The sequence below is a fragment of the Thalia democratica genome, chromosome 6, assembly GCF_965202585.1.
Source record: "Thalia democratica chromosome 6, ktThaDemo2.hap1.1, whole genome shotgun sequence".
NCBI classification, from domain to species: domain Eukaryota; kingdom Metazoa; phylum Chordata; class Thaliacea; order Salpida; family Salpidae; genus Thalia; species Thalia democratica.
The window spans coordinates 7,562,159-7,706,337 of record NC_139170.1 but is presented as its reverse complement, the minus strand read 5'-3'; the positions used below and the strand labels follow the sequence as shown (position 1 = coordinate 7,706,337).

Here is a 144,179-nt window from a genome sequence, read left to right as displayed (position 1 = left end):
TTTTAAGCGTCTTATTTTGATTTTTATTTCAAAAAAAACTGACTAATTTTTGTCGTAGTTTTAATTGTTTCCTGTTTGCTACTTATGGCAGTAAGCGAGAGAAATGTGTTGTTTTTTGTGCATAAAAATAGTTATTTTCAAAACCTATTTGTTTATAAATTCTGTGTTTTCTATAGCCATATAATATTTTTTTAAAATAAGTATTAGTGTGTTACATGAAGTACTACTAACAAATGTATATTTTCAAAACTTTTCAACAAATAACGATAAACTTAACAAACAAATAGCGATAAAATGAATATTGATTTGTTTATCACTTTATGTAATAACAGCTAAAAATCTAGTACATTGTAAAATATAATCGTTTTCATGATATCGATAAAATCAAAGATGTAAGTAATTGAAATATATCAAAAGAAGAATTTAAGTTTACAAGTTTAAATACATATATTGCTTACTATAGTATTTATGCTTATCCAACCATATCTGACCAATGAATATTTCTACGAATTATTAAAATTTTAATTATTTATTTGCAATTTAGTCGTTTTAGTAGAAGCAAATAATTGTTGTGTTTTCTGCAAATTTAAGATTTTTTTTGATTATTTTGGTTTACAGTTAAATACTTGAAAATATAGGCTGCAATGTAATGTTCAAGTACTCTTCAAGTTTGTATTTGTTTATTATACTATCAAATACAAATGCAGCATTACATTAAATATCATGTGCTTTTAAAGCATTGCTGAAATCGTATTTGATAGTAAAATAAACAAAATACAAACTTGAAGAGTACTTGAGCATTACATTCAAGCATACGTTTGAAAGTATTAAACAGAAAACAAAAAAAAAATTAAGAAAAATATGAATTATTTTAAATTGTATTACGTTGATAAACGTTTTCTACAAACTTTTTTACAGTTTAATATATATAAAACGTAGGCCTTAACGTTTCTGTTTAGTTTATTTTACTTTCAAATAAAAATGCATCATTACTATAATAGTCATTTGCTTTTGAACTAGTTAAATTATTAGTGCGTTTAAAAACTTAGTCTTAAAATTATTGACTTGTAAAATTTTATGTACTATTTTTATTATACATAGATGATGTAAATTGTAGAAGTAAACTAATTAATTTTTTTATTGTCAACAGATGTAAAAAGAAAATTAATGAAATAATTGTAAAGACTTAATTTAAAAAAAACCTTTTGCATAACTTACTTAGTTTAACTGTAATAAACTTTTTGTCGTACATCTCTAATAAACACAATTAAAGCATACGTAACCGATAACCTTTATAATTTAATTAACTGTTTTAGCGACATCTAAAATTTTTCAAACTTTTTCCTTTTTCTCTGCAGTAAAACTTCCAAGACAAAAAGCGATTTGTGGTTGAAGCGATATACAAACTTACGCTCAAGAATTTTGCTAAATATGAGAGTTATGGTGTTTATAGAAAAAAGCAAACACGTTTGAAAGTTTCTGAATATTTTCAGCATTGGTTTTGCACATGTTCTCTAAACGAATCTTCACAGATATTTTTACACGACTTTGCTTTATATCACGGCAGATGAAATATAAATAATTATATCAATAAATTCAATCATGTTATACTTAAAAAGCGTAGGTGGTCTAAATACGACTGATATGTGGAGAACAATAAATTATCAAAAAAAATTTTTTATTTTTAAATTTATCGAAACATTTAGTTTTTGTTTTTAAGCTTATGAGAAAAAAATAAAACAAATTTTTCTACAACGAAGACAATAACGAAAATCTAAGGTAAAAAATAACACAGTCACGTAACAAAAAAACAACACAACATAAAAAAAACTAATCATTAGATATTATATCAAAATAATATACCCACTATTATATTTCTATTTTTCAACTACTTTAAAAATAGTATAAATATTGTCTAAAAAAATTTCTTACAAAATTTTAACATTTTCATGTTTGAAATAAAATCAACTTTAAGAAAATTTTGAAACTATACGTACTAGACATAAGTAACATAAAAGTACATTGTTTCACATTAATCTATTACAACCTGTTTCGTAAGTTCTGTCTGCAGTTTGATATTGACCGTTTGTGAGATAAAATTTAGATTTTTTTGACTTGCAAATTTCATAGAAAACTGATTTAAACTGTCCACATAACATTTTTGACAGTTAAAACTTAAATTACGGGTTACAAATTTAAACATAGTCCTTATATCTTTCAAGCTTCAAGAAAGTTGTTGAGACAAAAGCAATGAGATTATCCCACTCAAGTGTTCACTTCAAACTTATTTGTTGACGTTTTAAAAGAGGTGAGTAAAGTTTGTTTTAAAAAGTACTTTCAAGGTACTTGTTAAAATGTCGCTTAACTTTAATTATAGATGGAGGCTATATTTACATAAAGTTTTTTATTTATTTTACCTTTAAGGAGTATATCAAAAAAAATTGTAAGAAAATCGGTTGTTTCAACATTTTTCTTTATAGAAGTTCTAATTATAAAAAATAAAACGCTTTGTTTCAGTTTATTTTAAATTTTTGTATTTAACGGTAAGGTTATTAACGGTATTTTTCACTAACGACCACTGATATCAAGTTAAATATATTTAGTGCTACAGTAACCTCTCGCTTATTTACGCACATTGTGTCTACAGAAAAAGTGCGTAAAGATATGAGAGATCGTAAAGATACAAGAGGTACCAAGTATACTTACTATAATTGCTTTTTTTTGATATTGCTTTTAGTTAAAAGCATACTTGGGTCGTTCCACTTTAAACAATTTGTTTACTTTATTTATAAATATGAATTCAAATGATAAAACTATACACAAATTAAAAAAAAAAATCATTTAAATTGATTTAAAATAATATTCGTAGCAAAATTTAACTAATTTTTATAATAAGTAGATTTATCTTTACGTAAATGTGACTTATTTGATACTAAACATTTATATTATATCCTACTTAGCAAAACTTATAATTAAGTATTTGTTTACAATTAAGAAATGGTGTGATGTCTATAATAAAATTTATGTTGCTTTATTTTTTTATAGGGCCAGTGTGCTGTATTATTTATTTGTGTTTTATACTGTCATTATTTCATTACACTTTCATTATTCTTTGAGAATTTTAGTTTTATCTCTTATTGTTAACATAGTATCTGATATACTAAATGTTTATCAATTAGTCAAGGAACATAAGTTTACAAAGTCTAAAGATATAGAGAGCTGAGATAGCATTTAAAAACATGTTTTAAAATAAAACACTACAACAATCCTAATTTGTGCAATATTAAAAAAAAAAATATTTTTTTAGTGTTTAGAATTCTAAAATGCGTAACTAAACGAGAGTACGTAACGTCATGAGTGCGTAAAGATGCGAGAGGTTACTGCATATGTTTTTGTTGTTTTTTTTGTCGTTATTTGTAAATTATTGCTTAGCAACAACAAAAAATGTTTATGTGTTTGATAATTGTTCCGATCTTAGTTCAGAAAAGTATAAACTAAATAATGTCGTATATTATAGAAAAATTTGTTATATAACTAAAGCTTTGGAAGATTTATATGATTATATTTCACTTGACAGTCCATTCTGATATATATATATATAAACGTTTGCTACAAATGATTGATGTTTAGTCAAGTTAGGTGCTTTTTATTAAAACAATTTATAACGAAAAAGAAAAAAACATTTTATAGTTTACAATATATAACTATAAATTAAACCTAGTTAAAAATGAGTTGAGAGTAGTTATTGTAAAAAGTTGTTGAGTTGCATAAAAAATAGAAACAAAATGTAATATTTATAGTTTAAAAAATACAAATTAGAATTAGATTAGACACCTTAATATTTTTCTTTGTAAACTTAAGAAAAAACGTGAAAGTAATACATGTACTTAATTAATTTATGCTATTTTATAGTAAATTTAAACTCGCTTAAGGTAAAGATCAGCAAAAATACCTAAAAAAGAAACTAGTTAAAAGTATGAAGTTTTTCAAAAACAAATTGTAATGTCTCTAATAAATACAGATTGTGTTATATACAAATATATTTTTCATATAAAATTTCAAAGTATAAAAGAATAAAATGAGAAAAAATTCAAAATGTTCTATTATCTGTTATTATTATAAAATATTTTCAAAAATATAACATAGTGGTGTAAAAGAGAAAAAAAAAATAAATAAAGCAATAGACATAGTCTTAATAAGCAACTTTATTCTTTTAACAAGGTAGGACAAAAAAATAAAAACAAATAAATTTTCTAAATTTGGCTAATAGACGTTTTAATATACTGTTTAGTAGAAAGAATTCGACTTGAAACTTGAAAAATGCTTCTTTTTGTTTGAATTCGATGACTTTTCTGTGTTCTCTGAAAAATATTAGTAAAATAAAGAATAAAATTAAAATTTACTATTTGCTTTAGATAAAAACATATAAGCTTTACTAAAGTTATTATAGATTAAAAAATAATTATGTTAAAAAAGTTCATAAGTTACGTTTAATTTAAGGTTTTAAATAATTTAAAGGTACTAAAAACCTGTTGTACTTAGTAATATTAAACAGAATACCATTAAGTTTATACTAAACAGTTCACTAGTAGTTTAATTTATGGTAAGTATATTAAAAAATATGATTTCTTAGAATTGTTTACATTCGTAAAAAATAATATTTTTTATTATAACAAATAAAAACAAGGTTTTCCTAGTTGACTAAAACACGAGAAATTAAATTTTAAAACTTGCACTAAATTTAGCTCATTTATTGTTAACTGAGTGATAAGGCATTGTTTTATTTTAATCTGCCTAACAACTAAAACTCACTTCCTTTAAAGTTAAGTTGCTGCTGTATTAAGCCACTTAAACAATGTTTAAAAGCCTTTTATTATTTTAAGTGAAATTTTTAGGAAATGAAATTTAAGATTTTAAATTGTTGTTTAAAGTAAACATTAAAAGTTTTCTGCAGATCAAGTATCTTAAGATTTTAAGTTGCAACTATAATGAATATTTTAAAACCACCATGTTTTATATTTACTGTGGCTTGTATAATATTTTGGTGACTAATCAAAAATATAAATTGGTAGATTTTTGTAAAACTCTTTACGATTAAAAGTTTTTACATCATTAAAAAAAAAGTTTTCAGTAGTTTTTATTTGAAAAGACTTTCACACAATTAAGACATAAAACCTTTTAAGGTTTTAGTTAAACAAACAACTCTGAAGATAAAGTTTTTTTCTTACTAAAAACGTTATAGAATAAAAACATTTTTTCAAAGTCTTTATCAGTTGCATACATTATATTTTAGAAATATTTACAAATAACAATGAACAATTGTCTGTTTTTTTCTTTTTAAATCAAAAACTAGCTTCCTTACTCGACAAAATCAAAGTCTTTAAAAAAATATATCTGACCTAAAATTTACCTAAAAATTAAGTGGTGACAATATAGAAAAGATTTAGTAGAATACTTGATTTAAAATGTATATATAAAGAAAATTGCTTAAAACTAACGAAAAAGATAGATGGCACAAATTATAATTTATTAATGTTATTTTTTTTATCACTATGACTTAATTTAAAGTCATTAAAAAATATTTACTATTTAGCAACATTGAATTAAGTTTTGATTTTTATATTTTGTTTATAATCTGCATATTCGCAAGCTTTACTTGTTTATAAAATTAAAATTTGTAAAACGTACTGATAATCCAATTTTTTATTTAAAAAAAAACTTTTAGTTTCTAAATTGCAATAAATAAAAGTAAGAAACAAAAGTTAAGTATAATTCACAATTTTCGTTTGTGCTACATCATTTCATAAATAGTTGTAATACTTTTAACTAGCTTAACCGACCGCAGAAGTTATAAAAGGTTAAAACTTTCAGACAATAGCTCAGGGGTCGGCAAACTGCGGCCCGCGAGCACGTTATTTTTTTGAATGGAATGCGGCCCGCGAAAGAAAATTTTGTGGCCCGCGAGCATGTAAAAGTGGCCCGCTGAGGGTAAAATTTTTTTCGGTAATTCGATTAAATTTGTTTAGTTTGGTTTTAAGTCTCTGTATAACATTTAAAAATAATTAGAAGAAGTTGCTACTTTAATTTAAAAATGTGAAAAAAACAGATTAGTATTCTAACAGGATATTTTTCTGAGTTTCTTAATAACTTCTATTTTACAACAGCAAGTAATTATCTGAAAAAAGAGAGCTTGAATTTAATAAGTTGGTTATATTATACCTATTTATCAAATAAACTAAATGCAAATGTTTTCCATTTTGTACAAAAGTAATGCACAGTAATTAACTAAAGTGTCATTTCTTTATAGCTTAGATATTCTTTCCAATATTTTTTATACCTAAGTTTCTTTTATATATTTTTTATTTATAAATGTTATCTTCTATTGTAAAAACATTTAAAATAACATAGTAATAAAAAAAAAAGGTTTATTTAAGTTTAGTTTTGACACAATTTAATTTTTTAGAAGTTTTCTCTGCACTTGAACTAATTTATTTGCACTACAACTTAAAAAAATTCTCAAATTTTAAACCACTTTTTATAAAGTACTTTATTTAGTTTAAGTTTAGTTTATGCATAATTTTCTAAATTTGTTTTTTCTACATGTAATATCTAAATTTGTACAGACACAGTTAAAACAATATATATGACAAAACTAATATAGTTTTTGTTAGGTATACATTTTCATTTTTCAAACATTGATTTTGTCAAACTAAGTTAACTTTTATGCTTTGCATATCAATACACACATTTGCTGTTTTTTGGAGCTACCTATTTAATATAAACTAGACTTAGGGATAGTTTATAAACATTGACACACACTCATACTATCACTATTTGAAGACTTCAAATCTCAGGCTAACTAAGTCATTTTATAAGTTTTTGGCTAGAATTGTTTTTTTGTATACAAAAATATCAAAAATGTTTTTGTTAATTCAGGCTGGCTTTTTTGCTTAAAAGAGTGGCAAATTAAACTTATAATGTAAGTTTTGCTCAACCCAAAGTGTTAGTTTCAGTTATAATATATGTTATCATATATTAAGTTCAAACTTTGAACTTGAAGATTTATGCTTAAAAGTTTTGGAAAAAAACTTGAACTTGAGAATTTTTGAAAAAGCCTTGAGTTTCAAACAATTTTTCCATGTAAAGTAGTGAAATTTCGATTTGACACAAAAAATTTAGCAAATAAACATTTCTTTATTAAAAAATATACTAAAGTAGCTTAACAGTGTTTTTTAATATTGATATACTTTATAAGACACTTTTTAAATTTTAATTAAACTTTATACTAAAAATAAAAGAAGGAATTGTACTTCTAAAAACTTATGGTGCATTGCACCTTAACTTGTAAAATTTCACCGATTGTTGCGCTTCGTGTTTGAACTAAACCAAGAAATTATACTAAAGTGTCAAAGTTAAAAAAACATCTTTAATAAAAATTCTCAGATGAACAATAGTTTTTCTATCAGTGCTCTCATCTTAACATATTGATTAAAGTCATAATTTTGATTTATGTGACTTTATAACCTTAATGCATTTCCTAAATAGGACTTTTTGTTGTCATTGAAGAAATAAACAAAAGTTTTTCATTACTGCCAACAAAAATTCTTTAAAAAAGTTTTCAATTATAAACGGTATCTCATTATTAATAATAAATTTTGCTACTTTATAACTTGCCTTAACAACTTTTTTCTGATAATTCTGTAGTTACTGAAGATAATCATGTGCTTTGTTGGAACTGACTTTGGTGATTTGTTTTTTTATCGTTTCTTGCAATAACTTTTAACTAACGTTTTTTTATTGTTGCTCGTCTTTTATTTTACAACTAATATTTTTAAATTCTTATTGCAGATAAATAATTGCTGTAATGCTTAATAAAAAAGAGGTTTTTCTCTTCGCTAATGACTCAATTAAGTTTTAAACTTTTGTTAAAAATGTTTAAGAAAGTTAATTGTCCATTCCAGCTGACTTATATTTTTTGGCATGTAATTTGTTTACAGTTAATAAGTTTCGTTTTTTCTTTATGCTGTGAACTTTGTTTTAACTGGGTTGCTACACAAACAGGCTATTTTAAAAGCTTGAAAACTCAGATGTGTGTAAAACTTTTATTTCGAACACTTTAAATAAATCTTAGAATTCCCAGAACAGTTTTTATGACTGTAGTTAGTTTACTAATTGTAGTTTTTTCTTGTTTTTTTACACTTTGTGTACTTTTTAATGATGATGATATTTTTACTAGGTACTTGAGCTTGATTTACAACGATTTACTAGCTTTTTAAACTTTTAATGAACTTAGGCTGGTTTGATACAACTCAGACATTTTTGCTTTTTAAGTGACAACCATGTAAAAGACTAGTTACTAATAAGATATTTTATTTAAGTATTCGAGAATTAATTATGTTAAAGAATTTGTTCTAGCTTTCTATAATACAAACAGGTATTTATTTATTAAATTAACTAATTAATAAATTTTTTAATGAATGTAAACTATTTAACACGCAAAAACTTTTTTTTGGAGTTAATATTCTTAGAAATATGAAAAAAGGGGTTAATAATATAACAAATATATAAAAGTAACTAAAAAATTGTCTTTCAAGTATGGTTTTATAGAGAGTTAAATTGTATGTTAAATTAAAAAAGTATTAAATTTAACTTAGTAAGTGCTTATGAAAGTACATAGTTTATTAACACTTAAGTATATTATTCAAGGTAAATTTTATTCTAATTTTATTTAATTTAATTTAAATTAATTCTATGTATTTATAAAAAAGTTAAAAGCTAAAAGTTATTTAAAATGATAAGGTGAATAAAAGTAAAACTTTTCTCTAGTGTGACTAAAACTAAAACCAAAAAGTTTTTCAAATGTCACTAAAACTAAAACTGCGGCCCGCGAAGACTTTGTAAACTTGAAATTTGGCCCGCGACTACCAACTGCCTGCCGACCCCTGCAATAGCTCATTTCGGCAGTAGTATGTAATAACTTTCTCACTAAAGTTTTCCATAAAATGCATTATTAATAAAAAAACTATGTTAAAAAGCTGATGAAAATACCTAGCTTTAAATGTTAACTTTTTAAAAATTACACAAAAATCTCCTTAAAACATTAAAATTTAGCAAATGTGGTTTCGACATTTAAAATAAAATAAGTATAAACTTAGTTGAATGAAGTTAACTGTTTTGAAATATTTATGTTTTTAGAACGTTATTTATATTTTCAAAGCAAATTTTATTTTACAAAAAGTTAATGATAAAACTAAAACAAGACGTACTTTGGTTGTTTAATCGTAAGTAGAAACAAAACGATTACAAACGAAAATCAATATACTTAAGAAATTTCAGTTTTTATCTATCTATAATTTTCAGGATCTTGTAAATAAATATAAGCAACTTGAATTAAAAAGGTTTATCTAATAAAATTAACACTAAATTTTTTTATAATTTTTTAAACAAAGTATTGTTTTACATCGGAACTTAACTGTTGAGTAAAAATTTAAAAGATATTTAAAAGATTATTTTACATTCATATATTCTATACTGCTAGTTACAAATATTTGGCGAGTTTGATAAACTGAATTTCACAGCTAATTCAAATTTAGTCATTTGGTTTTTAAAATTTTGTGTGTGACTAAGTACTGACCTTTTATTACACAACCATTTTGTATATTTTTAAGTGTTCCTTATGCTTAAACTTAAAAACAACTTGAGTTAAACAAGTTCAGCTAATGTCAATTAATTTATTTTCATAATTTCACGAGAAAAAATTTTGCACACTAATCACGTGACTATCTTACCACAGTAAATGATTTATGAAGACAAGATTGAGTTTGTTAAGTTCATGTTTGCTCAAAGAAAAAAACAATGTAGTTCGCAAAATTTTGATTAAAAACTCAGAAGGTTTTTGAAAAAATAACTTGGTACAAATGTCCTAATTTGAGAGTATGAAAACTACATGTGTCGAATTAAAATTGCTTTCAATATAGTTTATAGTTTAATTGTTCTAACTAACAGAGACTAATGTATGTTTTGAAAAATCAAAACGATATTTATAATGATGCAGCTGCTATTTATTTTTATAAGATGAGGGGAGCTCATTTTTAATGTGTATAAAGCAACATTAAAGCTTTACCAAAATGTTTTTAGTTGAAGTAACATTTAAGTTTATTACAAATAGGCATAACAGATGAAAAAAATAAAACTTCAATATACATTAAAATAATATTTTGTTATAATACTTTATTTGATAGTTGAAGCTTTTGTTTATGCTAGGTTTTCATATAGTCAATAAAATCAAAATAGATAGTTAAGTATTTGGTAAATGGTTTAAGTTACAAAAAAGTAGATTATGCTTGTAATGACTTAAATAAGTGTATATTTATAATATGATAAACATGTTAACTTAAAACTGCCACGCGATTAGTTTTACAGTTGCGCTCTAACGTTTTGCATTCTTTATTCTAATGATTTTTTTTATTACAACGACCAATGTTGAAAACAGATAAATTTAAATTTTTTACAGTAAATAAACAAAAAAAAGTACTGAAATGTTTCCTACCTGAAGCATAATGTTAATAGTTTTTTTTTATTTACTGAAAGTAGTAAAAATTGAAAAGTTTATATATTCAGTAGCAATGTTAAAAATTACTGACTAGTAAGGTTAACAAAAATGTGTTAAATTACGATAATACACTCAAGTTTTAAATTTAGTGCAATTAAGTCAAAAAACGTTGTGAAAAAAAAGTTTGTTATATGTTTTAAAACCTGTGGTCAAGAAAAGAAACTAGACGCAATTTTTGCATACAAATTTTTGTTCTGCTCAGTAGTCTTACAGTAATATTTACTATCAAAAAAAATGTTTTGTTTCACAAATAATTTTCGGATTTCAAATTATACTTTTTCTTTGGCTCGAAGTTAGTTTTAAATTTTTTTAAATGTTGTTTTTTAGAAGTCTTCTAGTGTTAAAGAACAACAATTTTAAATACTAGTTTTGTTTAACTGAATATTTATTGTGTTAAAAAAATTTACAATATTTAATACACATTAGCATAGGTCAAATATAAAAGGTTAGTTGTACAAATATAGAATTCAGTTTAAAAGATAAAACGCATGGTAAATTAAGCTTTAATTTTTTTTACCTTTTAACAAATGTTTTTAACATCAGTATTTAAAAAAAAATATTAATTTAATAACGAAACAGATAACCTTTTGTTAAAACAGAAAAACTCTCTAAAGTCCATAATGTTGTCACAAATATTGACTTTTTATTGCTTTTTTTACATTACTCAAAGGGTTAAAGTCTCGACTTGATAATATGAAATTAATCAAAGCTCTTATAAGAAGCTCACGGTTTCAGAAATAGATTATTAATAATAAATTTACAATTATACAAAAAACGTTTGTTGAAAACTATTAAACTTTCAAGTTTTGAAAATGTAGATGTAGGTTAAACGCAAGTTTACAAAATGCAATCAACGATTGTGATTTTAGTTTTACAATTTGCTGCAAAGTGAAACTTTTACTTAAAACAAACTTAAGTATTTAGTAAAGATTATACATTGACTAGAATCAAGTAACATAAATTTTCTTGTATTTTTTAGACACATGACGTTATATTTGGAATTTTTTCATGTATTTCAGTACTTCAAAAGTTTCGTTTATTTTCATTCAATATAATACAACTCAGAAAATGGATTGAACATTAAATTTTAGAGTTAAAATTTTAAGCCCTTAAATTAGTTTTAAAGATAATTTAACTTTTAACTTGTTTATATTTGACAATCTGCAATTTCATACAGATAATAAATAAAATACATAAAAAAAAAATATGCTAGCTAAACAACCTAGAGTTATAAAAAACTGACTACATACTATGAAGCAGCCTGGAGAAATAAAACTGAGTACTTTTGCAATTAAAAACAAAACAGCTTTTACGAGTTTGCTTATTAAACAATATTTATGAATTTTTATAGGTCTTGTATATATATTGTTTTGATCAGGTTTATAAAGTTAAATTATATTGCGTGGTTTTATAAAGTTTCAATGTTATTGACTTAAAAATTTTGGCAAAATATATATTTTATCATATGAAACTAGATATACAAACTTAAAAACTTAAACATTTAAGGTAGCTTATGTAAGCTTTAAAACTTTATGTATTTCGATTATAGAGCTATTTTCTATCCTAAATAGATTTGAACTAAATCTATAGCTCACTAATAGTAATATTGAAAAGTAAAACTAGTATATATACTTTTATTTAAAAAAAAAGTTATCTAAAACTAAAATAATTTTAAATACAACCAAGTTATTTTTCTATAATTGTTTAGAATCTCACGTTTAAAATATAACAATAAAAATCACAATATCAAATAATAAAACAAACCTGAAAAATATAAATAAAAACATAAAATTAATTATAACTTATACACCGGTTTTATATTTAGGATAAAATTCGTTAAAGTAATTTAATTTCACTAAATTTTAAAAAACAGAAATCAACTTGTGAAGTTATAAATTAGCAAAATGACGTTAAAGAAATGTAAAACTATTTAGAAAATTTAACTGACAATAAAAAATTATTGACATTGCAATACTAAACATCGTTTCAAACTTTTTACCAGTTCACTTTACTTTTTTTTAAGTTATAACTTTTTCGAATTTGAAAACTATTGAGTAATAAGCAAAAGTTATAGTAAATAGTAAAAAAACAAGTTCAAGTAAATTATAAAACTTTTAAACTGTAAAACAAAATAAAATACACTAACCTTTAAACTAAAACTAAATGAAAGTATTGTACATTTAAGTTATGTTAAAGTTAAAACGTTTGTTTAAAACAGATAAGAAAGGCTTTTAAAATTAAGCATTTTTATTTATAAAGTTATGTACTAATAACTTTTATTAAACATTAATAAATAAAAAATATTTAACGTAAAACAAAGGTTGTAAAAATATCAAAAAGGCAAGATACGAAACTAAGAAAATTTTTTCTAAATAATGTTAAAACTTGGCTAAATTGGTCTTCAGAATAAATCTTAATAGAAGGAATTCGACTTGAAATTTGAAAAGTTCTTTTTGGTTTGCTGTTTTGATGACTTTTCGGTGTTTTCTGTGGTATATAAAACTTAATTAAATTTTATGAATAATTTTAAGTTCATTAATTTCTACTTAAACTTTTGAGGTGTCATAGGAACTTAACTATAAGTTTTAGAAACATGGCTTTAAAAGTTTAATTTAAAATTACAGTTATAGTTTATGATAATAACGCATACATTTATATTTTGTTTGTTACTCAAAAAATTAGTAAATTACTCTTAAGTAAGTAAGTAAATTAAGTAATCATAAAGAAAATATAACTACAATGAATGTAAACTAGAGTTGACTATCCAAATTTAGTCTTCAAACATACTGACAAAATTATTACTGATACAAGAGTGAGTTTTACTTTACTTATTTACACTTAACATAGCTCATTCTTTCTCAATTGATGTTAAAGCATTGTTAAACTTAATTTAAGCTGCCTACAATTAACTTCACTTCCTTTTTAGTTTTAGTTGTTGCTATAATAAGTGACTTCAAAATATTTTACAGTTTTTGATTACTTATAGAAGTTTATTTAAAGTTTTTACTTTTCTTAAAATAATGAAAAATATTTCAAATAGTAATTAAAATATTGTTGTATATATTAAGTTGTACATTTAATTTCAAATCTAACTTATAAATACTATAACATTTTTCTCGGTTAGTATAATACAGTATTCTGAACTGTTAGAAAAATAACGTTTAGGTTTTCATAAACACTAATGCTTTGATTAAAAAAGTTTTGCAAACTAAACAGTTTATAGCAAATACAAAACTCAACACTTGTGGTTTATACACAAAAATTTTAGCTTGTAATTTGTGGTTTAGACATTATTCAATTTACAAACCTAAAAACATTATAAGTTTACCTAAACCTTTGAAAAGCTTTTTTAAGACAGAAACTTTTTTTTAGTCAATTTTTAAACTTTAAGTATGCTTTAACATGGTTTTTAGCTAGTTTGTTTGTTATTGAACAAACAAATTAACTACTTAATTAGAAAAAGATTAAAAGTAAGAAAATATTATACTTTTTCTTTTTTTACATTAAAAGATCCTTTCAAAAAATGTTATTTTTTAAAAGCTAGAATACAAGTAAAGTAAAATTAATACAAAGTTTAGGTGCATTTACAAAACAAAAACAAATATCTCGTTTATTATCAAAACGATAATAAATAGATAACAAAAAGTTGTAATATGTCACGAGTATTTTTATAACTATGTTAGTTGTTTTTGGTTTAGTAAGGTTTTTATAGTTTAAATACTCTATATTAAAAGTACTATATTAAACTGATATTTAAGAATTTATAAAAATTAATTTTATTTTAAAATGTTTGATATGTATTTTGATTTTAGTATGTAATGTAATTTTTTTTTTTAATGAAAATGATATTGAACGAAGATTTTTTTATGAGGCGTTTTAATTGTCAACTTGTGCGTGCTTAATAAAAAAAAGTTAAAGTGAAGTGTAAATAATTAATCTAAGAAGTTAGTAGCACATAAACACGTTATAATTTTTAAGTAAATTGAAATTAGTAAAGAAAATTATAAATATTTTAAACAATTGTTTTTAAAAACTTTACAAATATCAGATCGGTTTTAAATTAAAATATAATTTAAAATACATACACTGAAACTAAACATTTGTTCAAGTGTAAACAATTGCAGCAGAAATTGTGTAAATTAAGTTTTTCCTTATTTTTTTAAGTCAGGTATTTATATTTAGTTAATATTTTTAATACTTATTCTTATTTTAGTGTTCACTTTATATATACTAAAATACAAGTAAGATCAAAAAATCAGAAAATTTATTTAAATAAACAATACTAAAGTATTAGCAAAAACATAATCTTTTGAGTAACTTGATATAAAAAGTTTTAAAAAATTTAATCTTCAGAATTAAGTTAACTAAAAGCAGTTTTGTACCTTTCTTCTTTAAGTAGAGCATAGTTGTAAATTACATCTGTCTATAAAAAACAAACTTGATTAGTTATTTTACTTGCAAGCAACTAATATATTATGTCAAAAACACAAAAATATGTAAAACACAAAATAAAACAATGAAACAAACTTTTTTCAAACTTCATCCACCCTCGGTACTCGTAATTCCACAGGGCAGGGTCCAAGTCGCCATGTCCCAGCCAATTGTACAAATTCCACCTTTCCGCCTCTTTTATTTCGTCCTCGATTATCTGCACGTCCAGTTCCGATAATCCGCTCAAACTCGCGCTCCACTCTCCATCGGTCCTACAGGCTGACTTGTGCTTCTTTTTGTTCACGTGTTTTGGGTTTTGTTGCTGGGGACGCCCCGATTGTGAAACGAATGATTTCTTTGTAGGAGGGACATAATCGTTGTCTTCTGTGAAAAAAATTATAATTTAGTTTTGAATATCATTAACTTACTACCTTTGATGTTCTAGCCATATAGTATAGAAATAAAGTTATGAATTATTGTATTTACAATACTTGATCAATCAAAATTTACATTATCATATTAGTTAAAAAGAAAATTTCTTAGATTTCAGACACTTATAAAAATCTTTATTTTATTGTAAACTTGTGTTTATGTATAGTTTTAGTTTTTAGTACAGTTAAAACTATGCTGTAAAGTCTAGTGAGCAGTGAAAAAATATTAATCAAATTAACTGACCAACTGAAGAGCTTTTGACTTGATTGTAGTTTTTTGAAGGTTGATCAGAAGTTCTCTTCTTGAAATAATCTTCTTTACTTGGTACTAGTTGAGCTGTAGTAAAAAAATTAATACTATTAAGTACGATAAAACGAAATGTTTACTTTTATTCATCATCTTATTTTTGAAGCGTGAAATAAAATGACTATGATTATTTAAAAATGTTCGGAAAAATGAAAGCATGGTTTTCTAACTAAATCTTCAATCAATTTTATATTTTAATTAAAAGTCATTGAAAATATTCCTGTTAAAACTTGTACCAAAACTTTATTTAACATCGGCTTTAGGCAAAAATGTTTACTTAAATATGTCTGTATAAACAGACATAAAACACTAGACAAACAAGAAAAACAAGTAACAAGTGCAAAATCATTCAACCGTAGAACTAAACAAACAATCCATAATCAGCGATGGGTGATTTATAGATAAAATAAGCAAATATTGCTTTTGCTACAATTATTACTTAATAAATTTTCAAGGATTTTTGATCAGACAAACATCAGTTTCAAGTAAAAAGTTTATATAGTTAATTTTTCATAAGTATTAATATTAGCGATATTTTACCGTCAGTAACTTCTACAACTAAAAAAACTTTTTCATAAAAAATTTCTAATAAATAAAAAATAATAACAAATCTTACGTTTTCTACTATATTTGCTGCTACTATTACTATGAAAATTGTTTCTTTTCCTAGTGATTTCGTCCATTATAACTAGAATTAAAAGTAAGTTATGTCAAATCTAAAAACATTTTATTTGTAGAAAAAAAGACTACTAAACAAAACAAAAAATTGGAAGGAAAGGAAAAAAAAACAAACAAAAAAGTATGTTTAATTAGTTATCATGAAACAACTTTATAGTTCATATTTTCTAAAATTTATAATAGTTAGTATTTGCTACAGAGTAATAAGCTAATTAAGTTATAGACAGAAATTAAATTAAAACACCTTTAGTAATAAACTTAAAGTCATTAAGAACTAAATTTTAGTTAGTTATAAAACAATTAAGGAAAATCATAAAGTCTTTAAATTTAAGAAGAAAACAGTTTTTAATCGATTTTTGGTTAATTTTTTTTTATTTACAAGCAAAAACATACTAAAACACTAGATTAACTAGGAGATCAAGATAAATAAATAGCTTAATAATAAATCATGTTTTAGTTTACTCATTTGACTGCAATGAAACAAACTATGCATTGGTTAAACAATAATCGCAAAGTTAATCTTGTTTAAGTTTTAGGCTTAAGCAGCCACCCACTCAAAAATAAACGCTAACTCATTTAACAAATTACACATATTGATTGAAATAGATGCAACACAAAACTTCTAAGGAAAATCTGCCATGCTTTATAGAGCACATGTCATTTGTAATGGCAGGAAGAAGAAACATTTTTGAAGCTTTTTACTTTTTTTACTACTCTCGTCTCATATTAAGGTAAATTATTGAGAACAGAACTATTTATCGCTTTAATCATACACAAAGCTGTATTGTCTGAGTGGTATTGTTTAAAGAGTAAAGGAGAATATCAAAAAAGAAATAATTATATGGTTAAAATTTTGAAAACTTACACGAAAAGTACTTTTTCAATGACAATAGTTCAGCATAATTAAAGTTTACTACTTAATTTTACCATCTAAGTATATATTAGCTCATATTAATAAAAAAAAATAGACTTAACTTAATGCTCAGTGGTTTTTGAACTTTATTAATTAGCGATATGAACAAAATTGGATATCATAAATTTTACAAATTGTTTCAAACTCTAAAAGTTTTATTGCTTGTTTTTGTTTAAATTGATATTACTTAATTTTTTTTCTAAGTCTTTTAAAATAATCTAAAAATGCTTCTTAGACAATAAAAAGCATTTTATAGCTTTTTTTTATTAATCATATAACGAATAACAAACTCATATACATCTTAATTAAAAAAAGCTAGCAAGGTTATAACCATAACTTTTAAGTCAATGTGAATTGCAAAAGTTATTAAATTATATGTATATGTTTAGTAGTTTACCCAAAGAGTAGTTTTAAAAAATAATGTTAAAAAATGGCTATATTTTTTAACATGAGTAAAACTTTTATAAACTTGAAATAGTAAACTTTTTGTTTTTAAACTATGTTTTAATAAACAAAGAAACTAAAGAAAGTTAAACTAAATTGGTACAGTTCTTTAAAAAATTGTCAGTCAAACAAATGTACTAGAGTTATTAAAGAACTAATTAACATTCAAGTTGTTAACTGATGCATTCAAATATTAAGCTAACTTTATATTTAATTACTCACTTTTATTTAGTTATTAACTTAAGTGAAACTAGTTAACTTAAAAATAAGAAATCGTTTATAGTCTTAAACTTAAGTATTAGCCACAAGTTAAGTTATAAAATATTTATCAGTTATGTTTTAAAGTTAATTTAACATTATTTTATTAAAACATAGGATATATTTTTAATCGTTTAATAAAAATATTGTTCTAACATTAAAAATAGTTAAAGTAGTAATTTAATGTAATGAATGTTTTTACAAAAGTCAAATATTAACTAACGTTATTGGTTTAACTTAGTAGTGTTATTAAATAATTATCAGAAATGAAAAGTATTTTTTATAATATAGCATAATCAATTAAACTATTTTTTAAATATTTTTATGTATTTTTTTTAAAAGAACTCTTTTGAATATTTGAATTAGAACAATTCAAAGCTTTTCTACAATACTTTATGAAACGTTTAAGTTTAATCTAAAATAATACAATTGAACATGTAAGATTACATTGTACATTTATAAACTGTATTTCTTGTAACAAACTGTTTAGCTTCAAGCATAATGAGTGCAGCACAATTTATGACTAATTTAAAAAAATGAGTTCATTTAGTATATGTTTTAGTTTATTTTTCTCATCCTGTTTACTAAATGAAAAAAAAATGAATGCTTACTAAAATACCAGTAGTATTTAAAATGCAACTTTTGAAAATAAAATAAAGAAATTTACAAGCTAATTTAAAGACGTTCAAAAGATAGAACTAAAACGGCTTAAGTTAATATATTTTTATATCTACATTACCTCAATGTATCATTAAATTATAACAAAACAATCTATTCACTATAGAGTAAAATAATTTAAACATACTTACAGTAATTTAAGAAAGTTAAACTCGTTCATTTGTGTGTATGTTGTATTCAAAGCAGAATTATATAAGTGAACAAATAAAAGTGTTTTAAAAGATGGAAATTTCTCAAAAAAAAAGGTCCTTTTTTGATATGTTTGTTTCATTGATAAAAATAACTTAAACTTAGTATAAAATGCTCAGTTCTAAAATAAATTTAGACTTAAAATAAGATACAAATACTTTTTTTATTTTGTTTTTATCTTTAGTTTACAATTAGTTGTTTATCACACTTTTAAAGGTTTTTATTAGTTTTCAACAATATTTACTGCCCAAAGTCAATGTTATATATGCTAGAACTTACATTATAAAACTTTTTGTTTATATGAGCGTATTACTGAATAAATTTATGTTAAAATCATGTGTTTTAAAACATTTTCTAAAATGTTTTTCAAAGATTGCTTTTTTTGATAACTAACACTAACAAGTAATTAAAGTTAAAAAAAAACAGTTTATAAAATGCAAAAAGGTTCAACTTCCTTTTTGACAGTGTAACTAGAAAACTAGTTTGTGAGTTTTAGAAATTCGTCTGTTTAAAAAGATTTTATTTTAAAAACAAACAGTTTTTTTCTAAAAATTATTCTATAACAACATCAATGTTACTTTTTGAATTTTATGTTGAAAGTGAACCTTTCTTACTACTATTTTCTGCTTGATTAGTATGAAATTGTCGATTGATCAAAAAAATGGCTTTAGCTTTATAATATTTTCTTTTTTTTTATTACAGGATTTAAAAAAAACTGCAGTACTATCTACAATCTTATTTTTATAAAAAGCTTACTTTTACTGATAAGGTTGAAATAAAAAAGAAATAAAACTTATCAAAGTTTACAACGATAAAATTACAAACATAAATTTTTAAAATCAAAATTTTTTTATTAAACGATCGTTATGAGTGGTAAGATTCCGTTACATTTATAAACCTTTAAAAATATTTACAACTTTAAATTATTTATTATTATTAAATAGTTTTTCCTAGTGTACACTAAACTGTTGATTTGGAAGTTATTTTCTAATAAAGCACAATTATGATACTTAAGTTTTATAAATATTTATATATTATTATGTTCAAACATGCTTTAAAATCAGCTAACTCTTAGACTGTAATAAAAAAAAGTCAGTAGTAGTAAGTCATTATTAATTAAAACAATATTGAAATCCTTTAAAAATTAGGAACAAGTAGTTGCAGTTAAAAAATGCTATATTTGTTTTCTTAAAAGCTCAATGGATATCCCTAACTTATTTTTTATAACATTCAAGAACTATTCTGTTAATTTAGAAACTATTTTTGTGTAAAACTATTAAACAAGCTTTATGAGTTTATGAGATTTGAGTAGTATCACGTTCCTTAAACTTTTAAATTTCATTGTTTAAATAATTATCTATCTCAAAATATTTTTTAACATTAAACCTATGATTTATATAAATGTAATTTAATAATTTTTACAATAGCATTTATAAACTAAGATTTTTTAAGCGCCTTGTCTTAATTTTTACTTGAAGAAAAACTGTTTAACTTTTTTCATTGTTTGAATTGTTTCCTGTTTGCTACTTATGTCAGTTAGCGAGAGAAATGTGTTGTTTTTTGTGCATAAAAATAGTTATTTTCAAAACCTATTTGTTTATAACTTCTGTGTTTACTATGGCTAAACATTACTTCTAAAAAATTAAGTATTAGTGCGTAAAATTAAATTTTGTTTTCAGAAGTGTAGATTTAAAACTTTTCAAAAAAACGAATAACGATAAAATAAACATCAATTTGTTTATCGCTTTATGTAATGATAGCTGAAAATTCAGTTTATTGTTAATATAATCTTTCGAAAAAATCAAGGAAATGAATATTTCAAAATTGTTGAAAGAAGAATTTAAGTTTACAAGTTCAGGTATGTATACTGCATAGTTTTGATGTTCATGCTTTTTCAACCATATCTAGCCAATAAATGTTTCTTAAAATTTAAAACATTTCAAGTATTTACTAGCAGTTTTATCGTTTTAGTAGAAGAAAATAATTGTTGTGTTTTCTGCATATTAGAGATTTTTTGATTATTTTGGTTAACAAAATGTTCAAGTACTCTTCAAGTTTGTGTTCTGTTTATTTTACCTTCAAATAAAAATGCAGTATTACATTAAAAGTCACGTGCTTTTAAACTATTTTAAATGAAGGTACGTTTAAAAACATTTTCTATAATTTTTTTCACAGTTTCGTATATAAAATTGTAGGCTTAAACGTAATGTTAAAGTAGTCTATAAGTTTGTGATGCTTATTTTACGAGCAAACCAAAATGCCAAATTATTTCAATAGTCATGTGCTTTTAAACTAATTTAAATATTAATTCGTTTAAAAATTTTTTCTAAAAATTATTGACCTGTAAAATTTTATTTACAACTTTCCTAATGCATAGATGATTTGAACTAGTAAAGTAAATTAAATTATTATTTTTCATTGTCAACAGATGTAGATAGGAACGTAATGAAATAATTTTAAAGACATAAATAAAAAATACCTTTTGCATGACTGATTTAGTTGAACTGTAATAAACCTTTAGTCGTACATTTTATGTTAATACTAATTAAAGCATACGTAACCATTAACCTTTATAACTTAATTAATTATGCTAGAAACATTAAAAATTATAAAAACTTTTTCTCTCAAGTAAAAATTCCTAGACAAAAAGCTTAAATAGTGGTTGAAGCGAAATACAAGTTTACGCTCAAGAATTATGTTAAATATAAGAGTTAAATTGATGTTTTTAGAAAAAAAAGCAAATTTTTTCGAAAGTTTCTGAATATTTTCAGCTTTATATTGCACGTGTTCCCTAAATTAAGCTTTACACTTTACACGTGTTTGCTTTATATCTCAAGCAGATAAAATATAATTGACTTATTCAATAGAGTTAACCATGTTATAAAAGCGTAGGTGGTTTAAATACGACTAATGTGAGGAGAACAACAAACTATTCAAAATTAAACGTTTTGAGAAAGAATAACTTTTTAGTTTTTATCGATTTTGTGTATTTATAATAAAAGAAAGTAAGTATGGTGAAAAAATAAATTGAAAAAATGAACCAAAAAGCTTGTTTTCTCTAGCTATATAGACGGAATATCTAGAACAGATTTAGAAAGACCATATAAACTATATTATTTTAAAATTACTTAGTTAAGGTAGTCATTAAAATGTAATTTTTATGGCTCAAAATACTTTGAAAATTATTAATTGATATTAATCATTTTTTCACCATTAACTTTAAATTATAGTTTAAAATATATTAATCAAATAATCATTAAATTATATTTTCTTTTAGTTTTTTATAGCTTTTTTACAAGAATCATCAGATCATAATCTTAAGTTTTACTTGTACATTACTTAATACTCATTTAATTTTAGTTTTTAATGTTTAAAACAATTAAATATTTTTTATAAATGCTGTTTTTTTATAGCAAAATATTACTTAGAAAATAACTAAGTACTAGTGGTTTACATTAAGTTCTATAACAAAAGTATATATTCAAAACTTTTCAATAAATTACGATAAACTTAACAAACAAGTAGCGATATAATAAATATCGATTTGTTTTTCGCTTCCTGTAGCGACAGCTGAAAATCTAGTACGTTGTAAAATATAATCGTTTTCATGATTTCGATAAAATCAAGGATTAAATATTCAAAAAATATCAAAAAAAGAATCTAAGTTTACAAGTTCAAGTACGTATATACGGTATACTGTAGTATTTATGCTTATCGAACCATATCTAACCAATAAATGTTTCTAAAAGTTTTCAAATGTCAATTTTATTTGAAATTTGGTCATTTTAGTACAAGCAAATAATTGTTGTGTTTTCTGCATATTTAAGATTTTTTTGATTATTTTTGTTTACTGTTAAATACTTGAAAATGTAGGCTTGGCTGTAATGTACTGTTCAAGTTGGTAATTTGTTTTTTACTTTTAAATAAAACTGCAGAACTACTTTAACAGTCATGTGCTTTTAAACTATTTTAAATGACAGTACGTTTAAACACTTTGTCTAAAAACTTTTTTACATTTTAATATTCAAAACCGTAGGCATAAACGTAATGTTCACTCTTTAAGTTTGTGATGCTCATTCTACTAGCAAGTACATGCAGCATTACTATAATAGTCGTTTGCTTTTAAATTAATTTAAGTATTACTGCGGTTATAAACTTTGTTTAAGAACTATTGACTTGTTAGATTTTATTTACGTTATTTATTATGCATAGATGATATAAGTTGTAGAAGAAAACAAATTATTTTTTTTATTGTAAACAGATGTAGAAAGAAACGTAATGAAATAATTGTAAAGACATAAATAAAATAAACCTTTTGTATGATTGATTTAGTTGAACTGTAAAAAACTTTTTGCCGTACTTTTTATGTAAACACTAATTAAAGCATACGTAACCATTAACCTTTATAGTTTGAATAATTATGTTAGAAACATTAGAAATAACAAAAACTTTTTTCTTTTTCTCTCCAATAAACCTTCCCAGACAAAAAGCTTAGTTTGTGGTTGAAGCTATATACAAATTCACGCTTAAGAATTTTGCTAGATATGAGAATTATGGTGTTTATAGAAAAAACAATTTTTTTCGAAGGTTCTGACTATTTTAAGCGTTATATTTTGCACGTGTTCCCTAATTGAATCTTCGCAGATATTTTTACACGCTTTATATCACGGCAGATAAAATAAAAAAAATTATATCAATAAATTCAATCATGTTATACATAAAAAGCGTAGGTGTTCTAAATACGACTCATATGTGGAGATCAACAAATTATCAAATATAAATTTAAAAGAATTTTTTATCGAAACATTCAGTTTTTGTTTTTAAGCTTATGAGCAAAAAATAAAATATTTTTTTCTACAAAGAAGACAATAACAAAAATCTAACGTAAAAAATAACACAATCACATAACAAAAAAACTACATAACATAAAAAAAACTAATCATTAGATATTATATTAAAATAACTTACACACTATTATATTTTTATTTTTCAACTACATTAAAAAAAGTATAAATATTGTCTAAAAATTCTTCCTACAAAATTTTAACATTTTCATGTTGTCATAAAATTAACTTTAAGATTTTTGAAACTATACCTACTAGACATAAGTAATATAAAGATACCGTGTTTCTTGTTAATTTATTACAACCTGTTTTGTAAGTTCTGTCTGCAGTTTGATACTGACCTTTTGTGAGATAAAATAATGATTTGTTTTTACTTGCAAAGTTCATAGAAAACTGATTTAAACTGTTTGCATAATAATTTTGACAGTTAAAATATAAATTACGAATTAGTAAAAGTTACAAATTTAAATATAGTTTTTATATCTTCCAAGCTTCAAGAAAATTGTTGAGACAAAAGACATGAGATTATCCCACTTAAGTGTTCACTTAAAACTTATTTATTGACGTTTAAAAAGAGGTGAATAAAGTTTGTTTTAAATAATAGTATCAACTTACTTGTTAAAATGCCGCTAAACTGTAATGATAGATAGAGGTTATATTTACATAAAGTTTTTTTTATATTTTACCTTTAAGGAGTATATTAAAAATATGAAAGAGTATCGATAGGTTCAATATTTTTGTTTATAGAGATTCTAATTATAAAAAATAAAATGCTCTGTTTCAGTTTATTTTCCATATTTATGTTAAATGTTAAAGGTTGTTAACGGTATTTTTCACTCTTGGCCATTGATATCAATTCAAATATATTTAGTGGGATATGCTGTTGTTTTTTTTTGCGTTTTTGTAAATTATTGCTTAGCAACAACAAAAAGTGTTTGTGTGTTTGACGATTGTGCCGATTTGAGTTCGGAAAAGTGTAAACTAATTAATGTCGTATATCATAGAAAATTTGTTACATAACTCAAGCTTTGGAAGATTTATATGATTATATTGCACTTGACAGTCCATTCTGATATATATATATATATATATATATATGTATATATATATAAGCGTTTGCTACGAATGATTGATGTTTTATCAAGTTAGGTGCTTTTTCTTAAAACAATTTATACAAAGAAGAAAAACAACAGTTTATAGTTTACAGTATATAACTATAGATTAAACCTAGTTAAAAATGAGTTGAGAGTAGTTATTGTAAAAAGTTTTTGAGTTGCATAAAAAAATAAAAACAAAGTGTGACAATTATAGGTTAAAAAATAAAAACTAGAATTAGATCAGAAACATTGATATTTTTCTTTGTAAACTAAAGAAAAAACGTGAAAGTAATACATGTACTAAATTAATTTATGCTATTTTATAGTAAATTTAAACTTGCTTAAGGTAAAGAACAGCAAAAATTCTTAAAAAGGAAACTAGTTAAAAATATAAAATTTGTTCAACAAACAAACTGTAATGTCTCTAATAACATTCAAATTGTGTTATATACAAATATATTTTTCATATAAAAGTTTAAAGTATAAAAGAATAAAATTAGAAAAAATTCAAAGTGTTATATTATCTGTTATTATTATAAAATATTTTCAAAAATATAACAATGGGTCTAAAAAAGAGAAAAAAGTATTAAATAAAGCAATAGTCATAGTCTTAATAAACAGCTATATTCCTTTAACAAGGTACGACAAAACAAAAACAAATAAATTTTCTAAATTTGGCTAATAGACGTTCTAATATACTGTTTAGTATAATGTATTCGACTTGAAATTTGAAAATTGCTTCTTTTTGTTTGAATTCGATGACTTTTCAGTGTTCTCTGAAAAATTATTGTTAAAATACAGATTAAAATTAAAATCTACTACTTGCTTTAGTTAATATAATATAATTTTTCCTAAAGTTAATTTAAATTAAAACAGATTATGATAAAACTATTTCAAAAGTTACGTTTTTTTGAGGATTTTATAAAATTTGAAGGTACTAAAAACCTGTTATATTTAGTAAGATTAAACAGAATACCATTAAGTTTATAGTAAACAGTTCACTTGTAGTTCAATTTATGGTAAGTTTACTAAAAATATGATTTATTAGAATTTTTTACATTTGTAAAAAAAAAAATTTACTATAACAAATAAAAACAAGGTTTTCCTAGTTGACTAAAACACGAGAAATTAAATTTTAAAACTTGCACTAAATTTAGCTCATTTATTGTTAACTGAGTGATAAGGCATTGTTTCATTTTAATCTGCCTAACAACTAAAACTCACTTCCTTTAAAGTTAAGTTGCTGCTGTATTAAGCCACTTAAACAATGTTTAAAAGCCTTTTATTATTTTAAGTGAAATTTTTAGGAAATGAAATTTAAGATTTTAAATTGTTGTTTAAAGTAAACATTAAAAGTTTTCTGCAGATCAAGTATCTTAAGATTTTAAGTTGCAACTATAATGAATATTTTAAAACCACCATGTTTTATATTTACTGTGGCTTGTATAATATTTTTGGTGACTAATCAAAAATATGAGTTGTTAAATTTTTGTAAAACTCTTTACGATTGAAAGTTTTTACATCATTAAAAAAAAATCAGTAGTTTTTGTTTGAGAGACTTTCACACAATTAAGACATTAAACCTTTTAAGGTTTTAGTTAAACAAACACCTCTAAAGATAGGGTTTTTTTTTTCTTACTAAAAACGTTATAGAATAAAAATAATATTTCAAAGTCTTTCTCAGTTGTAGAAATTATAATTTAGAAATAATTATAAATAAAATTTATACTCTTATGAACAATTATCTGTTTTTTTTTACTAAATTCAAAAACTAGCTACCTAACTCGACAAAATCTTAGTCTTCTTAAAAAACATATCTGACCTAAAATTTACCTAAAAATTAAGTAGTGACAATATAGCAAGGGTTGAAGCAAGGGTAGCAACAGTAGAATGTTATATCAAAAATGTTTATATAAAGAAAATTGCTTAAAACTAACAAAAAAGATAGATGGCACAAATTATACTATATCAATTTTAGCTTTTTATCACTATGACTTAATTTAAAGTCATTAAAAAATATATACTATTTAGCAACATTGATTTAACTTTTGGTTTTAAAAATTTGTTTATAATGCGCATATTCGCAAGCTTTACTTGTTTATAAAATTAAAATTTGTAAAAAGTACTGATAATCCAAATTTTTATTTTAGAAAAAACCTTTAGTTCTTTAATTGCAATTAATAAAAGTAAGAAACAAAATTTATGTGTAATTTACAATTTTCGTTTGTATTACATCATGTCATAAATAATTTTAATACTTTTAACCAGCCGAATCGACTGCAGAAGTTCTAAAAGGTTAAAACTTTCAGACAATAGCTCATTTCGGCAGTAGTAATTACTTTTTCACTATTTTTCCCAAAAATCATTATTAATAGCAAACTTTAGTTATAAAGCTGATAAAAAGTACTAGCTTTTAAATATTAACTTTTTGAAACTTTACACGAAAATCCCCTTTTAACATTAAAATTTACAAAATACTCTTCATCATTATAAATTAGTTGAATACGAAGATAAATAAATTCAATAATAACTAAGGTAAATATTTACTAAATAATATAGAAGGAAATCATTTATTTTAAATACAAATATCTAATTTGTAAATAACCTGCAATACTAAATTGATTAAAAAAACTGAATAACACAGCTCGTGAAATATTTCAAACAACAATATCAAAAGTGTTAAATTCTAGTATTTTAGCTAATAAAACCAGTCTCAAGTACTAAATAAGTTTAAAAAGATCTTTAAAAGTAAAAATAAAAACAACTTCTTATTTGTATTTTAGTGTATTAAATATATAAAAGTATCTCAACTTACATATTTAAAACAGTTAGTTATTAATATAAGTTTGACAAACATAGACTCTGAAATTTTTTTGCAGACTATTGATATAGTAAAGTTAAAAAGTACAATCAATCAAATGAAACAAACGTTTTTCAAACTTCAGCCACCCTCGATACTCGTAATTCCACAGGGCAGGGTCCAAATCGCCATGTCCCAGCCAATTGTACAAATTCCACCTTTCCGCCTCTTTTATTTCGTCCTCGATTATCTGCACATCCAGTTCCGATAATCCGCTCAAACTCGCGCTCCACTCTCCATCGGTCCTACAGGCTGAGTTGTGCTTCTTTTTGTTCACGTGTTTTGAGTTTTGTTGCTGGGGACGCCCCGATTGTGAGATGAATGATTTCTTTGTAGGAGGGACGTATTCGTCATCTTCTGTAAAGTTTTTAAAACTTAATTAACAACATTCTGTTAGCATAATTTAAAAATTCTGTAGAATTTTTTGAGGTCAAAATAAAATATAGCTAATGTAATAACCCAATAAGATAAATATAATGTAAATTTATTTTTATAAATGATTACTTAATTGCACTAAAAAATAACGAAGGTCCTGTTGTTTTCTTGCTAATAAAACTACGGTTTAAGAGTTAAGGTTAAAATATCACAGCCATGATTTGACTTTACCATAGTTATGTAAATTATCATAAGATAATTTATAAACTTGAACAAAAATATAAGAAAACAGTTCTCTTTCTAAATTTAGCGTGGAAAAATTCTTAAATTCGCATGTTAATTGATGCAGTTACCTTTTAGGGTTTATTAATTGATGCCTAAAAGTTTTAGTTGCTGTATGACTCACAACGAACAGCTTACATATAAATTTATTGTGTTTTATTTAGTAAAAAAAACTATTTGTATAAAAATATATGCATAAAGTAAGTAAAATAACTGACCAACTGAAGAGCTTTTAATTTGATTGTAGTTTTTTGAAGGTTGATCAGAAGTTCTCTTCTTAAAATAATCTTCTTTACTTGGTACTAACTGAGCTGTTAATAATTTTAAGTTAATAGAAACTTTTTTTTGCTAGTTTAGCGCTAAGAATTAACATTCTTTTTAAATTTAAACCTTTATACTTAAATTTAAAATAATAATAAATAAAATAATAAATAATATCAATTAAAAATGTGTTCATTCTGGTAAAAAAGCTTCAAATTATAGATATAAAAATATTTATTTCTAGCACATAAGCTAACTTGTTTAGCTGTCTTTGTAAACACTAGACAAACAAGAAAAACAAGTAACAAAAGCAAAGTTAGGCAAACGTAAAATTAAACAAACAATTTATAATAAGTTTGAAACATGGCGTGCTAATTAAAAAAAACCAGCAACTATTACTTTTTCAAAAAACTTTTAAATCTTTTGTTTAAAACAGTAAATAGCAAAACGTTGAAAATGGCATAATTGTCGTTAAACATGTATACAAAATATTTCACCAGCATATGTGTACTAACATAATTAAACTAACGTTTTCTAGAAAATTTGGTACTTTGATGATTATGGTAACTAATTCTTTTTCTAGCTAAATCGTCCATTTTTAGTTTTTAATTTTATAACTACTACAAAAGCATGTGAAATTTTAAGTAAAAAATAGTAACTAAATTTAAAACATAGTTCATTAAGAATACTTTTTAAAAGTACTTAAGACATTAAAACTTAATTAAAGTTTGTTTAGCTAATTACTTTAAGTCCTTAATGATACAAACAAATCTATTACTACTACTAAGACAAAAAGATTAAAATTTATTTATGCTTTTAAAAATGATGATTTTAAAATAAGTTTTGTAGTTAAATTGTAGTAAAAGTGTTTTCTGAGTTTTGAAAATTTATGTATTCAGTAAGCTTGAAAACAAAACAAAAAACAGTTAAAACTTATTTAGCTATGAAAAGAAATTAATTTTAATAACTATAAAATTCTATTGTAAAAAAATAATAAAATAGGTTAATAATATGTTCGAATTTAACTAAACAACAAGTTTCAAAAACTTTTCAATCTTATGTAATAGTTTAGTACAATAAATTTCTACTTTATAATATTCAACAACAAAAAATAAGTTATCTAAATGTGCATTAAATGTAGTAAACTTTTATTTATTTTTTGTAAAGTACGTGACACTCATACATAAAAACAACTTTTCATAGAGACAACTTTAACAAAGGCTTTGTCTAAACAACCTGCAACTGTTATCAACACAAAGAAATATTCTTTATTTTAAATAAAACTGCACATGTAAAAAATCTGCAGAATCAATCATTTGCAAGACCACCTACTAGTAAAAATCACAATCGAGTCTGAAAAACCAATCAATTTCAATTTAGCTGAATGTTAAATAAAATGAGGCTCAAGAAAATAATCTGCCATGCCTTATAGATCACATGTCAATTGTAATGCCGAAAAAGCAACAACTTTTTTGTATCTCAAAAGTTGTTGCTTTTTTCTAATAACTTCACATTAACTCTCATATTAAGAAAATTCTTCAGCGTAAATTTATGTATCACTTTAACCACAATTAAAGCTTTGTTTTCTGAGAGAGAAAGGAAAAAGTGTTTTTAGTTTTTAATGTTGCTAACATAATCAATCAAACTAAAAAGGTTATCTGTAACGTACGCTTTAAATTGCATTTGTTATAGCTGTGCTACAATAAGCTTATGAAAAGTCAAATTACAGTATACTACCGCTTAAGTACGCACTTTTTTTGGTACGCATCACGCCTTAAGTATGCACTTATCCAGAAAGACAAAGTAAAGGATGTTATACTAGAACTTATAAGAAATTCCAGTTTTTTTGCCTAAATTTTCAATCATCAAGTTTTTCCAGATTATTTTATGTTTCCAGTTAGAATGGCCAACCTGCTGAGTTAGCCTGAGACTTTCACAACTTTTAAACTAGGGTGAGTAATCCTGAGTAGTCTAAAGTAACCTGAGATTGTGACAGTCCTGTTATTAAATGTTAATAAACTAAATACTTATGTAGTAGTTGCAGAAAAGTAAAAAGAATAATGATATTTGAGCTGTAATGCTATAAAATAAATATAGATGACAAAGTTAAAAAAACCTACAAATACAAAATAGTTAAGTCATAAATTAATTTAAATGTACATACATCGATGTTTTGAAAATGTTTGGTAAACAAAATGTAGTTTGGTACTTTTCCTCTAACAAATCAAAATGTAGCTTAATATTTTTTTTTAATCTTTGACTGACATTGACTTTCTATATTAAATGTAAGATGTAACGTTATAAGGCGTTAAATCCTGGAGATCCTGATAAGCTAAGCTTATCGGAATGTATATCACAGATGTTCTTGTGCTAAAACTTTATTTCAACTAACGGCGTTTCACTGCTCTCAAATAAATTTAAGAACAGATCTACGGAGTCTATAAAATGTTAACACACATTAGAAAAAAAGCAGAAAAAAGCATGTATAATTATGTATAGTGTTTATCTAGGTAGTAACTATAAATGGACTTTATGGTTTAAAAACAAAGTTTGGGATAAAAGCATAAAATTATAAAATTATCTACAAAAAAAACAAATTTAATAAAAGTAGGCACTAACCTCAAAAAGCTCTAAGAATAGGCAGGTTTTAAAAATGAAAATTAAATTGAATTGTGCAGAAATGTTACGTCATAATAATTTTAACAAATTGTTCAATAATTTATACAGCTTGAAAACATGAAGTATTAAACTTGCAAGTATATGTAAGTTTTGTGAAATAAATTAGTACATAAGTAGACAGAGTTATTTAAAGTAGAATCGTCGGTTATGGGGACAGATATTCGATAAATCTTGCCGCTTATTCAGAAGTAGGTCTTTGCAATGCATAGCAATAAAATGAAATGCATAGCAATAAAACTATAAATAAATATTCAAAACCAACTAACCCTAATAGTAATAAGTTAAGTAATATGCCTAAAACATGTAATTGCCGTAAATTAAACAAAGATAACTGCCCATTAAAAGGTAATTGTTTAATTAAAAATGTTATTTATAAAGTTAAAGTTGAAAGTAAGGGTCCAGATAAAATTTATATCGGAAGTACAGCAGGTAGTTTCAAGGATAGATATGCTAATCATAAACATACTTTTAAAAATATAAATAAAAAACAAAGCACGCGTTTATCGGATTATGTCTGGAGTTTTTTTCACAGGTACGGTAAAAGGCCAAACATGGAGTGGAGTATTGTTTCAAAGATAAAACATGCATCCAACGGAGTAAGTAGAATTTGCCCAACTTGCAATACAGAAAGAGCAGTAATTGCAGCAGAAGATAAAGACCTACTTCTGAATAAGCGGCAAGATTTATCGAATATCTGTCCCCATAACCGACGATTCTACTTTAAATAACTCTGTCTACTTATGTACTAATTTATTTCACAAAACTTACATATACTTGCAAGTTTAATACTTCATGTTTTCAAGCTGTATAAATTATTGAACAATTTGTTAAAACTATTATGACGTAACATTTCTGCACAACTCAATTTAATTTTCATTTTTAAAACCTGCCTATTCTTAGAGCTTTTTGAGGTTAGTGCCTACTTTTATTAAATTTGTTTTTTTTGTAGATAATTTTATAATTTTATGCTTTTATCCCAAACTTTGTTTTTAAACCATAAAGTCCATTTATAGTTACTACCTAGATAAACACTATACATAGTTATACATGCTTTTTTCTGCTTTTTTTCTAATGTGTGTTAACATTTTATAGACTCCGTAGATCTGTTCTTAAATTTATTTGAGAGCAGTGAAACGCCGTTAGTTGAAATAAAGTTTTAGCACAAGAACATCTGTGATATAATAAATGTATGTATTAATTATGTAGAAACTTTGTATAGAAAAAATAAATCATTTCAAGATTTATAAAAAAATTTTACAAATTAGAATTATGTATTAAATGTTATTTAAAATAAAAAGACTTGTTTGTTTGGCTTAATTATTTGGTGGCTAGTTGTAAAAAAGAAAACAAACAACTAAATTTCATATTATACTATGTCGTCAAAAAGTACGCACTACCCGTGCTAAGTACGCACTTTTTGGTCGGGTTCAATTTGCGTACTTAAGCGGTAGTGTACTGTACATGATTCATGCTAGAAGTATCAATAGTTATATTTTTTAGCTTAGTCTTTGCAATAATTTATCAAAATATTTCCTACACCTTATAATAAACAAAAACATAACTAAAAAGCTTCTATTATTTATCCTTCATGAGAAATTAAAATAAGCCCTGACAAAACAATAACAGTTAAAAATTTTTAAGTGTTGAAAGTTAAAATTTAGGTTAAAATCACATGACTTTTAAAACTTAGTCTTGACAATAAATTACTAAATTTTTATCTAAGCTAGCTGGTTAATAAACATATATGTAACTAGTTTGTATTATCTATGCTTCATGGAAAATTAAAATAAGCTCTGACGATAAAACAATAAACACAAAATTTTAATATCATTCAAGTTAAAACGAATTTAATTGCACTTTTTAAATCATCAACTTTAAAGCATTGTTGCGTTTGTATTTGATAGTAAAATAAACAAAATACAAACTTGAAGTGCACTTGAAAATTACATTCAAGCATACGTTTACAAGTATTAAACTGCAACGCAAAAACGAAATTTAAAAAAAAAATCTATGTTATGCTTAAAATTAAAAAAAAAGTATTACTAAAGTAAAACTAGAGTAAGCTGAAAATAAATACCTGAAATTCTTATATTTATGATAAATTTTTGTTGCTTAGATACGATTGAAACGCATAAACATCAAAACTGTGCGTTGTACTGAATATCGATGAATATCTTAAATTCTTTTATCGATTATCGATTTTTTATTCGTTCAATTACCTGTTTTTTATTCTTGATTTTACCGAAATCGTGAAAACGATTATATTTTACAATGTACTGGATTTTCAGCTCTCATATAACAAAAAAAAAAGTGATAAACAAATTTATTAGCAAAGTTTGTTGAAATGTTGTAAAATTATACTTTTGGAAGTATATTTAAGCTAATTTAAAAGACTAAAGTTTATTTTTTTCTAATAAATATCTTTTAACCATAGATAACACAGAGTTAAAAACAAGTTTTAAATTAAGTGTTTTTGATACACAAAAGCAAAAATTTATTAAAAATTGCAATAAGTAGCAAACAGGAAACAATTCAAACCATGCGAAAATGTGAATAGGTTTTCTTGAAAAAAATTTATGGTAAGGCGCTTTAAAAATTTCATGGTGTCAAAATTTCAAGTATCTTAATAAAAAAAAAGATTTCAAAGATTAGTTCATATAGCCTATGCGTAATATTATTTATATAAGTTTAGCAAATTTTTTAGACGTTTTTATTCTTAAAATTATTTTAAATAGTTTTAAGCAAAAAAACTCTAAGTATATTCCTGGAATCGCTAAATTTTTGTATTGATTTTATATTTATAAAACAGATAATCATAAAAAATTTGCTTCTAAATTAACAAAAGACGTTTTGAAATTAAATTTAAATTAAGCCGAATAGCTGTTGAGCTTTGTGGAAAACGAATTTTAATAATTGTTACACTAAAAAAAAATTATTCTTTTTTTAGGTACTTACTCAATATTATTGTTTAGTTTTTTATGATTTTGAGATTTTTGTTATACTCTAAGGTTAAGCTTCCTTTAGAGCACATTTGAACCAAAACTAGGATGATTAGTAAAAACAAATGCATATTAAAAGATTAAACTTTACTTAAGTTACTTTTTGAAACTACTTAAAAATAAGCCAAATATCTGTTGAGCTACGTAAAAAACGATGTTTATCAATTGTAACTATAATAAACTTATTTATTTTAAAAGTGCTTACTCGCTATTACTATCTACTTTGGTTTGTGTGGTACACTAAGGTTAAGCTTACTTTAAAGAACATTTGAGCTAAAAATAGTAAATTTTGATTAGCTTATAATCCTGTTTAAATAAGAAATAACTTCTAATACTTTACTTTTATATATATTGAAAAATATTGAAAAAGAAAACTAGGATTATAAATTTCAAAAACTGCATATTCAAAGTTTACAATTAATTCTAAAGATTTATTACGAATTTATTAAACTTTAACTCCTTTATGTTTTTTAATATGTATACATATTAACTGGTGTATTTTATGTTATCGTTTCATAATTATTTTAGTTTTGTTAGGAGAGTAAACTTTTTATTTTAACTACTTAATTATTAGACTATGTATCGTTTTATTTTAATACGCATGTCTTTAAAACTTTAATTGTTTTGATATTATGTAATTATAACTCTAAAAAATTAAGTTCTATTAATCAACAGTGTAAATGTAAAAATATTTTAAATTTTGTACAAAATATAACAAAGTGACAAGGTATTTTGAGAAAAAAAGTTTTAGTTTTAGAAAATTAATTTTTTGTCTTAATATTTAAAAAAATCATACCAAGAATAAATAACGTTTTCTACTTAACAGTAACGTAGAAGTTGTACATTTTTTAACAAATAAAATAAAATAGTATTTTACTGTAAAGTTGAAACGCTGGAAAATTGTTTAAAGAATTAAAATATTTTGTTTTTTGAAAATAGTTTTCTACACATGATTATCCTTAAAAAATTATTCAAAAATTTTTTACTTTTAATGTATTTCGTTTCTTTATTCAAGCATGTAAGAGATTTATGTTAAAAATTTGATAATGTTTAAAACTTTTTAAAGTCTAAGACAAACAAAAAATATAAGATTAAACAATTTGTAACTTTATTAAAGTCTAAAGCAGTTTTTAGAACTAAACGTTTTAGACAGAGTTCAATTTATTTTGGTCAATAAAAATCAGCTTTTAGCATCAGGTCTAAATCATTTTTTTTGACAAGGTTGTAAGCTCAAAATACTTTTCACTTTCTCTTAAATTGTTCTGTTTCAGAGAAAATGTTTACACAAATGAATAATTGTTTAAATTGAAGTTTTAGAAAACTTCTATAATTTATGTTGAAGTTATTTTTTGCACGTTTTAGATTATTATTTACTGGTTAGTGGTTAAGTTAGTGTTCTGTTGTATTTAAATTTTGAAATTGTGTTAAGCAATCGGAAAGTTTGCACAGTTTTACTTTAACTGTTATAATTTCAAGAGTTATAACTGCTTATGTGGGAATATTAGTTCTTATAATAAATTTTTTTGTTTGTAAATTTACTAGTATTTTAGTAAACTTCAGTCACTCGTCTTTACATTTTGCATACTTGTAGTTTATAAACTAACTATAAATTAAATAGATAGTGCTATTGTTAAGATGTTTTCAGTCATAACCATATATTTTTTATAGTTTCAAGTTTTTATATAATAAGACTAGTTAAACAACCCAAAAAAAATCATCTTAATATTAAAACAAAAACTTATTTTAGCTTTGTTAATTTTGAAATACTTTTTTGATTGAGTAAACGCGAGAAATTATAAATAATCAGAAACATATGTTTAGCGAAATCAACTCATTTTAGTTTTTAAGTGCTGCACAGACAATCAATATGCATGAAGCTACTGTTGAAAGCAAGTTTGGTTTATAAATATTTCAGCACTTGGTGATTAAGACACTACGTTGATGTTTTTATCTAAATTGAACGTTAAGTGTAAGAGTTTGGAATGTATTTTGATTTTAAAATTTAAATAAAAAATTATAAAAATTATTTCAAAATATAATAGTATTAAATTTCTAAACCAATTCGAAACGTTTTATTTTATAGGTTGTATCATGAAATTATTAATCTAAATGTAAAATAATAAATTTTGTATTTACACTGTATTATAATAACTTAATATTAATTTTAAGCTAATACTGTTATATATTCTCTTGATTGTAATGTACTTATTTTTGTTAAAACTAATCAGTTATAAAAATAAGCTCGCAAGAAGTTACTGTAAAAATTTACAAAAAATAGTTCATGGCTACTAAAATACAAAACCAATTAAAAAGAACAATTATGGCATTTGAAATTAGTCAGTTATTGTATGTATTAAAGTGAGTATGTATCAATTATTAAGTATTTTATTAAAAACTACATCAGCTTATAAGTCAATTATCAATTATTTGCTACATTAAGTTAACTATTTAAAAGTAGTTTTATTTTTAGATAAGTACTAATTCATTTTTTAAAACTAGTTAAATCATTAGTTTTTGAGATATTTTTATTTCTATTTAATTTAAGTGAATATTTTAACAATAACAAAGTTGAACAGCATCTTTAAAAAATTTCAAGCCCTTGTAAGTTTTTTTTTTATATATTTATGCTTAGTTATGTTAGGCTAAGTAAGTATTTTGCGGTAAAACTTGGTTTATATACTTTGGTTCTACGTAGTTTATATTTTACCTTCAGTTTGTTTGATCACGAAAACTAAACAGCCAGTTTTACTTTTTGTACTGATTAGTAATTTTTGATAAGTTTTCTAAGCAAAAAAGTACTATTTTGTCTTTTTACTTATGTACAGATTGTATAAAAACTTGTAAAAGTGCTCACTTGGGTTCACTACTGAACACCAGTAAACATGTTACAAATAAATATATCTTCTGCACAGTTTTTTCTTTAAATAGTAGTAAGTTTATTGAACGATAAAAAACGCTGAAAATATTTGGTCCTAGGACCTGGTGCACAAAGAACCTTTAGGTTATAGGTCGTACACCAAGGATACCTTTTAATGTTTTGTTCAGGTGTAACAAATTGTCCTTTGTTATTTTTAATTTTAATTTTTACAACACTAATTCTTAATTTGGCGCTAAAGAGTAATTATATTTGCTTAGATTTGTATTAACAGTTGTTATATGTTGAGTTACTGTATGTTACATATTGCTTTTGGTTTTATAAAAAACTTGATCACAGGTTGTTAGAATTTGGTATATAATTTTAACAATAATATCTACTTGTATTTTGTTATAAAAGTTGTTATGAGCGATTTAGATAGTTGTAGATATAACGCTCAAAACTTTTTGCTAAAAAAAATAAGCAAAGCTATTACCCTAGAAAGTAACAACCCTAACCAGGCTGGGGTTTGTTACAAATGGTGACCCGGATTCTTGAAGGGACATGGGACCTACTGATAATACAGATGTAGGAAGACTAAACTCTTTGAGTTTAAGAACTGACAATAGTGCTACGATGGCAGGAAACTTAACTTCTATATCAAGAAAACCAACAAAAACTTTAGAGGATGAAGTAAAAGAGTTAAGGTTGGTTAATGAAGAACTGGAAAGGCAAAAAACAGTTAGAGCTTTAGAAGATGAATTACAACAGCTGCGGCGCAGAAACCAATAGCTTACCAGGCAGATGACTCAAGTTGACCAGAGTGAAGAGATAAGTGAAAGAATAAAAACAAGTCATGAACAAAACAGTGTTGGCATTGGAGAAATTTTTCTACAACTGTAAGAGAACCTTTGCACTACAGTAAATCACTAATTTATTTAGCCAAAGGTACTAGACAAAACCCCCTAAAACTGTAAGAAAACTGTTGCACATCAACGGGAATTATTGGAGTGTACAAAGTATGAACCATGACTCAATTAGATGGGGAGATCACAGACTTAAGTGGCTGAAGACTTTCAAATTTGACATTGAAGATGCGACAGTACTCGTATTTTGAAGAGAAAATGGCCGATCATGGCATTACTGATGACGCAGAGAAATACTGGGTGCTTCGCAAATTTTAACCTAATAATGACATGTCAGCCTACAGACAGAAATTTTAAAAGCTTGCGTGCTTACTTAATGCATAAGAATGGAGTCTTACCACAGGCTTTGCTTCCAAAAAAACAAATTCAGCATATCAGTGGCTGTGACTTAAACAATTAGGTCTCGAAATGGCTTATTAATCTTGAAAATAAAGAAATATTACTTAAGGTTCATTTTACGTAGTTGATTCCTAACCACTTAAAAAATATAGTGTCTAGTAGTCTGTCACTTGGCTTACAAGAATTTAAAAGATGTGTCATGGATGTCTGTGATGCAGACTTGAGAAACTCAAGGGATGCTTCAAGAGTTCAAGATGTTACAAAACCATTTGCAACAACCCAGGGTTGTTACTTTCAGGGGTAACAGCTCTGCTTGTTTTTTTAGCAATACGTTTTGAGTGTTTAACTCTACAATTATCTGAATTACTCATTTCAACTTTTAATACAAAATACAAGTAGTTATTATTGTTAAAATTATATCCAAATTTCTAACTACCTGTGATCAAGTGTTTTATTAAACCAAAAGCAATATGTAATATACAGTAACGCAACATATAACAACTGATAACACAAATCAAAGCAAACATAATTACTCTTTAGCGCCAAATTAAAAATTAGTGTTGTAACAATAAGAATAAAAAATAAAAAAGGATAGTTTTTTACACAGGAAATAAGCTTTGAATAAGCTTTAACAAACTTAGAATTTAAAACTCTAAACATAAAAAAACTTTTAACAAGCTTTATGTATGTATACGTAAAAAAAATCAAAATAATTTTTATTTGAACTTTTTATAAACAATAATTGAGTATGAAAAATAATAGTTTTTGAAATTAGAACACCGATTTTGATTGTTTTATTCACTATAATAATTATTAGACACTATATTACTTAACCTTTGTTTTTACTATGTCGTTTATAAAAACAATACGCCCTAAACTTTTGTATTTAACTGAGAGTAAATTTGTTTTATTTATAATTACTCAATAAGTTGGTCTAAGGTTTAAGTCTTTTAGGGATTTAAAATTTTTTGATTTATAATTCTTCACTAGTTAAAATAAATAGTTCTTCAATTTTTTTTTCCTGTTTTTATGTCAAATACAAGAAATTGTTTTTATTGTAAAATAAGTCTTTTAATTTAACAAAAAATTCTACTGTCGCATCAAATTAAAACTAAACTAAAATATTTTTAAAAGTAAAATATTTTTCATGTTTTAAACATGAATTTGTTTTTAAGTTAGTATAAACTATAATAAAACTGTGATAGTATAATTAGTTATACATGTGGTGTGCTACCTGATAACCGAAAGGTTTTTCCGTACCTCAGGTCCATAGACCAAACTTTTTAAGTGCACATATTATCATTCAATAAAAAATATGTATAACATTTTCCAAACTAAAAGCTTTTAAAAGATTAGTTTATATGTAAGTTCTCGACCTCCAAATTTTCCTCTTTTACATACATTATAGTTTTTCTCTAATTATTGCTTTCAGTTAATAAAGCTTTATGTATGATTAAAGCGATAAACAAATTTGCTTTCAATAATTTTTCGCTATACGAGACAAGAGTAAAAAAAAAATCAAAATTGTTGCTTTTTCCTGTCGTTAAAAATGACATGTGCTTTACTAAGCATGGTAAACTTTTCTTAGAATATTTATGCATTCATGTCATTTAAACTATGTAGCTAGTTAAATGAACTTTTTTTATTCTTGAATGGGTGACTACTAAATCACCTACTTATAACGAATTAATTTTGCTGTTTTAACTTGATCAATATGAGTTTGTTATATTTATAAGTAAACTACAATATGAGATATTTGTTATTAAGTTGTTTTAGATATCTTTATTATCTTATTTGTGTATTGCTTGAGTATGTCGTTGTTTAACAATTAGCAAGATTTGTTTTGTTTAAGACCGTTTGTAGCATCTTTTTTGTTTTAAATTAAAAGCTAAGAATAAGTTTTAATTATTTTATAACACAAAGTTTTGTTCATATAGTTTTTTGTTGCAATTTAATTGTTGTAAATTAATTTGTGTATTAGCTACACAATTATTAATATTAACAAACAGCTTTTAATAACTTAAATACCTGTTAAGAATGTTTGTTGACTATAATCATATTTTTAATTTTATAGTTTAATTTCAGACTTGCTTTTTCTGTTTAATATTCTTTATTTAGTAGCATATCAAAAAGATTTGGCATACAACATTTATAATTCACGTTGTGATAGATGAAATTACAAGGAAAAGAAACTATTTTCACAGTTATAGTAGCAAGAAATAGTAGAAAACGTTAGTTTAGCCTTTGTTTTTCACTATTTTTAAAAGAATAAACAATAAGTTTTTAAGCTAGGCACTGTGACTTGGAAATCATTTAAGGATTTTAACTTCGTTTGTTTTAAACATAATTTCTAGAAGATTTATTGAGTAATAAATGTAAATTATGGCTAAGTCAGCCATCACCGATTGTAGATTGTTTGTAAAGTGATGCGGTTGAATGATTTTGCACTTGTTACTTGTTTTTGTATGTTTGTTTAGTGTTTTACGTCTGTTTATACAAACACATTAAAGTAAACATTTTGCCTAAAGCCGATGTAAAATAAAGTTTTTGTACAAGTTTTAACAGGAATATTTTCAGTGACTTTACATATAAGTAAAACATTGGTTAAAGTTTTAATTAATAAACCAGGCTATCTTTTTCTGAATACTTTTAAATTGATACACTTGTTACTTGTTTTTATAATTTGTATAGTGTTTAACGTCTGTTTGTTCAGGCATTTAAAGTAAATATATTTGTTTGATATCGAAAAAACTATTGTTTTATTCTATAAAGGGCAAAACAAAGTATTTGTCGCAAACTTGATGTAGAAATAAACAAAGTTCATATAAAATAACTTTGAAAAGTTAAATGAAAAGTCAACATGTGTTTATGATTATGTTTAACAAATAGCTCAACTAGTTCCAAGTAAAGAAGATTATTTTAAGAGGAGAATTTCTGATCAACCTTTAAAAAACTTCAATCAAGTTAAAAGTTCTTAAGTTGGTTAGTTAAATTATTCAATATTTCTTCAACTTGTTTTAACTTTTCATAAACTGGTTTTATTTTAAAATTTGACTTAGCAGTTAGTTTATAAACAGTTTCATAAAACTATTTATTCTATTTGGTTGCAAAATTTTTTCAAAAATTATATGACAGTTCGTTTGTTTGTTATTTTAATTTCATAATAATTAATTTAAAAAAATTTAACTTGTCCTTTTTTTAGTTTGTAGTGAATTTTCAATTTTTAAAGTTTAAAGGCTTTTAAAAATTCCAATACAAATTCTAGTATACAAAAGACTGAGCAAATTTGATTCATATGATATCTCCTTTTTAGGTTTATCCAATGTAGTTTTTTAATGTTAAATCAAAAATATAGTACATTATAAATTTGAGTTGATTTAGGTTGCTAACTTTTTAAGTTAAACTGTTAATGATCATCAAAATATTAAACAATATTTTCCTAATTTATATTATTAGTTTCAATATCAAGCACAAAATCTAATAGTCTAACAAATGCTTTCAAACCCAAGAAAATAAATAAATTTTCATAGAAGATGACGAATACGTCCCTCCTACAAAGAAATCATTCGTCTCACATTCGGGACGTCCCCAGCAACAAAACTCAAAACACGTGAACAAAAAGAAGCACAAGTCAGCCTGTAGGACCGATGGAGAGTGGAGCGCGAGTTTGAGCGGATTATCGGAACTGGACGTGCAGATAATCGAGGACGAAATAAAAGAGGCGGAAAGGTGGAATTTGTACAATTGGCTGGGACATGGCGACTTGGACCCTGCCCTGTGGAATTACGAGTACCGAGGGTGGATGAAATTTGAAAAAAGTTTGTTTCATTGTTTTATTTTGTGTTTTACATATTTTTGTGTTTTTGACATAATATATTAGTTGCTTGCAAGTAAACAACTATTCAAGTTATTCATTACTTTATTTCTAGACAAATATATATTAGAGTTATGATCTACTAACAAAAAAAAAGGTTCGAAACTGCTTTCAGTTAATTTAATTCTGAAGATTAACTTTTATACTTTTTGAAAACTAACTGTATTAAACTACTCAAAAAACTATGTTTTAGCTTATACATTTTAGTAAAAAGAACGTGGACACTAAAGTAAGAATAATTATTAAATATATTACGTAAGACAAATAGTTTACTTAAAAACAACTAGTACAAACTTCAATCTCACTTGTCTGCTGCTCTTGTTTAATATAGTTTTATATAAACTTATTGTTAAACTTTTATTGCGTTACGCCGTTTCCCTGCAGAGCAGTTCATCAGACGCTAAAAAAAGCTGAAAACAAAAGTATACAGGGCGATGAATTGGAAAATAAAAATACACACATAAATGAAAATAATATTTACATTTGAAATATGAGTTTTAAATAATATGCAGTTTACAAAAGTTAAATTTTAAAGTTAAGTTAAATTAAAATGAAATATAGGTAAGTTTAGTTTAAATAATTTATTAACTATAGATTTTATATATTTTGAAAATTTATTTACAAGCATTTAATATATTAGGATTTTGAAAAAATGTAAATACTAAGATTTGTAGGGGATTTTTAGAAAACAGAAATGGTCTTTTTACGGGAATGTTGTAACTTTAAAACAAAATCTTTACACAATACAAACATAAATACAATGTAACAATATAATTAAATAGAATTAAATAAACTAAATAAACTAAGTTAATGCGAGAAAAAATAAACTAAAAGTATTCCTTAGGGTAATGAGGGCATTGCGTGACTAGTTCATTTCTTTTATTAAGGATTTTTCTCTGGTTAGCATTTGCTATAAACAGTCTTTCAAGGTTACATATCGAGCACATGAAGTTTGGTTTAAATCTGCTTTTTGTCTGTCGGAGAATTTTCCATTCAATAGTGGGTTTCTCGCCTTTTTTATATAATTTCCACATGTAGTTGGCGAGTTGTGTACAGTTGGCGGGCTTCTTCTTGTTGGGTTTTGGAAATGATACTCTATGTTCGTACAATCTATTTTTGAATGCTTTTCGGGTGGATCCAATATATGACATTCTCTTATTTTTCTCAGATGAGACGATTGCTTCGTATATTACATTTTCTAATTTACATTTATTCATTACTGGACATTGCTCTCTGTTTCTGCAGTTGCATAGCTTCGGTTCTATTTGTGGTTTTTCTAGCAGTTTCTTATTATGTCCACTTATTAGTGCTTTAATGTTTGGGGAACAACAGTATGATATCTTGGTGGAACTTCTATTGAAGATTTTGTGTAATTCTGTTGATTGTGGGAAGTGCTTGTCAAGCAGTTTTAAAAAGAGGTTTCCGAATTTGGTTTTCACTGATTCACAGAAAAGTGGGTTGTAAAATATACATTTTCTTTTTCTGTTTTTTGCTTTGTTGTTATTAATTGTTGGATTATATTCGAGCTTATGATGGAAGTTGCTTTTGCTTAAAGCGTTTTGGTAGATTTGTTTTGCGTTATCAAATGATACTTTGCTTTTTGTTAGTTTTGAAATTCTATTTTCGATCATTTTTGGGATATTTTTCTTAATTGTTCTAGGATGGTTAGAATCTTTGTCAATATAGATGGTCTTTGCGTTTGGCTTTACATATGGGCAATAATCATCAGTTAGGAGGTTTAAATGTATGTCTAAGAAGTTGGTGGAGGTTTCACCTGCGCTAATTGTAATGTCGAATCCTATGTCTGCTAGTTTTCTTGTAATTTTGTTTCTTATTTTGCAAATATTACTCTTATTTGTTTGATTGATAACGGCAAGTCCATCATCTCTGTAGAGTCCAATTGACTCAATGTTTATAATCGTAGACAAATGGTGTAATAGGTATAAACCTACAAGGTCACATATTTCGGCGCCGTGAAATGATCCCATAGGTACATCGAAGTTGTCATTGGAGTTGGTTTTTTTCCACATATTATTATCGTAAAACATTCATAATATAGTTTTATGCTAGTTTGAAAAATTTCCAATTTTCTTTTCTAATTTGAACTTACTTAAAAGTTAAAAGGTGTTTATATGCTACTAAGTACTTAAATTGAATATGTTCACTTCTATTAAACTTTTATTTATAAATCCAAGTTAAGAGTTAAAATGCCTAATATATTTTTTTTTATAAAATATTAAAACAAATTAAAAAAAACAAATTTAATTAATTATTTAAAGCAAATGGAAACCATTTATCTTAAAACTAAAATTCATTTTTAAAAATTCATAAACGGTAGTTCAATATAGTACTTTTGATATAGAGTATTTTAATTTAAAAATTTTACCAAACCAAAAACAACTAACATAGTTATAAAAATACTCGTGACATAATACAATTTTTTGTTATCTATGTAAGATTGTTTTGATAATAAACGTGATGTTTGTTTTTGTTTACTAATTGCTTCTAAACTTTGTAACAATGTAAAAAAATAACTAAAAATTATAACTTGCTCTTACTTTTAATCTTCTCAAAATTAAGTAGTTAATTTGTTTCTTCAATAAGAAACAAACTAGCTAAAAAACATGTGAAAACATACCTAAGGTTTCGAAATTAACTTTTAATAATTGTTGTAAAAAAGTTTCTGTTTGAAAAGTACTATATAAAGGTGAAGGTAAACTTCTAATATTTTTAGTTTTGAATTGAATAATGTCTACACCACAAACTACAAGCTTAAACCTTTAAGTGTAAACCTTTTTCAAATCACAAGCATTGAATTATGTGTTTGCTTTAAACTGTTCAGTTTGGAACACGTTTTTATCAAATTATTAGTGTTGATGAAAACTAAAACGTTTTTTTTTAACAGTTCAGAATACTGTTTTATACTATCCGAGAATATAAAAGATAAACTATGTAGTATTCATAAGTTAGAGTTAAAATTAAATGTTCAATCTGATATAAACGTAAATTTTTTAATTATTATTATCTTAAATTAAATTTAATATTTTTAATAAACCGTTATAAGAAATAAAAAAAATTTATATCCATTAAATTATTACAGTTCATTAGAAAAATTAGTTTTGAAATTTTAAAGTGACTTATTGTAACAACTAAACTTAAAAAGGAAGTTAGGTTAGGTGTAGGCAGCTTAAATTAAGTTTAAACAATGCTTTAACACTCAATTGAGAAAGAATGAGCTATGTTTAGTGTAAATAAGTAAATTTAAACTTACATTTATGTCAGTGATAAAGTTGTTAACATATTCAATCACTTAATTTTGATTTTCAACTACAGTTCATGGCCATTAAAAATATTTAAACTTTATTCATTTGGCAGAAGTTAAAAAAATTTTGTATTAAAAAGTTATTGTCAAATTATTTATTGTAAGGTAAAATTTACTTAATTTTTATTAACAAACAAACGTACAAACATAAGTTCATGCGTTATAAGTATTTTTATTATTAAACTATTGTGCCTTGTTTCTAAAAAATTTGGATTAAGTTCTACGACACTTCAAAACTTGAAGAAGAAATTAATACACTTTAAGAAATTAATCAAATTTTCTTTAATTTTATATACCACAGAAACACTGAAAAAGCAACGAAACAGCAAACCAAAAAGAACTTTTTAAATTTCAAGTCAAATTCCTTTTATTAAGTATTAATCTGAAGACCAGTTTAGCCAAGTTCTAAAAATAATTAGATAAATTACCATTAGTTTGCTACCTTGCCTCTTTAATACTTTTACAACTTATGTTACCCATTCAATATAGTTTTTTAATGTCTTATAAAAGTTTTTAATACATAACTTTAGGATTTAAAAAACACTTATCTTTAAAAAATGTCTTATTTGTTCTGTTTTTTTTTTACTATTTATTATCATTTTGCTTATTAGTCAGTAAATTTCAAGTTAAAAAAATTTATACCTTAAAAAAACAATCAGAAATTGGTAAACACTTTGAAATAATGTTCAATATTATAATGTCAATATTTTTTTTGTTAGTAAAATTTTTCAACTAGTTTTTTATTTGTTTAAAATTAACTCGCTGATTTATGACTTCACAAGTTGCTTTTTTAAAATTAAATAACGTGATGTAGAAATACTATATAAAAGATTTTTTTAACGACACTTCAAAACTGATAAGTAATTTTAGTAGATTTACTAGTGGGGTTTATTTCATCATTTGTAGTTTGTTACTATATTTTAATATTAAAGTTGAAACAGTTTTAAGACAATATTTAGTTTTATATAATTTTCTTTATGGTTTTAGACGAAAATGTTTAAATAAAAAGTTTATATACTAGTTTTACTTTTTAATACTAAGATAGTGAGCTATAGGTTTTGGTTAAACTTGTCTAGAAAATAAAATTTAAGAGTTTACATTAGCTACGTTAAGTTTAAATATTTTTTAGGTTAAATATCCGATCAAAAACAGATTAAATCAGCATAAAATTTAAATGGAGAAGCTTTTTACAAAAACTAACATATTATTTTAGATAAAGATCAATAAAATTAGAAACAAACAAAGATTGTTGAAACCAAACAAGACATATAAGTTATAAATGTTATTATTTAATAAACAAATTTTACAAAATTACAAAAAAAAGGTTTTTTATTTCAAAGGAAAACAGTTTTTATATATGCTAGTTCTTTATAATTTAGGGCTGCCTTGCAAACTTATTTTTTTACTTTATAAAATTGTATAAAGTTTAAAAAAAGTTGAAAGTTTTTACTTTCAACTCCAAAAATTTTTAATTATTATTTTTTTGTTTTGAATTGAAAAACGAAATTTTTTAACTACTAAAATACATGAAAAAACTTAAACTATGGCGTCATAAGTCTAATAAAAACAATAAAAATTTTAAGATTTTTTCACAATGGATTTTGACTTTATTGTACTAAATTTAAAACTTAAGCGTATTATCGTAAAGCTAACACATTTTTGTTTATGCTATTAGTTAGTTTACTACTTAAAATATGATTTTTTATACTAATAAATTGTATAACAAATGTTTACTATTATGCTTCGAGTAAGTAACTTTCAAGTATTTTACTTGTTTGTTTACTGCAAAAATTTTGACTTTGGTGGTTGGTATAAATCATTAAAGTAAAAATGCAAAACGTCAAAGCTCAACTTCTAAACAAATTGCGTAGCAATTTTAGGTTAAAATTTTTATCATAACATACTATAAGTATAAAATTATTCAATTCATTTAAAGCATAATTCACCGGTTTGTAACTAAAATCATTAACTTAATACTTAACTATTTCCTTTTGGTTTTAAGTACTCTGTACAAAAAATTTCAACTATCAAAATAAGTATTATAAGCAAATTTTTTTTTATGTACCTTCACGATTAATTAGTTTTCATCTCATATGCCTATTGGTATAAAACAGGTTGTTACTTAAATTTATAACATATTTGTAAAGGTTTAATGTTATTTTAAACACATTAAAAATATGCCTCCTTCATGTTATAGAAATAAATAGCAGCTGCATTATTTTTAATGTTTTTTTGATTTTTTTCAAAACATAAATCAGTTAAAAAGAACAAGTTAATCATAAATTAGTTTAAAATAGTTTCAATTTTCTACATTTATCTTTCATATTCTTAATACAAAACTTTTTACCCTTATATTAACTTTTCAAAAAGCTACTGAATGTTTTAAAAAAAGTTTGCACTTATCTTACAAAACAACTACAAGTTAAATCGCATCATTATAAATGTTTTTGATACTTTCCAAAACATCGTTTATTTTAAATAGCTAAAACGGTATTATAAACTAGTTTTAAAATAAACTTGATGTCACACTTGAAGTTGTCATGTTCTTAGAATTTTTTAATTTGAATTGTTTTCTTTGAGCAAACATAATCTAAATAAACTCAACTTTATCTGCATAAATAAATAATTGTGGTAAGATTGTCGCGTGTTTATCGTGCAAAAGTAATTATCGTGAATTTATAAAAAAGTTGACATATCGGTGTAAGCTGAACTTGTTTAACACAGGTTGTTTTTAAACAGTAAAAGTAGCATAAGTCATAATTGAATATAAGCACCGTGGTTCCGTAATAAGATGTCAATATTTAGTTACACACAAAATTCAAGAAACTAAATGACTAAACTTAAACTACTGTAATATTGAGTTTGTTTAATCTCGCTTAATACTTTAGTTTCTAGTCAATGATATAAAATACTTATACTAATATAAATTAAACTTTTAAATATTTTTTAAGTTTATATTTAATAGTTTAGTTCGGATGTAACACAATACTTTGTTTAAAAATAAAAACATTTTATTTGTCTTACTAAAACTAAATCAACCTTTTTAATTTAGATTGCTAATTTTAACTAATTGCATCCTGAAAATTAGAAATCGATAAAAACTGAAATTTCCTTCAAGTATATTAAATTTCGTTATATTTATTTTGTTTTTATTTAGTATACAACAGTACTTTAAGTTTAATTCATACTTTAAGCTTTGTTTTAATGTTATCATTATTTTTTTGTGAGATAAGAATTGTAACTGTTAAATGTCAACTACTTTGAAGATCTTTTAAAAATATTTTATTATTTTTTTGACACAACAAGCATATTTTATAAAAATTATTTTTTTAATGAACTATTGCTAATATGTTAGGAAATTATTAAAATGCATTCATAAAACCAATTATTTCTATTTATAAAGTGTTTAAGTTAGTTGACTTTCAACTTAAAAGACTGTATCGTAAACAGGAAATTACAATTAAATGTCTTAGTGTTTTTGTATCTAAACATTAACGCATTAAAAAAATAACCAGCATAATTTTTTTCCATACTAATTTTTTAATTTTAAACAAAAACTTATGAACTAAAGTATATTTCTTAAATAAAACAGTGTTATAATTTCAAAAGTCTTTGTCAAAATAGTTGTTTAAACATATACGCAATAAACATGAAACTTTTGACAGTAGCTAATAATTTTTTTGATTAAAAGCTCAATATACTACTAAAATGTATTGTCGTTACTCATAAGAACTTTTAAGAAATAAACTTCTATTTAAACAAACACTTTTATTTTGGCAGCTTCTAAATATCTTAGGTCAATATATTAAAGTTTTGTTATTGTTTTTGTTAGTATTAGTTAGTTTAGTATTCGTTTTTTGTAATGTTTTGTTAAAAAAAGTCTGTCGTAACTAAAATATGCTTTTATCTTTATGTTAAATACTTATATGGCAAATGATAGTTACCTAGATAGCAAATACAAACGACAACCATTTCAAACATTACAGTAACTTGTAGCCAAGAATCTTTAACATACAATTTAAATGCTAACTACAAGTTTCAGCAGTTTTGTTTATATTTTATATGTTTCTGCTCTAGCTCTAAATTTTTCCAAAGAAAACAAATGTTTTATAATCTCTTACCAAAACTCGTTTTAAATAAATCATTTAAACTAAAATAGAAAAAAACTATTCACTTTTTTTAATATGTGATCAAAAAAAATCATTAACATATGTAATATATGCTAATTAAAAGTTTCAGCAGTTATGTTTATATTTTATAAGTTTCTGCTCTGACTCAAAACACTTCCAAAGAAAACAAATTTTTCATAACTACTTATCCAATTAGTTTTAAAAATATTATTTAAACTAAAAAAAAAAAACTAAGTTTATTCACTCCTTTAAATTTAAGTATATCAGCTACATGCGAATACTAAAGTTAGATAATCTCCTTATATTTTTTTAATTTGAAAATGATTTTTAAATCCTAAAACCTTACTAAAATATAATTTTAGAGTATGTCTGTTAAGAGTATTATACGAAAAACTTTAACTATTAATGTACAAAGTTTACAAGTTAAACCAAGTTATATCTGGCAAAAGGAAAATATTAATTTATATGAAAACTTTTGAAACACAATGTAATAAATTAATAAAAATACGCACGTTTTGTGTTACCTACGTCTAGTCAGTATAAAGTTTATTTACTAGAAGTAAAATTTGATATAAATAGGAGTTTCTTTCCAAATATTTAAACTAGAGTTAAGCACTATTAATGAATATGTTTGTTATTAAGTTTATTGTTGACTTATTTTTTGAGTTCAATTTTTTAATTAACTTTTTGTTTTGTTTTTTAATCAATTTCTTTCTCATAAAATGTATTTACAACTTCCGCTTCAAATTTAATGAACTTAATCTGTAAATTTTTATGTAACATATAATAAAGTAACACAACTTTACATTTTATTTTGATCATCATCAAAAAAATAAAATAAACAACAAAGGTTGATGTATTTAAAGTTTTGATAAGACAACTTGAACTTATTTATAAACACAGGTTACACTAAAATGTAACAACAACTAATAAAAGATAAACTTTAAATCAAAATTCAAGTGTAATATTATCCTAAAATTCAGAGCATCTAAATAGTTCTCTAACATCTCTAGCTTTAGTTTTTTTATCAAACTTATAAGTATTTTGCTCAATATAACCCAGCTCATTTGACGAGGTTAAATTAATTTTGTTTTAATAGAGTAAACTTTTTACAAAATTTAAGCATTTCTTTAATCAACAAAAAGAGGTATTACGTCTAATAAAGTGATTAACCCAAAAGTTATTTTCTCTTTTAACAAAAGGTTACCTGTTTTTCAGTAAGAAAAACAAAAAAAATCACCTACCGTAATTTATCAATTCTTCAAACCTTTTAAACCCCTAAAAAAAAATAAAAGTTTAAAGCTATTAAAGGACTTAACTTTTCAAAAGTATTTGTAAACCATTTTTCGTGCACTTTAAGATAACTAAACAAAATGTCAATTACTTAAAAATGATGATTTTCATTTAAGAAACTAGTCGCAACAGTTGTTTTTTAATTTTTTGAACGTAGGTTGAAATTTTGTACAACATTTATTAAACCCAGACTAAAAGCGAACATTAACCTTGTGAAATCAAATTTATTCTGCAAAACTTTTAAAAAATGCATTTTCACACTTTTTGATATGGTCTCGTGATTTTGACATAGTTTCTTATAATTTTATAAGTTATACAAACTGGTGTATTTGAATTTAATCTAGCTAATTAATAATTTAAAAGTTTGTGTTTCAAAGTTCTTATTTGCTTTAAATCTAAAACTTTAATGCCTTTTTTTTTGTATTAACAATTTTTTTTATAAATACTTGATTTATTAAAAGCAAAATTTTTCAAAAGTACTCTTGCACGAAGAAAAAAAAAATAATTTTCTATATAAAAGGTAAGATTAAAGTGTTCAATAAAAGATGCACATTATGTTAAAAGAATTTTTTTACAATAAAATTAAAAGATAAAAGAAAACTATATAATAACTGTTTTTGTTTTTTTTTAATCTCTTATCAACAAATTTATATTTCTCTATGTCAAGTAAAATAGTTAAATGATTTTTGTGTTCAGAATAGACCAAAAGGTATGCTCAATATAGAGTTCATAAAAAATTCGTTTTTGTTTCATAAGGATGTGTAAAATATAAGCGTGAAATTTACGGAAATTTACCACACATAAGCATTTTTCTGTGTTCAAAGTTTAACACTTGACTATGTTGCATAATAACACTGTTCAAGTGATTTTTCAATTCGTCTTTTGTTTATTTTACTGTCATTCAAAAAACGTCTATTCAAGTTTGTGAAACAAATCATGTACTTAGATTTATAAAGTTATAATTATTTAAGCTTAAAAAGTTTTGAAACAAATACTTATCTTTAAAAATTTGCTTTTGTTGTGGTAAAGTAATAAATGCTAGTACAAGTATTTGAATTTTAGATATTTTTCTTTGTTTGAAAAAGAGCTTAGAAATATGAATAGCATCCTTTAAGCCTAAAATTACAACTAAAATATAAATTTGCATACAACAACTTGAACTATAATAAACTGTTTATGATATGATTGAGATGTACAAAAGTTAAAGATCATGTAACGAGTAACCTTTAACATTAATCTTAAATGTTAAAAGCAATTTTAAACAAAAACATAAACTTATTTTTTTCTCTCTCTCTTAAGAAAACTACTCAGACAACAAAGCTTTACTTGTGATTAATGCGATATATGCGGTTAAGCTCAATATTTTTCACAAATATGAGACTTTATTTGAAGAGAGAAAAAAGCATAACTTGTTGAAATTTTGTTGCTTATTTATTATTACAGTTGGAATGAGATTTACTGAGCATGACAGGCTTACTTTTCTTACATTTTTATTTTTTATTTTTTTAACCTGTAATTAAAACAATAAATTAATTGTAAACAGATATATTTTGATAGTAAAAAGTAGGTGGTATTTTTACAATGAATTTGTAATTGACAACCAACTGAAATTTTATTTTTTATTTTTATGAACACTTTATTTCGTTTAATGTAAAAAAAATAACTTTGAATTTATTAATGGAAAACGTAATTGTTTTATTTTAATGTTTAATTGCTTTATAACATTAACAATTATAAGTTAGTTATTTTCAGTATTTAAGCTTATTTTTGTTTTCTTATATTTCTAGTTAAAACATTTGAGGTTTTTTTTTTGATTTAGTAGTGTAATATTTTGAAATGTCAATATACTTACTGATAGATTCTTTTCATATTTAGTATCAACTCTTAATCTATCTTTACAAATAAATACTTAAAAATAATTTCTATCACATGCCTGATTTTAATTGTTTTGCTATGTTAATTTGTTATTTTTATTAAAATCCTTTGCCATTTTTAAACGTATACTTAAAACTTAGATTTACTAACACTAATATTTATTCATTTAAGTTATAATAAACAGTTTTTATACTGTTTTTATAACTGTTCTCTTTTGAATAACTAGTTATTTAATTAAGCAATACTTGTAACTCAACCATAAAGTTTATTTTACAAATTATTTAATTAAAATTTAGTTAGTTAATTACAAAATAAAATTATACTAAAATAAATGTCATTGTTTTGTAAATATGATAAGATCTTTTAACTATGCAATGCATATGCGTTTTTTTCCTACCTAGCTATATTCAGTTGTTCGAAAAGCTTTTAAACATTTTTATTTATTTAAAGTTCATAGCTAAACATATTTCAAACGTTTCGGCTTATACACCAAATGGATGAACTAATTAGGAAAAGAGACAATTTTCACAGTCATCACAACAACAAGTATGCTAGAAAACGTAAGTATCTTTAATTGTTTGTATCAGCATTGTTAGTTTTTGATTTATATCTTTTAAAACTTACATCTAGTTTAGATACTTTGAAATTTTTATCAGGTCACGTTCAATTTTTCAATGTTTTCTTATTGAAGTATAATCGTATACAAAACATCAGTCTTTAGTCAACATAAAACTAATTAACTATGCTTAACTTTTAAAATTTTATTTTTTAAAAGATTCGTGTTTTATGGAAGCTTAGAACAGTGGTCGGCTCGGTGTACACTGGTGCACACTAGTGTACATGAAATTTATTTTAGGGTGCACTAGACTTTTGGGGTGCATGAAACTTAATTTGGTACATAATTTTTGTTTTCGCGCAGAAACTAAATTAAAGTTTTTTTTTAATCTTTCTACATTTAAGACATATTTAACCTTAATATTTAATCGACCATTTTGTTGTTAATAAAACGACCAGTTTTGTACTCTCCTAGTTCTATTCTCTTACATTATTTGAAAATTCTTCCACCTTTAGCCGCCCAAAGAAAAACCGAAGTGAGCAAATCTCATAGATTCTTTAACAAAATAAAACGTTTAGTACTCTATTAATGTTTAATTTTATTAACTCTTGTCGTTTAAAAGCGTTTTGCTACATTTAAAATCACTATATTAATCAGCTTAGTATACTAGTATTTGACTAAAATTAAGTTAGGCCTCATCGATATTAAAAATTTATTGAAATGGTTAGGGTAAACTGGTAAATTTAAAGTTAGCGTGTAAAAATTAACTGGGTGTTCCCGAATTATTAGTAAAAAAACGATTAAAAGTGTTTACATATCCTTTAACACTAGCAGCGCTAAATAATGCAAACTGAGGTGCACATAATTTTAGTTTTGTGATTTAGGGTTCACGGATTCGAAGTAGCGTGCCGACCACTGGCTTAGACAATGTACACCAACAAAAAACTAATCAAATCAGTTTTTATATTTGCTTTTTAAATTCAATCGCAAAAGAATAGTTTACATTGTAAAAAACAAAGCTTTATTAACATCAAAGTTGTTTATACTTGACTTACATACCTTAACAACGTTAATTGAATTTTATAGAGATTAAGACTAAAGCAACATGAATTTTTACCCGGATTGTCTGTAAATTGTTTGTTTAGTTAGGCTACGGTTGGCTGATTTTTAGAATTTATCTTGTTTATCTTGTTTGTTGTCTGTGCATAGATAAATTAAAACAATGTGTTTGTTTTCTGATGGTTTAAAAATATAACACTTTATATAAATTCTAAATGCTTTATTCAAATTAAAAGTTGGAAGTTCAGAGATATTATTTAAAATTAAACTTTTTGAAAAGACATTAATATACATCATAAAATAAAAGTGATACTCTTAAAACAGTATATTTGTTCAACAGCTCAACTAGTACCAAGTAAAGAAGATTATTTTAAGAAGAAAACTTCTGATCAACCTTCAAAAAACTTCAATCAAGTCAAAAGCTCTTCAGTTGGTCAGCTACTTATGTTTTGCTTTAATAACAAATGTTAATTTATTTGATTAAGCTATTCTTGTTTTACTAATAAAATTTCAAAATAATTTTTTAAGCTATGAAAATCAATTTAATTGTTGTTTTTTCACTAAAATGTTGTTACTCCATAATTAACACGGCATTTAAAAAACATTTAAAAAGTTTCAGTTCTCACTGAATAGTGTCAAATAACTTTAATTATATTTGTTTTACTAGTAATATTCATTAAATATTTTTTTTCATTTTATCAGAAAGTTAACAATTTAAGGTGTATCTGGTAAACCTTTTAACTAAGCAAGAAATAAAATTATCCTTTGTTAAAAAGTTAGAATTAAATTTTAAAAAAAATACTTTTTAAAGTATGATTATTGTATATTTTGTTTGTACTGTACAGCCTTACTAAGTCAAAAACCGTCAAAAACAATTAACACAAATACTGCATCATAACTGTATTCTTGGTATGTAAATTTGATTTTACTTAAGGCATTTGTAGTTATTATTATTGATTTATTTCTGCTCAAACTAAAAAGAAAAAAATTACTTTTTGCGTTTTAAGTATAAGTCTTCAACCAATTTACTGTTAAAATATTTTTATAGTGTTACGGTTATGTTTATTATTAAGTTGTATTATACTATAAATATTCTTCACATGACACAAAGTAAAACCTGAGTTTAAGTAAGAAGAATGCCTTTTAAAGTTTTCAAACCAAAAATAATTAGTGTTTGTTTTATCAACTTGATGTTTGTTTATTTTTTAACAACTTTAAAGTCTTTTAATTATTTAACATTTTATACTTGAATTTTGGAAAACAGGAAAACTGCTTTTTTAAGTTTACACTTACTTAATTACTATGACGGTTACGTAGTATAATATTTTTATCTAAAAAGAATAAAACCAATCAGGTTATTTAAATATTAAATACTTTTTTTCTAAAGCACTTTTATAAAAAGATTTGAATTTGAAAACTGACCACATTTTATGACCCTAAGCTACTAACCTAACAGATGAAGAATACATTCCTCCTACAAAAAAGCCATTTATTTCACAATCGGGACCACAAAGCTCAAAAAAACACCGTCCAAACCACCAAAGCCACCCAAAAAAGAAACATACGTCCTTGGACTTCGGATATCGGAAGCCTGACGGATTATCGGAATTGGACGTGCAGATAATCGAGGACGAAATAAAAGAGGCAGAAAGGTGGAATTTGTACAATTGGCTGGGACATGGCGATTTGGACCCTGCCCTGTGGAATTACGAGTATCGAGGGTGGATGAAGTTTGAAAAAAGTGTGTTTCATTTGATTGTTTGTCAACAAATAAGTCTTTGTTTATAAACTATTCTAAAAAATTAAAAACAAAATAATTCATTTACTTATTTGAATAATCAGTTTACAACCGTCGTAAGTCTTATTAGATTTTTGTATTTAAACATGTGTACAAATGTCATGAGATAAAACAGACAGTACTCTACACGTGTTTCAAACTTGATGCCTGCTTCCAAATTCTCATCAGTATCATTTCGATGAAATTTTGGTGCATAAAGCTTTTAAACACTTGTTATGTATTTTTTGTTTTATCTACTTTTTTTTCTGCTTTATTTTAAGATTGGGAGCATTATTTACTTACTGTAAGAAAATAGCATATTATATATATATTTATATAACTTATTAAAAGTTGTAAAATTTAATAACATCAGTTCAATTTTTTCATAATTCCTTATGCAACTTTTACAGAGCCGATTTAAATAGCTTTTTAATATTTTATTGAAAAGAAACATAAATATGTTTTAACAAACGTATGGTCGAATGAAATTTCTTACCAACAAATGCGGTCTATAAAACAACAGTGGTCACAAAGGGTAGCTAAATTATTACAAATTACAAGCAATACAGTGGGTTTATGGGTTTACCGTATAAAATCAGATACCTTTTTCTACCAATAACAATGACGCAAATTAAAAAAATTCGTTCAGAGTATTTTTTGGTTTTTAAAGAATAAAAAACTTTCATATTAACTTATAAGTTTCAGCACGGAGAAAAGTTAAAACAAAATTTAAAACAGGTCTGTGCAACTCTTCATATCATTGAAAACAGATGAGTATGCAAAAACAAGTCATATAAATAGTCTAAACAAAAAAAATAATTATTTACTTGTTGAACGACTTGTTTAATTATAAAACTCTTTTATCTTTGTTCCATTACTAAAAGCTGCAGTTTTTTTTTCCTGCAAAATTAATAACGTGTTTGACTACGCACTGAACATATGCTCAAATTTAACAGTTTACTTTAGTGTAAGTTTTCTAGTTTGGCAGATGTTTAACTTTAAATTTAGAAATAACGTTTTACTTTTAAATAACTGATTTAGATTTATAACAAATGTCTGGCAATAGTTTTTATTTTACAGCTAAGATCAAAAAAAAAAAAAGTTTTGATTTATTTTACCCCATTAAGTATCCTAAAATAAGAAAGCAGGGTACTTAAAAATCTTAAAATATATAAAAATATTTGAAACAACTATAAAGAATAAAGTGCAGCCAAAAAGATCGTGACCGTATACCGCATAGGTGGTACTCACAACATTACTTGAACCCAATAACCTACACTATTTAAAAACAAATCTGACCTTTATTAATTTTCAAGGATATTTTCTATGAGTTTATAATTTTTCAAAAAATAAAAACAATAAACTTGTATACTTAGATGTTTTAAGATATTAAAAGTTATAACAAAAATGATTATAAAGTCAGCTTAACCAGACAAAGCATGACTGTTTAACAATTAAAAAAAAATGTTTTAACCCAATAACTTTTAGTATTTGAAAACAAATTGAAGCTGTTATGAGAAAGTCTTCTAAAAATCGAAACACTGCGGTGGAATTATCGCACGATTTTCGTCTGAACAATTTCCGCTAAAGATGAAGTATTCAATATTGTTTGAACCTTGCAAAGTTCTATGAACGGTAAATTAAGCGATCGCGTGCTAGAGTTATGGTTTTAAAAGTTTTAACAGAGTTTGTGTGAATTGAGCAATATACTGTTTGCTTATGACAGCTATTTAGTTGCTTACGAATTAAATCGGTGTAATTTCGCTAGAGTTGCTAGAAACTTGTTTTTCATCTCAGTGAACGACTTTGTTATTATAAAAAAACATTCTGGTTGTAAGTAATTACAAGTATGCAACAATTTTATGTGTAATATTAAATCTTGTTTATAAAAAACTTGATTATGATTATTGCAGAGACACTAAAGAGGCATACTTTAAGTCAAAAATATGTTTTCAAGAGTTGTAGGTTTTTAAACTAGTGTATTTTTTTTTCTAACAAAAATTTAAATAATCTGTAAAGCATTTTAATACTATCAAAATATTTGACTTATATATATAAATAATAAAAACTTCAAGGTTTAAGCTAGCAAAATTTGTATTACTTAATACATTTACAAGCTACATTATGCATGAAAATTAGAAATTACAACAAATGTATAAGGTAAAGTAAATGTTTGTCTGACCAATTAAACTATTGTAATATAAATTAACATATTTTTGTTGCAATAAACTAATTTTACTCTCTTGACTAGGTAAAACATTCTAACAACTTTAATTTGTATTTTTTTGAATTAATCTAAAAGAAAATAAGCTTAAATTGTAGGCAGAATATTTTAGGTACATATCTTCTTTAACACTCGATTTAAAAAATGAATTGTTTGAAGCTTTAAGTAGATTGAATTTAATTACTTTTACTTCAGTACTAAACTTATTTTCATAACTATTTTTATCATATTTTTGTCTATATTGTTGTATTTAAACAAAATAATATTTTTTAATCTTATACAGTAATACATTAAAAAAAGAACGGCTTACAAATTTAACTGTTATCTTTTTACAGAAAAACTTGAAGCTACACCAAAAAACCATGAAAAGAATTTTTCAAACTTTAAGGCAAACTCTTTCTACTGATATTTTAAACCAACAAATCTTCATAACCGAGTTTCAACAATCATCAGAAAAAAATAATAAAAAATAGAGTATTTTATTTTACTTTCTTACCACTTTGTTATTCCTGTAGTTATTCAAAAATCATGTGTCTTAATTTTTAAAACTTATTCTGTGATGTATGTTTTAAGCTAGGTTTACTTAAGTTACTTCTGATAATAAGTTTTGTTCAAAGTATGGACCTTTTTACCACATTATTAGAGTAGTATTGAAAGTTTTAAACTGTTAAGTTTAATTTCTATTGTTATTTTCGACTTAAAGTTATATAAAATTAAACTTTTAGATAAAAAACTAACTAAATTATTACTTTTGAATATCCGAACTTTTGAAGTTACTAAAAAACATTTTTAGTTTCAAAATTTTTAAACAGTGTGTTTGATTTATTACGTAACTTTTTTAGAAAAATTAGCTGTTATTGACAAATAAACTACAACCTTTAGTAATTGTTTACTGGTGTATTTTCTATTAAAGCCCTTACGCCTAAACAAAGTTTGAGTATTAGTTAAAGTAAAATTTTCTACCGTATTCAAGTTTAAAGGTTCTTGTATAACTTTTATAACTTGCAATCAAAGTATACTTTTGAAATTAAACAAATTAAAAGATATAGCTGTTTAATCTATGCTACTTAAAAAAATTAAACAATTTATTTTTTTTTTCAAATGTGTTGTCAAGTTTGAAACACTATTGCTTTTGCCAGTTTCAAAAATAGTTTTACTTTAAAAAAAAGTATTTTGTGTAAAATATTAAAGCTAAATAGATTAGATTTAGATTTAACTATTATTATGGTACTGTTATAAGTATACTTCGTACATATTATAACAGCATTAGTTTTAAAACGAGTTGCTTTCTATAATACATATAATCGTATAGTGTAAATATTACTACATTATTATTTAGAGATTAATAAGTTAACATTTTCAAATTTAAATAAATATTTTTTAAAAGCATATATTTGAGTCACTCTTTTTTTAGATTGTCACAAAGCAAATATTTAAGTTACACAATTGTTTCGTTGGTATAATTCAAAAACAACTTTGTGTTAATCAATGAACTACAGACAAATCATAGTAAAAGTTTTTTTTTTCAATTCCTAAGATTAATATATAACTTCAACTTTAGTTGTTTAAGTACTGCAAAACAATGGTAAACTTTTTGAAAAATTACTGGTTTGTGTTAATTTCATACTTTGAAAATGTTTTAGCTGAAAATATTGTATAAATAACACTTTTAAAGATAGATTTTAATTACACAAAAAAAATCATAAATTAAGCAACTATTTGAATAAATTAGAATTTTGAACAAACTATAATGCCTATATCTAAAATCTATTAATCACATAAAAGTTCAAATATTTTACCAATTCAGCTCAACCACAAAGCATGTGAAGTTTTGTAAGCATTGATTGCTGTTGCTAAGCAACTAAACTTTTATTGATTTTTTTTGTTTGAATACATAAAATTTGATTGATTTGAATTTTAAAAGGTGAAAAATTCTCTCTATATTATTCTTATGCCAAAAGGTATAAGTGTATTGCAAAAATTTGTAACTTGATTAAGTTAAATTGCATTATATGATTATAAAATAAAAAAAACTTTAGGTTTAATTACTTTTTTTCTTTTACTGAAATACATTTTGTTACATATAATCTCAAATAACCTATGTAAACATTAAACTAGTAATTATTAAGGCTCTAAAAGAGTAGATACACATAGTTTAATTGACATGTTTATAGTTGAAACTAAGTCAAAACTTTTTTTCGCTTAGATAATAATATCATCTTTACTTAAGGAATTTATTTAAAAGTTTAATTTAGTTTAAATTGTTTTTGTTATAATATTTATGAACATTGTCAAATTTTTCACAATTGTCTGTTCAAGATTAAAACTTTACGACTATTAAGTTAGCATTTTGGTCAAAAGTTTTTGTTACTTTTCTTTAAAAAGCTGTTAAGTTTTTATCAGTTTTTTATATGCAATTAACTTACAGTAATTATAAAAACTTTAATTTTAAATGATAAAAAACTTTATTCAAGTTAAAGGTATAATAAAACTCTAAAAAGTTGTTATTTTCAATTTTGTTGTAAACAAAATACCTTTACTATTACTAACTTGGAACGGTATGAGAGTTAATGATGACTAATTTAACGGTTTTACTGTAAACTAATAAAACACTACCTCTTCAAAAATAATCAAAAGAAAATACTTAAAAAAGTTAAAAACTAAACTTTGAGTTAAAATGGAAGTAATTGTTGCTTTTGTTATGTCTATGGTTTGTGTGCTTATATGCTTTAAACACAATGACTCATAGAAATATAATAAAATCATAAAAGTTTAAAGCGTAATTAAAGCTTGTTTTTTTTATCTTCCGTGGGATTTATATACAGCTTTTAATTAAATTACGGAGAGCTCACATCACATGGAAGCTTTTTACATGATATGGCACAATACAAATTATTAGATTCTGTCGAATACTTCTGTAAATTAAAATTACGTAATTAAAGCTTTTTGTATGTAATCTATTCATTTTTTAAATCTTCAACTTTTGCACGTAAGAAAAATTATTATGAAGTACAAAACATTTCATAAAGTATAGAAAAGGGTAATACTAAAAAATTATTAAGTAATTGTTGATTATTGTGTTAGTTCTCTATATTCTTTTAACTTAATATTGATTTTCATCGCTTATTGAAATAAAAAAAACTAATTTTCTATTTTTTTTTTCTTTTTGATAGAAGTTGCTTACTTTATGTTGTAAAAAAACTTCATACAACTCAAAAGTAAAAAAAAATGTGTATTATGTTGAATATACTTTATAAAAATTTTTTTAAATAACTAAACATTTGTCAAAGCCTTGAACATAAACAAAAATTGTACTACTCATTTTTCAGAAATAATAGAGTATTTAACTTTAATAAAGGAACTAAACAAAAAAGTAAACTCAGGTTAAATTTGCAACTAAGTTTATACTCACAAGTAGATAACTACCTGGATACTAATAATTTGATGTGTATCAGAGCAAATAAAAGAAATACATAGCAATCTGAAAAGCCTAATTTATTAAACACTATGGAATAAAACTAAAAGATTACTGGTGAGTAATTTAGAACCTTAAGTTTTAAACTTTACGCATTGATTTTTATGGAGTTTTCACATAATTTTTCTAGTAATAAAAACCCTTATAATAACAACAATGATAACTTCAGTTAATAAAGGTAAAAACTTCAATTTACGTTGATAACTCTAAATATGTATGGTAGTACATAAAACTTTTAAAGATATCTCACTGAGTTACATAGTTTTGTAGTTTTCACAAATTTTTTCTGAATTGAAACTTAACTACATAAGTTTTTAAACATTATGCTTACATTATTGCTATTTTGGTAGCAAAAATGTTCCGAATTTGTCCTGTTAGCTGGAAAATGTTATCTGCTTTTCTAATTAAATTTAGACAATGTTTATGAAACACCGGACATAACTTACCTATAATCAATTTTTTGGTGTTATATAATAGTTTTTCCTTAAATTTCTAACAGACTTCATAAAAAATGATAATTGTACTTTTAGTATATATTATTTCATGTAACAGTAACTTCAACAAATACTTTTTAGTTATTTTATTACTGCCTTAAAAAACATTTCAAAGTAATAAAAAAACATTAGTTTTTTTTGATGAACTTAAGCTTAACTCTATTAAAGTGTCTACGGTGTTATTGAAATATAAAACATATAATATAAAAACAAGTATGCATAAAGTTAAAGCTTTTAACGATTATTTCGTAAGTAAACGTAAACTTTGAGCACATTTAAAATCTTATGACATCCGTCAATAAGTCAACAAAACTTTTTGCATAAAAACGATATATAAAATTATGTTCAAGAATTTACAAAAATATTAGACTTTACGTAAAGTAGGAATAAAAATCAACAAACTATGAAACTTTTTAAAACAATTTTGTATGTGTTCCACTTTGAATAGAAGATGTTAACTTTTTTTATTTTTCATAAGCATATGAGACAGAAACTAATTAGTTTTGTGCCGTCAACTTCATACTTTTATAATTCGTTGGTGGTCTCAGTTTTCTTTTGTATTGCAAGTGATGTTTTTATTGATATGATCTGGTTTTCTATACAATGCTATTGTTAAACTTCTCAATTTATACGTTGAAATGGCACGTACTTGAGGAAAGCAGGAAAAACTTATTATTGTTCACATCTATCACATTTTCTCCCTATTTGACAACTAAAACTTAAACCTTGTTGTTATTTATTTTGTTTATTTTAAGTACTTTGAACTTTTTATATAGAAAAGCACAGTCATTTCAAACTAATAGCATAAACAATCTTTTACGCGTTAAAATGCTACGTGTTTGAAAAAAAGGTTTTAATACAGCAATATACTTTAATAAAAAGTCTTGTTATTTAATTAACTTCCCATACTTATGGTACTACAAAAATGATTAAAGTATTTTTCAAAGCTTCTTAAAACTTTTGCAATGAATACATAATTAATATTTAGGTAAAACAATTACTTAATATCTAAAACAACTATTTAGTTTTAATCATTTTATTCCTTTGATGTATAGTAGTTGTGTAGTTTCTAAGAAAAAAACTATGTAATCTTATATTTTTATCAGCATGAGTTTATTTCTTTATATTTTTTCTGAAACAATTGAAAACAATAAACTTATTGTAGATAAAATTAAGAAAGTAGCTTTTTTATTTATCTAAATTATGTTTTATAGTTTTTATTGTTTATGCTTATTAAACAAATTTAAACTATCATTATCTTATCTTAAAAGTTTATAAATCAATGTAAAAATTTCAACTTATTGAGATTTTTACGAGTAGAACATTATGTTTTACTACGAAATACTTTTTCAACTCTTTTGTAAAAAATACAACTAAATTAAGTCAGATTCCGAAAGTATGTTAATTAAAAATAAAACAATAGTAAACATTTTTAAATTTTAAATAAAGCATAGACATATGTTTTTTAGTTAGACAAAATAGATTGAAAACTACTGATGAATTTTAATTTTAATTTTTGAATGAAAACATTAACTTTATTACACTTTAATTTTTGACTATCTCAACTGTTAAGTTACAAAAGATACGTTTTATGTTTTAATTCTTTTAAATAGTGTGTTACAGGGACGTAGCTGCCTCAAAAAAGTTACGTAATAAAACTAAAACATCTGAATACAAAAATTTAAACATCTGAATTGACGCGTGATAACGTCCTAGCGGGAACACAGCAACTTAAACTACCTCTAATGTTATTTAATTTAATCTAAAAACATGCAGTTGTGTTAATACATCAAAAATGGAATGTTGAGGTACGAGTGATAATTGTATACAAGGAAATTAATTTGCTCCACACCCCCTATGACTCTTTATGTGTTGCCACTTGTGTAAACCCAGAAAACATTCATTAAAAAGACGTATAAGAAAATCACAATGTAACTCAAAAACATTAATATTGTTATGAAAATTAAACACTTAACGTATTCAATAGTAACAACAAGTTATGCAAATATTCTTGTAACATAAAATTGTATAGTTTTGATATTTGAAGCTACAGCTTCCTTTAGAATCAATTTTGCAATGCATCTTTTTGTCAAATTAAAGCTTTAAAGCGTTAAATGTTACAATTTGGATGTAATTTTTTCGTTTAATTTTTATGACACTAAAAATTCTAAAGAGTGCATATATGTCGAAATAATCTCTCAAGAGTACATAACTAAGTATAAATGAATACTAAAAGTTTAGAAAGCAGAGTCTTTTCAGGCTGAAATAAAAGCAAGTATTTTCGCCAAACTACGTCCCTGGTGTGTTAAGCTTTACTACGTAGCTTTTTAGAACAAACGTTGATAAATTAACTACAACTTTAAGTTTTGTTTGCTGCTTATTAAAGCCCTTTCGTCTAAACAAAGTTTAAATATTTGTTGAAGCTAATTTTTCTACCGTTTACAAATTTCAAGTTTTTATATGAATTTTGTAAATTCAGTACAACTCTTACGTGATCAAATTATATTTTTCAAATTGAAAGGTATTGGTTTTGAATCTATGCTACTTATTTGAATTAAAATCTTATACATTTTTTAAATGTGTCGGACAAGTTTGAAACACAATAGCTTTTGAGAGTTTCAATAATAGTTTTACTTTGAAAATAGTATTTTGTGTAAAATACTTTAACTAAATAAGCTAGACTTAGATTTCAATTTAGTTATGCTTCGCTCATATCATAATAGCAAAAGTTTTAAAACGAGTTGTTTTTTAAAAGAAATATAACGGTATAATGTAAATGTTACTACAGTATTACTTAAAGATTAACAATTTAATTATTTAAACTTAAATTAATCTTTTTAAAAGCTTATTTTAGATCCACTCTTTTTTAAGATTTTCACAAAGCAAATGTTTAGAAAAACATTATCTTTTAATGGTAAAACAAATGTTTTATTAGAATAACTTCAAATGAATTTTGTGTTAATAAATGTTTTTTATTGAATCTTTTTTTTTCTTTTTTATAGTTTTGAATCAACATAATTGAAAAGTCACCCAAAAACTTTTTCATGGCTATTCTAACAGTAAAAAATAGTCTTAGTTTCTTTTCTTTTTAGCACCACAAGCTATAATAAAAAACCTAGAATCAAATCACAGTCTTTTTTTTCTCAGGTTAATAAATAACTTCAGCTTTAGCTGTTTTAGTACTGCAAAACAATGGTAAGCTTTTTGATAAATGACTGTTTTTTGATTTGTGTTAATTTCATACTTTAAAAAGTGTTTTTGTTGTATACACTTTATATATAACAGTTTTAAAGATAGCTTTTAATCACTCAAAAACAAAAGCAGCAATTTAATTAAATTAGAACTTTGAATAAAACGTAGTGCAAAAAATACAACAACTGTTTGCTTCTATTAAAAGGATTAAGTTACAAATAGATACTTGAAATTTTAAAAGTTTTGAGAAAAAAATATCGGACAGATATAGTTAAAAAACAAAAACATTAAAGCTATGCGGTACATACTTGAACTTGTAATCTTCAATATTTTTATTGATAACGTTCAGATGTTTGTTTTCTTTATTTCATCAAAATCGTGAAAATGTTCATATTTTACTATATACTGGATTTTCCGCTGTCACTACATAAATCTATAAAAAAATTGCTGTCTATTCTATCGTGAATTGTTTTGTTGAAAAGTTTTAAATTTATACTTTTGTAAACAAAACTTAGTTATGAACATAATACTTTGTTTTTCTTTTAATATAAGAGTATAGCAATTGCAAACACAGAAGTTATAAAAAAATAGGTTTTGAAAATAACTATTTTTATGCACAAAAAACAACACGTTTCTCTCGCTAACAGCCATAAGTAGCAAACAGGAAACAATTCAAATAATGGAAAAAATTAAACAGATTTTCTCGAAGTAAAAGTCAAGATAAGGCGCTTAAAAGAAAACTTTGGTTTATAGATGTTATTGTAAAACAATTAAACTAGATGTCAATACAGCTAAAGTTGTATGTTAGAAAATGTGTAAGGTATATACTTATTTAAACAATGAAATATAAAAGTGTAAAGAAAGTGAGACTACTCAAGTCTTTAAGATTCATAAAGCAAGTTTCAATTAAACTACACTAAAATAGTTTCCTAATTATCAGAGTAGTTCTTAAAGGTGATTAAAAATAAGTTAGGTATATTTATTAAGCTTTTTAGAAAACAAATGTAGCATTTTTTAACTTTATCATTCCTAATTTTTAAATGACTTAAATATATAACTGAATATTTTTTAGTTAATACTGACTTAATACTGTTGACTATTTTGTTTTTTTTCTGTCATGGTTTGATAATTAGATTACTTTAAGCACATTTAAACAAAAAAACTAAATATTTTATGGTCGTGCTTCAATAGAAAATAGTTTCTTAAACAACATTTTTTTTATCTTATATTATTAATTACTTATTAACAAAAGTAAGTACTTGAAAATTATAATTATATTTAGAGGTTTATAAATATAATGGAATCTTACGGTTCATAATGATCTTTTTATAAAAAAATCTTATCGTTTAGAAAATTTATGTTAGTAGTTTTATCGCAGTTAACTTTGTTAAGTTTTATTTGTTTTTTATTTCAACCTCATCAGTAACAGTTAAATAAGGTAATCACTTTATAGAAATAAAAGCATGTCAATAGTACACAGTGGTTTAATAATCCTGAAATAAAAATCAAGAAAAACTTATAAATCTAAAGCCGTGATTTATACTAATCAACAAATTCATACCAATCTAAGGGAAAATTAGCAGTAAGAGTAGTTCAATTTCAACATAAATTAGAAAATAAATAAACATTGATTTTGTTATATAGAAAACTTTTTGATTAAAATGGTTTTAGAAAAAAAAACTGTTTATTTATTAAAATGTTATTTTTAACAGAGATTTTTTTTAAACTCAAAAACTAGTTTTCTAGTTAACACTAACAAAAATGAAGTTACCCTTTTTGAATTTTATAAACTGTTTTAATTTGTTTTTCCTTTCGTTTAATTTTGATTACTTGTTAGTGATAGTTATAAAATAAAGCTATCTTAAAAAAAACATTTTAGAATATATTTTAGTACACATGATAATAAATTTATTATTTTGAATATCCGGTAAAACATACAAAAGGTTTTACAATATATGTTCTGGCATGTACAGAATTAACTATAGCAGTAAATATTGTTGGAAACTATTAAAGTTTTAAAAAGTATAATGAATAACAAATTGTAAACCAAAAATAAAAACAGAATGATAAATTGCTTGTATCTTGTTTCAAGTTTAAATTAGTTTTAGAACTGAGGACTTTAGAATTTATTTTATTTTACTTTCATCAATGAAACAGGCATAATAAAAAAAAATATTCTAGAAAGTTCCATCCTTTAAAACACTTTTCTATGTTCACTTACATAACTCTTCTTTTAATACAACATCCACACAAACGAACGATTTTAATTTTCTAATATTACTGTCATGTATATTTGAATTAATTTACTTTATAGTAAATACACTCTTCTGTTATAATCTAAAAGTACATTAAAATAATGTAAAATGATAACATACTAACGTAAGCTGATTTTTTTGATTTTTTTAAAGTTTTGAAATAGCTCGTAAATTCCTTCATTTATTTTAAACGAAATATTTTAGAAAACCTTTAAGTTTATTTAAACTTACATGTTTAATAGAGTTCTTTAAAAAAACCGTAAGAATAAAAAAAATTTCAATCAATTGTGTTATGTCATCAATAACTTTTTCTTTCTGATAATTATTTTAAACATTACTAAATTAAATCAATAACATGGGTTAATTTTTGAGTCTTTCAAAGATATTTACTATACTAAAATTTTATTTCAGCTATTTTTCAATGTTAGAATAATATATTTATATAAAAGGTTAAAAACGTATCCAATGTTTTAATCAAACAATATAAAGTTAGTTAATAACATAACTCAAAATAACAGTTTATAACATAACTCAGAAAACATTTTAAAAATTTTGGCTAATATTTAAGTTGAAGACTACAAACCACTTCATATTTTTAAATTAGTTAATTTTACCTAAGTTAATAAACACATAGAAGTGGAAATTAAATGTTAAATTAATTTAATTTATAAATTCATCAGAAAACAAGTTAAATATCAATTAGTTCTTGCTATAACTTAGTTATGACATACAATTTGGTTAGAGAACTGAATCAAATTAGTTTAAGATTACAAAATTTATTTTCAAGTTAAAAGACAACTAAAAAATACTAATTTCAGTTTTTAGTGTTTAACTTTTTTTACTTATCTTAAAAACCATAGTGAAAGTAACTATCTTAAAATATGTTTATCATTTACTTTTTTTGGTTCATTAACTATTAAAAACAAAAAAATAAATAGTTTGTATATTGACTGAAAAATTATATTCATAATCTTGCTAGCATAATTTTTTTCATTTAAATTTAAATAACTTTATTAAAAGTTCAACGATTGACCAAAAAAAAAGCTATGAAAATGTTTTTTGTTGTCTAAGAAACATTTTTAGATTAGTTAGATTTTTTTTAAATCTAATGTAACACAAGTTTAAAAAAAAACACGAAACTTTTGAATTTAGAAACTACTTGTATATTTTAGTAAAGCATCATTTATGTTTTAAGTTTAACTGCATATAGATAAAATTGAAAAAACACTTTAAGTTAAGACTAGATATTTTTTATTAGTATAAACTATAATAAACTTAGATGGTATGTTTATGTAATATATTCTATTGATGCTGAACTAGTGACATTAAAAAAGTATTTTGCATATAAATTTTCAAAATATAACTGTAGAAATTAAATTTATTATAATATTCTCCTTTACTCATTTAACAATGCCACTCAGAAAATGATACGCTTTTTATATGATTAAAGCAATAAAAAAAAAATTTCCCAATTACTTTTTCTCAATATGAGACGAGAGTAATGAAAAAAAGTAAAAACTTTTCAAATGAGTTGCTTTTTCCTTCCATTACAAATGACATGTGCTTTTTAAAGCATGGCAAATATTTTCCTTAGAAATTTTGTGTTGCATTAATTTCAATCAAAATGTGCGGTTTGTTAAATAAGTTAGCACTTATTTTTGAGTGGCTTGCAACTAAAACAAAAACTTAAACAGGTTTAACTTTGCGATTTTTGTTTAATCAAAGCATAGTTTGCATCATTGTAGTCATATGACTAAAGTATAATGAAACCAGTATCTTATTAGTCTGTTTAAATATCTTGATCTTTTCGTTATTTAAGTGTTTAAGTATGACTTTTTTGAACAGATTTTTTCTGTGCATAACTTATTTAAAAATGTAACAGAATAAATTTCATTTTCTTTCAATTTATTTTAGTACTTTCGTAGTAAGGCTCATCAGAAATAGTTTCTTACTTAACTGGAGTGAATACAAACTGGAATAAAATCATACTGAAGTTTAAAATTTTAAGATATAAAATGACGTAAAAATCAAATATTAAAAAGTTAACAAGTGCTTATGCTAATTACACTTGGTATACTAATAAAACTCGTTAGAATTTAAACCATTTTAATTTTGATTGTTTTAATTCTAACGAGTTTTATTAGTACATATACTAAATTTATTTAGCATAAAAACTTATTTAATTTTTAACATTTGATTATTACATAATTTTATATCTTAAAACTTTAAACTTCAGTATGATTTTATTTTAATTTGTTTTCACTCCAATTTAGTAAGAAAATTTTTCTCATTACTTTTTTTATAAATAAAAAACATTTTGTTTACTTAAAATCGATTTAAAGCTGACTGTTTTAAATATTTAAAGGCTTTGTTAAGCTTTTTTTATTGCTTTAATGCACACTAAAGTTAAGTTCTTATTATTTTTTACTTTATTACTTAGTATTTTATTTTATTTTGTGCCTATAACTTAATTATTTAAACACTCTGTAGTAAATACAAAGTGATTTAAATTTACAAATTTAAGAACTACTAAGCTGTTTCTTAATATCTAATTTATAATACTTTTTTGTTAGGTTTTGTTTTTCAATAATTTTTTTTTTGTTTATTAGTTGTTGTTTATACAATTAAAATGTTTTCAGATTAGACATACTATACTGCAGTAGTTTTAGAAGTAAAAAAGTTATAATGGATGAATTTACTAGGAAAAGAAACAATTTTAACAGTAACAATAGCAACAAATATAGTAGAAAACGTAAGACTTGCTATAAATTTTATTGATTTAAAACTTTTCTATTAAAACGTTTATATAATTATAGAAGTTTCTAAAGGTAAAATGTAGATAAAGATGATACTCAGGATAATCTAACTTGAAAACCTTTTTATATTAAACTGTTTCTGTGTAAATCAAAAGTTCTCGAAATTTTATTAAGTAATCTTCGTAGCAAAAGCAATATTAGCTTATCTTTTTCAAACCAGCCATCAATGATTGTAAATGTTTGTTTAGTGATACGGTTGATTAATTTTACACTTGTTACTTGTTTTTTTTTTGTTTGACTAGAGTTTAACGTCCGTTTATACAGACAAATTAAATTAAACATTTTGTCTAAACCTGATGAAAAATAAAGTTTTTGTACAAGTTTCAAAAAGAATATTTACATTGAATTTAAACAAAAAAAAAGTTCGATACAAGTTTTTATTAAAATTGGAATTTACTTTTTTTAAATTTTGTTTTTTAAATACTTTTTTTTAAATTCATTTAAACAATCATGCTCATTTTATTGCAAGCTTCGTAAAAAAATGATGTTAAATAAAAGTCATCGACTCGTTTTTTTCTTGTTTTATAGTATCAATATTTTTATCTGCAGCTCAATTAGTACCAAGTAAAGAAGATTATTTCAAGAAGAGAACTTCTGATCAACCTTCTAAAAACTACAATCAAGTCAAAAGCTCTTCAGTTGGTCAGTGATGTTGATGCATGCTTTCTTAACTGCTTTCTAGAACTTATAGTCTAATTTTAATCTGTACCAAAAGCTTAAACTATTTATAAACTCAAGCTCATAATAGCTAAACGTCTTTTTAGAATTATATCAAACCTAAATAAGTACATTTGAACTTATATGATAACGTAAATTTTGATTGATCAAGTATTTTTAAATATTATAAATTATCATTTTTTTCTATACTTTATAACTGAAACAATCTAGGTAGTACATTAATAATATTTTATACTTAATTTTAATTTTTTTTTAGAATACGACGATAACGTCCCTCCTACAAAGAAATTATTCATCTCACATTCGGGGTGTCCCCAGCAACAAAACCCAAAACACGTGAATAAAAAGAAGCACAAGTCAGCCTGTAGAACCGATGGAGAGTGGAGCGCGAGTTTGAGCGGATTATCGGAACTGGACGTGCAGATAATCGAGGACGAAATAAAAGAGGCGGAAAGGTGGAATTTGTACAATTGGCTGGGACATGGCGACTTGGACCCTGCCCTGTGGAATTACGAGTACCGAGGGTAGATGAAATTTGAAAAACGTTTGTTTCATTGTTTCTTTTTTCCTTAAGAATATTAGTAGTTATATCAAAACAACTTTAACTTTTTTCACATAATGTAAAAATCAATATGTAATTTTTTCAAATATATTAGAAAACAGTTTATTTTTTATCTATCAGTGTATGAGTTTAAAAACATACTAGTTTTATTATACTTTGTTTTATTAATAACTGAACTTAAATTATTTAGATAATTAAGATTAGTTTTGAATTCTTAACATTTTTATTACATATTTTTTAAATTTAGTTACTTGTGCTAAACAGATAAACTAAGAAAAATAATAGTCTATGATTGTAATAGATTTATTAGATTTAACTACTTTTCAAAAACGTTTATTTGTGTTTTTTTTTTAATAACGTAATATATTAGTTGCTTGCAAGTAAACAGCTACATAAGTTATTCATTACTTCTTTTCTAAACAAATATATATTAGAGTTGTGCTCTACAAACAAGAAAAAAGGTACAAAACTGCTTTTAGTTAACTTAATTCTGAAGTTTAACATAAAAATATATAATTAATATCAAATTACTCAAAATATTAAGTTATTGCTAATAATCTAGTATTGTCTATTTAGGTAAACTTCGATAACTCCATTATCTTTCCCATTAACAACCCAGTTGAAGTGTGTTGATTAGTTAATACACAGAAACATATGTTGGTACAATAAAGGAAGATTACTGTATAATTTGTTTTTATTTATATTCTAGTGAAGTTACTTTACTAGGATCTTTTGTTAACAAACGATTAAACCTTTAATTTGAAAAGTCAAAAATGTTATATAATTATGAGTACATAACTTAAAGAAAATATAGACAAAACTTAAATTGCACAATGTCTACATTAAAAACAATTAAATACATTTTAGATATTTTAGTTTTAAATTTTAATTTGATTTTTGAAATTTCTGACTTTTTATTATCTTTTTAAAATTGTTTAAATTACATATAACTTTATTTACTAACTTCAATCGACTTGTAAAATTATAATGTATTTGTGTGCTACTAACTACTTATATTTACTATTTTAACTTAACTGAACTGTTTTTAAACTTTTACATATCCAAGTTAATTACAATTTAAAATAGTATAAGTGACCTTTAAATATTATTTATTTATTAAATATCATTTCATAAAAAATTACATATTAAAAGCAAATAGCTATAAATTAGTTTAAAACTAAGCTTTATTTTCACAACTTTACAAGTAGTAGTTCAATATTTATTCTTAATATAGACTATTCAAACTATAAAATCTTTACTAAACAAAAAGCAGCTAATATAGTTATATAAATACTCATGACATCTTTTTTTTTTGTTAACTAACTAAGATTGTTTTAATAGGTGATGCTTCTTTTTGTTTATAACTATACCTAAACTTTGTAACGATTTCGCTATTCTTGTACTTTAGCTTTAAAAAAAAACTTTTTTCATAATATTTTTTAGTGTAAAAATTAATAAAAAATTATATATTGCTCTTACTTTAAATCTTAGCTTAACTAGATAGTCCATGTGTTTGTTCGATAACAAATAAATAAGCTTTAAGTATGTTAAAACAAGAGAGTTATATTAGTTATTTTATAAAAAAGTTACTATCCAATAAAATGCTATGTATAGCGTAAAATTTTCGATGGTTTTTAGTTTGTAAATGGATAATGCTTAATTAAATTAAAAGCTTAGACTTACTATTTATTAAACCGAAACCATTGAGTTATGTATTTGCAGTTAAGTTTGCAAAAAAACTTTTAATTTAAAGCATTAGTGTTTATGAAAATCAAAGCATTATTATTTTCAAATACAGCAAAACTGATTTATACTATGCGAGATAAACTTTATAGTAAACATAAACTAAATTCGAAATTAAATGTTTAACTAATATAAATTATATTTAATTAATCAAAAAAAGTTTTATATCTCGAATAGGTTGCTACAAGTAATGTGAAAAAATTGTAATAGTCAAGCTATTACTGTTCAGTATTAAAAATATGCTTTGAAATTTTGAAGTGATATATTACAGCAACAACTAAACTTAATAAGGAAGTGAGGTTAATTGTAGGCAGCTTAGTTTAAGTTCAACTATGCTTTTACACTCAATTGAGAAAGAATGAGATATGTTTAATGTAAACAAATGAAATCAAACTGGCTATTATATCAGTAATAAGCTTGTTTTTGTATTTAAACACTAAATTTGGATATTAAACAAATATATGTAAACTGTATATTTGTATCAGAACTTAAAAAAGATTTGTAGAAAATATTTTTGTCTTATTAAATAATGTAAGGTAAAAAGTTGTCTACTTTATGAGTAACAATCAATAGTACTTAAATATTTTATACGCTAGAATTTCATTAATACTAGACACCGCAAAACTAGAAGTAGAAATTAATAAACTAAAAGTTACCACAGATGTTCTTTTGTTAAAACTTTATTTCAACTAACGGCGTTTCACTGCTCTCAAATAAATTTAAGAACAGATCTACGGAGTCTCAAAAAGCAATTTGAGACCCGTAGATCTGTTCTTAAATTTATTTGAGAGCAGTGAAACGCCGTTAGTTGAAATAAAGTTTTAGCACAAGAACATATGTGGTATTTATTCCGATAAGCTTAGCTTATCAGGATCTCCAGGATTTAACGCCTTTTAACGTTACATCTTATAAACTAAAAGTTATTAATAAAAGTATAGTTTAATCTTTTATATTACAGAAAACGATGGAACGGGATCGAAACAGCAAACAAAAAATAATTTGTCAAATTTCATGTCGAATTCCTTCTACTAAGATTTAATCTGAACACCTATTTTGCCAAGTTTTAATAAGAATTAGATAATTTACTCTTAGTTTGTCACCTTGCCTTTTTGATATTTTACAACTTATGTATTCCGTTTTATTTTTATAATTTCTATAAAAGTTATTAGTATACAAAGTTTGGAATCAAAAATACAAATTTGATTCAAACAATGTTTTTTACTTCAATATAGGTTAAATGTAGAATAGTTTTGTTTAATTTATGGGTTAGTTTATTTTGCTTTGTTTTAAAACATATAAATTTAATGTTTGTTTAAAATTATGTTTTTACTTTTAACTATGCCTTTTGCTTATTACTCAATATTTTTCTAATTCAAATGTTTTTAACTGCGAAGATTACTGGTGAATAGTTTGAATTAGTGTTTAGTATTACAATGTCTAGCTAGCTACATTGTGTTTGATTAAAAAATTTTAAATTGAATTGTTTTCTTTGAGCAAACATAAACTTAACAAACTCAAAATTGTCTGCATAAATAATTAACTGTGGTAAGATAGTCGCGTGATTAGTGTGCAAAAGTAGTTCTCATGAAATTATAAAAAAATAAATGTTATGGTTTTTGTTAAACTTGTTGTAAATTATACGTTAACTGTAATTGAAAATAAACACTGTGTTTATATAATAAAGTTATAGTTTTGAGTTACATGCAAAAACTACAAACCAAACTAACTAAATGTGAATTAAATATTCAAACTAGGTGTGTCTGTTTCGTCAAACACTTTACCCTCTAGTAATAAATACAAAATTTTATAGTTATAAAATTGACTTTTTTTATTTTATTTGTTTTACTTAATTTAATTATTTCTTTGTCTAAATAATTCTAAAATGCATCCTGAAAATAAGTTGTCAATAAAAACTATAATTTTCTTCAAGTTTATTGATTTTCGTTTATACTTATTTTGTTTTTACTTAATAAACTCAAGTGCTTCAAGTTTTATTATTCATTTAAATTTATTTTGTTGTTATCATTAAAGTTTTCTTACGTAAGAATTGTTTATGTATTTTAAAACAATAAAAGTGACAAAAAATTTTCACAATTGTCTAGATGTATTAGTTTATTAACACAGTTTTATAAACTCCAAGAGTCTATACTTGCGTTGTTAAAAAAAAAAACAAATAAATTATAAAATGACAGTATAATACTTATCTATATCAAAACATAACACATTAATATTTTAAATTCGTTTATCATAACTATTTCAACTTTAAATAAGTTTAATTAAAGCGCAAAGTATAAGGTCTGTTTAAGTAAACTTATACAAATATTAATTGAAGTTGTTAATTTTTTTTATAAACTTGTTTGTAATGTTTAATATACAATACACATGCTACTTTATAAAACTTTGCCGTTTAAAAGTTTAGTTTAGTTGAATTTCAATGTATTGTTAATATTAACTTTTTTTAGTAAAGTACTGCTTAAGTTTACTTATTTAAGTTAATAAATTTAAATTTTTTAACAAACTAACTAGATTATAGTGTTTAACAAAATGTTAATATAAGTTACAAACTACTGGGTGTTTAAACCTTGCATATATATAAACATGAGTGTTACGTTAAAGGTATGCAAAGTAATTGAAAAAACACTATTACAAATATGATTTTTATGGGACATATTTTATAGAAGATTAAGTAAGTTTAGTTAGATGAATGATGTAAATACTTTATATTTCTTAGTTAGAAACTACTAAAAAGTATTTTTAAATATTTAGTTTTCATAATTCATTAAAGTTTATAACTTTTTAAGTTTTTACTAAACTGTATTGGATTTATTTTTATGTTTTGAAAGCAACAGTTATTTTCACTTCTTAAGTAACTTAGGTGGTTATATCGTTTAGTAAACTTTTAGTTATTATTAAATGATTAAGTTGTTTTGTCAAAAACATTAACGCATTAAACAAAAAATTCAACATAATACATTCCTTACTAGTTAAAAATTTTTAAGAAAAAAATTTGAACCAAAGAATATTATTAAAACAAAACCTTATCTACATTTCATAAAACATTGCTCAAAAGTTTGCTTGAAGTTTTTCGCAATAAACATGAAACGTTCGACACAAACTCACAAAGTATTTCAAGAAAAACCTGTTTGACTACTAAAATTTGTTTCTATTGCTCATGAAATTTTTGTTAGATTTTTTTAAATAGTTAAACACTAACAACTTTTATGGTACTTCAAATAAAAATTATTGAAATATATAAATCAGTATACTTCAAACTAAATAGTAGGTAGAACTCGTTAGTTTTGAGCTTTTAATATTCGTGTTTTGCAATTTTTTGTTAAAATAAGTCATAACTAAACAAAAGTTTAACAATGTTGTAGTTTTTTAGATAAATAAATAATTACCTTGGTAGCAATTAAATATGACCATAAGTTGTAAAACATCCCAGAAATTAGTACATAAAAATCTTTAAATTACAATCTATGTGCTAACTAAAAGTTTTAGCAGTAATGTTGTTACTATTATAAGTTTATTGTCTAACTCAATTTTTAATTTAATTTCTCACTAAAATTAAAATGAAAACTCTTTTAGACAAGAATATAGAAAACTAACTTTATTTACTTACTTAAACGTAACTATTTTAGCTACAAACCAATACTGTAATCGGTTAATCTCGTAAGCTGTCTAACAAAATAAACTTAATGTATCAATATTCGTTTAACTTTATAACTCTCACTAGAATTTAATTTGGTTGTGTATCTTTCAAAATTTTTACAAGGAACTTTTTAATATCATTTAATAAAGGTAACAAGTAAAAAACAAATTTTTATAAGTCGCACAAAAAGTAAATATTAAATGACATGAAATCTTATGAAAATAACTGTATGAAATTAATGAAAAAATGTAAGTTTTGTGTTAACTACGTCTAATTGGTGTAGTATTTCTTTACTAGAAGTAAACTTTAACATTAATATGAGTTTCTCTGCAAATATATAAACTAGAATTAAATAGTAGTACATTTAGTAATATTGTAGGGGGATTTTGACAAGCACATTTTCGTAAAATTTTTATTATTCAAATAAACCGGTGCTTTTTGAATTTACTCAAGCTAAATAGAAATTAAAGATTTTGTGTGTCAAATTTGTTATTTCCTCAAAATTAATCGTTTTGCTGCCTATTTTATGTTTTTCATGTTAACAATTCTTCTTATAAAAGTTTCATTTATTTACAGCAAAATTTACTAAAAACTGCTGCACGTGAGAAGTTTTTTTTTCGATTTTTCGATTGGAAATTTTCTAAATGTTTACACTAAATTTATAAAAAATACTTAAGTTAAAATTGTAAAACGTGTTTTTTCAACGATAAAATATAACTTACTAAAATTACACAGTAACTCTTTGTTTCAAATCTGTTAATAACAAATATAGACTGTCTATTTGTCAACATTAATCGTTTAAAAAATATTTAATGATAAGTATGCTCAACAAACAGATCATAAAATTAAATTTCAATTTCAAAAGAGCTAAATTTAAATTAATACTAAGAACAGTATTCTTGGGAAGTTTACTACACATGAGCATTTTTGAAGAGTTTTTTTTAATACTTCATGCTGCCTAACAATACTGTTCAAGTGATTTTTCAACTTTGTGTATTGTTTATTTTACTGCCAGATAAAAATTATTAGAGTCAACTTGTTGAGATTTAAGTCAGGCAACTAGAATTATAAATATTTTAGTTTTAAATAGATGCAAAATATTTAAATTAAATGTTGTTTGGTCATTTTTTGTTGAAAAAAATTATGTATTTTGTTTAACGTAAAATATTACAGAATTTAAACTGATGATTTAACTAAAATAAAGTACTTTTGTTCTTATTTTATATTTGAAAAAAATAAAAACAAGTATTCTAAAGTTATATAGGTGCAGCTAAAGTATAAATTAGTATACAATACTCAGTTCGACTATAATGAGCTGTTTGTGATATGAATAATATATATTCAGCAGTTCAAGATTATGTAACGAGTAACCTTTAACATTTAGCTTTGACGTTAAAAGCAGTTTTAAGCAAAACATTAGCTTTTTTTTGTCTTGCTTTTAAGTAATCTACTCAGACAACAAAGCTCTACTTGTGAATAAAACAATATATGAGGTTAAGCTCAGTATTTAGTTAAATATGAAACTTTATTTTGTGAGAGAAAAATGAAAAATCTTAAACTATGTTGCTTTTTTAATTGCAATGGAAATGTGTTCTACTTACCATGACATGATTAATTTTCCTGAAAATAACTTTATCGATTTTTGTTAGTTTTTGTGTAGGCTGTAATTGGTTTAATTAGCTTGTTGTAAGCAGTAACACTTGATGTTAAAAAGAAGGTGATATTTTTACAGCATGTTTGTAAAAATAATTCAACTAATTGAAAGCTTTTATTCTTTGTCAGGTCCTATTAGTTTTGCTTAATATAAAAGTATCACTTTTACTTTAAAATGAGAACTTTTAAAATCTACAGAAAAATTTTAAGATATTTTTACCATTCAATTTTTGATAAAAGCAGTTTAAATAAAAACTAAATATTAGTATATTAACTATTGTGATTCAATAGATTAATGCTTTATGTGTTAAATAAATTGAATAGTTTAATAACTTGATAAGGTGCTTTGTTAATATATAAACCTAAAGATATTTTTAATATTGTCCTTTTAAAGAAAAAATGGTTTTTATTTTTTATTCACAAGCGCAAAAACAATTATTAAACTACTAAATTAATACATAAAGTATAAGTAAAGTTTAAGACTGTGTGGTTGTTTTGATCAAGCTCTAAAAAAGGTCTACAAAAATATCTGTAAAAAATAAGCTTTTAAGAACAATCACTTTTCAGTTTTCTAAACTAAAATTTAAAGCTTCAATAGTTAAAATTAAAATTAACCTATGTCTAACATATTTGTGCCATAGAAAACACATTTTAAAAACTAGTTAAAAACTTTTTAAAAATATAGTTTTTTAAACCTTTTTAGAGTTATTCTAGATAATTTACATCCACTGCTGAATGAAAAGCAATCGTTTTTTTTTTCAATTTATTTGGCTTATATTTATTTTCTTTATCATAGAACGTAAAATCGATAAAAACTACTTTTTACCATAAATGTTTTCGTTTAATTTATTGTTCTACACATATCAGTCTTATTTAGACCACCTACGCTTATTGAATATAACAATGTTGACTCTATTGGGTAAATTTATTATTTTTAGCTGCACGTAGCATACAGAAAACTCTTCAAAAAGTATTTGTCGTATTTTAGTAAGGAAACACGTGCCGTTTACAACCCGAAAAAATTGGAAATTTTGAACGTAATTTTCTTTTTTTCTAATAAAATCACATTAACACACATAAGTAGGAAAATCTTGATTGTAAACTTGTACATTTGTTTAACTACAAACTAAACTTTGTTTTTTGAGAAAGGAAGGAAAAACTATCAAAAGTGTTTATTGTTTCTAATATGATTTATCAAATAATTATGCGTTACGTATGTTTTAGTTTGTGTTTATTATAGCTGTACTATTACAGTTTTACTATACGATTCATGCAATATTTTTTCAAATCAAGCTTTAACAAATATTTTTTTTTTCGTTTTTACCTACACCCGTTGGCAAAAAAATGTTGATAAAAAAAACTTATTTTTTATGCTTAATGAAAATTTTAAATAAGATTCAACAAGGTAATGTTTTTAGACAACAAACGCATTAATATTTAAATTAGTTCAATAGTATATGTTATTCAAATAGTTCTGCAATTTTTTTGATAGTAAAATAAACATAATACAAACTTGAGAGTATTTAAACATAACATTCAAGCCTACGATTTAACATAAAATAAAATTAACAAAAATTCATAACATGCAAAAAGTTCAAAAATGTTTATTTCTATTAACAAAATAAATTTAAATAAGTGAAATTTTAAACTTATGAAAAACAGCTTTTGGTTAGGTATGGTTGAAAAAGCATAGTATCAAACTATGCGGTATTCATACTTGAACTTGTAAGCTTAAATTTTTTTATCGATAACTTTCAGATATCTATTTTATTTTCTTGATTTTATTGAAATCGTGAAAACGATTTGATTTTATCATTAAACTTGATTTTAAGTTGTAATAACACATAGCGATAAATAAACTTATTTTTATTTTATCGTTATTTGTATTAAGGAAATTTTTAAAATCTATACTTTAAACCTAATCCAACGTAAATTCTTAAGATTTCCTCCAACAATATTTTTTATCTATAGGTAAACAAAAAATTCATAAACAAATAAGTTTTGAAAATAACTATATTTTAATACACAAAAAATAAAAAATAAAACATATCTCTCGATAACTGCAATAAGAACAAATAGGAAACAATTCAAACCATACAGATAGGTGAACAGATTCTTCTTGGAAAAGAAAAACGTTTCAAAGTACCATATTTATTCTAGAAAGTGTTAAAAAAAACTTTTAAAGTTTTTAAAAATATAACTGAAGTAAAACAATATAAAAATTTTAGATGAGCAATATTTTTTAGAGTGAATAGTAAAACAGTGTGCTTAAAGATTTCATGGTGTCAAAGTGTCAAAGAATCATCATAAATTTAAGAAGTTTTCTAGATATATTTCTTTTTTTGAAATGTAATAGTTCAAGCAAAGTCGACTACGAAGTCTTAAACTGCTTTTAGATTTATAATGCTAGTTTAGTTAAATTGTAGTGGGTGAATGATTTAATAATTATCAGAAATGTTCTTAAACCTAATTAAGAATAAGCCTAAATTATTATAGCCATTGAGCTATGTTAACAACGATCATAAACTTTTTTGTATTAAAACTTAAAGAAACTTTACATTTTTGGACGATAGCTTTATGAAAAAAGGTAATGATTTAGAAAATTTATATTGATAGTTTCACGTTTTAATCTTTTTTAGCTGGAGTAAATCTTTATTCTAAATTGATGAGTTACAATTAACTTATGTTGTATTATATAGAAATAAGTAAGGTTGTAGTACATCAATACTTTAAAAACTTTGTTAAAAAAAAACTTAAAAAACTTAAAATACTTAGTTATAGTAATAAACAGTTAGAATCCAATCTGGACTAAATTTAGAAGTAAGAATTATTTATTTTCAATAAAAACTGCAAAACAGTGACATTTGTTTTGTAGGAATTAAAAATATAAAACTAATTATTTTAGATAGTATTTTTTTATCATTTGTTTAAACTACGTAAATTAGTACGCGAGTTAACATTGTTAAAAAATTGGAACATTTATAAACATAAGTTTTTCTTGTTTTTTTTTTTTCAATTTTAGTTACTTGTTAGCGTTGGAAAAGTTTTAAAGCAAAGTCTTTAAAAGTATTGAGAATATATGGCAAACAAATGATTTTACAATAAACTAATTCAAAAACTTAGTCATACTAACAAAAGGTTTTACGATATATATTCTTGAGTATATAAGATTAATTTTAGACACTGTATATTATTAAAAAGTTTAAACTAGTTGAAAAAAGTATGATGAACTAAGAATCGTATACAGAATAAAAAAATTAAGTGATAAACTATTTGTTTCTTATTTTAAGTCTAGATTAGATTTACAACTTAGAATTTTAAACTAATTTAAATTTATTTTTATCTTTGCAAGACACATATTAAATAATATGTATACCTGACAATGATGAAAACTTACAAACATTTTTCTAATTTCACTTAAAAATAGTTCTACTTTTATTACAACATTTAAACAGATAAGCGATTTTTTAAAGTTGCAATTTTCTTAACCTATTGAGGAGTATAATTAAAACTTATTCATCCTTTAGTAATTAGAAAGACTATTCTGTTATATTTACCTTTGATTATAATACACACTTAAGTAATGTAAAAATTAAAATAAACTGACTGGACCGTTTAAATTTTAACTTTTAAATTTCTAAAAAATCGTAAACTATTTTATTTTTTTAAAAAGTGTTTTTTAAGTTATACTAGTAGTTTAATGAACTTCGTATAATTCTTCTCTGTTTAGTAAAACAAAAAATTGAAAGTAAACTGAAGTATATATTAAAAAAAATGAACTCATTTTAATTAGTTTCAATTTGTGCTATACAATTACTCATTATACATGAAGTTAATACTAAATACAGATTATAAATTTTAACTACAATGTAAACACGTACAATTTTTTACATTAAATTTAAACGTTTAGTATATTATTGAAGAAAAGCTTGAAATTAATTTAAATTTTGATTTCGAAAGAATACTCTTTAATAAATACTACAAAATTTTTGAAATAAATAGTTTTAACCATAAATTGTCAAAATAATATCAAATAATTAGTTTATAACATCACTAAATTAGGCCCTAATACATGGGATAGGTTTTGGTTATTTTAAATATTTATTATAATGATTTATAAGCCTATATAATTTTTTTCGTTGGAGTTAATGTTTTAAAATAAATTAGTTAAGCGGTCAATATAATGTATATCATTTTTTTATTTTAAGTTAGTTTAAGTTAAATTAATAAGTAATAAAAGTTAAAAAATATCTTATAACATAATATACGGTTAATAATTAAGCTGTAAACTATAAACCACCTTAGTTTATTAAAGCTTTATAATTTTACCTAAGGTAATAACTAATAGGCATACAGAAGTGAGTATTTATATATTAAACTAGTTTAGCTTATAAAAACATCAGCTTATATGTCAAACGTCAATTAGTTGTTATTATTAGCCAGTATGTTTATAGAACTGTATTACTTTGATTTAGTTTACTAGCTTTTTAACTAGTTCAAACATAATTTTACAGTTCTTAATTTTAATGTTAAGTGCTTAATGAAATTGTTTTTATGTTAAAAAGTATAGTTAAAACATTTTAGATGTTTTCAAATAGTGTGTTTAACTTTATAGATATATTAGTTATCAACTGTTTTTAGTAATGCTAGAGTTGAGTAATTAGTACTAGCTTTATTGTCTCGGTTAGCTTTTAATTATAGGGTTTCTGTTATAAAAACTAAGTTACATTGCATATCTCAGATAAATATATATTTATTGCACTAAAGTTGAATTAAAGATTAAAACCTATTACCAACTAAGCATAATATAAAGCAGTAACTTTTGCATTGGTGTGTATTTTTATTTATACACTTGCTTTTAGAGTTGTTTTGATATAAGTTTATTCAGAGTTCTTAAACATTAAATCATTAATATATTTATGAAAAGCCATGAAACAGAATTGTTATTTCAAAGTATATTAAGAAGAATGCTGTTTAAAGTTTAGTTTGAATTAAAAGAAAACTATTAAACCCTTAAAATTCGAAGGAATTCACATACTGTAAAGAAATTCATTTTACCATAATACTCTTTAAGTGACGAATACCGCTAAGCACTTATTCTAGCACTTAAATATAATATGAACTGTTATAAACCTTGTATGGTATGTTAAAGTTGTATACTTTGTTTTAGTCGAAGTAATGACACTTAAAAAGTACTTCACATGTACATTTTTTTATTAAACAATACTACCTTATTTAAATCTCTTTTTCTCTCTAAACAGTTCTACTTAGATATATGCTTTATGGATGAGCTTTATAAGAAAACTTTTTGTATGAATAAAAAAGCAATAAATAAATTTACTCTCAATAATTTTCCTCGACGCGAGACGAGAGTAGTAAAAAAAGTAAAAAGTTTTCAAAAATGTTGCTTTTTCCTGCCATTACAAGTGACATGTGCTCTATAAAGCATGGCAGATTTTCCTTAGAAGTTTTGTGTTGCATTTATTTTAATCAAAATGTGTAATTTGTTAAATGAGTTGGCACTTAATTTTGAGTGGGTGGCTAAACTAAAACTAAAATAAGCCAAACACTTAAACAGGTTTAACTTTGCGATTTTTGTTTAATCAAAGCGTAGTTTGTTGCATTTCAGTCATGTGAGTAAAGTAAAACCTTTGTTATTAAGCTACTTATATATCTTGATCTCTTTGCTAATCTAGTGTTTTAGTATGATTTTGTTTATAAACTGAATAGATTTTGATTACTTAAAATCAGTTAGATTTTTTTATTTAACATTTAAAAGCTATGTGAAAACTTTATACCAGACTAGAACTAGTTTTTATTACTGCTTAGTTTAAAACCTTTTCAAAATAGACCTTGGTCAATAACTTAATTAGCTAAAAACCTTTTACTAATTACAGAATGTTTTAAATTAAACAAAATAGATATAAGGCTATTTATTAATATACATCTCAATTAAAAAACTTTCTCTCTAAGTTAGTTACTATTTTCTAAATTATATGAAAGATTTTTAAAATTATTTTTTTGAAAGTAGTTATTTTTAAATTGGTATGTTTTTAGATTTGACATACAACATTTATAATTCACGCTACGATGGATGAAATTACAAGAAAAAGAAATAACTTTCATAGTAGTAGTAGCAACAAATATAGTAGAAAACGTTAGATTTGTTTTTTTTCTGTTTTGAAACGTTTAATTAAGAATGTATTTTGAATTTATAGTTACATGAAAGTAAAAAGTATTTAATATTGATTAATTCTTACCAAAAAAACATTGCAAAAGACTATACTGAAGTTTCTTTGAAAAACAAACTGTAAAAGATTTATTAAGTATTATATGCAAATATAATAATGTTAAAAAGTTATAATGTAATAAAACTAAATTAGCTATCACCGTTTGTAGATTGTTTGTTTAATGCTACGGTTGACTGATTTTGCATTTGTAACTTGTTTTTCTTGTTTGTCTAGTGTTAAACGTCTGTTTATAAAGACTTTTAATTTAAACACTTTTGCCTTATATCGAAAAAAAGTAAATATCTTCTAAAAAAAGTTATTGCAAAATTCATAAAAGAAAATCAAATAAAATACCTTTGACAAGTTAAATGAAAAATAAAAATGTCTTTTTTTTCTTTCAAAATAAATATTATATTATACAATTAGCTCAATTAGTACCAAGTAAAGAAGATTATTTTAAGAAGAGAACTTCTGATCAACCTTCAAAAAACTACAATCAAGTCAAAAGCTCTTCAGTTGGTTGGTTATTTTATTGAGTTTTTTTAACTTGATTTAAATCTTCAAACACTGCTTTTGTTTCAAAGGTTGACTTTATTATTTAAAATTACATGAGAGTTTTTATTTTGTAATTTCAACTTTAATATAATTAAATTAAAATAATACGATCCTTGATTTTAGTTTGTAGTGAATTTTTGAACTTAAAAGGCCTCTACGGGTTCCGATATAAATTATATTTATAATCAACTTGCAGTTTTAATTCATGTAGTAGCATTTTTTTAAATTTGTCCAATGTAGTTTTTCGTTCCAAAATAAAAATATATTTTATCGTATATATGTAATCATCTCATTGTGCTAACTTTTAAAGTTAAACTGTCAATGAATATTAAAATAGAAAGCATTTTTTTACTAACTTATTTTATTAGTTGAAATATACATCTCTAAATTTTATAGTCTAACAAATACTATCAAGATTAAAATAACAATAAAATATTCAGAAGATGACGAATACGTCCCTCCTACAAAGAAATCATTCGTCTCACATTCGGGGCGTCCCCAGCAACAAAACTCAAAACACGTGAACAAAAAGAAGCACAAGTCAGCCTGTAGGACCGATGGAGTGTGGAGCGCGAGTTTGAGCGGATTATCGGAACTGGACGTGCAGATAATCGAGGACGAAATAAAAGAGGCGGAAAGGTGGAACTTGTACAATTGGCTGGGACATGGCGATTTGGACCCTGCTCTGTGGAATTACGAGTACCGAGGGTGGATGAAATTTGAAAAAAGTTTGTTTCATTTGATTTAACCAATTAATTATTTACTAAAGTTATTAACATTGCTCAGAATTACATATTTTGGATAGATGTTTTGTTTTTTTCTTAAAAATGTACGTGAGGTTTTGGCTTTCCTAAAAAGTTATAAAAGTGTTTTGTTAGAGTACATTAACCGACAAAAAGCACGCTCATAATAATTGGTCCTAGGAGCAGGTAGACAAAAAACTTTCAGTTATCTTGCTGCAGACCACGAACACCTTTTAAAATCTACTCTAGGACTTATTACGTGATTCAAACAAAATTTAGTTTTTGTGCATAACTTTGTTATTTAAAAAAAAACAATAAATTAAAATAATACTTTGAGACCATTTAACAAGTTTTTATTTTCTTGTAAAACTTCCCATTGTTTTAATTTATTTATCATTGTAGCAAATATAGAAGTTTGTTAGGAACATATTACTATTGCTGTTATTATTGCAAGTTTATTATCAATAAGGTAGAGCCAGGCATCAAAACCTAGGCCACTTAAACTAAAGGATACATAACGAAAAGATAAAAATAACATTAACATAAAATGCAAAATTTTTAGGCACAAACTTACACGTATTAAATTATTTACGCTTTGATGTAGAACCATTTGTAAACTTTGTCTTTTCTTCTCCCTGAAAGAAACTTTATCACTAAAACTTTCAATGATCTGTTAGATCACAAATAGTAAAAAGAGTTACATAGTTTTCCATTTCAATTTCAGCTTTTAGCTTCTCACCCATAGAAACCATATATGCAAATTTAAGATAAAACATACTCGGACGCTCACGTCAATCATTTTAGTGATTTTGTTGCAAAATTCAGCAACTTAATGAATCATTCACTTCTAAATAAATATGATCACTTTTATCCAAGTAAGTTAAAACACGCTAGAATTTCAAAATACAAAACAGCAATAAAAAACTCAAAACTCTTTTTTTTTCGATAACAAACACCAACCCTATATACCAATCTTGACCATTAAAAGTTTGTTTTTCTCAAATCACTTAACACTATATCTGTATGGTTTAATAACAGTAAAGCCAATTTCTATACCCTTGTTCCCACTAAAAAAAATTATTTGAATTAAAAAATATTACTTGAGATAGTTTTAGTTAGGTAACAACAAAACTAATAAACAGCTAAATATATGAAATTGTGCAAAGCAAACTATTTTCGAAATTAACACTCAACTTTCAAACAGTTGTAGTTATCAATAGAATATAACTATAAAATATAATAAAATCATTCGGGACAAGTTAATCTAAATAAAAATTTACTATTAAAGAATATTTGTTTTTCCTAAACTGTGTAAATTTAAATTGTAATTAAAGTTGAGTCAAACTGATCATAAACTGTTATTGTTAAAACGTTGCTTAGTCAAAAAATTTTTTTTTAGATATTAAAACAAGTTTTTTTAGTGGATCAGTGAATTAATTTTAAACTTTTATACTTATAAATAATACTTTAAACAAACTTTTAAATATGTTTAAATTAAAAAACTTGCTACAATAAAAACAGCTAATAAATTAAGAAAAAAACGTGACATCCTTTAAATTATTTTAATCAGTTTCAGTTTGTTGTGGCAATAAACGTGATATTTATGTTTTCAAAAGTACATTAATGCTTTTTATAGTTTTGTTATTTATATCTCTAAGCTTTATTATAAATACAACTTGTTATTAAGGTTTAAAGAGCTATAACTGAGTCTTTTTTTTTTTTAATTTGTTATTTAAAAGTTTTTAAGTCTTTATACTAAAAAGTAAGTCTTTGTGTTTATTAACAACTACTGAAAGTAAAAAGTTAATATAACACATGTTTAAATATAAACTTTTCAAAGAACAATTCACAAAAAGTTTTTGTTGTGAAAACACTGAGTTAAAACAAAGCTTAAATTCTTTAATCTTTTGTTTTAAAACTTCAATTTGTCTCTATGCACAACAAATTCTAATTTGATTAGGTTGTGTGGACGTAAACTAAAATCAAAACCAGAAACTGCTTATTTTGCAAAAACTCGAATACTTGAAGTTATAGCTTTAAACAAAATCAAAAAGTTCATTTTTAAACGACACAGCAAAAATGCTAATTTCTAGCCACATTAAGTTGTTAATAAGCCAAAAACTTAGTGAAATTTAATACGCGTTTTGACCATAAATGCTTTATTTGTCAAAATAATTTTACTGTTTTAAACTAAAGGTTAAGAACAACTGTTTTATAAAAAGTTTTAAATGTTCTTAATTTAATGTAAGTTTAAGTTTTATTAAGAGCTTGTTATGCAGTTCATTTTAGTAGCAACTTAACTTAAAAAGGAAGTTAGGTTTAATAGAAAGCAGATTGTATTAACTACAACAATGCTTTAACACTCGACTAATAGTGAATGAGCTATTTTTGTGTAAAGTTAGTTAAATTAACTTGTATCTAATTAAGCATGAAGTTTTGTTTTGTTGTGATATTTTTTTTAAATACAAAAAGTTACAACTTAACAAATGTTTGAGGTGTCTTAACTTTTTTATTTATCAAGTATGTAATTGATAAATTGTTAACTTCAGTTTATATAACTATCTATCAGCAGCCACTGAACACTCTTTTCATTATTCAATTAAAGATTTTAAGTAATGTTTATTTTATATTATTCTTACTTAAAAGTAGTTGAAGTTGATTAGTCACTCAAAAAATTAAACTGAAAGCACAATTAAATTTAAGAAAAATTTTGTAGTTTTATATAAAAATCAGTTTTATTTTTTCACAGAAAGCACTGAAAAGTCATCAAAACAACAAGCCAAAAAGAACTTTTCAAATTTGAAGTCAAATTCTTTCTACTGACCAACAATTGCAATACCGACTCAGCCAAGTAATGATTAAACATTGTTAGAAAATTCTCTAGTTAGTCTGATATCTTGCCTTTTTAAATGTTATCACTTTTACAAGCGATATATTCCGTTTGATGTTTCTCAAAAACTATTAAGTTTTTACCTTTTTAGTGTGTAATCTTTTTCAAATACTTGTTGATTTAGCTAAAAACTATTTTCGTTTACTTCGTAAAAATGTTTTAATATTTATATAATCGTTTAATTATATTTTATGAGCTCAAGTACAAATTGTTTTCAATAAAAATAAAACTTAAAAAAGTATTTTAGAGTCTCTTAATTTTTTTTTCTACTAATCTCAAAACCATATACTTTTTACAACAAGTTTCTTTGAGAGTTTGTTTTTATTAAGTAATGATGTATATTTTTTTCACTATATTCGTTAAAGTAATTAGTTTGAAACTATTTTTAAGTTTTCATTGACAATAAAATGTTTAACAAATAAATGTATATATATATATATATATATATATATATATATATATATATATACTTTTATTTCTATTTAGTTTGCTGATCAACAATTTTTTCATTTGATTAATTTAAAAGCTTTCAAGTTGTTAAAGGTTAAACTGTGTTCTTTAAAGCACTTGTTTTAATTTAAATCTAAAAAGAGATGTAAGTTGTAGTCAAAAGTATAGTTTTAACTTTTATTAATTGAAAATATAAAACGGAATTACAAAAATGTTTTGAACAATTTACACTTCAGCTTATCGAATAACGAACTCGTTTGAACTTTACATATAAAAGTTAATGATTTAACACAAGGTATTATTTTTTTTAACTACAAAAAATCTTGAAAAACTTAAGTTTTAGCTAAAATCAATTAATGAACTTCAGTTTAAGTAGTAATTATCAAAACTTTAAACATAAAAGTTAAGTTTTTGACAGAAATTATCATAAAACAAAAATGTTTTTGAATGAAACTACTTAAGAAAACAATTTAAAAAAAATCATTAAAATAAAGAGTATTACATTTAAGTAACTAAAATACTTAATATGCTATATTCTTTTAAAAATAAATTTAAAATTACTATGTAATTAAATATTTGTTTTTATACACAATTAGTTTATAATATTTCTTAAAAATTCAGAAAATACTATAAAAAAGATAAAATAAACTAATAATTTAAATATAAAGATGTATAAAAAATTTCAAGAACTTTTACCTTTTAAAAACTAGTAAAGTACTTAAAAAACTTACACAATTTGTATTTTATAAATTTTATGGTCTTTTTTTAACGCTTGTATTATAATGAATCTAGTAAACAATACAACTCTTTTTTTTTACAAAAAAAAAGAACTGAGACTAAAACACTACTGATTTTTTAAAATAATTTTTACAGAATTAAAACTTTAAAAATTCTTACTGGATACAAAGATAAATCAACTTATTATTTTTTTTAAACATGGTAAATTCTGTATATTTAAATGTCATAAATTATATTTAAATAAAAATACTGTTGAAAACCGCAAAACAATTGAAGCCTGCAAAACCAAAGCAGTTGCTAAGCAACGTTACTTAAATATGCAGTTGTTTTAAATTAATCACTAAATTAAGTATCTCTAAGATTAATTTCATTACAACTATGTTTGTATTACATTGTTATTTTAAAAACCTATGGTTGGTTCCAAAATTTACGTGTAAATTTAATATTTTTACCTCTTTTTAAATAATCTAAAAATTTACATAAAGATAACAAATTTTTAAAAGTAAAGCAACATCAAAATCTGATGTAAAAGCTAGTCTTTGTTATTAGTCTGTTTATTTTTTGAAGCTTTATATATATATATAGTACAACTATATGAGTTTATTTAGTATATTAAAAAATTTTACCTAGGTCGCAAGTCTTGTTGTAACATTTAAAGTCTAAGCTAGTATAAGTTTTTAATAAAATACATGAATAGTTTAAAAATTTTAGCATATTTTTTGATTGAAAACGATTTCATTTTCATTAGGAGACAAATTGTTAAAAGTGTATTTTGAACATTAAATTTAGAATTTAGCGTGTGATTTCTGACATAGATTAAACATCTGTTAGGTATTTGAGTTATGCATTATTTATTTGAGTATGAAAAAGTTTACATTACTGAAAAAGAAAAAATTGTGCTGTCTTTAGTGTTTTTATAAGTGGTTTTAAATGCAAGCCATGCCTAAAGTATTTTAATCATGCAGACTGTGTGGGTGGTCGTATGTTAAATAAAAGTTATGCTGATTATGATAAATTGAGTTGTACGTTTAAACGTTTCTGCAGCGAATCCCTTTTATTGTTATGTAAGCCAATGTATTTAAACTTTATAAAAAAATATTTATGTTTATCACATTGTATACACTTTGCACTATTTATTTTTACTTATTGATTAAAATTGTATACAAAAAAGAAAAAAAGAAATTTTGCAATATCTTAATTGTAGTTAATTTTAATTTTAAAGAACTAAATAAGTTGTTTTGTAGTTTAAACATATACTTTATCCTACTTAGTATAAAAGACAATGACATATGATGTTTTAAAGTTACTTACTAAAAATAAACTTTATTAAAAAAGCAAAAAAAGCTGTTTTAAATTATAAAATAAACAGACTAACTGTTCATCAAATTAAAAGTTAGTTAACTGTTAATATATTATATATATTTTTTTATAGATTTAGTAATTTTATTAAGGGCTAAAATATAGATGATATAATTTCAATGCTTTTATAAACAAGTGTATAATAACATTTGTTATAATATTTTTAAAATTGCTAAAAAATCTCTGCGTTTTTAGGAAGGTATGTAGTTTGTTTACATAACAACGGTTACTGACTTAAAACTACTTAGCAACGAAAATAATTTGATCTGTTATAATGCTCCACCCTACGCGACGCCCCTGGAAAATTTCACTAAAACTATACTTAATACAATAAAAATAATCAAACAGTTTTAAAAACTGTATTCATACACTTTAACGCAAAATTTTTTAACATACATATATATAGCCATAGTATCTTTTTCACTTTCGAAGTTTTAATAGCTTTGAAAATTTTTATATGTTTAACAACAATGCTTTTAGCTAATTACAGTAGTAATTTAACATTAAAGCTTTTAGGGAGGTTTTTATTCAAATTCTAAGTTTGTTAGACAAAAATTTGATTAATTTTTATTTCACAGTTCGATGTTTTGCAAACCTTTTAAATATTTTAAACAAACGAAAAAGGGGCATTGTTTTGTGACAAGGTGGTAACCTTTGATTAAATTTTCTTTTTTGCAAAATGTTAATGTTTCGATCTTATATTAGTTAGTTTTTATATGCTTTAAAAAATTTTGTTATTGATAACAAAATACAAAAATATAAATGTTATGAGTTTCATAAACTTAATGACTTTTCACAGTTAAGTTTTCTGTTTTTAGTTTAAGATGTAAATCAAAAAAACACTATAACTGTTTGTTATTGATTACTAGCTCGAACAAACTAGTTTGTTAAATTGAACAAACTAGTTCGTTACTTAAGCTTTACACTAAAAACTAATGTGCTCGTTATACAAAATTGATTTTAAAAAAAATTATAATAAAAATTTTTGTTTAAAAAAGGTAGTAACTTTACCCAAATAACTTTATTAAGAACAGTAAAATCCCGAACTTTTTTATTTTTTTTATTTAATAAACCAGAAAAATATACAACTAGTTGGATTTTAAACGAGCTATTTCGTTTTAAATACTTTAAAAATTACTTGAAGAAAATTAGTATATAATTTAGCTAAGTTAAAATAAAATCTTCAATATAGTTTGAGAACTAATACTTTCTTAAACATATATTTTTATAGTATACATTTGAAGTGTTTTTTTATCAAAGCTACTTGGTGTTTAAAGATAAGTTTGTAACTTACACAAACTTCCTTTGAGCCAACATAAAATTAAAAAAGTTAAGTTATGATAATTAATTACACACATATAAAGTGAAAAATTGTATATTTTTAGTGTTTTTATTTACAGTTACTGAGTGTACGAAGGATTATTTTTAATAAAAACTCTTTTAAACTTTGTATTCCTTTAAGCAAACATAAACTCGATAAGCCTAAACTTTATCTACAAAAAGTTTTTTTATAAAATGTGGGGTTGTACAATGTAATTATTGTACTAAAATAATTTTGATAAAAATATAGAAGATCGGTATATCAGTGTTTGTTTTCGTTTTTTAACTTGATTAGTAGTTTAGGATTAAATGTGAAAATTTAATTAAAAGTTTTGTGTTTTTCACGATTTAAACAAAATCTTTGTTTGTTTAATTAAACTCAGAACTCATAAAAGCTTAAAAAACAGGTTAATTTAACTTCATTAAGTATCGACAACTAACTAAAGTATTTTTAGATTATTTTGAACACACTAATATTACGTAAACACTATAACTTTATGTTTACTAAAATTACTGACAAACCTTATTCGTTTTAGTATAAACCTGTAAAAAAATAAATTAACACTTTATATTAAAAAGTTAACTTAAAATAGAAATACTTTATTTTGACAATGTAGTACAAAACATCTAATAAGACTTAACATATTAAAACTATCTAGTTTTATAAAATGACAGAGTTCCTATTTTTTTAAATGCCTTAGTTGAAATAGCATTGTAAAATGTTTTTGCTATTGATTGTTGTATTTAAAAGTGTTTTTGTTTTTTTATTTTTACATAGTTTAAAATAAAAAATAATGTTAATATACTTAAATAATAAAAAATACTAAAAAACGAACTCAAGCTTTTCTAGCACTAAATATTATATAAAAAGCAAGTTAAAGCATTTAAGTCAAATAGCCTCTTAAAGTTTAAAGTCTAAGTTTAGATTTGAAATAACATTTACGAACAATAGTTTTAAAAACTTGTTATTAAACTGCTAAACATAAATCATTTTTTTACACTATTTATACTTCTTTTGTACTTCTAAATCTTTCAAAACCTGTAAACTAACAATCGATAAAAACTCAAATTTATTGATTTTCATTTATAGTTCTTCTGTGTTTACTTAATGAGCTAATTTACGTCAACTCTTTTCGTTCATTGATCTATTCTTAAATGTTATTATTATCTTTAGGTTAAATAAGAGTTTCCTTTAAGACTTGCTGAAACAATATTTATAACAATATTTCAATAAAAATATTTATAAATACTTTAGAAGTTTGGTCGTGCTAAACTAATTATAAAGTCCTAAGAAGCCAAAAATTAAAAAAAATATATTATGTTTTAGCAAACAAAAATTTAAACAAAAAAGTGATACAAATTTTATAATGATGTAATATCTTGAGATTTAACCTTAAGTCAATGTGGTTAAAATGTAAACTTTGCAGTTAATTTAACTGAACCTTTACATTAATTAGATGCAGTTGTTAAACAACATTCTTTTAGATGTATAATTATTCAATTAATAAAAAAATATAGATTGTATAAAACTCATTTAGTGTTTTTAAAACTTTTATTAAATAACTGTAACTTTGACTTTGATTGATGTAACTTGAAAGATTGTTTCTACTTTTTACATAACCTCTTCCTAAAGTTGACTATCAAGCTATTAGATTTAAGGTTCTTTTTTTACTAATTTAAGTTTGAAATTTAGTAATAAAATATCAAATCAAAAGCACATCTAAAGTTTAACCTAATTACTAGCCACGAAGCCTTTTTATTACTAGCGACAAAATGTTGTTGTCAAAATATAACAAAAAAGTTTTTACAAAAAAATTGTGCCAATGTGTACTGGAACTTTTTTTTTAAACAAATGCTTACATTCCTGCCTGCTTTAAGTACAAAATCAGCTCAACCAGATTTAAAATACTATAACCTATTTTAAACAAAAAATTACTATTGTAATAGTTTAAAGCAGTTTAATGATATAGGTTTGGTAGCTTTAGCCTTGATAAATTGAGTTTATGTTTATTAAAATACGTAAACACTTATATGGCAGCATAAAACCAACTAAGGAATATGAACAAGTAAAATACTAAAACTACTATATCAACTGGTTAAGCAGAAAATCTCATATTTTAAAGAACTTTAAAATGTAACAGCTTAATTGTTGTTGATTTATTTTCTTAGATCATAAACAATTATAGTATCTTAAGTTAAAGAAACTCATGCATAAGATCAAAAATGAAAAACATGTTTGTTTTTGAACTTATTCCACAATCAAACTTATTCAATTACTAATATTTAAAACTAGTGTACAATAAATTATTGATGCTAATCATTGTTGTTTTTAAGGTTTTAATTTAAGGTTTAAGGTTTATTGCTTGGACAAATAGTATTTTTTTGGTTGAAGCGCCAATTTTACACTTGGTAATAAATATTATAATTGAGAGTATTATTTTGAAAAATAAAAACTTGAAAGTTCTTTTATTTTAACTTTTTTTGTTTATATATATATAACACATTAAAAAAAAACTCTAAATCATATCTAAAAAATTGCTTTACTGGTTTTAGATAAAGCGTCAAATTATTAGGCAGTCTTTAACAAAACAGGATAAAATCAATGGGTTAAAACTTGAACAAAAAAATTTTAGCTTAAATTATTTAATATAAATATTTTTAAGTTTTTATTTGAGTCATTTTTGTTTTTTAATTTAAGTAGAATTAATACAAAGACCAAAAAAGTTCTAGAAGTTTTGAACATTAAAACGTTAATTTCATCTGACTTGTGTCGTTGATTTTGATTGTTTTAGCACTAAAAACTGGAAACAAACTTTCTTTTAATTTCCAGAAACACAACAAAACATTTTGAATGTCTTAATATTTGTGCTTTGTTTAACACTTACCGCACAAAATCAATTTCTGACAATCTTCAATACTTTACTGTGTTTAAGGTTAAATATAGATTATTTATAGATTAAATTTAGGTATAATTGTAATGTTAAAATGCTTTGCATTTTTTAAAATTACTTTTTTTACGTATATTATATAAAAGTACTGTAGTAAAACAGCCATGTGTTAAGAAACATATTCATTTCAGTTTTATTTAATTACAAATGCTTTAATCCAAACCATTAAAGTAAAATATGGAGAGTTCAAGAGGAACTATTAGCTAGAAAATTTGTTTGAATTTAAAACCAAATTGCTTAATATTTTTCATAATTTTCTTAAATTGATCTAAGATATAAGTATACTGTACAAAAAACTATTTAATTTAAAAAAAATCTTTAAGAAACGTTTAAAATATACAATATTTGGATCGCATGAAAAGAAAAACATTTTTAAATTGTTTAAAAAGTTTATTTTCAAACATGGCAAAATATTTATTTAGAAAAAAAGTTCTATTTCTTATTAAAACAATATGTGTGTGGTTGAGCTCAAAACTATCAAAAATACGAAGCTTTGCTTGACGTGAGAAATGAGCAAAATTTACTAAAAACTCGTTGCTTTTATAACAGTAAAATTGGCATGTTGTTTTACACATAAAAGAATTCTTCCCAACTTTTCTTGCAAGTACAGCTGGTATGCAACTAACTGCTTTTTAGCATATTTAACACGTTGGTGGTCCTTTTACGGCTAAAATTCAAAATACTTATGCTACTAGCTCTCATTAATTTTTAATAAATTTTTTTTTAAAGCATCTTAACAAATAAATAATATTTTTCAACATTTTTTTCTTATTTAAAATAACAAGTTTTAGCTCGAACGTGTTAAAGTTTATTTTTTATTAAAGTTAGTTTTTGTTGTGAACTAAATCTAAATACGATTTTAGAAAATATTGTCGAGATTTTTGTCTTACCGGCTATATAAAAAACATCACATAATATTTAAAGTCTTTAAACAGTTCTTTAAAGTATAATTTGCTTTAGTTTTTGTTTGTTAAAAACGAAGTTTCCCAAAGTGGGCCATTACAGAAATTTAGGGGGCCATGGGCAGTTAAGGGGTCGAGGGGGTCATGAGGTTATAAATTGAAACATATACTAGATATGATGGTTTTAAGGAGAAAACAAAATATGAAACTCAACGGACTACAAGACTTAAAAGGGAAGCCATGCTACCATAATTTGAAACTTACTTTAGATACTTTTTGATTATTTATTGGAGTTATTGATGAAAAGAAAAAAAATGGTCTTAGGTGTTTTTAATGGTAATTTTTTCAGTAATTTTGTTAGAGAGGGCCATAGTTTTTTTTGGTTTATAAAAGGGGGCCCTTTTGAAAAGAAGTTTAGAAAAACCCTTCTTTAAAAAGACTGTTATTTCTTTAATATTACATTAGTACCAGAGGGATTTATTTTATCAATCGAGTTCTAACTCTTGTAATCTATAAACAATTAAAAAAGGAAACTTTTGTTTTTCGTAAATCAATTAAGGTTTTTTTATGAGAACAAACATTTACAAAAGTTTGTATTAAATGACAGAAAAATGTTTCAATCTGATGGAAACTGATTTAAGGTTATACCAGGGTTCCTAAGAATGAATAAAGAAGTTTTAGGTTTTCAAGAATTATTCCAGGGATAAATTTGTTTTAGTCTTTTTTTTTTTAATAAAAAAGAATTTAAAGTTAAAATGTAACAAAAAAAAGTTTGTATTTGATAAATTTATTGTATCTTAATAAAGTTTAATGAGCTTACATGTAAAAATTGATTAAGATTTTAGGTTTTTCTCTATTTTTTTATTGAACTTTGTTTAAAATTAAACAATTTTCCAATTTTTTTTTAAACTTTCTAATATCTAGGCTTTTTTGTCCAAAATCTAAAATTCCGGTATTTCTAGGTTTTTAAGTTTTTTGAAAACCCTGATATATGCTTAGCAAAAGAAGAAGTAAATCTAACTTTAAACACTAATATTTGTAAAACTTCGAATTTATTTGTTTTGTTTAACTAAGTTATAGTAAAGTTTAACAGTTTATATACGGGTTTCTATCATTTTTTTTATCAGACATTACTAATAGTAGGTATTGAATATTTGTCTAACATTAGCTCATATTAAAACATACTTTTCTCTTTTTCCTTTAGTTAAATTTAACTATTATGGTTGAATTTTTGAATTGTTTTGGTTTTGTTTATTGTTTAAAAATTGTATAGACATTTTTAAGTTTTTCACTTACAAATCGGTGTATCACATTTTGAAAAACGATTATCCTCAACAATACAAATCTGAATGTTACAATTGATGTTTTAAAACAGCTTAACTATATCAAAAAGTATAGTTAGTTTTTAATTATTAGTTAAAATGTGACCAAATTTCTTGAACTAAAAGTTACTTAACATTTTATCCTTGACAAGACGATAAAAGGTATGCAAGTGGTTTGCCACTTAATAACTGAAAGATTTTTGTACACTGAATCCTTGGACCGCAATTTTTGAGTGCTTGTTTTTTGTCGTTCAATGAACTATAAATTTTATAATTACAATCTTGTCTAATTGTGAAACCTTACATATTTTTTATCTGACATTTAATTTATTTAATTTTTTTTGAAGATGTTTTATAATTGAATCTCCGTCAAAAGTTTTCAAGATGATTCTATAAAAGAACATAAAAACTACTTTTAAAGGTTATTTAAAGCAGTTTGAGTTGGTTAATTTTTATGTTATAGAGTTTCACCTATAAATGCATTCATTAAACTTGAAAATAATCCTTTATTTTTCAAAATGATTGCTAATTTTTTCAGAAAAACAGTTTGACTCTTAGTAAGATTTTTTTTTAGCGACACAACAATCGATGGTGATCGTGTCTACCTAATGAGTCGTCATGAGGACAAAACCAGATTGCATGGCTGTGGTTGATTCTAGCGGTTCATCTTTGTGCTACTACGATGTTAAAACGTAATTCAAGTATTTCAATATCATAACAGACTTAATTATTACTTAAAAATTATCAATGTTTTTCTAACCATTTAAGGCTAAAATTAACAAAGATTTTAATGTAACTCAGATGCATTAAACGTTTGTATTAAGTTTTTTAATTGTAATAGTTTAATTGTTCTAATACTATTTATTTAAAACAATTTTTAAACAGCAAATAAATTCCAACACTTGACGCATCTTTCATAGCATATGTTTATACTAATCTGCCAAACATTTTACAAGTTTTGTTCTAAAAATAAATCTTAAAGACAAATCCTTGTAGAAAGGTGCTTTTATAAGTTTTTTATGTTTAATTTTAGTTAATAATCTTCAAAAAAAAACGTCAGAAATAACTTGTATTAAACTAATTTTGATTTTAACGCAAAAATTCTAAATTCAATTCTGTTTAAGCTACAGGCTTATTATAAAAAAATCATTAAACTAAAATTTAATAAATTATTAAATTATTCAAACTGTTTCACCTAAGCTTAGTACGTATAGAATAAATATAAATTCAATTAAAAAAAATTGAAGTGTTGTTATTAAATTCTTACGGATTTTGACAAAAATATTAAATGTTTTTTTTTTGGTTTGGTATTTTTATATTTTATACATAGTAAATTGAGTCTTGGTATACTTTAATCTCAATTACAAACAGTTCAAAGTTTTTCAAATTTACAAAGTTATTGAAAATAATTTGATTGACCCGTAAATAAAAACATCAACAACCTATGCTTTCCACGGCACAAGTAAAAAAATGGGCGACCGGTATTTTGAAACGAGGTCGCAGCTGGAAAAGTTGCAAACGTTCGAGTTTGAAAAGAGTTTAGCTGAAAATGTTTGTTCTGCAACATGAAACCGAAGCCAATTAAAAAACAAAGTCGAGCCAACAGCCAAATGAAGAGTTTGAAAAGAAGACTTTCAGGGAAGAATTTTACAGTTGAAGGAAACAGCGTAGAAGATGAGTATACAGCAGAAGAAAGTGTTTCAATACCAAAATATTTTATTGTAATCGAACCAGAGAAACCGTCTCAGAACTAATTTAAAGAAACGGCCGGTGTTTGTTTTTGCTGTTACTTTTTTGTTTTGATCGTTTTTAAAGTAACTCTTAAACAATAAAGCCTTACGAAAAAAAATTCAACAAATTAATTTCACAGTTCATCACGTGCTGGTTGAAAGTCTCGAAGTTAAACATGCTTTTTTTTATTAAAAGCATATAAAGACTATTTAGACTATGTATACATATTTTTTTATAAATTATACTTTATAATCAAGTCAACGTTTTTATTTTCAAACGTCTTAAATACAGTTGAAAAGCTTAACACATTTTTTTTAGTTAACTAAAATTTTCATTAGTAATATATGATATCGTAGTTGCCAGATTACAATCAGTTACTGCTCACAGACGTTAGGTATGGTTATGGCAACTCTGCATCACAATTATGAATTGCTTAGGAAAAAGAATAATTAGCGTGAAGTTTATTAACTTTCATGATACTTGTTTATCATAAACGTCATAACGTTTTTCAAGAAAATTAATGACAATTCAAATTCCTACAAGTAAAATAAATGTTTATACGACCATATTTTAAACAGTAATATAAACTTATGAATTAGCTTTAGTTATATCTCCATAAACATTATAACATTTTTAAGAAGAAAAAATGGTCTGTAGGTATAATTTAGACCTATATAAAACTCTTTTATTTGGTTCAAAAATGTTTTACTTTTTGATTTGAGGCCCTTATTTTTTTTAATTTGAATTGTCGTGCACCCTTTCAAAAAAGTAATGATTTTAGCCATACTAACGCTATAAGCTTTGGTAAATTACATTGAAAAATAACAAGTATATTAGCCACTCATCTACAATTTTACTAATCTTTCGTTATTAAACAAAAATTAATAGTCGTTATTGTTTTCTTTATGACTTAAGACACTCAAAATATAAATTAGTAGTGTACTTTTAACTTGCTTTACAAGACAACATTCTAACATTCTAGTAAAAACATTTAATATGAACTAAAGCTAATAACTTATACAAAGACTTTATAAAAGTATGATAATTGTAATATTTTAGCTCTAACAAATATATGTAACATAGTTGATTTAAAAAAAAAACATACACACTGTTTTATTGTCAGTATCGATATTAAAAAATGTTTAGATTGCTTTATAAAACTGTTATTCTTTGTAAATGAATGATACAAACAATTTAAAACTTAAATAAAATTAATGGCTAAATTTCATTTTTTTAGTTGAAAAAAAAAACACACAAACAACAAGAGTCAAAAAAAAGTATTAAAAAGTATTAAAAAAAGTAGAGTAAAGTGACCAAATGTTATCAAAAAAAAAATTACAGTCCAAAGAAAAAAAATAAAAAGTTACAATTAGTTAAAAGTTTCACATTTAGTAAAAAGATTAATAATAGAAAGTTTTACTACTTAAAAAAAAAAAAGACTTTTTTCTTTTATTATATTAGCTTATTAGACTTTGTCTCAAAAACTTAATAACTTTGGACGGTAAATAAAACAAAACATTATAAAAGTTTTTGTAACAAAAAAAATTGTAATGTAATATCCAAGTTTCGACCATTGTAAAACTAAAACACAACAAGATTGAAAAAAAAATTAAAATGCAAGCAGGCTGTATATGAAATGTGTAATTTGAAGAAACATTTTTCAAATCACAGAAATTTGTATTGACATTTATAAGCTCAACACGTTAAAATACAAAAGCTAAAAATTAAAAATTTAAAATAAAGACATTAAATTAAACAGCTTTTTAGAGGCAGTTTTGTATAGAAACGAGATTAACTTTAATATTTTATTGTATAATACACACAGAACTTTTCTTATTTTTTCTCACTCTGACTGGAGCTGCTACTGTTGGTTTTGGTATGTCCAATTCGGCTGTTACTACATTCTGTTGGTAATTAACAAACATAAAAACTAAACTATATGCTTAAACAGAACTTTTAATTTCAACAAGATGGCTTGGTTTAAAATGTATAATTATCAAAAGTAGCGCAATAATAATGTTTCGAATTAGTCTCGTTATTGCCATGTGTATAATATCAATGTTGTAACCCGTTAAGCTTTTCAAAAATAAACAAAATTTACTAAAGATACTAAAAATGCATGGTTATAGATAAAAAAGATGTTTTTGAATAATAAACTAGCAAAAAAAAACTTTGAAAAATAAACATACTATCATAATATTATGAAAGAATTTTAAATGAATAAAAAAATAATCATTATAAATTTAGAAATACGGAAGTATTTCAAGAAACTAACTTTTACTGCTTCAATTTCCAAATTTGACAATTTTATTTTCAGTATGTCCGCAGCAATCTTTTTGAATGTAACATTTACCTGTAATTATATACCATTTCAAAATTTAATATAAACAGTATAAACTACAATCTTTAACCCTAACAAAACACATTTTCTGTAATTTATAAACTAAAAAAATACACAATTTATTTGACAACATTTGTCCATCATAACAATATCAAATATTGCAGTTTGAGCAGTTACAAAATTTTGATGATTTTACACGAAACTTATGATTCAAAATATCTCAACCCATGAACTATGGATTTTTTATGGAGTTTTTGTGGAGGCACACAATTTTATGATAAATGCGGTGTTAATACATATATGCTACTTTTTATTATTTTATTTCTTTCTTAGAATACTTTTTATGTTTCGATTGGCTGTAATAACTTTATTTCACTAACATCGTCTTCAAAAAGCGAGTAATACAAGCGTACTAATATATACAAACATAATAAATAAAGTTTAACTTCTCATAATTTTTTTTTTTAGGACTGAAATAAACACACCTTTTCATTAAAAAATATATAAAGTCATAAATATTAGACATTAAAAACTGCTCTTTAATATTTATGACATAAAGTATGGTAACATTTTCAAATGAAAACATTTCAGTACAAAAATTAGAAAACACTTCTAGAAGTTATAGAAATCCGTAAAATTATCATGTAAAAACTTTTAGCTTTTTAGTTTAACTTAATTTTTGAAAACTTTAACCTGAAAACATGATATTTTATCAGCACATAGAAGTTTACAAATTGATAATTAATGACATTTCAAACATAAAATTAACTTAAATAATAATAAAAAAACAGTACGAGTAAAAATAATACATTTAACTAATAAATTCTGCTAATTATTATCATAAATTGTAATAACATCCTTATTAACTTTTATAACAGCTTATTTACATGCTAAAATGTTAAAATTCTTTTAACTTTTAAGTAATGAACAATATATTTCAGCGTTTCACTTTAAAATAAAGCGAAAAATTAATAATTTATCTCCCGCAAACATGAGTTTAAATTATGTAAAAATATTTCCTAAAACTCTTTCAAAATAGTTTATTGTTTACTCTGCTACAATTAAAAACAAAATATCCTATATACTTAAATTAAAGTACAAATAGTACTAAACAGTTAAATTTCAAAATAAATTATGTGTTTAAAACACCTTAAGTTTAATGTAAAGTTCAAAAAAAAACGTCGAATTTAAAATAATTAATTATATTTTAGTTTGATAATAAGATATATCATCTTAAACTATAATTGAATAAAACACATGTAACAGATTGTATGCATATTATAAAACTATGAATTACTATTTCTGTGTATGTGACCTTTATATTTCTTAATTAATTGAAATATGCAAACTTAAAGCTGTTATTAAAATTTTAAAAGATAAAAAAGTTGCGATTTAAAATACAAGTACCCAAAGTATGCTATGTAACAACTTTTATTTATTAAATTTAAGGTTTCATTGTTTATTTAAAAAGAAAAGTTGAGCATACAGAACATATATACAAGTTTAAAACAAGTGAAAGTGTGGTTTGTAAGGAAATTATAAAAGTACATCAGTAATCTACGCTCTTAAAATATTTTTGCGAGAAATAAACTACTAACTGTAGGAACTATTGTTTACAAGTTAGATTTACAAGCTTGCCAACATTATTTTAGAAAAGATCGAAATTATCAAACATACCTGATCGCCAGTTTTAGCCGAGACGAAATGGCTGGTCATTGAATTTTTCATCGCAAAACTGTCGTGTGCTGTTTTGTTCACCGCCCTCAAGTGGTCCAAATCGCCTGTGAAAAAATATTTGTTTTCATCAGTGTTATAGAATATATCTATTTTTGTGATTTGAGTTGTTAGTTTTTGGCTTTTCAGTTTGTTTTGAAATGGGGAATAAGGGAATTAAAAGAATAGCTAATGTATGTGTAAAATTGAAAAAAAACTACAATAACAATAGTTAAACAATTTTACAAGGCGAAATAAAATTCGGTTAACATACTTTGTATTTTTAAATATTAAATAATATTATTTTTGTAGCTCGAGTCATTATTTTTTGACTTTTCGGTTTGTTTTCAAATAGGGAATCAGAAAAAATTAAATAATTCCTAATATATGTTTAAAATTTAAAACATTTTTTTTTTTGCAAAGAACAAAATAATAAAACAATATTGAAACATGAACGAAACTTCAGTTATTCTTTTGTTCAGAATTTTGTACGCATAATAAATTAAATGCTATTAGAATTCAAACCTTTAAAACTCATTGCAATCAAAAACAGTGTTTCAAAAGCGGGCACCTGAGAATGGTAGTGTACCAATAAACATTTTTACTTTGAACGCAGCAACTAGGCAACAAAAAAATAATTAAGTAGCGCAAGTAAACTAATGTGCTGTAAACACATGCAATATATCTAAAATCAACTTTTCTAATGCTGTATTTGTGTTTTCTGTTAATGAAGATTACAAAAACATGATAGCAACAGCTATTGTTTGAACAAGTGAATGCCTAATAAGGGAGAGTGCTCAAAACTAATTGGTGCATACAGATGTTTTACTGTGAAATGGTGTGCACAGGACTTTTAAAGTTTGTAAGTTTTGAATAAACAGTTTAAGTTTTTTAACTACTTATAGTCAATTTTAAAGAAAACTCAAGCCACTCGAAAATGTTCAAATTTATATCAGATGCTTCCAACATCAAAAAAGTCTAAAAACATATAAATTATTCTTACATTTGTATATCAGCTAACCTTCCGTCTAGGAAAATAATTAATCATAAAACTATAAATTTCTTAACACAGCATAAAATGTCAATACAAACTATAACCACACAGCAATAAGCACCTTTGTTAGCGACGAGTGCAAATTTAGGGGATTTTTTGTTGGAATTATCTCCGTCGTCATTGGTGGTGAGAAACTTTTTCACATATTTCATCCAATCCTTGACGTTTTCGAAGCTCTGGTAGTTCGTCATATCGTATACGAATAACACTCCCTACAAAAAATGCATATGTATAATTATTATATCATGTATTTAATGATGAGAATATGTTGTAGTTGAAAAACTTGTAAAAAATTTTTAGTTATTAACTAAGTGATATATTTTATGAGCTATGTCATACTCAAGTAAAACTCGTCGAAACAAAAAAAAGTATTACATTTTGTGTCTTGCATAATTAATAACAACAATGTACTGTGGTTGAAAACTTGTAAAAGTTTTTTGGGTAAAACTAAGTAGTATAGTTTAAAATATATGTCATGCAAAATTAAAAAAAAAACTAGTTTAACTTTATATTTTGTTTAATCGATAACTTCTACAACTTATAAAAATTTTAAGAACTCAATAAAACAATTAATGCTCTTTTTTAATACTACATACATATGAAATGCTACCTTTGAAAAACTAATAAGGTAAAATATATCTTATCTTTTATATAAATATCGGTTTTACTATATTCCAGTTATAGTGATAATTTAGAAATATTTAAAAATCACTAAAAGAAATTAAGTAACATACTCTATTAAATATATTATACAAAAGTTATACTTGCTTAAATAAACTAACAAAAAAGCATTTTATGAATTATGTAATCAATAATTGCAATGTACTATAACTTAAAAAACTTGTAAAGACACTTAGGTAAAGTTGAGAAATATATTTTATGTAATGTACTTCATACAGAAAAATAGTCATTCAAGTTATAATATAAAGCTATTTAGTTTCAACATAACTTATTGCTAAAAATAAAGATTGAATTCGATAAAATATGTTTCACACACAAACAACACTCACTAAGAATTAAAAAAAAAATCTGTTTGATTGTTTAATATTATTAACTTTATTATTTTACAGATTTCAATTTTTATAATCAAAGTATTCATATCTTTCAATTCTAACAATCATTCTAACTCTAATTTAATTCAAATACACAATACTCTAATAAAATAATGTGAAAAGTTAAAATTTATGGTGTAGAACTTTTTTAAATACACGTTAGGTAAATTCTCATCATTTTTAGTTAGTTCTTAAATAAGAAATCACTCTTTTATCTGTTTTGAATATTTAAATATTTAATCATGAAAACTTAAAATGCAACTAGTATTTGTTATATAAATAATTAAGTACTAGGTATTACCTTCATTATTAAAGCACTTTTATAACTCTATCGATTTTTAGTTAATACATATTTATTTTGCTTCTGAATGACAATGATACTCTATTAAAAAAAATATTATTAAGCACAAATCAGTTTTATAATGATTTAATAAAACATTAGAAAAGCTTTTTGGTGCCAAAATTCATTACTACATTAAACAGTCTAATGAAAGAATAAAAGGGTTATGTTGGAAATTAAATAATTTTTTAATACATACAGTTCTTTGATTGAAAATTATTTTTAAACTTTGAGGTTGAAGTATTGTTTTTTATTTTTTATAATAGAATAAAAAATTAAGATCTTTTAAATGCACTCTTTTCTATAAAAAGCAACAAGTAGAATACGAAATGTTTTAAACGCTTTTGTTGGCTAACTTAAAATATCAGTATAAGATTTTAAAACAAGCATAAAAGTAATAGTATAAATATATAATAATAAGTTTAGATAATAGTATAAATACTTTTATCTAAACATTGACTTTATAACATTTAAATTAATACATTAAAACTTTGATAAATATCAAAAAATAAGAGTAAAAAAAGTGATCTGTAAATTCTTCTGAAAAATCTTTAGATTAATTGTAAGGAAATAAAATCGTCTTAAATAGTATAACATTTTTTATCTATATGAAATATTTTTTGTACCTGACCGGAATTTCATTATTTTAAATGTAAAAATTGTTTAAAATTCCATGTTTTTTAGATTTTACCTAAACTGTCAAGTTCTAAGTTTTACCAGGATTCAAGGATTTTTGGCAACTCTGTGTGTATTTACAAAATAAATAAGTGTAAGTTTAAATAAAAATTAAAATAATATGTGTAATACGTGTAGAGAATAAGAAAATTTGAACTCAAAAACAATTATTGGTACATTTATAATAATTTAGTTACTTTAGCTAGACAGCAGTAAAAAAATTTAGGTGTATTCAACTGGAATTATAAAAACTGTAACCTTTCAAAATTTCAGCTATTAAATCAATAGTTTCATTTTTACAACCAAAAGAGCAAATCCATAAGACTTACAACAATAAAAGCTCTAAATTATTGCTACAATCTTTTTTTACAAGTTTATTCAACTTTGCAAGGGAATAATTTTCTGCAACTAAATTTTAACACACACTTTTTCAAACCAAGTTTGAAAATATAGTCGTGTTAATAAAGAGGTTATCACAGTTTTATTTAACAAGAAAATTTTTAAAACAGTTTATTAACAATCTAAACAAACTTCAAAAACAAAAAACTTTTATCTATACAAAAACAAACTAACGCTTGATATGTATATGTATTTACCAACATATGTATTTACCAATACAAGAAACAAACTAACATTAGCACCTTATATGTATTTACCAATATAAGAAACAAACTAACATTAGCCCCATATATGTATTTACCAATACAAGAAACAAACTAACATTAGCCCCATATATGTATTTACCAATACAAGAAACAAACTAACATTAGCCCCATAAATGTATTTACCAATTAACAAACAAACTAACATTAGCGCCATATATGTATCTACCAATATAACAAACAAACTAACATTAGCACCTTATATGTATTTACCAATATAAGAAACAAACTAACATTAGCGCCATATATGTATTTACCAATACAAGAAACAAACCGACATTAGCACCATATATGTATTTACCAATATAAGAAACAAACCGACATTAGCACCATATATGTATTTACCAATATAAGAAACAAACTAACATTAGCAACATATATGTATTTACCGATATAAGAAACAAACTAACATTAGCACCATATATGTATTTACCAATATAAGAAACAAACTAACATTAGCAACATATATGTATTTACCGATATAAGAAACAAACTAACATTAGCACCATATATGTATTTACCAATATAACAAACAAACTAACATTGGCACCATATATGTATCTACCAATATAACAAACAAACTAACATTAGCACCTTATATGTATTTACCAATATAAGAAACAAACTAACATTAGCACCATATATGTATCTACCAATATAAGAAACAAACTAACATTAGCGCCATATATGTACTTGTCCAGCATTTTTCCTCCGAGCGTTTGCCCCCCAATGTCAGATATTTGTAACGTTACGTTGTCTTTTCCTGTTTAAAACAAATTGAAATAGCAATAAGTTACAACATAAAGTTTTTCAAAAGAGAGTTTTTTAAAGTTTTAAAGTTTGTGTAATCATGCTGTATAACAAATGTTTAACTAAAATTTGATGAGTACAGCATACTTTAGTCATATTTAAGTTTAAAAAATTGTAATGCAATATTAAAAAGTTCTACACTTCCTAAACTTAAGCTTATTTTTCTAATGACTTATTCAAAAATGTGTATTGCGTAATGATGTCTATACATCATAATTCTAACACTTTTATCCATAAAAAGTTTAAGTAATTTAAGGGCATAGAGAAGCTAAAGAATTTTTTTACAAAAGTTAACATTGGCTAATTTTAAAGATTAGAGTATGTACTATTAACATCTTTTTTATAGTAAAAATAAATCAATTAACTTATGAGATATAAACACTTTTGTAAAAAATACAATACAGCCCTATGGAATCAAAAATTTTCTTGGCAAATTTTCTTGGAATTTTAAAAATATCACCAAAAGTCTATCTCCTTCATTTCTAAAGCATTTTTCTTTAAGTTTTTAAGAAATATTGTTCAAACAACTTGCGAGAGCGTACATTAATATAAATCATAAGTAATTATGACCAAAATTCTAGTTTTTTTTTATGATAACAAAATTTTAGAAAAAACATCTGTCATTTACAATTGTTTAAAATCTATAAAAAGATAGTAAGTTTTGAAACAATTGCTCAAAAACTGAAGGAGGACATAAAATTGTTTATTTTTGCCTTTTGGTTTGGACCTCCCATAAATAACCTATTAAACTCTCTAACTATGATAGCTTATATCTCAAAAGTAACTTCAAACCTTTAAAAGCGTAACAAAATTGTGACTGTAAACTTAAACAAAAAATTTATATCTATAATTTTACCAACGATAAAAAATCAAATTTATTAATTTGGTACTAATTGAAATATTAAATCAAACTTTAAATTTCTAAATATTAAAATCATTTAATGATATTATTTTGAGATAAAACATTTTTAAAATAAAAGTTTCACAAAATTTTATAACACAACTATTTATTAATAAGTTAAAACTAGATTGTTGGAAAAAATATTTTAAGAAAAGTAAGTGAAGATAGCTTATTTGTTGTGAAGTGTTTTTTTTGCCTACAACTTATAACATTATTTTACTTCATAAGACTAATCTAAATTCTCAAAAATGGTTAATATCATCTATTAGAGCGGCACTGGTCAATATACACCAATAAACTTTTGCACAAAGGGTCATTTTCACACAACAGTAAAAACAAAATAAAAATCAAATATTAATAAGTTTTTAATAATGATTAAAATATCACAAAAAATTACTGACCAACGGTAAGGGATAGGGGTAAGAATGATAGGAAAAAAAGCAAATAATAAAAAAAGGTACCATATTAAGGGTAAGGACTAAAAGTAGAAATGATAATAGAAATAAAATAATATAAATAAATTAACCTTGCAAAAGTGACTTTTGTTTTAAACACTGTTGAACAAGTTGTTCAAAAGTTTTTATTTGTACATTTTTGACACATACCCATTAGAGCTACTATAGCTAGGTTAAAGATCTTTAAAATGGAATCATCATTAAAATCAATCCTTACCACAATATTCCCTAAACACGTTTACTAAAATTAGGAGTGCATAAAAACTTATGGTGGCAAGATTGTGACTTTAAACTTAAACAGAAAATTTATATCTATAATTTTACCAAAGATAAAATAGTAAGTATTCTTAATTTAGAACTAAATGAAATAAACAAATCAAACTTTAAATTTCTAAATATTTCTTTAATTATCATTGAAGAATGTATACCTGTAACAGCACAAAATAATACAGGACATATAAAAACTTTATTAACTAACCAATGAAATAAACACATTAAGCTTAATCGACAAAAAAAAAAAACATTTAGTGTCTTTCAATTTTACTATCCCTAATGAAAATTGAAAAAACATACAAAGTTATATAATTTATTTCCTTGGTTTTCAAGTATTTTAGAATTGGTAGTTATTATAAACTCCCACAAAGTTTTTTTTTGCAATTTTACAAAATTTTTTAAAAATTAGTTAAGATCTTATTTTTGAAAAATTTCAAAGTATGACCAATTGAGCACTTTTTTCTAAAAAAAATATGTTATTAAAACCTTTAAACTCATGTATTTCAAAACACCAACAAAAAACTAATGGAAAAACGTGCAAAGATTTTTTCTTATAACCAAATATTCTTAAAATGGTAACACAAAATTAAAAACAAACCAGGTAGTTTGATTCTTTTCAGATAGAAATCAAGTCCAATGGTCTGGTCGTATTCTCTGTCAAACTGGTTTTGTGTGTACTTGGTCACTAGAGAGGTCTGAAATGATATTGAAATAACAGAGTTATTAAGTTGAAAAGTTTGACACTTAAAATAATAGAGTTTTTACATTGAAAAGTTTGAGACTAGTTTACATTAGTTCACATATTCTTTAATTGCAGAACTAGTTTGTATAGACCAGGGTTACCAGAAAAATGTTTATAACTTTTATAGTCATTTGTAACTTTTACTGTAGAAAATTTGCAAAAGAAAAACTTTTTTATTTGACAACCTAAACTGCACTACTAATATACTACTTAGTTAATAAAAGTCATAAAAAACAAACTTTTCCGCAAGCACCATCTCCAACAACTACCAATTTCAACTGTACTTCTTTTGCATCCTCATCAGAGTCTGACATTTTTATTTTATATAATGCTGCAAACAAAAAGATTTTAGATGGCTTATTTATAAGTTTTTTGATATTAGCTTTTTTAACTGTCAATTTCCTAGTAAATTTGAATTTCACTAAAATTTATCTTCTTTGTATTTTTAGCTAAAGAAATCTAATTTTTATGAAACATTCCTTACTTAGTTTAAAAGACTTTGAATGATGAACTTTTAGATTAAAAAACAAAACAAAAAATGCTGTATTTTTTTCAACTTTTTGTTCTATTTTTAATCAGTTATTATTCAAAAGGTTATTTATAGTTTTGCTGCAAAACATTAAAATAAATTGAAGTATAAGTATAAAACTTCTAATGTTTATTATATTTAATTCTAAAATAAACAAACTTAAATTTGGTTTATTTCAAAGTTTAAAAACTAGCTTTAGAAATCAAACAACTATTTGTGTTTTTTTTTTCGTTTAAACAAGAATTTGTTATTCTTCTTTTAAAAACAAAAATCTGGAGTAAAAAACCTGATTCTGATGTTTAATTAATTTTATATATTGCAGAAATAAACAAACTTAAAGCTGGCTCACATAGAATAACGTACAACTTTCAATTTTAAAGCTAGCTAAAACTGTGCAATTAGGGTGGCCACTGTTTTTTAGAAATTCCTTCTGGTCCCTATTTTCATTCAGAAAATTTTCATTAAGAGTAACAGTTTTCTTGTCTTTTTTTAGTAACAAAAAATTACATTCAATTTACAAAACTGTATTTAATAGTATTAAGTTACTGAAAAGATACTGTGATGCTTCTTTTAAATTGTTTCTCAACAAAAAATTTGTACATAACCTTTTTTGTGTATTATTATTTACTATCTAATCTAAATCTAACAAATTTAGACAAATAATTTTCTTCAAATACCAAGATTTTTTCAAGTATATTTTGGAAACTATCAAATTCCAGTTTTTTTGTTTCAAAACTTTCAGTTTCTAGAACTTCAGGTTAAATGGACAAACAATCAAAACAAACATTGTGTACATCTTTTCTCTGTAGTGATTTATTTTTTGCTTTAAGTATTTTCAACGTATTGTAAGTTTGAATTTTTAAAACTAGTCAAATTATTTTTCACTTACACAAAAGTATCTATAACACTCATTTATAACTATGTAATGCATTTTTTTATCTAATTAAGTGTAGGTTGAAAATTAAAATAATTTTTTTGAAAACTTAAAATTTTAAAACCAATTTTGTTTGTTTTTAACAAAAGGTTTTAAGGTGGTTTAACAGCATTCAATGGTTTATTGAGAGTTATATGGCTTAAATGCCACTATGAAATATCACTTGAAATTTTTTTAGACTTGAAAAAATACAAGATAGATTTACTAAAAATGAACTTTAAGAAAATTCTGGCTACTGGCACAATTAGGGTTTTAACTTTGTTTAGGTTTTAGAATGAGCATTTTAAAACCTAACTATGCTTTATTTTTTGAAAAATAAAACAATTAGAAAAAAAAATTCTAAGCTTTATGGTTTGTAAATTTTTTTTTTTGATAAACAAGAAACAGTATTCCAGATAAATGGTGAAAAAAACGTTTAAAGAAGTGTTTCATGCTGTTTTTTTTTGGAAAAATTATGAAGTACTGTGAATTAATATTAATTTTAAACAGAAAAATAGCGCAGCTTATCAGTATTTAGACTTACAAACTTCTAAAATACTTGAGACAGATAAAAAGTTAACAAATTTTGAAGAGAAATTAGCTCTAAGGAACTTCCTTGACACAAACTTCAAATTATAGTCACAAAATAAATCAAATTCTTCTTAAGGCTCCTTTTAAGATAACCATGATATTTTTATTTCTTTTTGTGAAATATTTCTTAAAATATTGTAGATAACTAAGTAGTTTCAAAATAATCAAGTTTTTGAAAATTAAGCAAAATCTCATTTTTATAAGTTAATCTTACTTTGTGGAGTTTAATACTAGCAACCAGAAACTTTTTTTTTTTGGATTTAAAAAAATCTTTAGATACAAACAAAGAAATATGGTTAACAAAGTTTTTTTTGATAAAGGAAAAAAGTATAAAAAAGGCTAAAAAAGATTGTTTCACAAAAAAATCATTGTTACTGTCAATTTTTTTTACAAATCTTCCTTAAACTTTTACAACTATTCAATTTCTAATATTTAAATAATTCATCATTATTTTTTTAGATTTTGAATAAAGTTTGTTTTTATAACAAACAACCATATTTTTATATTTTTTTGACTATAATTCTTATTGTTCCATATTTCTAAAACTTCAGATTATTTTTGGCTAAAAAATAAATGTTTCCGGAAATTGTCAGTCTCTACCCGAAAAAATAAAAGAAATTTTGTATTAAAAGAAACTTTAAAACTTAAAGAGAATGGAGATATATTTGTAGTATGTATCTTTCTATCATTTTTTTAATATGATTATTCTTAAAGTTCTTTAAAAATTGATATTACACAAAAACTGATTTATAGTTCATGCTTAAAATTTTTTTATAAAAACCAATGTAATTTTGCTTACCCCATAAAACAATGCTTAAATTTTAACAAAATAACAGTAACTACTCATATTTTATGTCATAGGAAACATAAAATAGGAAAAAAAACAACAGACCAGTGGTTCTAAAGAATTTTGAACTCTACAACGAACAAAAGAAAAATTAATATCTGTCCATTATGAATTATAAGCATAGGGGAGTTCACATTGATTTTTACAAATTGATTTTATATTTAAGAATTTAATTTTATCTGAGCTATCAGACATTTTAAAGTTATTCAAAATTTTTGAAGTAATTTTAGAAATATAAGCACCAAAGTTGGTGACCTCAATAGGTTCCTAATGGAAGCACAAAAGCATGAAAAAAAACTATTTATTAAAAATCTATCTTCTCCTTTATTTTTTAACCTTTAAATTTTCACAGAAAGCCTATTATAAAATTTTGAAAATATTTAATGCAGCAAATTTATGGAACTTGAACTACATAATATTAAAAAAAAACATTTTTTTTGTTTTAACAAAAGTTTTTATACTTTATTTATTTTTTACTAGCTAAGTACTTCACAAGTATTTTTTTAATAAAAAAAGTAGAATAAATTTACATTCATTTCATCTAAAAAAACCACTTATTAAACATTATGTGTTTAAATAACACATGTTAAATTTTAGTTAAGTAATAAGTTTTAAAAAACATTACGAACTTAATGTAAAATCTTTTCCATAAAAAAAAGAAGTATGACATTTTGATGTGTTTTATGAAGAGAAGATTGTTTAACTTAAATAAAAATAGTACAAAAGTGTTTGATAATAATAAATAAGGATTAAATATTTAATTGATCTTAAGTGCATTAAGAATTTTAATGAGCTTGTATGTTTTCTTTGTAGCAACCACTTGAGGTCCTAAAGAGAAAAATTAAGTGAGTTAATTAAGAAATTGAAAAGATGTACTAGAATAAAACCGAAATCGTACTTAGAGGCTGCTAAAGCCTTTAGCCTAAATGTAGTTGTTATTTAGAACTTGTTAACAAAAAAGTTCTTGTTAGTATTTTTTTTAACAACCATAACTTATTTCTTTATTAGTAGGCGAAATACTGAACATTTTTTTCATAACAGGTATCGTGTGCTGCCTGATGGTATGAAGATTAAAGGTCATAAAAACTATCTGTGACGTTTCAAGATCTAAAACTTAGTCGTCAACGTATACAACTAAAAACTACTATACTACTAAATTTAACTTCGAAATAAGTAATTTAAATACTATGACTAGCTCTATAAAACATAAATATGAGCACAATATTTAGAATAAACTGAGTTCGGTAAAACTATTTAAAAGTAACTTGATGTAAAAAGTTTAAAAAATAAACTAATTGTTTATTTCCTGTTTAATTTTTTAGGCAAATACATTCAAGTTTTTAGACAAACTTACTTACAAACAAAATAAATTAGATAAAAGATAACTCTTATATAAAAACTTATATCAACCTGTATTCAAACTCAAAAGTTTCATTCATTTATTTTTAATGAAAAAGTAATTTAAAGTTTAGCATATAAAAAGTTTGTTAAGTTGTTATCAATTAGTCGAGATCTAATTAGTAATTGTATAAGTTCTAATTTGAAGGGAACGAAAATGTTAGTAAAAAAAAGTAAGAATGCATTTCACCTATAAAGATGAAAAATATTTTTCTTATTATCATTAAAATATAACTAAATATAGTTTGTTTAAAGTTATTTATTTTTGTTAAGTATCAAGGTTTATAGGTTATTGAGTGTTAATTTTATTAGTTTTCAATTAGTAAACTACTCAAAGTATTTTATTTTGTTTCTAATTCTATGTATTGAACGCTAGTTATGATTAAAATTTAAATTTTATTTTATTTTAGATATATTGTTTAGTTAGTATTTTATTAATTAGATATTGATACTTATAGGTTATTTTACAATTTTAAGTTTTGCTAGTTTGCAAATTGTGAACTATTACATAGAATTTGCTTTATTTGGTAATTTTGTATAATGAAACTTGTTCTGACTTGAATTCAATTTTGTTTGTAGTAAAAGTTAGTTGTTTCGGACAATTATTTCTTCATACTAGATGTACATTTTCAAAGCTAATTTTACAACTTTTAATTATTTAGTTTGCAAAGAAAGACCTTTTACAACTCTATTCAATCGTGTATGTAGTTTATTTACTAAATACAATATTTTATCAACTCACAATTTGGTTTTCGAGAGAATTACTTTACTATCATGGCTTTGTCTGAATTTGTAGTAGATGTTCTGAACAGGTTTGATTTGGGAGAAGCAGTATGTGCGGTATTACTTTATTTAATTAAAGTATTTGCCAGTGTTAATAGTTGGATTCAGCTAAAAAAGTTAGACTGTTATGGTGTAAGAGGGAAAGTGCAATTATTAACTAAATTTTACTCAACTGAAAGGGAATAGTATGTTAGTTTCTGTGGGTATGAATCAACACGTTAAAAAATGACGTAGAAGTACCACAAGGATCAGTCCTACACCTCTTTCATCTCTTATACACATTAATGACCTACAAAACAATACTAGCTTAAAAGTATTAAATTTTGCAGACAATACCTTACTATATAGAACATTTAATAAAAACATATGTTTACCAGACAGTGACAACCTTAATTTTGAACCTAAAAAAATTCAAATTTGCTTATGAAAATAGACTTAGTTTAAATAAAGGTAAAACTAAAAGTATTTTGTTTCATCCAGTTAAAACAATTTTTTTGGAAAAGTACAAAATTTTGTGTCAAATAAGGTAGTAAAAATGGTAAAAAATTACAAGTACTTAGGAGTAATAATAGATAATGACTTAATCTGGGCGAAACATATTAAAATTTAAAAGGTAAATTTTTAAAGGCAATTGGTGTTCATTACAAAACAAGGTACTTTTAAAGTGAAAAATCTTTATACTTAATTTTGATTAATCTTTTATGAGCCATATAAGACATGCTCTGTTATGCTGGGGCAGAACCAATAAAAGAAAAGCTAATGAAATCAATGCACTCTTATATAAAGCACTCAGGTGCATTTACTAAAACAAGTACAACGAGAGTGTAAAAAAGTTAAAAATAACATAAAAAGTGTTATAGTTGAAAATTTATTCAATTATGAATTGGGAGTTTTTATGTTCAAATTTATACATAATTTTTTACAAGTATATTTTAAGTGTTACTTTACGAATATAACTAAATACACAGCCATTCAACAAGGTTCTCAAAACAAAATTTTTCTCACTAAGATTTAAAAGCAGTAATGGTCATAGATTACTAGCTTATCAAGGTAGTAAACTTTGAACAGAACTACATATTAAGTTAAAGACCAAATCCATTTTGGAAGGTTCCAGATTGTACTTAAAAATAATTTATTAAATGACCAACTTATTCACTACTCAATTTACATAAGGTGAACAGGAAATTTTTTTTTTGAATTTAATTTTTTATAAACATTAGATTAGTATTCATTTTTCATCTGAGTAGGTATTTATATTTTTTGAATATATTAACTGAGTTTCAATAGCATTGGTTCAGTCTAGTTTGCAGGTAGTTGTAATGTATATATGTATTTTATTCTGTTTGTAGTTTGTTAGTGTATTATTAAAAAATTTCATAGGCTACATTTTATTTGTGTAAATAAAATTAATAGTCTCCTGGGTTGCCACTCGGTCAGGAAAAGTCAGGAAATCAGGAAAAGTCCGGAAATTTTTTTTTAAATGACAAAAGTCAGGAAAAGTCATGAAAAAATGGGGGGTTTTGAAAAAAAGTCAGGAAATTTGATAAAATTTTTAAAAAAAGTCAGATTTTGTCAGTTTAAATTTACAAAATTCCTTGTTTTCCAAAGCCTTCAAATGGTAAAACTTAATTAAAGTCAGAAAAAACTCCAAAATTTTCTTAGAAATTTACAAAAATATTTAATTTTATTTCAATGCCTTCATCTGGTATAAATTAATAAAGTACCCTTTATAAAACTGCAAACATTTTCTATTAACATATTCAACAAGTACCCTACTTGTACAAGCAGATTTTGTAAGCTTTTTAGTATTGATGATCTGTAGCAAGGACACTTCCATAGTGAAACTGTGATATATACACAAAAGTTTATCTAGCATAATTTTAGAATCAAAGTGTTTTTTTTAAAGTAAATAATTGAGTTCTTTATAACTAAGCAGCTATTTATATGTCGTTTGTTTATCTAGATACATTTATGCTAGGAAATGCTAAAAAATTGTGTCTTTTTTTCAGACAAGCTGTGTTTATAAGGTAATAATACAAGTATTTTGCTGATAGAGCTGTTTATTACAAACATCAATCATACACAGATGGTTCAATTGATGTACTCGAAGTTTGATGATAGAATTAAACAAGAAAACTGTTGTTTTAACCTGTATTAAAATTAGATTGAAAGCTTTATATAGTTTAAAGTGTTAGATTATGTATTTTAGAATAAGCTTAATTTATGAGTTTGATTTAGAAAAGTCAGGAAAATTTTGGTAAAAAGTCAAGAAAAAGTCAGGAAAAGTCAAGAAATTTTTCTCAGCTTGATCAGTGGCAACCATGAGTCTCTAAATATATTTTTGCCAGAAAACAAAAAAAAATTGAATATTAAAATCATGACCTGTAATCACTGATAAAATTTAAAACTAGTAATAGGTTGACTTATTTTATTTTTTTCAAAGAAATTTTTTTTTACAATTTTAAATGTTTTTTTATGATTATTTTTATTACTATTTTGGTATAGTTAAACTTCTATATTTTGACATTTGTTTAAGGTTGTTAAAACTAATAGTTTTAATAAAAAAGATAAATGTATTTTAACTGTTCAAAATATTGATTTAATCGTGTGCTAACAAAAGTTCCTAGTAAAAAATTTTTCTTTATATTACCTTTCTAATTTTTTCTAGATAACGTCTAGTTTAAACTAGATTACTTTTAACTTTACAATGTCTGTTTGCAGAACCCCTTAACAAAATGACCATGCCACTGCTCCAAACTGTTGGAATATAATATATCAAGCTAAAAAATAAATAAAAACACTAAATACTAAACTTGTTAAACTTAAATGTTATGCTTGAGTAGTTTTTGTAGAAAATTGCAAAAACAAAAGCCTGTTTTGAAATTATTACAAAGTAATCGTTCCTTAAAAATTTCATGCTCCCGTAAATAAGCAATGGTTTTCTCACAGAAATTCGGCAATTATGCTAATAAACAAGCAATAAAAAATATTATCGAAAAAAAAAAGAATTATCACCATTAATGCTAGTAAAATTATGTACACAATTTTTTTTTAGAAAGACTAGTAAAGATTGGTTTAGGAATAGTTTTAAACGTTTTAATTTCTTTACTAGCAGCTAGTTGTTATACTAGCATATGTAATTATTAAAAAAATCGTTAGTTGTTTTCAATGTTTAATATTTTCTAAAGAATTTTAATATTTTCTAACCGCCCCCCCTCTCCCTTTATTATTATTATTGTAAGTTTATTGTCATGCGATGGACCCAGGCGTCAAAACCTAGGCCACTTATACAGAAAGACATACAACAAAAAGACAAAAATAAACCAAAATTGTACATTAAAAATGAAAAACAAAAACTGAGTTTAACTAATTAAAGTTTAAAAATTAACATAAAAACACCAAAAGTTATAACACAAAATTTATAATTCCGGTGCTTCCGAAAAAAGAACAACAATATCCTACTTCAACTTCACCCGAACAGATGGTTTCACTCCAAAACTGGTTTCACTTTCATTCGAACGACTGGCTTCACATTATTTGAACAACTGGTTCAGCTTTCATTTGAGTAACCGGCTTAACTTTTATCCATACAACTTGTTTCACTTTTATTCGTATAACTAGAACCGCTTTTATATGAACAACGTTTTTCTTTTTTCTTAGGAGAGCCTGCTTCATATTTACTTTCAAATCTTTAATACTCAGATAACTCAGCGTTTGTTGGACTTTCGTAGTAGCTGATAAATATTGAGAACACTGACTATAAACAAAACTTAAGAACCCAAGGCCTCTAGCACTTTAATAGCCCAATAAACTATGTATTAAGGAACAGGTTTTGTTATACACAGAGGAAAGGCGCCGCCAATAAAATAAAGCTATAGGTTAAACCAAATTAGACAAATACAATCAGTGGTTAATGAAGAAATAAGAACAAAAAAAAATCACTTATGAATTTTGCTAACAAAATATTTATTTAAATCAAACTTTTTTAACCTTAACCGAAAATGCTCAACTTTTTTACAAGAAACTAATTCGTTTGGAAGCTTGTTCCATAATTCAACTGAACGATAAAAAAAAGAATTATGCCAAACATTATTATTGAAACTATGTCTGCATGTAAATTTTCTGCTGTTACCTCTCAGTAAATAAGTACATTTATGAGGTTCAAAAATAGACTGTAAATTAATTGTAGTTTCACTATTAATCAGTTTGAAAAAAGTAATTAAGTCAAACTCAATCCTTCTATACTCTAAAGACTTAATACCAAGTTTTGAGAGTCTATCAAAATAAGATGTGTATGAGATGTTACAACGGTTGAAGACTATTCTTGTATATTTTCTTTGAATGGATTCAAGATGGTTAATATATAATTTATGATAACAATGATTCTGCTTTTTTTAGTATACACAAACTTTACTTTAATAAATAATGCTTGCTTATGTTTTTTTTTTTCTTGATTAAAAATTTGGTATTTGAGTTTAAAATGCTTTATTAAATAATAGTACAGTAATATTGAGTACGCTAATGTTTTAAATCAAGCTGTATTACATAAATTTTAGATACATAATTTTTTTTTCTTATTAAAAGTATTTATAATAAATTTACGGGCTTTTAATAAATACTCATACGTTTGTAAAGAAATATTTTTAAGTAGGCTAAGATATTTAGTTTTCATTTAGTTTTATTAAAACTTCTAAGATTTATAGTAATTATTATTTTTCCTTTTTTTATCTAGAGTTCAAATAAAAAAGCCATTTTGTAAAACTTCTAAACGATGAACTTTGAATCTTTCTTAACTTAAAAACAATATTAGTCTTGTATGTCAAAAAAAATTATAAAATTATTAATGGATTATCTGTTTTTAGGAACTTTTATTTCCTTACATGTTTTTAGTGTGTTTTATCTCTTATGTTTATAGAATTCATTGTACTACAGAAGAGTACTAAAGTTTGTATTGAACCCAGATTACTGGTGAAATTCTTTAACCATCTCAATCTCAACTTCATAAACTTTTTCAATCATGTTATTAACAAAAAGATACTTAAAGTTTATAATTTATTTTTTTGTATTTTCAATAAAACAATAACGTAGTTTAATAATTGTATATTAATAACTTTTCCATGATTAAGATATTAAATCTTTATCTGTACCACTAAGTTTAAATCTCTTAAACTAATTTTCTGTTTGTAAAACTTTTTATATACTAATTTTTGCAAGAATGTTACAAGTTTTTTATCTTTTTTAAAGTTTTTCATTTGCACTACTTTTTGAATTGTATATTGAAACTTTTTTATTCTTTCTCAAATATTTATTATTAAGTATACTTACTTGTATTTATAAAATAAGTTAATTTTATCAAATTTTTGTTTACTTAAAGTTTGATGGTAAAAAAGTATTATTCCCGCATGTATTTCAGCATGATTAATTGAAAACAGTTTTAATTGCTCTTCCATATAATGGCGTTAATACTTTTTTTCAAATTTGAATTTAATGTTCATAAATTATTAATTATGTTTCATAGGATGTTACTTGAAAAAGATTACTTTAAATACAATGACAATATAATCCTTTTTTTTACAGGTTTGCCATACACTCAAGTGTCAGGGTAATCAGTACTCAGTGTGCTCAGGATAAAACAGGCTAACTCAGGCTAGTTTATTTTATTTTTATTTAGGATGTCACAGGCTTGTTTATTTTATATATAAATCAATATTTTTTTTTATTTAAAAGTTTTAGTGTAGTTTTTATTTATAAATATTTTATGAGGTTTAGTTTATAAAGTTTAAAAAATTTGGTAATTTGTATAAAATTTTGCTTTATAACTTTAATTTTATAGGTTAAAAACAATGTTAGAAACTATCTGTTTAAGTTTTTCTTAAAGAATTTTTTTTTCACTTTATCATCAACTGAATGATATCTACAGGGTTGCAACACTTAACTTTAAAACCTGGTAAAACCTTGAAAAATCTTGAATATGATAATTTAGGCAAAGAAAACTGGAAAACCCTGGAATTTGAAAAGACTGAAAAAAACTCTGAAATTTTGAACAAAAATGACTAAAAAATCGGAAAAACCTTGATTTTAACTATTTTCACATGTTCAGCAGTAAAATTTCGATTTGACTCAATGAATATATCATAAATATGAAACAACTTTGTCATCATCAAAATTTTTTATTAAAATACGCATTTAAAGTAGCTTTACAGTATCTTTTTAATCTTTTTATACTGTTTAACACAGTTTCTTACTTTAAACTTAACTTTGAACTAAAAATAGACCCAAAAATGTGTAGTTTTAAACACCTGGTATAAATTTAAAAAACCTGAAAAAAGTTTTGAAAAAACTAGATACAACCCTGTATCTAGTTTAAGTTTCAAAATATCACTTTAATGCCCCCTGTGGCCCCTTTACTGCTCAAACCCCCCTTTCTCCCTTTGGTCCCTTAATTTTTTTAATGGACTCCAAGGGGGCAACTTGGCTCACTTTCTGAAATCCTAAACTAAATAAACGACCATGAAACTGCAGAGAAATTCAAATTTTCTCTTTTTCTTGTTTTACATCACTTAAGCATGGCGTATATTTCTTATTATAATTATTAAATCAATAATTTTTCTGATGTTTAACGGAACGTTTATTTGTCTATTTTAATTAAGGTTTAATTTTAACTAAAGTAAAAGTGAAAATGAGTGGGGATAATTTTTATTATGCATCTGCCTTTAAAAAATGTATGATCTTTAAACCTTTCAGGATAATCAAAAGAAAGTTTAAGCTTAGTATTAATATATATTTCAGTTTTTTTATTTCATTACATCTTAGTTTAGAGAAAAGTTTCCTTATCTTTTTTCTTGAGGTCCCTTTAGAGAAATCAAAAAACGCAATGGCCCCTCCGACAAGATTTCTTAAAAAACCACCAGTAAAAACGCCAAAGACATTTTTTGTTTCTCATCATTAACTCCAGATTGTCTAGTACAAGTTTCAAGTTATGGTCTTGTAGTCCACCTTTTATTGCTCAAAGCCCGCCTTCGGCCACTTGGCCAACTTTGGGAAATCCTGACATATGTACTGTAAAAGTTATGAAAAAAAAAAATTTTGAAAGGCAGTCAAATAAAAAAAAAAGTTTTATTAACACTAAATATTTTTAGTTAGTTAAGGCGACGGTATAGCCACTTTATTTTTTTTCTGAACTTAGGTTTGTTTGAGTCAACAAAATAGTTTCAAGTCTGTTTAGATCAAATCAAAAGTAGCAACACATAAGGAATGAAAAGGAGTAATTAATAACTTCAATTGCCTTGCAGGGTTGCCACATGATCAGGAAATCAGAAAAAGTCAGGAAAAACTAAAAAAAAATACATAAGTCAGGAAAAGTCAGTAAAAAATGGGGGTTTTTGAAAAAAGGTCAGGAAAAGTCAGGAGATTTAACAAAATTTAAGAAAAAGTTAGATATTGGCAGTTTAAAATTACAAATTCCTTATTTTCCAAAGCCTTCAAATGGTGAAAATAATTTAAAAACTCTTATGTCAAGCTAAAATTGTAAAATATTCTTAAAGGTTTACAAAATCATTTAGTTTCCAATGCATTCATATGGTAAAATTAATTAATAATTCTTTATAAAACTGCAATAATTTTATATTAACGTATTGAACAACTACCCTACTTGAATGTGCAGTTTTTGTATGCTTTTTAGTATTGATGATCTGTGAAGGGTTGCCAAAAAACCTTAAAACCTAGAAAGACCTAGATTTTTTAACAAATTTAACTGTTAAGTAATACAATTTCGATTTGACTTAAAAAATAAATCATAGTAATAATTTTTTTGTCATCATCAAAAGTTTTTTTATTAAAAAACACATTTAAAGAATCTTTACGGTTTCTTTTCAATGTTGTTATACTATTTAACACGGTTTTTTTAACCTTAAACTTAATTTTAAACCTAAAATAATCTAAAACGTCTTATTTTGAAAACCTGGAGAAAATTTGACTAAAACACTTGGCAACCCTGTCTGTGGCAAGGACATTTCCATAGTGAAACCGTGATATATACACAAAAGATTATCTAGCAGAATTTAAGAGTTAATGTGTTTTTATTTAAGTAAATAATTAAGTTCTTTATAATTAAGCACTAAGTTTATTATTTAATGTAACAAGTTTAAACTTGAATAATAAGTTATAAGAGAAGTATATTCCGTTGTAATTTAATTTATTTATAATTTTTTGTGGAATAACTTATATTTTTAAAATAAATAAGAGTATATTTATTTCTTTCAAGTTTTATACTAAATGATAAGAGGAAATATTTTCTATAATAGATATATAGTTTACTTTTTTAAGTATTTTTTACAGTTACTTAACTATAACATTTTCTAATTGATATCTAATTTAGGGATTTTATATTACATGTTTTAGGTAGTATTTTATTAAACTAAATGAACAATTTATAAAAGCCTTACATGTTTTAGATAAATATTTCTTATTGTTAGATACTATTATCTTTAGGTTATTATACAACTTAATGCTAAGTCTGACTATATTTTACTGATAGAGCTGTTTATTGAAAATACATCAATCATACACACATGGTTCAAGTGATGTAATGGAAGTTTGATGATTGAAATCATCAGAAAAAACTGTTGTTTTAACCGGTATAAAAGTAAAGTTAAAGACTTTAGATAGTTTCAAGTGTTGGATTATGTATTTTAGAAAGAGTTTAAATTAAGAGTTTGATTTAAAAAAGTCAGGAAAAGTCAGGAAAAGTCAGGAGATTTTTTTCATTTTGATCTGTGGCAACATGTAACACGTATTACTAATTGTTAAACATTTTATTTATTATTGATTTTTTAACATAACTGCATGCTACAATAAAAAATAATATAAAACACCACAACATTAGAGGAAGTTGAAATTGCTCTGTTCCGTCATCATAGTATGTTTCATGCGTCATTCTTAATATGTTTATTTTTGCTGATTCGTATCTTTTTGAGCAAGCTACGTCCTTGCTTAAATGTATTAAAGATTTGTTTTCGTATTTTAAAACACAATGAATACTATTTTTATATAGACTTCAACAAATACCTGAATAGTACCATACTTTTAAAACCTAAATTAAAAGAAAGTTAGTTTCTTCATTAAATAATTTCGTTACTAACGTTTATTAATATAACTTTTAATATTCGAACATTTACGTTATAGTTTATTGTTTGAGTTTATAAATTACATTATTATTAAAAAATAAGGTAAAGTTTTCAAAAAACTTTATTTACAAATACATTAGAAAATACTCAAGTTTTACTTACCATATAAAATATAACTATAAATGGATTTATACTATACTGATAGCAAGTCTACCGGTATATATTTACAACTAAAATGTGATTTATTTTAAATTTATTCCAGTTTAGTTCAAAAAAAACTCTTGTTTCGTTATAATTCTAGGTAAAAATAAGTTATTTAAAATACAAAAGTTGTTAAATTAGCTAATTTTATTTTTACTGTTTTATATTTACAGCAAACCGAAATAAAAAGAGATAAAAACTGTAAAGCTTTTTTTTACCATGACTAGTTTTTTCTTTACGAAAAATAGTAAATAATATTTTGAATCAAGAATAATTGTATATAAATACGAATTGATAACTAACACCAGCTTTTTTATAAGTGATTAAGTATTTCGACAAACTTTTTTATAAAAAACCAAAAAAATTAGCTATAAAAAGCAGTTCTCTAAATATTAATAAGCAGACTGTTCTTGTACAAATGTAGAGATTTGTATATGGGTAGGTGTCAAATTTGCATGAGCGGACAGAATTGAACAAAGGGACAAAATTACACGAAGATAATTTTGCACGAAGACACTTTTGCACGGGCAGACAATTTTGCACACAGACTTTTTTGCATAAGTTAAATTTTTTATTTGTTTTTATGTTTTATTATCTTTATCAATTTTAATTTTTCTTAAATAATTTTTTTTTTATTTTACTATCACTGTTACCCTTAACCTTTACTCATGGTCGACAAATTATTTTTATTAGCTGACTTTTTTTCACTTTCACTGTTTATCCTAATCCTTAAACTCGATTGGTAACTTTTTTTTTTCTTATTTTTTATTATAAATTTATTCTCGTATTTTTTTCAATAAAAATTTTGATTAGTTATTTTTACAATCACTGTTACCCCTAACCCTTACCTCGGTCGGAAACTTTTTTTCTTTTTATTTTTATATGTTTTTATCTTTTAGTTATTATTTTGTTTTTTATTTTACATATTTTTTTATCCACGTGATTAACTGTCACTAGTGCATAATTGGCCTTTGTTGGAAAGATGTCTTCGTTTAATTTTGTCCCCTTGTACGAAATTGACCCTTTGTGCAAATTTGTCTCGTGTAGTTTAGTCCCCTCGTGCAATTTTGACTCGTTCCCTAGATCAGTGGTCGACAAGCTAGTAAATTCTGTGTACACTAAGCTGCAAAAAATAAAAACACTGCACCCCAAGATCTAATTTTAATAAGCGCCGCTGGTGGTTGGACTACGTAAAAACTTTTATAAGTGCATTTCTCCTTAAAAGTCATAACTCAGTTTGTATTTACATGAAAACCAACTAACAACTGAAGCTGAAACTTTTTATTTGATCCTCTTTAAAATTGATCTCTTTATTTGTTCTACCTTATTTTTATAATGATAGTTTAGTTATATGGCTTTGTCTTACATTCTTATAAATGTAACATTTCTCCGCAATTACTACAATATCCCCAGTTTAGTATTTTTTAAGCATATAATTAAATATTAACTACATACTTAATAAATCTATGTATGTTTTTTGTAATCTCAAAATTTCGTGCATCCCTAAATGAGTTTCGTGTACCCTTAAAATTTCGTGCATCTCAAAAAAAGTTTCGCGTACACTAGTCTGCACCACTATACACCTTGATGACCACCCCCCCTAGATACATAATATAATAAAATGCATCTCTCATATGCTCTTCCGTTGTTAAAATGTTCATTGTTTGAATGTTGATTGTCGTAAAATAAGTCTATTAGAACGCAACATTATAATTATTGTTATGTTATAAAATTACTATATAAAACTAAGACACTGAAAATTAGACCAACAGTATACAGTATATACTTCTTGTAGATGTGTTGTCCAACTATAAGAGTTATCATTTAAATAGTATTTCTTTGTTTTAGAATTCATTAAAAACTTTATATTTCTGAAACTAAATAAAGCTATCCAAATGTCTTAAGGTTTTACTGATTTTAAGTTTTGTTTATTTCCATTTCAATTATAAAATTTATTTATGATTATAAAGTAGAGTTTTTATAATAGCTTTTTATAGTATCTTTTTTTTTAGACATATTGTTCCACTGTCTTGTCAGATTTATATAAAGCAGCATCTAGTATTCATAAGATAGTAACTTAATAAGTACGCATCAAATTATTTTTATTAGTCCCAACTTATTAAGCATACCAACATCCATAGGTTACAATGATAAAACAACTTACTACTATTTTTATTTAATATTTATTTTGCAGTTCTAATTTAAAAGACACAAAATGGGTAAAGTTATACTTACAAACAAAAAAACGAGTAATAACCCAAAACACAGCAATACTACCAACTTCTTTGACCATGAAATTGTAAAGATTTTTAAAGAAAATGCTTCCAAGTTGTATGCTAAAAATTGTTTGCAACCAACTAACAACGCTGACCCTATTGGTAAGTTGATGTGATAAGTTTGAAACGTATTTTTAGTGTGTTAACTAAAAAAACTACTAATTATACATATCTCAATATTTTTAAAAGTTAGTATTATAAAATATTATTATTAGGTAAGTTGGATCAACAAAATAACGAGCTTGTTAAAAGCATTAAGTTTGGTAAACTACTTGTTGAAACCAACTTCAGAAAAGACATATTCAATAATGCAAAAGAACAAGCAAACACGCGTAACGTCACTCTGTACTACAAACTCGGTCACGTGTTCAACTTGGCAGAACTTTCGCACGTGACCTTTCGTCACATTGAACGTTGCTTTACAACGGTGACCAAGACTCAGAACTTTCTTCAGCTGGATTTCGACCTTGTTATGAAAATACTCAAGTCGTCTCAGCTGCATGTCACTTCAGAGCTTGAAGTGTTTCACGCAGCTGAGAAATGGGTGAGCTATGAAAGTGGAAAAAGGAGAGAACTCGCACTCAGTCTTTTACAAACAGTACGACTTCCTTTGTTATCTGACCCGGCATTGAATCGTCTTTTGCGTGACGCCTCGTCGATTTGCAGCATCCATGAGTGCAGGAAAATGGTTGAAAATGCTTTAGAAAATAAAAAAGATGCTTCACCTTCTTCAATAAGTAGATACTGCAACGAAAGTTTGTTTGATATAGTATTTTCTGAAGGTGAAAAAACGCTTCCCGGAAGAGTATTAACCTTGGTAGATGGAAACAAGCTTGAAAACAGTAAACGATTTGCCACAATCAATAAAGAGTTTTCTGATAGTTATGAGTCCGTTTACTTGAACGGACAAATTTACCTTCTCATCAGAGATTTTAGTAGAAAGGGAACAGATCTTAGCATCAAAATATATTCGAGCGCGTCCGAAGCGTGGGAGAACGTGGGAGTTTTCGAGTGGCGCAATTATTATTGCGTTTGCGCTCTAATAGACAGCGTGTACGTTTTGGGCGGCAGTTTCAAAAACTCCTGCTTGAAGTTCGACACTGAAAGGTCGCAGGTTGCGGAAATGGCGGGAATGAACTTGACAAGGTCGTTTGCGGCTTGCGTTGTTTTCCAGGGCAAAATAGTCGTGAGCGGCGGCCATTGCGGCGGTTTTTACGAAGGCAGGGAGCTTGATGACGTAAATTTTAGCGACACTGTAGAGGTGTACGACCACTCGGCTGACGAGTGGACGTTCATGCCCACCTTAGTTGAAGCTGCTTGCGGTCACAGCATGGTTGCTATAAGAAGCAACTTGTACGTGGTCGGGTATGATTGTGAAATGTACGACAGTTTTTCCAACAAGTTTGTCACTATAAAAACACCGGCGTTAGATTCCACAATGTATATTGGCTCCAAGGTTAGAGCAGTCTCAATATCGAACAAAATATTTGTTTTCAGAAAACAAAAATCAGCTGTTATTAGTTATGACGTCACTAAAAAAGAGTGGATGGAAGAGGAGTGCGAAATTAAAGACTATATTAAAGACGGTTGTTGCATTAAGCTGCCTCGATGTTATTAAAACTTGATTTCTTTTGAGCGTATCATATTATTTTATTGATTTTGATTGAATTCTAAGACTCACGGAGATTGAAGAAAGAAAAAATAAAATACAATATTTGATTTAGTAATACTTATATGTGTTTATTTTTTTGAAAATAATAAAGTATGTTGATTGATTGTAGCTTTACCCCAATAAAAATGTTTTATTAATTTTCTATTTTGAATTAAGTTTTTTAAATGCAGAATAGCATTTGATTTGTCTTTGATATTGAACAATTAAAATTTATGAAAACTATTGCTAGTTTTGCAGGTGAAAATATTAATTTATGAACGGTTCCTTTGTATATAACTTTAAACCCTTGGTGAATTTATAAATAAAAAATAAAAATTTAAAACCTTCAAACTGAGATTGTGGGCTTCGGATGTTGGTTGGCCAACATCCAAAGCCTCAGTTGGGTTAGGTTGACTTCCTGTGGGCAGATAGTCAACCTGACTTTTTAGTACATACTTCTCATTTATATTATTAAAGTTGGACATAATCACTATAAACTACTTAATGCTACTCTAGGCTACTTTATATAAACCAGACAGACAGTTATAAGTGATGAATCTTTTATACAACAAGAAATACTAGCATATACAAAATTATAAATTACTAGGATAAAACTTTAAAAACTGAAAGCTGTTTAAATCTATATCAAAAGACTTAAAGCAATAAACTAAAAATTAAATAAAACTTTTAATAAACAACAAACTATAAAAGGTTTAATAAACTATTTAAATATAAAACTGGCTCAAATATTTAAACAATTAATCACAAGTTGAAATGTTAAAGTTAAAACATAAAATACTTACAATAAGCGTTCACAAAACAGTTCAAGATATGTTGTTGCTTCCAGCGGCACACAAAACTCACTGACCCACTGCTTACATGGGAACTGCCTGTCATGTTTTGATGCTTTGTTGCATCAGTATTTAGTTTGAAACACTTCGTCAGATGATTCTCATTGGCTCGTGCATTTAACCGTATCAACTCTAAACACTCTCAAAAACAATGACAATGCAAGGAATTTTGCATTGTCATTACAAGATAACAAAAATTGTCTTACTATCTTCGTGGTAATCTACTTAATTATTATCTTTTTAAGTACCTTTATAAATAGGTTAAATTTATAAATGCAATATTCTATTGTATCTATTTATTTTTGTTTTGCTCTTTACCAATTAGATTTAGGAGAAATTAAACTTTGAGTTCTACCAGCAATGGGGAAAAAGAGGGGATAGTAAAGAAGAGGAAGTATTATGAAAGTGCTACATTTACATGCATTTTTCATTGTTTTTAATTTTTGATATGTAGATTTAATATAACAATAATATTTTTTAACTAAGTTTATTATTTGTTCCGCTTTATACCTACTGATATAGTTGTATAAAAATTGTGTTGTTTTATATTTATTTAATAACATTTTTTCAGATTCAAGTTGTTACTTTGATAACATATGAATGATTCAATTATTTTGAGCTAGATTTAAATGTTTTTGTTGTTCAATAAACAATATACTTATCTACTTTAGTAGTGTTTTAATGCTTATTGCTATTTTGCTTATTTTAATAATTTCTTATTAAGTTTAAAAAATGTTTCCAAGTGATTTATAAAGTTATAAAAGTAATTTTTATATTTAAAATATTGTACTTGTTCCCTTTATTATGGTTTATTTTTAGAATAGATTCAATGCTTACAATGCTCTGACGAACTTGTATAAATGGACTAAAATAGCATTTGGTAGTTAAAAGATAGTAACTATATAAGCTTCCATATATTTATGAGTAAAAGTATTAATAAATTATTTAATCACAATATCTCTCTGATTACAATGTGCAGCCCATAAAGTAAAACACGTTTATTATTCAAAATATGTGTTAATAAAAAGTTAATATTTCAATTTGAAATTAGTTTCAAATTTTGTATAACACACTTTTTTTCAATTTGTTTTAAGAAAATTTTATTCCGGTTTACAAAAAATACTGCAAAAAAATTTAACAGTGGACAAACATTAAAACTACTTGATTTAAAACTCAAAATGTTGTCTGGCTAACGTTTTATAAGTTTTAAAACTAAGCTTTTGTTTTTTGCAAGATTTGCAATTACATAACTTTTTACATTAGAATTTACTAATTAAAACATAGACTATTAATTGTCTATCCTTATATCTCTTATCCTTGAAAATCACTCTTACTACTAAGCTGAATTGATGTTTCAATTAGCGCTGACTAAAGTAATATTAAATTAAACTTCATATTTTTTGGTTAAAGAATAGTTATGATCAAATTTTATTTACTTGAAATTTTTTTTAATATATTTTCTTAAATTGAATCATAATTAATAGTTAAATGAAGGATATAAATTTCGAAGTCAAATTTGAACATAAATCTATTAAAGCTTCAATCATAATAGTTTTTGTGTTTAAATGGCTAAACACTTGCTAATTGGTCCAAAAAATTATAAAATACTTTTAAAATTCAATGAAGTTAATAATTGTTATTTATTGAATTTTTACAAGCAGCTGCTGCCCTAGAAAACGTTTTTATTATAAATTGGATTGCGAGCAATTGTTTTTAGTAAAATCAACCACTTTGCATAAAAGGCATTTGACTACCATACTGGTTGGAATTTCTAAAAATGACCTTTTTTAAATAGATCACTTATGTTTTTTAATGGTTTTTGCTTTTTGTAACTGCGTACTGTAATTAAAACTTGATCATTTGTCTACTTTTTTGTCATTTGAGCAAACAAATCATTGACTTTAAAATAAAATGTAAAGATATACTGAGCAAAAAAGCATGGCTAAAATTGAGTTAAGAGCAGTAGCATATGCCAAATACTTTGTACCATAAACTTTTTAAGTATAACTAAAAAAAATTGACTTTAAAGAATAACACATAAGGTTGCAAATTTGGTGTCTAAAACATTAAAGTTGTTTGTTTACTGTTTTTTTTAGTATATAAAATTACCTGCTTAATAAAATCACTTAAAGATATCTGCATTTTATAAGGTATTGTAATAGCTGAATTAACAAAATTGTAAAACACTATTTGTAACATTTTTTTACAAAAATTACGTACAAAATACGTTTTTATAGTAATTTTGATAACAACTAAAACCTATAATACAATTTTATTTATCATTTTTATTCATCATATAACACTTCTTCTAAAGTATGCTTAAAAGCTAAAAACTTTCGGTTTTGTAGCTTTTATGTTAATTTAAATGTAAAGTGGATATATTTTTACGCAGAGTTTAGCTATGTGTAAACAAAAATGTTATCCTTCAAACTTATACTTGGTAATTACTACTTCAGTTTTTGCACAAAAAGTAAGATACCTTTTTAATTAAATTGCTTCTGAATACGCCTGATTAGTTTTATACTTTATTACATAAACTGTTGAATAATTGTAACTTTTTTTAAGTGACTAATTTGTGTAAAGTCTAGATCTAAACTTGAAAAAAATAATGCTTATTTTATATACAAATTAGAATATAAAATAAAAAACTGTTCAATTATAAATGCATCATTGAACTGAACTAATGTTTCTTAAATTTTTTATCAAATTATACCATAACCGTTTTCGCTTAAGTTTGTTTTAATTTAATTAAAACTTAATATTAAATTAATAGTATTCTCTAAAATTTCATTTACTTTTTTTTCGACTTAAATATTTTGGTCAAAACGCTTTATCAAAAACTTCAATGTTAAATATAAGCTTGGTTTAACTTTATAAAATTCAAATTAATAACATCTCTCTAAAAACTCTCGATAACTTACATCGGTTATTTATTTTTCTATTTATTTTTTTATGTTCGAGAAGTAAAGTTTTATTACAATTAGTTATGCTATGTTGAAAAAATCTATGTCAAATTTTAATAATTTACTTGATCCAAGATTTAGATCTGGTGTGATCCATATTTAATAAAAGATCTGGATTAAATCGGATCCAGTTTATTAGAAAGACTTTGCTTTCCCCGATCAGCGTCTTTAAGTAATATAATTAGATTTTTTTTCTACAAAACTGTGAAATTTTTTATCATTGTGATCTTTATTGCTCTTTAGCGTCTTAAAGATTTTTGAAAATCATTTAAGATTATCGTTTACAATAGTTTCAGAACTAGTTATTTATAAGCAATTATTTCAAAGAAGAGTACAAATATGAAATGAATACAAGTTAAAAATGTTTGTGTAAATAACAAAGAATATATAGTGTTTAGTGCATTATTGTAATTAAGAAATATTAAATATTGTAAAAGGCTTTTAGTTACTTATTTTATTATAATGAAAATCTAAACAAAATTTTAAAACATTTTATAATATAAAAAACTAGTAATTTTACAGTTGACTTTTGCCACAGCATACTAAATTTTGTTATCGAATAGCTAAATATTTTTTTAACTGTTAATATGTAATTATCTGTTACTAACTTTGTTTCGGCTGCAGATTTAATTATGTATAAAAACACAAAAAAATCAAAATGTTTCACTTTCTCTATATGCTCTAGCACATACCCAACGACCCATAATATAAAATAACAACAACTAATAAAAAGTAATAACTAAGCAATAAAATACTGTGCAAAGTTTGCTCTAAGAATAAAAACTAAATATACACTTATGTTATATGTTTTGGTTTTAAGAAAACAAATAGAGAGATCTCAACTACTGGAGGGGAAATAATGAATTTATTGTTTCAGAAATTTATTTTACAAACTAAGTTTCGGCCGAAGACCTCGTCAGTGCTTAAATAAATCTAAAAAAGATATGAGACAGTCATAAAAATAGCATTTAAACAACTAAAATAAAGTAAAACCAAATTTTATTCAAAATTTTTACTTAAGAAAATAAACAAAACAATTTTTAATATTAAGACTGAGTTTTAAATAAAGTTTTATTTTTAGTTAAGTTTTCAAATCAATATAACAACATGACTGTAACATATCATTTTTAGATTTATTTAAGCACAGACGAGGTCTTTGACCGAGACTTAGTTTGTAAATTAGATTTAAATTCATATACAGTTATGTAATGAATTTATTAAGTCAAGAGGTGTTTGTACCAAATTTTCTTATTTCATAATGATTGTAGTAATACATTAAAGTATAAATCTACTTTAGGTTAATCATTTGTAAGTAAGTTTAACTGATTTCAATGGTCATTATTTATTTTATTTTATTGCCCGTTTGATCGTTTTATGATTACTTTGATATTACATAACTTTGAAAATTTTACTTCTTGATAGCGTTCTACTTTGCTAATGATGAGATTTTGTCGAGATATATTTAGTTTGTTCAACTGGGTGTCTTGTTTACATCAATTATACAGTTTTATAGTATAGTAAATAATCAGCAGTGTTTTAATATATTAGTGAGGGTTTTTCTGTAAAAAATAAAAAGTTTTATAAAAAGTTACATCAGTATTACATATAAAATGTTTTTATGATGAACTTCAGTTAAATTAAGTTTTTTTGTCAAAAGTTAGTTGATTTTCGATAATACTATAAACTGCTAACATTAATTTAGATAAATATAAAATATAATAATGAAATTTTTATAGAAAAAGTTAACCCATTAGTAGGTTAAAAATTAGGATAAACTCAAACACCTTTCTCTAAGCCCAATTTAAGGGCTTTTAAAGAGTATATAATTCTAATGAAAAAAACAGCAAATATGTTTTATACAAACAGTAAAGTGTGTGTAATCCTAGGCTGTAGTCTATTGAATTGCACTGTGCTTAAAATTAATACATAAGTAACATTAAAAAAAAAGTTTGAGGTAAATATAAAACTTCTAAGAGAAAAATTTTCATTGCAAAAATTAAACATTTTTGAAAGCAAAAACTCAAACTCAAAGAACTACAATAAAGTGACTATAACATTAAACACTTTTAGGTTTATTGAGTTTAAATAAGATCTTTTTCGAAAGTCAAAAAGACGACATGAATTCGTTCAAAAAGACGACATTTCCTCTTGTTTAATTTTTTTTTTCAACTGATATATAACGGCAGTTGATTCTTTTTAGCACAGCCTATATACAGGGTTTATATTATCTACTATAGAATGATTTTTAAAGTATTTAATGTTAGATTCACTTAATTTTTTATTAAATACTTACAATTTTGTGACTAAATAAAACATTTTATATCTTATTTTCTTACATCATACAGGGCACAAAGTTTTAGTTTAAGTGTATAAGTAGCTTGAAATTATTACTATTTTGTTTTATTATTTATCGATGTTTACATTTTTATTTTTGTGTTTAAATAATTAAAATACTCTTATAATGATAGTTTGTTACTTATACAACAAGATGTACGTATCAGTGACGTAGCTGGGTATTTTTGTTAGGGGATGGGAATAATTTACTCATTTCAAAAAAAAAACCGTCATTTAAAACTACTTCTTTAGACTATAGGAAAAAATTATTTTAAGTACTTTAATTAAAATGATTTTACTATTAAAAAGTCTTAAGTAACTGTTCAATAAAGAAAATTTTATGTAAATTTTAACATTTTCAAACAACTACAGCTACTTTTTTTTTTAACTGAAATTCAATTATAGTTATCTGTTCTTGCATAAATATAAACTTACTAACATAAAAAGTAATACTTAACTAATTAGTAATTAACAAAAACTTTAATATTCAAATAAAATAATTTCCAAGTAGCTAGGAAAACTTTATAAAATTTATTAATATCTTTAAAGAACAATGTTAAATAAACAGCAAACTAAAACTTAAAATTTTAGTCAGGCTTAGCAATCAATTTTTGAAACAAACTACAGGTAGTAACAAAAAAAAGTTATATAAAACATATAACATTTTTATAAAGTCAATATAACTCTCATTAAAGATATAAAATAAGTTACTGAGTTTAGTTAAACTAACTTTTGATCGACAAAAGTAACAAAAGTAGCTATATCTATTTTATAGTTCACTAATCACAAACTAAGATAATTAAATGTGTTATATATGAATAAAAGTATTTAATAATTAAAAATAACTAATTTATGTTTATGTATATCTACATTTAAATTTTAAGTAGACATAATTTTATTTAAACGAGCAAAAAGTTAAAGGTCAATTTGATGTCATATTTGCTTTTCAGTACAAAGAATTAAAAACTAAATAAAAACATATGTTATATTTCGTATTTGTAAACTAACGAAATTAAAATTTGTCAAACCCTATAATGTAAAAATAAATAAGTTGAAACACTTTTGAAAACGAAAACATTAATTTAAAAAAATTTATTCATTTAATAAAAAAAAAAGAAAAACTTGGGTTAATATTTTTTTTAACTTTATAATGTAGTTTGTTTATCTTTGTTACACTAGAGATCTGTCAAAACTTGTACAAGATTAAAACTTTGAAACTACATAATACTATAAATGTTTAAAACTCTAACTGAAAAATAGATTTGAATCCGGCCAGATTTTAATAACTAAATTTAGTAATTTATTATCAATAAAAAAGTTTTTTCAGATTTTAAAACAGAAGTTACTAAAACGGTACAATAACAGAAGTTAGTTATAAAATCTATCAAAGAGCAAAAATATAAAAACAAAAATCGTACTTGAAGTTAATATAAATCATTTAACAAAAAAATTTGCTAATTCTTATAGCTAATTACCATATTTTGAAATATATTAAAACAGCTAACTTAAAATAAAAAACATTTATCACATTTGATAAAATTGAAGTTAGTAAACCCGAACAGACTTTTTACTAAAATATCAACTAAATGGTTAAAGAACAAATAAATTTAATTTTACTATCACTTTTATATTAATTAGGGTTATACTGAAAACTACCACACTTAGAGATAGTCTCTGCAAATAAGTTAATTCGGCTATGATGACTTTGTTTAAGTCTAGAGTGTACCATTATATTGTAACTAAATTTTGACTACTACTAATATCAGGTTTTATACCTAAAACATTTATAAAGTATTTAAATTTATCATTATATGTCACTAAGTCAGTTAATTTTAATCTGACAACCATAAACAACTTAGCTAGCTGTGTGTTTAATTTAGGTTTTATCAACTAACTATTTTGTTATCAATTTTGCTGGTTGTTTACGTGGTTTTCCCCGTTATAGTTAAATCTATAGGTAAACGTGTGTGTGCTAAATATCATAAAAAAATAAAAAGAAGTCAATATGACTACGTTTTTGTTATAAGCATTCTACAACTTAAATACCATTCGTATATATATTTATTTCGTTAAATAGTTACTCTTAGATAGTAATCAATATTGTGTTTTTTTTTTAACATTTAGTCTTTGTTTTTCTTCTTACTATATGTTTTAGCTTTGTAAGATTAATAATTCGTTTGTAATTTTTTTTGTTATATTTAAATTACTACACAAAATAAGCAAAGTATATAGTTAGTGAGTGGTTCGATGACTAACAGATTTTTCTCTTCACCAGGTCTTAAATTTTTAGCGTTGAATTTATTTTTGAGTGAAATAAGATATAATAGACCGTCTTAACAGTTATGTAATTTTAAAACAAAAGCAACAACTGTTTTAAAAAAAACTTATCAAACAAACCACAGACTCTTGTGATACTCCGTTGTCTGCAACAATTAATTAGCTGTTTGTTATCTCCTTAAAGTGCATAATTGTAATGTTTCTGTACTTAAAAAATGGAACGAGTATAAATGCAGTAATACCTCTTACGAGAAACAATTACTGATATAACGCAAGCTAGTATGTCAATTAGCTCAAATACAACACTAAAATTAAAGTTCAATAAATGCTTAACTTAATGTACAGTAATTTTTATTGTCCTGAATTATGTTTTTAGTTTGGATAAGCTTAATTTTTTAATAAGATAATGTTGCAGTTTAAAACACAAAATTTTTGTATTAGTTGGTTTTATTAATATTTCATACAGCTTTTTATCTAAAGTTTAACTTTAAAACTTTTAAACAAACTACTATTTTATTATGCACTTTATTATAAAGTCTGTAAAAATAAAATTAAACATTTTTAGTAAGTATAATATCAAAAGCAGTATAAGAAATATTTTATTAGAACTTTTATTAAGAATTTAATATTAATAGATAAAATGTTTTAAACAAAACATATAATACAATAAAAAGATAAATTATACAAAAACTATTGACAGTTGCAGTTAATTCTTTAAGATACTTACTACAAGTTACAATTTATTAGTAAATTACTCATTTAACAACTTGTAATATTATTAATTTCTTTATTATTGAAATTTAGCTTAATAGAAAAAATAAACACTAAAAAAGTTTAGAGTAGATAATAATTTTAACACAATTTATATTATATTTTAATTTTCTTTAGGAATATTTTATCAAAAAAACCAAAGATTAGACATAAGCAAATGGATTCTGCCAAGTACAAAGTTGTTGCTGTGAAAGACGCTGAAGTCCGTGAATTTATAAAACGTTGTTATTATCAAACCGGCTTGAACAACGAATACGTGCCCCGTGACCACTGTAAACACCTCCAGGTGTTTAGGGTTGTTCCAATGCAGCCTGCAGAAGAACAACTAAATGGAGACAAAAGAGAAAAGATCATGCTCTACCATGGAACAAGTCCTAGCAGAGTGGGAGATATAATAGCTGCAGGTTAATTTTGTTTAATTTACTGTTTTTATTATTTGCACACAGTTGGGTGTTTTTATTTCTAAAGTAAAATTGTTCTGTTTTTTTCAAGTCAAAGTTATGTTTAATATAATTCAAATTATCACCAAGTATTTTTAGCAACATAATTCTATAAAAAATGAAAACGTTTGATATTATTTAGCAATTCTATATATGAAAATAGTTTTCTAAACCACATCAACTTAATAGTCGTTTATAATGCCTCTTTAAAAAAACATAGTTGCTTAAACATCTGACACAATAGAAATGAAAAATAAAAAATAAATACACAAAAAAGAAATATGAAAATAAAATAATTTTTTCATAAAAAAAACCTAACAAATCTTAACCGTTAAAGTTAATTTGTCCAAAGCATTTTTAAATAGTTTTCAAAAGAAATAGTTTTAAAAATTAATAAAACTTTAAAAATTATTTAGTTTATGTATTTGCTAGACCTTACGACTTTCGACCAGCTGCAAATGGTTGTTTCTATATGATAAAAACTTATTTTCATAACTTTTTAGGATATACCAACTCCAAGGAGGGCTGGCACGGCGGAGGATGCGTGTACCTCACAGAGAGCTCCTGGGAAGCGCTCGGATACGCGCACAGGTCCGCCCGACGCGACAACCAAGACACCGACGACCTTCTCATCTTTGTGAACGAGACAATGCGGCTGGATGAGCTTTCTGAGGAGCCAATAAAGATGGCGACCGCTGGTGACCCACTGAAGGACAAGCCGGACCCTCCCCCGAACCAGTTCACAAAGTTCAGGAGGGCCGCGAACCCGGGAGTGAGGAGGGAAGATTATGAGGAGGACGAGGCGGGAAGGTTGCACAGAAATACTAGGGTCATCCTTGGAGAAGAATTCGTGGCCCCCAGCCGACAACGTGATCCCTTGCTACCTTATCCAAGTTAGTGTGAAAGATGAATATAAGAAGTATATTTAAAACTTCACATATAAACATTTAAATCAATAAGCTGTTTGACTTATTAATCTGCTTCTATGAAATAACACTGAAACTATTTTTCATTTAAGAACTTTTCTGTTTTAAAATGATGTTAGAAAATATATTTTCGATAAAAATATTTTCTGTTATCGTCTGTATCATTGTCTGTTAAATAAACTGTTTTAATAAAAAAAAGCATGTATTTTTTCTAAAATGTTTATTAGGTTTTGAGATTTTACTTTAGTATTTGATATAAAAAGTTTCTTACAAACTTTAACTACAATGCTTGAATGCCTGTGTCGCACGATAATAATAATCTCAATATTTAAAACCGGAAATATTCTTTTGTCAATTTAAACACTTAGGTTTCGAAAATTTTCTGTGAACACTGATCGAATAAGAAATTGAGAAATACAATTTTTTAAGAGTCATTTTCTTACTAACTTACAAAGTTTAGAACAATGAAAATATTTATTCACTACAAAAAAAATACTTTAAAAATCTGGTTTTAAAATGAATAAAAATTTCACATAAACCACTTCAATTAGTATCTAATGATATCATACTTTTATTGTATGTAATATTTGAGTATAATTATTTTACTCTATTAAATATTTTCAAATTAAGTGTAAAATATTTTAATTAGTTATCTGCATCTATATTTTTATTTATCTTTGCAAAAATTACTAGGTAATAGATTTAAAAAGTTACTAATTTAGTCAAGACGTCGTAAAAATAGTGAAATTGTTGCTAGAAGCACAGAACAAAAAACAAAATATTTTCACAAACAAACTTTTTTGTTAACACTTAGTACTAAAGGGCCAATAGTAGGAACTACTATTATCTAGGGGAAGTCTTCTATTTTGTGCCAAACCCTTTAAGCATTTAACTCTTAAGTCTTTTATTGATTTTACCTGATCAATTAGGTTTGAATCAATAATAAATAAATACTTACTGTATACAATTTTCTAAATGAAAATAGCTAATTGAAAAAATGATAAAACAGCAATATATCAGTAGAATTAAACTGCAAAAAAAAAAAAAACACAACAAGTAAAAAAAAAAGTTTAATATATAAAAAAGTTCTTAATAATATTCTTAATGTTTTAATTTCACAATCTCAAATGGAAGTATGTATTTCTTTTGTTTGAAAAATTAGGTTGGAGCAAATAATAAATTAAAATTTAATAAATTAATAAAAATTAAAATAAAAATATTTTTTGTTGGAATATTTTGTTTTTTCCACACATTAAGAAAAAATTGAGCACTCTAACTTCAACCAGCTGTATGTCAAGTTTTTATTACAAAGATTAATTAAAAAAAAAGTTTAGTTAAAAGTATAAAAGTAAGATTAAGCTTTTGAAACTAGTTTTACCACTGCTTTAATATCAGCTCACATTTGAAATCAACCAATACATTATTTATAAACAGTAACTAAATTCTTTAAAAATAGATATTTTTATCAGAATCTAAAAATGCATAATTAAATTAAAACTAAGGAAACAGCAGGTCCCTTATGTAAGGTGTTTATCAGCAAAAACTTACTAGAAAATGTGTACTAGCTTTAATAATAAAAGAAGAGATAGATTTTACAACTTTTTTAATTATTGCTTTGTTTTTACTCGAATAAGAGATTTTTACTTTGACTGGCTTTATCTAAATGGTTAATTAAAATTTTCAAAATCAGCAAAATTAATTTGTAGGCTTAAATAAAGATCTATAAAACAATTTCAAAAAAAAAAATTTACCACACCACCCCATTATGACTTTATTTAATAAAAGGTTGTGGACTAACCTTGTCCTTATTTTTCTCAAAAAATCATCCTACTAAGTGAATGCCAACTTATTGATAACTAGTATTTTTAACTTTTGAAATGATTTTTGTACACAATTTGTATTATCTCTATAGGGCAAACGCATTTAAAACTTGCATGTATAATATTAGCTACATATTGCTTATTTAAGTAGTAAGATCAATCCACAAACAAAACATAAAAATCTTTTTAAAAATTCGATTATTGTATTAAATAAAAGAGGTAGTATTTATTTTATCTAAATAAAGTCATTAAGGTAATCAGATATATAAAATTAATGATGTGAAAAAGATTGTTAATTTATTATGAACAATTACTAAAACAATTATCAATAAAACACACACAAAACTAAAATCCCATAGTTTTTTATAATTGTGCTTTTTTAAAACTTTTTATAACTTTTGGCTATGATATTTTTGTTTTTGTTGTGCATTTGTCGACTTTTTGGATTTTTATCTTGAAAAATTAAGCTCAAAGTGTAAACTTAATATTCAGTATTTTATTTTTGTTTGCAGTCGTTACACACTTCAATGCATATTGTTCAAAACTATTTTTTAACGCAGTGTTGCACTTCGCTGCGGCTCCAAATTTCAACAACTGTTTGTATGGAAAATTTGTTTAAGTTTAAAATGCAGCTGACACAGATTCAACATGCAGCTTCATTTTACTACAGTTTGAAGGTCGAATATAAAATTTAGAAAAATAAACAAATTTATTGTTTAATTTAATGAGAAAAGGCAAAAAATTTGAAATTAATTAAAAAAAAAATATTTTTCTTTTTTTGACTATGTTGAATATAGCATCAGTGTACATGAAGAAACGATTAACATAAAAAATAAAATTTAAGAACGTTGTATAAGGTTCTTATCGTTTAAATAAGTTTTATTTGTTGAGCTTTTAAATAATAATTTATGTCGAGTTCATCATAGATTTTCAGACATTATGTTAATTTTAATACGTTTTTAATTATAAAATTTATAACATATGTTTATCTAACATTTTTCAAACTAAAGTGCTAATATCAAAAATTTTATGTTCTCTAAACAATAATGCAATTTATTTTTTATTAAATAGATAACATTTCTTTAAATTAGCAAACTTTTTTCTAGTTGCTATGTGTAAAACAGTTACATAAAATATGAAAAGTAAGTTAAATTTTAAATAAAAAAAAATGTGTTTTTACTAAAAAGAATAGACGAATTTTTGATATTTAGTAAATTTCTAATGAACTTTAATATTAATGTGTAATAGAAAGCCAATTGAAAAAAATCTTTCTTAAAATCATCAGTACAAAGTGCAGGTTTACTATCATTTCTAACTGGCTATCATATCTAACCCGATCACTTCTAACCGGATCACTTCTAACCCGATCACTTCTAACCCGATAACTTCTAACCCGATAACTTCTAACCCGATCACTTCTAACCCAATCACTTCTACACGATCACTTCTAACCCGATAACTTCTAACCCGATCATTTCTAACTCGCTATCATTTCTAACCCGATCACTTCTAACCCGATCACTTATAACCCATTCACTTCTAACCCAATCACTTCTAACCCGATCACTTCTAACCCGATCATTTATAACCCGATCACTTCTAACCCGATCACTTCTAACCCCTTCACTTCTAACCCGATCACTTCTAACCCGATCATTTATAACCCGATCATATCTAACCTAATCATTTCTAACCTGATATTTTCTAATCCGTTCTAACCCGATAACTTTTAACCCGATCTGTCTTAATATGTTAATTTATTATTGTTTTCAATTAAGAACTTATTTTAAAAACAAAATATTGTTAACAAAACTAGTTTTTTTGTTGAAATTTAATTTATTTTGTTTAAAATAAAACTTAATTTTCAGATAGCTTTAGTTAAAATTAAATTTTTGATGTTTACTGCTACTGGGAGTTTGTTGTCCTAATCTAGACCTAAGCACCAAAATCTAGGCCACTTAGACTGAATAACACAAAGCGAAAAGACGAAAATTTATATACTTTAAATTCACAAACTATTGTTTTATCTAAGAATTCAAAGATGACCAGTATAAGAAATGAACACTTTAGTATAATACTTATTAACTTGTTTATGATTTGAAGTAGAAGGTTTTTAACAAATTAGATTTTAACTTTATAACACGCAACTTCAACGTCAACTTTTTCAACATTCAGTGAGTTTCAACAAAA

General features: G+C 24.3%; 5 protein-coding genes and 1 long non-coding RNA gene across 6 annotated transcripts; 3 read left to right on the top strand and 3 right to left on the bottom strand.

Annotated features, from left to right (window-relative positions):
• Nucleotides 1-12,613: 12,613 nt before the first annotated feature.
• On the bottom strand, nucleotides 12,614-16,499 carry LOC145838505 (uncharacterized). Its single transcript, XM_082946114.1, has 4 exons — nucleotides 16,398-16,499; nucleotides 15,719-15,811; nucleotides 15,140-15,427; nucleotides 12,614-13,099 (listed from the first exon to the last, which is right to left on the bottom strand). The coding sequence occupies exons 1-4, from the start codon at nucleotides 16,462-16,464 to the stop codon at nucleotides 13,026-13,028; spliced, it is 522 nt and encodes a 173-aa protein (XP_082802240.1). The 5' UTR covers nucleotides 16,465-16,499; the 3' UTR covers nucleotides 12,614-13,025.
• An 8,949-nt stretch (nucleotides 16,500-25,448) lies between these two features.
• LOC145839399 (uncharacterized) lies at nucleotides 25,449-29,281 on the bottom strand. The gene is made up of 4 exons (XM_082946973.1): nucleotides 29,190-29,281; nucleotides 28,618-28,710; nucleotides 27,812-28,099; nucleotides 25,449-25,658 (listed from the first exon to the last, which is right to left on the bottom strand). Exons 1-4 carry the CDS (start codon nucleotides 29,254-29,256, stop codon nucleotides 25,585-25,587), a joined length of 522 nt encoding a protein of 173 aa, XP_082803099.1. The 5' UTR covers nucleotides 29,257-29,281; the 3' UTR covers nucleotides 25,449-25,584.
• A 24,128-nt stretch (nucleotides 29,282-53,409) lies between these two features.
• On the top strand, nucleotides 53,410-59,194 carry LOC145838706 (uncharacterized). The gene is made up of 4 exons (XM_082946333.1): nucleotides 53,410-53,511; nucleotides 54,907-54,999; nucleotides 56,023-56,307; nucleotides 58,903-59,194. The coding sequence occupies exons 1-4, from the start codon at nucleotides 53,445-53,447 to the stop codon at nucleotides 58,971-58,973; spliced, it is 516 nt and encodes a 171-aa protein (XP_082802459.1). The 5' UTR covers nucleotides 53,410-53,444; the 3' UTR covers nucleotides 58,974-59,194.
• An 11,492-nt stretch (nucleotides 59,195-70,686) lies between these two features.
• LOC145839552 (uncharacterized) lies at nucleotides 70,687-71,863 on the top strand. Its single transcript, XR_014370072.1, has 3 exons — nucleotides 70,687-70,735; nucleotides 71,349-71,441; nucleotides 71,734-71,863. It is a non-coding gene; the product is annotated as an uncharacterized LOC145839552 (long non-coding RNA).
• Nucleotides 71,864-85,142: 13,279 nt separating this feature from the next.
• Nucleotides 85,143-89,696, top strand: LOC145838686 (uncharacterized). Its single transcript, XM_082946314.1, has 4 exons — nucleotides 85,143-85,244; nucleotides 85,744-85,836; nucleotides 86,313-86,600; nucleotides 89,365-89,696. The coding sequence occupies exons 1-4, from the start codon at nucleotides 85,178-85,180 to the stop codon at nucleotides 89,436-89,438; spliced, it is 522 nt and encodes a 173-aa protein (XP_082802440.1). The 5' UTR covers nucleotides 85,143-85,177; the 3' UTR covers nucleotides 89,439-89,696.
• A 12,203-nt stretch (nucleotides 89,697-101,899) lies between these two features.
• LOC145837970 (ras-related protein Rab-28-like) lies at nucleotides 101,900-111,619 on the bottom strand. The gene is made up of 7 exons (XM_082945474.1): nucleotides 111,533-111,619; nucleotides 111,150-111,246; nucleotides 108,787-108,875; nucleotides 105,445-105,595; nucleotides 104,294-104,397; nucleotides 102,551-102,628; nucleotides 101,900-102,179 (listed from the first exon to the last, which is right to left on the bottom strand). The coding sequence occupies exons 1-7, from the start codon at nucleotides 111,605-111,607 to the stop codon at nucleotides 102,081-102,083; spliced, it is 693 nt and encodes a 230-aa protein (XP_082801600.1). The 5' UTR covers nucleotides 111,608-111,619; the 3' UTR covers nucleotides 101,900-102,080.
• Between the last annotated feature and the right edge of the window lie 32,560 nt (nucleotides 111,620-144,179).

Coding starts and splice junctions, on each gene's coding strand:
- LOC145838505 (XM_082946114.1), bottom strand. CDS start 16,464: ATGGACGAAATCACTAGGAAAAGAAACAATTTTCATAGTAATAGTAGC. Junction 15,812..16,397: donor CAGCAAATATAGTAGAAAAC/GTAAGATTTGTT, acceptor TTTTTACTACAG/CTCAACTAGTACCAAGTAAA. Junction 15,428..15,718: donor AGTCAAAAGCTCTTCAGTTG/GTCAGTTAATTT, acceptor TTTTTTTCACAG/AAGACAACGATTATGTCCCT.
- LOC145839399 (XM_082946973.1), bottom strand. CDS start 29,256: ATGGACGATTTAGCTAGAAAAAGAATTAGTTACCATAATCATCAAAGT. Junction 28,711..29,189: donor TACCAAATTTTCTAGAAAAC/GTTAGTTTAATT, acceptor AATTATTAACAG/CTCAGTTAGTACCAAGTAAA. Junction 28,100..28,617: donor AATTAAAAGCTCTTCAGTTG/GTCAGTTATTTT, acceptor AAAACTTTACAG/AAGATGACGAATACGTCCCT.
- LOC145838706 (XM_082946333.1), top strand. CDS start 53,445: ATGGATGAACTAATTAGGAAAAGAGACAATTTTCACAGTCATCACAAC. Junction 55,000..56,022: donor AGTCAAAAGCTCTTCAGTTG/GTCAGCTACTTA, acceptor CTAACCTAACAG/ATGAAGAATACATTCCTCCT. Junction 56,308..58,902: donor GTGGATGAAGTTTGAAAAAA/GTGTGTTTCATT, acceptor ATCTTTTTACAG/AAAAACTTGAAGCTACACCA.
- LOC145838686 (XM_082946314.1), top strand. CDS start 85,178: ATGGATGAAATTACAAGAAAAAGAAATAACTTTCATAGTAGTAGTAGC. Junction 85,837..86,312: donor AGTCAAAAGCTCTTCAGTTG/GTTGGTTATTTT, acceptor TAAAATATTCAG/AAGATGACGAATACGTCCCT. Junction 86,601..89,364: donor GTGGATGAAATTTGAAAAAA/GTTTGTTTCATT, acceptor ATTTTTTCACAG/AAAGCACTGAAAAGTCATCA.
- LOC145837970 (XM_082945474.1), bottom strand. CDS start 111,607: ATGTCAGACTCTGATGAGGATGCAAAAGAAGTACAGTTGAAATTGGTA. Junction 105,596..108,786: donor AGTACATATATGGCGCTAAT/GTTAGTTTGTTT, acceptor CATTTTTTGTAG/GGAGTGTTATTCGTATACGA. Junction 102,629..104,293: donor CGGCTAAAACTGGCGATCAG/GTATGTTTGATA, acceptor ATATAATTACAG/GTAAATGTTACATTCAAAAA.